The sequence below is a fragment of the Ischnura elegans genome, chromosome 12 (genome assembly GCF_921293095.1).
Source record: "Ischnura elegans chromosome 12, ioIscEleg1.1, whole genome shotgun sequence".
Taxonomy (NCBI): Eukaryota; Metazoa; Arthropoda; class Insecta; order Odonata; family Coenagrionidae; genus Ischnura; species Ischnura elegans.
Genome location: NC_060257.1, coordinates 45,256,050 through 45,400,228, shown reverse-complemented (window position 1 = coordinate 45,400,228; position 144,179 = coordinate 45,256,050). Strand labels below are relative to the sequence as shown.

The window sequence follows — 144,179 nt, the reverse complement described above, 5'->3', positions numbered from 1 at the left end:
ATGTGAACGTTCATCCAAATTTATTTTAATCTAGTCATCATGAACTCCATCCAAAGATCATAATCGTGATATTACAAAATAAATTCGATTTTAAGTAACGTTACCAAGCTTGTATTCTTACTTCAAATAAACTCTGATGAGCATTAAAAAAATCCGGAATGCCATCTCTATGTGTTTTAAGACCTCGTCAACAAGAAAGAAAAGCCTCAATAATTATACATATAACGTTAGTATTAATAATCTATCACCCGAGCCATCAAGTTGAAAAAACTGCTCGGCTAGCCCAAGAGAAAACCAACACTAACAATAATATTGTTCTAAAATGCATGCAAATTTGGAAATTAAACCTACTGGGGCAGTCACTTGGGCTACTGCAGGAGTATATTATCCTTTGATGTGGGAAGGGAAGAGTTTACGTCATAGCGCGCCCTCATATTTAAAGATATTTATTTATTTTATCTATTAAACTATTTTCATACCACCGAATTCGGCAAATATTGGCCATTGTGCATCGAGGTGTTCAACAAAGTTAACCAATACACGACCACGAACAACCACGAGCTGGACAGGGGCAACCCACCCTGGTGGGTGTCGAAACCTCGACCTCTTGTTGGGCTGGCGAGGACTTTATCCCGGCGCCAATGAGGCCGGCACCATAATAAGTTCCAATTTCGTTAACCGCATTATTAAATCGGAGTGTTTGCTTAAAATATTACCGGCACAGCAAGTACAGTAAAGTTTAGTAAGTACAGTGAGTGTTAAGAGTGCAGCAAGATGTTCGTCCAGCTTTTTTCTTTAATCAAGCTATCTTGAACTCCATCCCGAGGTCGCACGCAAATGATGCGTACAAATGTTTATCGTAACTTAAAATATTATCCATCCATAAGTTTTCACTAGCATGTTATCGCTAGATTTTCGCATATTCTACGTCAACCCGGAATATGAACCTGTGTCACTTCGATCAGCAGCTTCACACTGCAGGCGCACAGCTAAGAATTAAGGCCATGGGGGTTATAGGCGCAACTAATACTGGGGGGTATGGAATACCCGCCAGGGTAAGCGGGAGGTGTGGGTGCCCTTCCCCAGAAATTTTTTTAAGATGAATGGTTCAAAATGTCGAGTTTCACGCTTTTCTGAAGGATGTTTTATTAATCCTTACACTGTTCAATTATTAACCCTTTTTAACCCAGAGCTGATTCTGGGAGAAATCAAATTTCAAGATTTTTCTTTTTGAAGACTTGAAAATTTTACACTCAACGATAATTATCCTGGCAGATAAATATTTCGTCATTAAAATGCACACCAAAAAATAATAGGCAGACTGGATACCTCCTAAATAGAGCTCAAAGTTTAAACATTTATGATGTTGCTTAGAAGCAACATTGGTTTATAAAGGGTTAATGTTTATCCAATTAAGTAAAATGGATTAAATTTATAAATTTCTATGAGCTCTGGGGGGGAGGATTTAACCCCCAAAATCCCCCTCGCTGCGCCACTGTCACGCTCTACTCACCAAATACTATACTCACCTAAGGATGGTGAACAGATTAGGAAGCATTAATCTCAAGACAAGATATGAGGGGGTGAGAAGCCAAGTGGTACAAGTGATTTTGTTTTCTAAACAGAGTTAGGTACAGAAATTAGGTAAAGAAAACAAACTAAATCAACTAAATATTTAGTAGGGCATTTGATTTTCTACACGACGACGGCACAGAATGGAAGCTCACTCGTAACCCTTAGCAACTAAGTTTTTCAATATTTCTTCGATAAATTTTAGTTTAAAAAATTGCATGTACCTTGCATTCTCACGCCCTCATGTATATAACCAGAAGCTCTGATTTTTTTAAGCTCATTATTAATTCGGAGTGGTTGGTTGAAAATATCACCTGTACGTCATGAATACAGTAAGATGTTCTTCCATCTTTTTTTAACCGAGCCTTCTTGAACTTGATTCAAAGGTCATAACCGCAATATTATTACATACATTCGATTTTACGTAAGATTATCCATGCTTGTATGCTAACATCAAAACCACCCTGATAACCTTATAAAAAAATTAAAATGTGGGAATTACATCTTTACGAATTTTATGATCTAGGTATCTTGAAAGATAAATCTCAATAATTATGTAATGTTAATACTAACAGTTACGCCATGTTAGTACTGTCTGAAAAAAGTCTGTTACGCGTGTCATTTTGAAAAAAACGCTTGGCCATAATAAAGAGCATAGAATGTCAAAAATTGCCAAAGGCGTTCAACCCTGGTTCAAAAAATATCTGTAACGTTCACTTTCCAATTATAGTCGGTACCACTAATACACAAATTATATCTATTCGTGTAATCAGTAGAATTTGCACATGTAATTTGTAGAGGAAATACCTTATGTATTTTAGAATAGGCTATTGGCTTCTAATTTGAAATTCTTTTCGTGATATACTTAAAATACTGTAGTTTCCACATTGTTCATAAATTTCACTTGAAATGCTGTTTACGAAGTGGAAATTTGATAGTTTATAACAAATCAATGAGAAGGTCAATTATAACATGACTTTCGGTTTATCCCCTATGTGTACCTAGTCCGTGGAGTTAGAACAAAAACTCCACATTTGTGCTTTAATTTTTACAGAATTAGTGTTTTTATGTCATTGGACCCATATGTCCAATTGACGAAGCGTCAGTGGCGCAGTTGGGTAAAGCACTAGTTCGTGGAGTAAAGGTTAAGTGTTCGATTCTCGAACACTGCAATTGTTTTAACAGACAGATTCAGAATGTCTTTTTTCCACGATCAATAAGAGATAATAACGGCAGCAATAAAACTCATAAATAGATTAGATGACTCGTAGTGTAGCCTACTAACCTATGTAAAACTTAATACATGTTTCTTAATTTGATTATTATTTCTAACAGCATATGGTAGCATAATTTGTTAGTATGCGTGACGTTTTTTGTACTGGGTGGTGTGCATGTGGGGGTCCAATTGCATGCTGGTGATTGATCACCCCCTGCCAAACACCCTAGATGTGGCTCGCAGGGTATTATGTAGATGTAGATATGTCCTTGTGCAGTGGCGGATCCAGGATAGGGACAAGGGGGGGTTAAAATTTCATCTCTATTGGGGGTCGGAAAAAATCACTATTCTATCAAGTGGAAATTGGATGTTGGTTGTGCCTGCCCTGGGTAGAGGTGTTGATCATGAAATTATTTGGTTTATGGTTTTGGATTATGCCCCTCCCCCTCCCTAACCCCCCCCCCCCACCCCAATAGACTCGCCACTGTCCCTATGAACCAAAAGGTAGCGAGGATTGGTATTATTTCACATCCCAGAATGTACCTCAGAAACTATTAGAGATATCGCTTTCATTTAAATGTTTTTCTTTTATCTACGCGTTAATATTAGCCTAAAAACGTAAATTTTTATGCGATATAATGGCTGCAATCACTATGGAACTTAGAGGGCTAAAATCAGGCGTAAAATACCTACCGAGGTGGGTAGGAATTAGTTAATCTCAAGACAACATATAATAGAGGATGCTCCGATTTCGTTAACTTCATTATTAAATCAGAGTTAGGTAAAGAAACTAGGCAAATAAAACAAACGAGATAAACTAAACATTTAGTAATGCATTTGATTTTCTACACGACGACAGCACAGAGTGGATACTCACTCGTAACCCTTAGTAACTAAGTTTTTCTATATTTCTTCTACCAATTTCTGAGCCTAACTCTGTTTAGTTAAAAAATCGCTAGTACCCCCCGGACTCCCAACCCCCATAGATAACCAGAAGCTCATATTTCGTATGCTCATTATAAAAATCGGAGTGTTAGCTTAAAAATATGACCAGCACGTCATGAATATAGCAAGATGTGCCTCCACCTTTCTTTTTTTTTTAAACCAAGTCATCTTGAACTCGATCCCGAGGTCTTAACCGTCCCATCGCGGGGAACATCGACCCCTTTCAAGACCTTAGTAATGAGCATCTTGAAAGCGCATGCAGCGGTCCGGGAAGCTCTCCCATCCCCACCCGTGACCGTCCAAACTCATCCCTGGCACCGCGTTCGCTAATTTCCCTCCCCCCTCTCCGCTTACCTCACACTTCTCCCTCAGCGTGGGGGAGCGACGGACTGACAAATGAGTTCGTAATTACCGCTTGGAGACGTGCTGCTTCGAGTCGGCCGCCTCCCTCAGACTCCCCGGCGTCGAGTTCCCGCGAAAGACGCGGGGTGCGCGCGACTCGCATGCTCCAATCACGGTCTTTCCCGCCGCATCGACGCGTCGTCTAAAAGCCGTTTTACATGGGGCATGGAATTGCGCAGGTTAGAGCTGCATTAATTTCTAAAATGGCGCGGAATTGGGCGAATGCATGAACGAAATTAGAACAGGGGCTATTCTGACGTCTCGCATCCACGCATTCTCGCATGTGTTCTAGCAATTTACCGCTTTACACGACGCAATTTTGATTGCGCCTTCGCACGTGCGTCAGATTGCGCAATTCCGTGTACCGTGTAAAACGGCCTTAAGAAAATTGATGAAACCAAAAGCGCCCTATTAACCCATTATAATCCAATGTTGCTTCCAAGCAACATCAAAAATTTATAAACTTTCTGCTCTATTTAGGATACATCTAAACCGCGCATTATTTTGTGGTGCACATGGTAATGACGGAATATCTAGCTGCCACAATAATCATGATTGAGTGCAAAATTTTCAAGTTTTCAGAGTGAAACTTTTTGAAATTTGATGTCTCCAGAAGGAGCTCTGGGCTATAATTGGTTAAGGAGATTTCAGCGATGAAGGAAGTATACGTGATTCTCAGACAGATTACGAAGTATGTTGCATTAATTCTAATAGAATTGTATTTTTCCAAAATTATTTGATAAATCGTTTAGTTGTTACCTCTGAGTGATCGAGAAAACAAATTTTTGAATGACCCTTTTTCTGTGCCCCTACATTTTCAAATATTTTTATTTGATTATTCTACTTCATTCTTTCTCACGACACCTTAAGCGCAAACATACAAATAAACTCAGATGTAGAGAAAAAAAAAGGGATAGGAACATATAATTGAAAAAGGACGAGGACAACGTTACTATCGTGTTTGATTTAATCGTTATGTGAAAAATTTATCTTTCCCCTAAAGAAATATGTCCGAGGAGATTATGTTATTTGTTTCACCTTCTTTCCTAATTGCGCTACATCCAACTCCCAATAAAATATTGGCTTGAGTTAATTTTGACCCGAAAATGTCTCGAATGCATACCATTCAAAGCCATAAGGTGGACACCCTGTACCTAACCGTCACCTCCTTTAGTGATGGAATACTTTCATATCCTGATAAATAATCGAGGGAAGAAAGAGAAAAGATTACAGGAGAAGAGCAAACAAAACCAACCGACAGTGGGAAAAAATCGCCATTACCTCAAGCGTCCACTGTCTCTGCTTTTCTTTCCCATTCCGCCATCCCCTTCTCACAACTTACACGCAAACGCTCTCTTTGCATCAATTTTTAATCGCCACTTTTCTTATCCCTCATCTCTTGGGAGCTTTTTATGTGTCCAGTGAGTTTCATAGGTGTTGTCTCAGCTGGTGCAAGGATACCCACACGAATCTCGAGCCTAATTAAAGGGTGACAAGAATCATGATTTTACACCTCAACCATAAATTGGAAATCACAAATGACAAGACAATTTCGTTTTCTTTATTTTTATCGGATTTATTTTTTTGGTACGATATGTTTCAACCTCAAGAAGTCAGTTTCAAGTACATATCGTTTTTTTATCGTCGTTTTGTCATTTGTGAACTTCAACTTACACAAGGTGGAGCCGGAGACCACAGAATGTAATTTATTCGAAATTTTAAAGATATGTTGCCAATGTAGATGAAAAACATCAAGTTATTAATTATTCAAGAACCTATTTGTTGAACATATTGAGTGAATACCTGAAATTAGTAATTAAGCGGTTGGAAATAATAGGTCGTTGCACTTTTTCATAACTATTGCAATGCTTACGAAGCGTTTCGGTCCACAGAGCCGTCATCTGGTACAAAACATCACAGTATGTGAGAACATCACAGTTATACGTTATGAGGAAGAGATGGAGATAGTTTGAAGAGTTTTAGGAGTACTACTATCTTCCCAATGTACTTCTGTGTCCTATCCCTTCCTCAAACTTTTCAAATCCTCCCCATCTCTTCATCAAATGGTATGTGCAAATGTGATCAATATCATCATCACTGGTCCACAATCCTAAGATTGGTTTGACGCAGCTCTCCACCCAATTCTCCTATCAGCTAATCTTTTCACACCTACGTATTTCTTCTCTTTCACATCATTCGTTTTTTGTTCCAAATATTTCATTCGCGGTCATCCTTTTCGGTTCTTGCCATCCAGTTATCCCTGGGCGATTGTTTTCATCAGGCCATCATGTCTCAATATGTGGCCTATAAGGTTGTTCCGTCTTCTTACTAAGGTTTTCATGAGGTTTCTCTTCTCTCCAACTCTTCTTAGGACTTCCTCATCACTAACTCGGTCGATCCATTTGATCCTCATCATTCTTCTGTGGCACCACATTTCGAAGTTCCCTATGCTTGCTTTCTCCGCTGATGTCATTGTCCATTCCTCACTTCCATATAGGAGCATACTCCAAATCAGAGAGGAAATCTTCATAATGTAGATTCTTATGAATTGTCTCCTTACTTCCATATTTATGTTTCCCGCTGCAAGCAGGTCTCTTTTGGTGAATAACTCTCTTCGCTTGGGCTATTCTGCTGATAACTGTATATTCATGCATTTTTCTTACATGCTGATTCATATATAACTTTTATTTCAATGCGCTCATTTATTTATTTCAGGTATTTTTTCAACTAAATAGATTCAATGGCTATTGACTCCGAGTAATGAGAACCTGGATGCTTTACATCTCTATTATTTCAATTGCCTTACATTTATACCTTTTCGATTATAACTACTTTTTATTTCAAAATATCGAATTTGTCGGTTGAGTATAACAAGCTAATGTTAACAGCATACGCAATCCTTTATACCCGTGAGTTGATTAAAGCCCATGCTTTTCACCAGCGAATGCTAAGGTATTAATTAAAGAGCATATTTTAAAAGTACCTTCAAAGGTTAAATTGTGGGAAAATGTTACTGCGGAATAATAATATCACTGTTTGTATGGATTTCGCCGCCTTGCGATCCATGTCCTACATCAGGCATGAATTTATCCGCAGATAGTCATTTTTTTGCACTGCAAGCAAGAAAAATTTCGCAATAGAGCAAGACATGGTATTTATCTTTAGGTGCTGATTTATGAACATTTAAAAAATTATAGGAAATATATTTATTACACTTATTCATAAATTGCAAAATACATATATACAATAAGTAAAGCAGTAAAGTATAATATAAATAGTTATCCCTTAGGAATACCTGAATATGGGTTACCGTTATCTCTTAAAGCAGCGGCTGGTGCTGATTTATAAACATAAAAAAAACATATTAGGACAAAACAGTTTTGATAATCAAATATATATGAATCGTTTTGGAAGCCAAGGGGTATATGTGATTTCTTTGTTCTACACAATATTTGGTGAAGAAATTAGGTATAGAAAACAAACGAGGTCAATTAAGTGTTTAGGAGTGCATTTGATTTCCCACTCGACGTTAACAGAGAACAGACTCACTCGTATCCATTGGCAACCAATTTTTTGTGTATTCCTTATAATAATTAACTTTACCTAACTCTGTTGAGAAAAAAAATCACTTTCAACCCCTCATATGTGCTGTGCAAGAGCGGAATAGAGAAAAGAAAATTCAAGATTAATAAAAATAACAATGCAAATACAAAATAAATCTTGAAGTTAAAGAAGAATAGAGAATTTTTTTAGAAACACTTGTAGGAATGATAAATTTTAGCAATGAAAATTCAAAATAAATCGATACCTCCACTGCACAAACGCTCAACAATCTCTCACCAAATCAAATCTGCCCTAGTAGTACTAAATGAGCGGATTTGATTCGGGGGACGATTGTTGAGTGTTTTTGCAGAGGAGTTATCGAAATAAGAAATTAAAATAATTAAGATTATACAATAGCTTTTTTTTTAAATATCAATATTTTCACTTACAATGAGAGCCACTCTTTATATAATCTCTCTTATTATGTACTCGCTCTATGATAAAAAGTAACTCTTCATTCACGACGAAAACGTCACCGGATGATTATGATATCTAGTGACACATGTACTTGTTATATTTCAAGGGGCACAATCACTGATCCACTTAAGCTGCCTTTTGTGATTGTCCTCCCATTCTTCACCTGAAGTGTTCCGCGGTTGCAAGGCCTGGCTATCAAACGTTAACGAGCAACTACTGACCTACGGTAGGAAGTGCACTTTAAGTGGGAACACGGACTCCGAGAGGGATGAAGCAATATGGACGCGGTCATCCCACTACAAGAACAGATGGAGTGAGGAAACCGGGATTATTTCTGTGCGCACCACGGCCCTCGAGAACAGGAGAGATGATTTTCGGAGCGGAATCTTCTATGTATCGTTTGAATGCACCACACGTTTGACGAGATCATTTCATTAACTCGACCGTCCAGTGCAAACAGCCTACAGCAGTAAGAGTAGAGTTAGAAGGACAACAGCACTTGTGGAAGGGACGAATAAAATATAGGTTTTTATAAAATTATTACTCCACGTGTAAGCAGCAAGTAATTATCAGCTAAGCAGCTTATCCAGATATTCGAAGCTAAATCTCTTGACTTTCTAGGAGCCAATTTAAATCAAGGAGAATGCCACAACTTCTATATTTTCAGCTTACTAAGATAAAAGAAGACCAAGCCAGGAAACAACACTCGTGGAATAAATAAAGAGTATAAATTGCCTCAATATCTTTTCAAAATATTCTCCATTACTTCAGGTCTATGGAACAAGCGCTTCAACGAGCATAAGTCTACCCAGCTGAACATAGCTAACATCTAGAATATCTAGAATAAACAAGGCGCTTGCCACAGCTTCAATTCAATTACCTCAGCATCTTCGAAAAACATACAATAATGCCATGTTTAAGAATCTAGCAATTGTATATCCTCTAAGGTATCTTGAAACCGGCATTAAGAAACGAACAACCCAATGCCACACCATATTCTTACAAGCTAGAGGGAAATACACTTTTTCATCAAGTTCAAGCATTAATGAGTCAAATATAAGCAGTAAAAATACTTCTTTATATTCCTTTTCTTTAATACCTAGGCAAATATATTTTACTTCTGTTTTGAGTATGGAGTACATTCATCTAGCAACGTAAAGCTTCCAGCTTATCTAGAAGTCTAGTCTACCATTGGGCGTACCCAGCGAGGGGCAGGAGGGGGTAGCTTCCCCCCCCCTCCCCAGAAGCAAACATTGCAAATAACTTTAAGGAAAATAATATTTTTTCAAGTAAATAATTTTTAAAACTAATAAAGAGCAGTTACAGTTTCGTTAAAATGTTAGTTTCATTCACCTTTTCCATGCTTAAATCTTACCTACAACTTGAAGATTTTTTCAAACTATCGAATCCGTAATTACTTCCATTCAGACAACTACCAAACATTACTTTCGCTTCCAAATAAAGCGAAACTTAACATATCTTTCATTGGGCATTGATTAAGTATCCCACCTGATTATATCTTGTAAGCCATATCAAAAAATCGTTCCAAGCCAAAATCGTTCTCTCCAACAGTTACATCGTTCTCAGAATCTATTTTGCAAGTACTGGATCATCTAGGCCCGATCGTTGCATTTATCAAAGATTAATTTTCTCAGTTTTTGATAAGTGAAATAAATAAAGAGAAAATTACAATTTTCCCTCCCCCAGAAAATTTTTAAGGTAAATGTTTCAAAATGGTGAGTTTTATGGCTTTATGAGGGATATTTTATTAGTACATGCACTATTCTATAAGAATTATTAATCCAATTTGGTAAAATGGATTGAACTTTGAAAAACTATCTGAGCTCTGGGGGGGTTTTATTCCCCAAAACTCCCCCTCGCTACGCCACCAACTCAAACAACCGAATCTTAGCTATATTAGAATATTAGCTTGTGAATTAAATTCTGTACAGTATCGTAGCGCGTTTTTTTCGAAATTACTTGATAAACCGAATCTTTACCATATTTTTCATTGGCTTTCTCTTAATAATTCCGCCTGATTATATCATGTAAGCTAAGACTCGAGGACAAAAATATCAAAATCGTCCCCTCCAACAATCACATCGCTCTCGGAATTCATTCCGGATGGCCACGGGATCATCTTGACGGCCATTATGCCATCATCAAGGACACTGGCCGATTCCATCCATCCCTTTCGTCCGAAAGCTCTCGTTTTCCGTATCCCTCTCTCTTCAAGCGCCCCTCTCCCACATTTCCCCTCCTGCCTGGAGGCCTAATTGCCAATTCATGTCACTCGAGAGCCTCTCTCTCCGCTCTTCTCGCCATCCCCGATTCCCCCTCAACGCCATCCCAATGGCCCCATCCCGCCCACCCCTGGCTGTCTCTCCTCAATTCCCAGTGACCGACACCCAACCAGAGTTCCAAACTCAAAATCTACCTGTCCACCTTTTTAAGTCTTGCAAAGATATACTATCTACTATCAGTGGCGCAGCGAGGGGGGTTTTTGGGGGTTAAACCCCCCCCCCCCCCAGAGCTCAGAGAAATGCTTAAGTTTAATCCATTTTACATAATTGGATTGATATTACTAATAGAACAGTGTAAGGATTAATAAGTTATCCCTCAGAAAGCCGTAAAACTCGCCATTTTGAACCATTTATCTTAAAATTCCGCAATTTATTAATCTCGCACCTACCGCTTATTCTAGTGGGTATTCCACACCCCCAAACACCCCGGTATTAGTTGCACCTAAACCCCCCCAGCCTAAATTCCTGGCTGCACCCCTGTCTACTATTACCCTTTTCAAATATCTTTGCGACTGCCCCACTCGTACAATCTCGGATTATTTCGACTGTTTTTGTCTCCCAAGCTTCCGACTGGGTTGGACACTCCAATTCTGCTCACGCACAGTGAGGCAAAACCCCACTTTAGGCTGACAAAAGTCCAAAACTTTTACAGTCAACCCTAAAATATTCATATAAATGTTTTAGAGACCGCTTTTTGAAATCAAATATCAAGTTTTCAATATTTCCGGTTTTTCTTGATTTTTTTTCAAATTTTATTATTTTTAGAATTGTACAGAAACTTTATTAGGCATAAAAATAGATTAGATATATAATTTTGAACTGATAAGAATTAAATTTCACTTCAATATTTCTAGTCTTCGGAAAAAATCTTATATGAAATTTGCAAAATCATTTTAGGAAATACCTTTACGAAAAACTTTCATGCTTAATAGAAAATATATAGATTTGCTCTGAAGTTTACATGTTCCATTATTCAATGCGCATAGAAAAAAAATACATCATTTAATAAATATTTTTAACTGTAAAAATTAGATACAATCAAGCATGGTGTATTGCGTGTAGAGAGTAAAACAGCACTAAATTAACATTCCGCAATCGAATAAGTACGCCTCAATTGAGCGGAAATAGCCTATTCGAGCACCTCATACACGACAGGAGTGGAGTCTTGGTAATGGCCTCTCTACATTTCAAAAATCTCAGCCCCTGTGTATAAAACTTAACCACTTGTACCTAACAGTAGAAACAATTCATATTACATGAAAAATTTTATGCATTGCAAAATAATGATGTCTTAATTAATTAACACTGTTTATATTAGTTTACCCGTTGCCATTCAGCCATTGCGGCCAGATTAATTCCCTTTCGGCTTGTCGTGCATAGCTATTCTTTTATCGTAAACCTCCGTTTGCAACTCGATGGCAGTTGATTTCTTTCACATTTTTAGCTCATTCTTTAATGAATAATCCATCTAAAAATCACGATACGATTCCGTCCGATAATATAACTTTTCTCTAATTAAATAAAACTTTTCACAGTGAAAAATCAACGTTTTTCCATTCGTGATAATTAATTGTTCCACGGCTATTTTCTCCAAAATATAAAGTATACATTAAAAGCAAATATATATTTTTGCAACTTATTTCAATCTATTGAAATTTTTTTAAAATGAAATCAAAAGGACAAGTGTACTGACATCATAGTTTAAAATCGACCGTCTATTTAGACGTCTGAGTCTACAGGACTAGTGCTCCACTCTTCTCTCACTTTGGCACTTATTTCTACGCGAATTTCTACCTGTGAAACACACTGTTATGCAGTTCAAACATGTGATTACCAAACCTAATATTTCAAAAATCCCCATTCAAAATTTCATTTTTTTACTTATGTCCACTTAAAGTGGGGTTTGGCCCTATTGTGCGACTATTCTATTAAATACTTTTTTTTCCCAAACTCAAATTTCCAAGCAAGAATTCGAAACTCAAAATGTACTTGTCCACTCATTAACTCTTGAGGTAATATAGTATCTACTATAATCCTTTTAAAATATCTTTGCGGCTGGTCCACTAGTGTTAGCTCGGAATTTTTCGGCTATGAATATCTCTCGGGCTTCCCACCGGGTTAGGCAATGTATTTCTGCCAAAGTTTACATGAAATTCTTTTTCATCGTCCTCAGGGCTGTTTGACGAACCAAATGGAAACAATTCGCTTCATTTTATCAGCTTTCCCAATCAAAATATTTATTGCATTATGAATTTGTCAATAATTTTAGCGATATTCCAAAATCTATCAAAAGCATATTTATTTCAAGTTACGCAACTAATAAACGAGACGAAAGCTAAATTCAATAATAAATTGATAAACATAACTGTGGATTTTCGTTGATCTGGGGAGAAAAAATTATTTTAAAGCAAATTTTCATTTCGAAATGGTTTTGATGAACCCAAATTTTTATTACTTACCATAAGATTCAAATAAAATTTTCTTTGCATAAACTTTCCTTTCATAAATTCTTCTTCTACCAACTTTCATTTTGAAACATATAATCTTAAATTACTTACATGGAACTCAGTTTCCGTTAAAGTTACGGAACTGGTAAAAATTTATTTTTCCAAGCTCTTGCTTAATATTTCAGTAATAATCAATAAAATCGTGAATGAAATACAGCACATAACCATAATTGATGACGAAGCAAGAAAAATTATGAACATCATCGCAAAGATTTAATGCCAGATAATCATGAATCGACTAAATATATTGAGCGGATTGTCGGTAAATATTGACGCATCCTCGTGGTGGTTAATTATTAACGCGGAATCAAATGGGCCAGAGTTTTGCGAAAGAGCCCTGAAGGGCGATTCCCATGACTCGTCCCGATAAAATTTTTTTCCATAAGCCACCGCTGTGTAAACTCGATACAGTGTTTGCTTCTGTACGCCAACGTACCCTCAGCTCAGGGGGGCCAATGAGGCAAAAAAAACCAGAAATTTTTTCATCACAACTCACTGTTCAATTTTCGTTTGATGGTTGCTCAGAAAAGAGAGAAATTTAAATTGACGCATACAAGTATATTCCTATGGGATTGTCGCAGAAAAAAGATACCTATTGTTTCACCCATGGCTTTTTCGTTAAACATTCGGGAATGTTTGCTTTAAAATGAAAATCGAGATCCAAAGAATTTAAACATCAACTCTATTATCCTACCGTGTGAATCAAAGGCAATGTTTTTACATTCTTGTTACCGATACACAATAAAAATATTACACACATTTATAATTATTTTTCTAGCTTACGACGCGGAACTAAGCCGATAAAACAATTACCACTTTAATCACCGCGGAAACCTCCGTAATAATATTACATACACTCGAAAAATTGTATTTTCCGAACAACTAATTGCATATTTCCTTGTAATTATCACCTTAGGAGGCAATAATATTGTCCTCACAACTCGCTGTGAAAGATTACAGTTTTTGATACAAAATTTAGGACTGGCAGTCTACTGCCAGATAACAATATTCCTACAACGCAAGTTATATTTAGAAGGTATGTGGGATTTGCGATCCTTATACAATAAGATTAACAGCTAGCTATTTAGTGACGCCAAAGATCTAGGATAAATTCCTGTTTGATCAAATCTCCTGATAAGCCGTTTCAATATTATTTCCATTAGTTTAATTTTAGTATACCGGGATTAGCCACGGTGTTAACTTTACGCAGTCAACCGCAATGCACAAATTGTGCGATAAATTCATAGAGAAAAAAATCATTCGCAACAAACGATTTTTCCAATGATTTTTTCTCTGCGGAAGTTTTGTACAATTTGTGCTTTGCGAGTGACTCCGTAGAGTTATCATCGTGGCTAGTCACGGTGAACTTTAATTAGTCAAGAGCGAACACCTCGATGTGTTCATATTTCGGGCTTTGCTCCCTGGCTGTGGCGCTGAGCGCACGATTTGGACTGCCTGCTGCATGCAGTGGCGGATACAGATGGGAGGCGCGGAGGGCGCGCGCCCCTCCCTCGCGGGTCCGCCCGTATTGTCAAACATTGCAGAACCACAATTTTGACTTTTTATATCATAAAATGGTATTGTCTTACATATGTGTATAATTACTTTCATCAAAATTTTCTTACGATAAAAGTAAAGGCACTCAAAAATTATTATCAATCACCACGGATATGTTCTATAGGCAGCTCAGCTGAAAATAAAATTTTACTAGAGTAAATTAGTTATTTGCTTGCACTTATAAAGGTATTGAATTTTATTATAGTCAACGGAAATTAACAAATGTAGTAATAAAGTATATTTTCTAGGATATCCCCACCAGTAAAGTGGTAAACAGACAAAGAGTTTGTACAATAATAGAAGTATCGCGAATGATGAGCAAAATCCTATAACAATCACCGGCGAAGTAGTAATGATCATGGTAGATTTTTTCACTTAATTTAGTTCATCTTTAGAACAAATCTTAGCCACCTCCAAGTAGCCGTCGGAGACCGTGTCCAAAAAGTGTAAAACTAAGATGGCGGAAGAAAAGTTTCTCGGATTTTCCACCGGTTGATGTCGTCCGTGTCTCCCGACGTTTCGATCTGCGACTTGCTGATCATCCTCAGGGGATCTTCCGAATGCCGTTCTTCGAAATTTTTCCAAAATATATACACTCCATCCAAGAACAGGTGTAACCTCATTGGTTCACGCTTGTTGAGGTTTTCCCGCCATTTTTTCAAGAACGGCATTCGGAAGATCCCCTGAGGATGATCAGCAAGTCGCGGATCGAAAAGTCGGGAGACATGGACGACGTCAACTGGTGGAAAACCCGAGAAACATTTCTGCAACTGATACGCCGGGAAAACCTAAGATCATACATAAGATGGCGGAACTTTGACCACGCCAAAAACTCGGAAACAGCGCCTCCAGATATTCACAATCTCCTTGGTGTTAATCAAGTGCTCCGCAAAGGGATTCTGGACGCTCGACGCGCCAGTGGCCAAGGTGGATATGCTGGGTATCAAGCACGCAGAGCCCTAAATCGTCCGGCGTCAACGCGTCTCAACCCCGCCAGTGATCAATGACCCCCATCAACGGGAGACGCATTCGAATCGCCGGCGCCTGCCGCCTCTCGATTCATTGGAAAAGCAACTCCCTGATGAGCCTTTTTTCTCCACGGGGGAAAATGCTTCGATTGGCGGAAGACGAGAGGTATAGGGGAGTCAGCCTCGCCTTCCCCTTCCTGCCGGCCGAGCTAACTTCTGCTACCAAAACCTCACCTCGTTCCTTTTTAGTAAGTATAACATAATAGCATATATGAGTGGGTTGGAAGCCTAGGGGTACAAGTGATTTTTTTCTCAAAGAGTTAGGTAAAGTTTTTAGTTAATATAAATGCACAAAAACCTGGTTGCAAAGGGAAACGAGTGAGTCTCTGTTCTGTGCTGACATCGAGTGGAAAATCAAATGCACTACTAAGTATCTAATAGATCTCGTTTGTTTTCTACACCTTATTTCTGTACCTAACTAAGTATAGAAAAGAGAAATCACTTGTACCCCTTGGAAATGTCTGGAAAGGAACTACCCCCTCTCTCATCCCCACCCTAAATGTGTGAAGTTCACACGCCAATTGCCTGACTTGAGTGAGCTCAACCCTCACCTAACCAAACCAACCTTTGATTTGATAACTGAGTGAGTAAGTGAGAGAATTCTGGATGAAATGTCTGTAAAGTGATTGGGTCTACCTACCATGACTGTGCGGAGTTCATATGCCTTGGCCTGGTCTGAGGTGAGCACTACCCTCACCTACATAAACCAACCTCTTCGTTGAATCACTGTGTGAGTGATTCTGCTAGTTTCTTTGACGCGTAGTTGTAGACTAAATCGAAAGATTATTACTCCTGAAGTACGTATTTTACGCTTTTAGATTTGTAAATGACGATATATATTTTTCGCGATTAAATGAAAAGTGAAAACTTTCAAGCGCGCGAAAACGCGACGGCTAAGTATGAGTGCTGGGAAAAGCCCGTGTGACGTCATTCTGGCTCCGGCTGCCGCCGTGTGAGGCCACCTTGGTGCGAGGCTATGAGGACCGATATGATGCAGGCTGCTTACAGGTAGCAGATTAGCAGGTAGATAGCAGGTAGCACTTGGCTTAAATAAGGATTATTAATAACACCCTATCAAACGAAGGAAACTTTCCGACCATAGGCAATTTTAATAGGTGATTATTAAAAGACGTTTCCCTGAGTTATGTGCCTCATGCATGCATTGGTAATCTCGGACGATGTAAAACTCCTATCCACTCGTATAGAAACTAGGTCCCTTTGACGTCACGTAGAGTGGCATAGTATGGGCCACAATCTGGTCTTTTTCAAATGAGGTTAAAATTGACCATTGACATTCGTCTGAACTGGAATTTCTAAAACCAAATAATTTGTATATTATGAATACACTAACGGTGATTAACGAGTGGCATTCAATGCCTTTCGTTTCCTTCGATGAAGGAAACCACCCTATTATGAAAAAGTGCAACTACGTTTTATTTCTAACCGCTTAATTACTAATGTCAGGTATTCACTCAACGAAATACGTTCTTGCACTGTTATCTCTTGATTAGTTAATTCCTGGATGTTTTACATATAGGTACATATTGTCGTGATACATAAAACATTTCGAATTTATGGTTGAGGTTTAAGATTATGATTCTTGTCACACTTCAATTAGGCTCAAGATTCGTGTGGGTATCCTTGCGTCAGCTAAGACAACACCTATGAAACTCTCCGGACAATAATAATTGTTCCCTGTGACGTCACGTGGAGTGGCATCGCATGGGCGCCAGTCTGGCCTTTTTCAAATGAGGTTAAAATTGTGCATTGACATTCGTCTAAACTGGGGTTTCTAAAACCAAATAATTTGTGTATGATGAATATGCTAATGGTGGGTAACGAATCACAATCAATGCCTTTCGTTTTCTTTGATGAATGAAACTACCTTATTATGAAAAAGTGGAACTACATTTTATTTCCAACCGCTCAATTACTAATGTTCGGTATTCACTCAAAGAAATAGGTTCTTGGACTATTTACTCTTGAGTAATTAATTCCTGGATGTTTTATATCTATATTGTCATCATACATTTAGGATGGGGTTTAAACGTAGAGCACACAATCAAAAAATCTTTTAAAGTATTGCACTGGGTGATGAGAAACCTCAGAGGAAGCACTAGGGCCACCAAATAAATGGTCTATACAACCCTTGTACGACCTACATTAGAGTACGCATCTCTTGTCTGGGACCCTCATTTTAAAGGAGAGGTCAAGAAATTGGAGAAAGTGCAGAGAAAAGCTGCTGTTGGGAAAGCATAAAAAAACGGAAAGTGTTTCAGAAATGCTCAGAGTTCTAAGGTGGGAGAGCTTATAAGAGAGGAGGAAAAGAAGCAGGCTATGTGGCATATTTAGAATAATGAGTGGGGAAAAAGGATGGAAAGAATTTGAGAAGGACATATCAAAACCCAGCTTTGTTGGAAAAAATGATCACCAGTTCAAGATAAAGAGCCGATCACAAAGGACAAATTCGAAGCAGTTCTCCTTCTTGAATAGGACCTTAAGGGACTGGAACGACCTACCAGCAAAACTATTTGAGTCCTTCCCGAAAAATTTACACAGTTTTAAGAAGCGGTTGAAGAAGTAGGGACCAAGGGCTTTTTATAATGTTTTCTTTTGTTTTTTCAATGTTTTCTATTGTTTTCTTTTATCAAATGTACATGCTACCACCAGGCCAATGGCCTACTTGTAACAATTTTAATAATAATAATAATATCTTAAATATTTCGAATTTATTGTTGAGGTTTTAGATGATGATTCTTGTCACACTTCAATTAGGCTCAAGATTCGTATGGGTATCCTTGCGTCAGCTAAGACAACACCTATGAAACTCTCCGGACAAAAATAATGGGTCCCTGTGAGGTCACGTGGAGTGGCATCGCATGGCCGCCAATCGGGCCTTTTCCAAATTAGGTTAAAATTGACCATTGGCATTCGTCTAAACTGGGATTTCTAAAGCCAAATAATTATATATAGCCAAATATAAATAAAGCCAAATTTGTATATGATTAATACACTAATGGTGGGTAAAGAATAGCAATCAATTCCTTTTGTTTTCTTTGATGAAGGAAACTATCTTTTTTCCCTTTCCTCCCTTGGATTCGCCACCGTAGAGAAGAGACTAGTGGGGAAAGGAACGGTGAGAAGGCCGGGGTTGATCCCAAAAAGGCGCATACGGACGTGAACGAGGGGATTCTCCGGGAAGAATGGACGTGGAGTTGCGGAGCCTTCCCATCCATCAGTTTGCCCTTAAGCCTCCCGTGGACCACTCGCCAAAGCCCCTCCCCTCCCACGCACTCTCCTGATTCCATTAGCTTTCTACCCTCGCCCACCATCTTCAACCCATTTCTTTTTCCATCCAACTCCTTACTCCTCCTAAGGCCTCCGAGAAAAAGCGTCTCACAATCAGTCGAGTTTGAGATGCCGCACCTCTCGAGACTGAACGCAAGTTTCGGCGAAGAAAAAGAAGGATATTCAGGAGAACGTATGCATGGAAACGTAAAATTCTTAAAACTGACCCCGACTAATACCCTTCCATTCATTTTACCTGAAAAAGTATTCACTCTTGGGGATAAACTATAGTCTATCAACTTTATACGCTAGGTATACCGATGGTATACATGGTACACCTCTACGCATAATGCTCTAAACTTCCATTCATTTTACCAGAAAAAGTATTCGAATATTGGTGATAAATACAGCCGTGTAAATTAATGCGCTAGGTATTCCGATGATATACATAGTGTACATAGTATGTGGGAGCGAACACAAGTTTCAGCAAAGAACATTAAGAACATTCAGGGGTACGTTTGCATGAAAATGTATTATTCTACACCATTATAAATAATTCTCATCTTTAGAAATAATTCTCAAAACATCTCAAAATTCTCCATCTTTAGGAATAATTCTCAAAACTCACCTCGAATAATATATCCTTTGCTCTATTTCGGCGATAAATGTCGTGATTTAAATGATTTTTTCAGCCAATTCTGCACCAGTCATGTCTAAAATTGTCGAAGTAAGCAAATAAGACCGGATGCTCACGTTCGTTTTTATACAATAATCGGTACTAAAATGCAAATAAACGTAAAAAAAACTATGAAATTTTCTTAATTAATGGTATATAATTTAATTTGGTGTACTCATATAGTCATGATCGCACTAATATGACCCTACCGTTTATATAGAACAAAACTTTTCCCCTCTCCCATCCTAAAGTAAGGATCTCCTCATCTCCCTATGGCCCGCCATGAACTAATGCCAACGCACTGCTCAGAGATGTGAAAAGCCTTGATGCCTTCCTCTGGCAAATATGCCTTTATTGCCTGCACTATCGTTTGGAGGGCTACTCGTCGCACTTCGGCACTTTCATCATTCACCATTGCAATGAGGATGTTCTCTGGATGAGCGTAGAACGCAGTGCATATGAATAGTGTTTATCCATGTATTTTGGCCCAGATCAATTAAAATAAGCAAATGCTTACGTGGATACACACACTTTGGATCACCTGCTTAATTTCTATAAGAAAAACGAGACCATAAACATCCTCACTATAATTTTAATATAAATAAACCGGAAAAAATGCTTAAAAGATAAGTGATTCCTCAGAAATATATGCATATCTTCCGGACTACACGTGGTTCATTCAAATTCTAAGGCCTCCAATTTTTTTCTTAACTGGCTACTCATCCGAAAACTATGAACCTGGGTTCTAAAACTATTACTTTTCGACGTAATCTCCTTGCAGACTTACGCATTTATCACAATGTTGACGCCATGATTCGTTTGCCGCGGCGAAGCCTTCTAACGTAAGGATTTTCAAAAAGAGGTGTAGAGGATTAATATTGGAAAATTAATATCACTGAATTTTAATACTTTCCAGTTTCATTTTGGTAATGTATTTCTCATTTGCTATATTTTTGTTTTTCTTTTTATTTTGTATAACCTGTTACCACCTGGCAAATAGCCAACTTGTAACTTGTACTATATAATAATAATAATAATAATAATAATAATAATAATATACGGGTCTTTTTTGGCCACTGGAAAATCGCCTAGATTGTTTTGGTTAATTGTCACTCGATGTTCTGCCTTCATTAAATTGCCGCACCCACGGACGCACTTTTGGCACATTCGTAACTCCATTACCACACGTCTCCTTTCATTTCAAATAGTTTCACACTACGCAAATGCAGATGACGAATACTTTTACGCTGTTCGTGTAAGGAAAACACCGTAATTTCAAGTACTTATCTAAAACTGTTCCGATTGCTGCCGAAAGATTTAAATCTCTCCTATAGTTCAGCCATATCCGTCACGTATTGACGAAGAGTTCGCGCTCATTTTAAAAGAACACACATGTTTCTATTTGTTTACAACCTGAATAAAAATAATCGGAAGCCTTAGAACTTTAATTCACCTCGTATGAATCACGGAAATGTTTCCTCCTGTAGGGAATTATTATTCGGGAGAAACAATGAAATGATATTGAATATATTGCTTTGAAGTAGCATTTTAACGGAAACGTTTTAACGGAAGCTAAGCGGGAGAAGGCGAAAGGAAGTAGTGACTCAGGCATTTCCCCAATTCCCTCATCTTGCTCCAACTCATCCACTTCCCACAGAAATTTGCTTCCGAAAATAAGTTGCCCGGACGCATTGATTAAAATAATCCCTGTTTTGACTGTGATTTTTAAAAAAATACGTGGAGATACTACTGAGAGGTAATGATGATTGATGATCTTCAAGGACATTTCATGAATGTCAACGTGTCTGCGCTTGATCTAGAAAAATAAATGGCACAATGGCAAAATAAATGATTCGATTGGGGTAGACGAAGCCTTGTAAAATGTTATTCAGTATATTTTCAGCCAGTATGGAACAAGGTCATGGTCTCCTTCATTTACTTCCTTTCAGGGACGAATAACACAAAAAATTGGTCCAATTACTTAATTTGGCGATAAAAGAAGAATGGCGACGATCATGACAAGTGGATTGGAGCAAAAAAAAAAACACGCTCAATGGAAATAAGGGAAATATGTCATTAGGGCGATTACGCAGTATATTTCAGATGATACTTTCAAGGATACAGCAGCCAGGGTCATTCCAGAAGATTGGAATAAATGTTTTTCCACCTGAATTGCTAAAGCCACAATAGTTGTCATTGGCACGACCGTTCAAAATATTTAAACGATATAGGTCTGTCAGTAAAATAACGAGAATTTTAATTTTCTGAAAAAAAATATTTATTAATTCGTCTACATTATTGTTGTCACCTATAAAGTAGTTCCTCTAAAACTTATTCGTTTCTACATGGGTCGTTTTGTTTTCAACCTCCGATGGGTCATGAATAGTAGACGAAGTGATTGATTAACAATTATTTCATTGCTAAATGTTGAGAACACTAGTGGTGTCCTTCCGACACAATTGCCTCGGCGATTGGTCGTGCCTGTGGCAAACATAACCTTCTACATAGGATAAAATCAACAGATTTAGGCGTTACTTGGTGGAACGATGAGATATTCATGGTTAATTAAAAACACAGTACTATTCCACAACCTTATATTTTTGCAGTCTACTAGTTTCAACGTTTACAACGTCATTATCAAGTCTCAGTCTTGATAATGACGTTGTAAACGTTGAAACTAGTAGACTGCAAAAATATAAGGTTGTGGAATAGTACTGTGTTTTTATTTAACCATGAATTCTACATAGGATGTTGCCGCCAATGATTTCCAATAATTTTTTGCTTTTGTCCTGACGCTCATAGCCTATTTGAAAACGCTTTCCTCCCCGCCAAATCTTCATTTCAGCGTAAATATGGAAGTCAAACGGCATTATGACGGTATTGCGCGGCGGAAGATCGAAAAAGTCCCATTAAAAATGCTCAAGCAGCGGTTGGGGTGCATCAGCGCTGAGATGACGACCGTTGTCATGGATCAGAACACTTTCAGAAGTCTACATGTCTCCTCTTTTGTTTTGAATGGGAATGGGCGTAATGTTTCACACTGTTTACCGCTCTAGTCACGGTGATTTAAAAACAGTTCTCTTTTATCCGTATTAGGGTCATAACATGTCAATGCTGAAGCCATTCGACCAGTTCTCTGGCTGTCTTCCTGCGGTGCAGACTCGGCGGGAGAATCAATTGAGGCAGTGTGGTTAATTAGATTGCAACTAACCTCAAACTAACAACTTTCGGTCTGAAATGTAGTGCGGAGGACGCGCAGTTGCCCTACCTGCGCAGTACCCGCCTGTCGCTTGTACGTTGTTTTTGCTGAGCGATCGGGGTTAAAAAAAAAACGTCCTCGTGCAAGCGTTTCTTTGGATCCTCGAAACACTTTTCAAACTCGTTCTTTGGGATATCCTTTGACTCTATCGGCGATTTCTTTTAACGTAATCTATGCTTGTAAAATGACTACGGAATTGAAAACTTTGCTTCTAGCCAAAAGTTCACGATCCCTGATGATGATAGGCAAAGCTTTCAACAACTTTAGGCGCAGATGAATGCTTACAATATGCTGACGGGATGATTGACGGCGTATATTTTTAATACCGTGATGAAACTTCTTCCTGAGCTGCGAAAATACATTTATCATTAATATACGCCGAAATATTTACAACGATACTTTAAGACACATTAATATTATATTCACTAAGTTCCCATCATTAAACCACGAATTTTACCAATCAATACGTGCTATGCAATCCTAACCCCGTGGATATCTACGTCGCTTGCAAGGATCATTTCAAGAATGTTGATGGATTTCCGCCAAAACAGTTTGTAGATGGTCCATGACAATTATGCACGAGGTCAACCTTTTGTTCCTCATGTTAGAATATACGAGATAGTATATTCATCGTCTTACTAGAATGAAAGTCATCTAATACATCATCTTCGACTCTCAACTCTGAAAAATTATTTCAAATATCTGCTTCATCAAAAAGTACTCATTTTTAATAGCACACAAGAATTGTTGTCAATGCATTGCTTCATAAAATAACCATAATTGCCAGAGTTGTTTCCCAGGAATGAATCAAAGAACTAGGGAAAAGAAGCAATTATCAATTATGACAAAAGGGTGTTTTTCCTTGGAAGTGAAAAATAAATACTGTGAAGTAGATAAAACATTGCAAATAAGAGGTAAACCCTTATTACTGAGGAAGAACCAATTTTGAACACCCTAACACCGAACAAATTTGTCACAACGTATAGCCGGCAGGGAAACGGTCCCTTAAACGCATTCCGCGCCATCTCTGATCGACACAGTCAACTGCTTCGTCGTCATTTTCCCAACAGGATTCGCTGCAAAGATTTTGGCTCGCGACCAATATTTTACGAATTAAACTGGCGAAAAGAACTAACGAAGGAATTTGTTGATTATTCATCAGCATTAGGCTATTCTTATTGGCTTAGTTCTTTCGCGGAAAAAAAGGATAAAAACTATCAAAAAATTACTATAAGCAACAAAATATATTTTCAAAATATTCAGTTTTTTTTTAATAAGCTGCACGACTAGATACTTGAAACTTTTTTTCATAAAAGCAAGCATTAAGCCGCGAAAGCATTAGGTTATTCTTATTGGCTGATTTCTTTCGCGGCAAAAAAAGGTAAAACCTATCAAAAAATAACTATGGGCAATAAAAAATATTTGCAAAATATTCAGGTTTTTTTTAAATAAGCTGCACGACTAGATACTCGACAATTTTTTTCGTGAAGGTATTAAGCCGTGAAAGACCTTACGATTGAATACCTTCGGAGAACATTATCGTAAGAACAAGATAAGAGTCATCGTATAAATATCGTAAGAACAAAAAGAGAATAATAAAACCGCATACTGTGTGTACGACATAATGATCCCGTTATTCCGACTACCAAGCTTGGTTGCAGTGGCGTAGACAGGGGCAGGTCCAAGGGTCTGAACCCCCACCCCCTACGAAATATAAAAACACGATTACTTTTCTACATAAAAGAAAACAAAATATTGAAAAATCATCATTTAAATTTACAAAAGACTTCTTTGGTAAATGAAGTTTTTTTATAATTAAAAGTGTTAAAATTAGCTCAAACCCTCTACTTAGTACCCTGTTTTTTTTTCCTTTTCCCCCTAAATTTGGACCCCCGCCCACGAACGAAATTCCTGGCTATCCCACTGCTTGGTTTTTTTTTCAGAAAATATAAAATATTTCGGAAAAAAGTGCTGTCTGTCGGAGTGTTGTAGAAATGTTCCTAATAAATATTATATCCCCCACCACAGTAGCCAAGAGAGAAAATTGTCTCTGAAGTTCTGTCCAATTTATCCAAAATGTTTAAAAACTCATCATTCCAATCGTCAATTGAAAGCTAACGTAAAACATCGGGTGTTAAAAGCATTTTTTTATATCTGCACTGATATCGAGATACCATAAACTAGGATTAGTTAAATGCGATGGTGGGTGGCGTAACATGGTGAAACTCCTTCAAGATGCACAAAGGTTAAGAAAAGACTTCGCTGTTTCACAAAATAAAATATATTTGCGACAGGTTTCGATACAGCGTATCATCATCTGGCAATTACAAGTATCAGTACATAGAATTTATACCCTTGAATTTATATTTATATTATTAATATTAATATTATTATTTATATCATTAAATTTATACCCGCCCCTCTAACGCCTTCAAGGGTATAAATTCTATGTACTGATACTTGTAATTGCCAGATGATGATACGCTGTATCGAAACCGGTCGCAAATATATTTTATTTTGTGAAACAGCGAAGTCTTTTCTTAGGATTAGTTAAAAAATAGGAGGTAATAAAATTAGCATGGTACACACGCATTCCAACACGTACTCCATACATTGAAATACGTCTCATTAAAAATTGCTACATTTAAATAGCACTCGAGAATTAATGTTAAAACATAAAGTATGCACGTCTACCTGAAAATTTTCCCAGAAATACATCAAAGGCTAGGGGGAAAAAAACAATTATGAACTCTATCAAGTGAGCTTTCTTCTTAGAAACGATAAAATTAAATACTTTTTGAATTAAATTAATTCAAAAAATAATTTCTCAGAAGGTACCAATTTAAAAACACCCTCACATCGTACAAGATTGTTACAACGTGTAGCCGACATCGTAACGGTATCCTAAAAAGCATTCCGCGTCATCCCTGATCGAAACAGTTAGTCTCCTGAAGTTATTTCCATGGAAGAAATTCAATTATAAATAGTTAACTAGCTGCTCACTAGTTCTAATTCGTTTATCGCTGGTTTTCAATCAGAAATAGCCTTCCAAGTACTAAAATATAATTTTTGATTCGTTCATTGTCTTCATTTCCCTGATGAATAAGGTCTTCCTTCATCAGAAACGTGCCTTAAGTATCATGCTAGGCCTGCCTTGCAGAGAATCATGGAGAAACCCCATAACCCAAAAAATCCTGACATTTATATCTTAAACTAGGTACTCTTCTTAAAAAAAACCTCTACGTTGTTGAATGCAATGCCAATCTCCATAATCATTTGACCATATTTACCAGAACCATCATCCCCATCCCATTATAATTAACACATCACATTAACCCATTATAATTTTGCTCCTAAGCAACATCAAAGAAGCATGAATTTTAATCTCTTTTCAGGAAAAATCTAAACTACGTGTTCTTTTTTGATGTAAAGTTTAATGGTAAAATATGTTGCTGCTACGATAATTATGAATGAGTGGAATTTTTTTCAGATTTTAATACGAGAAATCTTGAAATCTGATGTCTCTAAGAAGCACCTCAGGGTAAAGAAGGGTTAAACAGTCCTTTAGCCATTTGCATTAGACTGTATGATAATTTACCTGTTTCCCTCCTGCTATAAAAAGAAAATAATTAATTTAAACGCTATATCAAGGACTATTTGTAACTAAATACATTCTATAGTGTGGATGAATTCAGTGAGGAATGAATATAGTTATCTATTCTTTTGTCTGTAAGCGGTTTATACTAGTATTTGTATTCATCCCCATTTTTATTGTATTATTACATGATAATGTCATCATCATCTCTGGTCCACAATCCTAAGATTAGTTTGACTCAGCTCTCCAATTAATTCTCCTATCAGCTAATCTCTTCACACCTGCGTCTTCCTAACTTTTCACATCATTCTAAAATCTTTGGCCGATATTAAATGAATAGTGAAAAAATGGTTAATAAGTGAAACTGTAGACTTGTAATTTTCTTAATGAATCTGAAATGTACAAATTATATTAAATTCTCATATTTTTTCAAAGCTCTTTAAACTTTTTTGCCATGTTATAGTTTTTTTTTGTTTATGAAATTGTGACTCGCAATGTAATATAAATGCTATGCTTTCAATGTTACCACTATGTAGGATAAATGGTACCTTCTGACAAGCCGTATGGCTTAGAAGGACCAAGTTTGGAAATGCCAATAAAGGCATCTATAATAAATGTTCCATATATTTTGTTTGATTTATATTGTATTATTAGTGCATTTTATCACGCCATTATATGTATTATAATATTTGCTTGTAGCTGACTACATAATATCTATCATTATGATGTATCCAATATTTGCCTCTGCAAGTGAGACTAATGATAAATATTATATATTTTATTAGTATTTTGCAAAAACAACTCGATGGAATAAGCATTATATAAATTAAGTCCACATTTATTCCGCAAAAAATACGAGTCGGGTAGCCAAGCAAGGACACTAAGCTTTAAACTAGAGAGTACTTGCTTTAAACCCCGGATGGAGAAAGACAATAATCAGAAACAATAGAATAACTGATAAATGTGGATAGAATAAAAATGTTAGCACATGGAAAGAGTGAATTCCACCACACCAAGTACGAAATAATTTTGAGTCCCATTTTTAGGAAACGTTTATCGCACAAAACTTTATCAATATCAAATCATATAACTTTTGTGCATGCAGAACAAAGGCCAATATCAGCATCAAAAATAAAAATCTGTTTCTTCGCAAGAGAGGATGATAACAGCCCATCATTCATCAAGGAAAATTAAATATCATGCGTCAATTCTCGCGAATATATTTTCTCAAGCATTGAATATTTTTTGCACGACTCGCAAAAAATGGGTCAGGGTTTATCACGAGAAAATTTTCACTGTTTCTGTTGAAAAAAAAATAAATAAAACTCTTTCATTTTTCCAAGGGGGTCACTGAACAAATCTGTAGCTGCCGCGAATAATCCAGTGAGAGATATAAAACAGGATATGATTCAGTGAGCACTAATCAATCAAACGCTGGTGCATTTCGAAAGTTTTGTCTCGCTTCGACGGATTCGCTGATAGAGAGCGTTGAATCCCAAAAATAAATAAAAACTTGAGAAAGATTTTTTTCACGATGCTGGCGAAACAAAAGCGCATACACGAAGCAGATTCTCTAAGTTCCTAGCAACAATTTTAGTGACGCATTCCAGTCTTGAAACCCATGAAGGCCAAAGGCATAGCATAAAAATAAAGCATCGTGATCAGGTTCTGTTCCCTTTAGCCCATTATAACCCAATGCTTTTTCTAAGTAACTTAAAAAATTAAAGTTCAACAGATTCAGGCTTCAATTGGTGGAAGTTAGACATATTTAAATAAATAAAAGATCGTAGCACTTATCCATAAATATTTTAACTGCTCACAGAGCCATCATCTGGTACAAGACAGATTCTGTCAGTCTTGTACCAGATGATGGCTCAGTGAGCCGAAACGCGTTGTACGCAGTAAAAATATTTTGTGGAAAAGTGCTACGATCTTTTATTTATTTAAAAAAATCAAAAATGTATTCAATGAAGAATGCAAACAGTTATCCATTCTTTTGCCAGTCAGTTGTTTATCATTGAATACATGCCCATTGTTATTGCATTCTTATTTATATTGTCATCATCGTCAGTGGTCAACACTTGCTCTATCAGCTCTATTCAGGAAAGATTTAAAACACGTGTTATTTTGTGCTGTTAAGTTTAATGGCGAAATATGCAGCTGCCGCAATAATTATGAATGAGCAGAAAATTTTCGCATTTCTGAAATGAGAAGTCTTGAAATATAATTTCTCTCCGAGACAGCTCTGGGTTAGAAAGAGTAAATATATGGAAAATCACCATCAATATATCGAAGATTATTTCAAGAGTGTCGTTTAATGGCGAAATATGTAACTGCCGCAATAATTATGAATGAGCAGAAAATTTTCGCATTTTTAAAATGAGAAGTCTTGAAACATAATTTCTCTCTGAGACAGTTCTGGGTTAGAAAGAATAAACATGTGGAAAATTGCTACCAATATATGGAAGATTATTTCAAGCGTGTCATTTTTTTAAATCGTCGAACCTTATGAATAGAATAATGAAAAAAATAACTTTACCGACATCTTCAATTTTCAAGTCCGTTAGAAAAGTTCGCATAAACTAATTCCCTAGTTATATACAACAAGGATGAAATTCGCCATGAAATCATCATTTGCCTTAGCCGGGACTCGAATCCGGATCTCACAATTGCCGGTCAGATAGGTTATCCGTCAGGAGTCTTATCAAAACGGTTCAAATAAGAAATTGAAGACCTGGGATTTGAAAAATTCATCTGATCGGACAGAAAGCTGTTTTACCACAGACTTACCAAATTCTGAGAAGATTTCTGGGCAGAGTATGAACGCACAGTCAAGGATAGGGTGAATTCTCTTCATTTACACCTGAGCCCAATCCTAATTACCCCTTAGGTTAAGTGAATAATTGCAACTGGTAAAAACCAAGTCCAAAAGAAGGTCCCAAAATCGAAAATAATAATAGAAAAATATCGATAGTAATAATTTCCACTTTCCATATCATGAGAAAATTTTTCAACTCAACAGAACATTAAATAGTTACGTTGGTGAGAACATGTACTATTTACACCAAAAAACTCAGAAAAACTGAAGAGAAGATAATAATAGTAAGTGTCTAATAACTAGTATCCACGATGGTTACATATACAAAACAGTTTCAAAATACTCTATCTTCATCCAAATACATACATCAAATTGGAAAAGGCTGTAATAATTTCAACCTGTCATGTCACGAAACGCAATTCAACAGCAAAGAGTTACCTTATTTACACTATGACAACTCAGTGAAAACTGAAGAAAATTAAAGGATAATAATAATAATAATAATATGAGTGTAATAATGCCATTCGAAGAAATGTTTTATGCAAAAAATTATGATTATAATTATTATATGATTACAATGGCATAACTCAGATTTTTCTATTTTTTTCACGCCAAGCCTAAAAAATTACGATACGCCGAAAATACAATTGCATATCCAACTATTTCGCTAACTATCCCACCAAAAGTCACACAAAGCGTAGAACTTTGCCCATTTTAGAATAGTGGTCGGGTGTGGTCCCTTGGGTCACAGCTGCAAGTTTCAGAAAAAGGATTGCGATCAAATGTCGAGCCATCTGTTGCTCGGCGAAGGCAAAGCAGCGATCCTAGAAAGCAAATGACCACATTTCCCACTCGAAGGATATTGGGTGAAAGGGCTTGTCCGAAGAGGCGAAGCATATTTCACATTCATGCACCCACTCAGGGGAACATATGGGAAGATACTCGCAAATTTCATCGTTGGACGCTCAGAGGGCTTGAAGATGAAATACGAAGGTTGAGAACAAGTTGCCTTGAGTTGCGAGCACCGTAAAATAGGGTGGTTTGCTATTATTTTTATTGCCTAAATTGAAAGATTATTACTCCTGGAGTACTAGCCCGGTCAAATTAGCCCAAAAAATAGGGGTACCCTTGCATAAATTGCCAACAAGTTGAAAATTTGCATGAACCTTAAGGATACCACTCTAATGAAATCCTGAAAAGTCCCCATCGATCCCGTGCGTGCAAAAAATTTTATTCATAGTCAAAGGTCACAAAAATGAGTTTTTTGCATTTTTTTGGCCAAACGGTTGGTATTCTGATAAAAATTGCTCAGACCAAAATTGTAGATCGAAAAATTATCTACAAAATTGTCATTTCAGTTTTTCCTCTAAGATTTACTGTTTCTGAGAAAAAGCCATTCGAAAGTTAGCTGGAGGTGTATTCTCCGTAGTATGCATGACTATATTATTGCGCTCTCCGAACATTATTGGTCGCGTAACTCGCACACTGGTTACTAGCTCTCATCGCGATCGCGATCGTGATCGCGAAAAACAATAGCCGCTGACGATCATTTGCGAGTGATCATTCGAGTGATCGCGATTGTGATCACTAGGAAGTGACGGATAATATGATCGTGTGATTTAGGCTTTAGCTAAATTTATTTTTATGTAAAAAATCCAAATTGATGGTAGCCATGATATTGCACTACCTTAGTTACAATTGATAAACAAATTAGTGCATATAAGATACGTCAAAATTCTAGTCTCTTCTTTTTCATTTATCTATAATTCGATTATTTTTTATATTTTTATTGTTTTATTGTAAAAAATTGTATCAATCTTTCATGCCTTCATAAATTGATTTATTGTGATCATCATGGTATGCAGGCCTGAATAAAACATATAAAATATATCTAAACGTTGGAAAACACTTTTGAATATCATTTCTATATATTTCCAAGATGTTATTTATTCATCATTTCATAAATATAATTTAAAATATTATAAATTCGCATGTATTACCATTAACAAAAGCCTTTCTGGTCGGATTAAATATATCACAAATGATTGGCAGACTCATTATAAACACATGGGCGTACCCAGGATCATAACTAGGGGGGGCAAGCCATTGTCTAGGGGTGGCAACCCAAGTTGTGGCATTTTAGAATGGAAAAGATGAATGAAACTATCATTTTAAGAAACTTATGACAGCGCTTTATTATTTTTAATATTATTTTAATTTATGACAGCGCTTTATTATTTAACATTATTTCCTTTTAAAATAGCTTTATTTTAGTATCATATCTTATACTAATACATGTCATTTTTCGTGGGTTTAAAGAAAAGTTGTTTGATACTTTCGTTTCCATTCAGTACTGATTTTGCTTACAGACTTTTGCAATTTTTTCTTTTAGGGGAGGGGGGAGCAGCTGCCCCCTATTTTATAATTTCTTATACCTATTTTATAATTTCGTTTGTTCATCAGCAAAAGAGAATAATCATTTCCATGCATGATTATGGTGTATAGAATATTCACTTTCCACTTCAACATTTCCCAACATTATTTCGTGAAAGAGTTTCAAGACGATGGACAAAAAGTTCGCCCAAGGTTGTGTGGGATGGATCGCAAAACAAAGGCTAAAGAAGGGCCGATAGCGGCTCCATCGGCTCCCTTCCCTTTGAATACCCCGCAGAGAATTCCTTCCCACAGCCTTGCTCATCCAATTTGGACCGAGTCCAAGCGTCCGTTCGCATATCTGGCCCAATAACCTCTCTCACATTCGCTCTTTCTTTCCCTCGTTGCCAAACGGAAGCAAAAAGGACGGTAATCTTGTTTTCACTGCCAGCCTAAAATCCTAATTCGATACTAAATATGGTAGTTTCCTTCATCAAAGAAAACAAAAGGCATTGATTGCGATTCGTTACCCACCACTAGTGTATTCATAATATATAAATTATTTGGTTTTCGAAATCCCAGTTTAGACGAATGTCAACGTTCAATTTTAATCTCATTTGAAAAAGGCCAGATTGGCGCCCATGCGATGCCACTCCACGTGGCGCCACAGGGACCTAGATTCTATACGAGTAGATAGGAGTTTTACATTGTCTGAGATTACCAATGCATGCATGTGACACAGAGGGAACAGGGAAACATCTCTTAATAATCGCCTAAAAAAAAGCCTGAATCGTAGCGGCGCTCAAAGCCTCGCACCAAGGTGGCCTCACACGGCGGCAGATGGAACCAGAATGTCGTCACGCGGGCTTTTCCCAGCATTCATACTTAGCCGTCGCGGTTTCGCGCGCTTGAAAATTTTCACTTTTTATAATTCGCGAAAAATAGATGCCGTCATTTAAAAATCTAAAAGCGTGAAATACGTACTCCATGAGTAATAATCTTTAAATAGTAATAATCTTTCGATAGGCTACTTAAAAAATAGGAAACCACCCTATTTTGCTCCATACTCTTCGATACAGGTTTCAGGGTTAGAAGGAATTTTGTTAATAATTTGAGTATTTAAACATTTTTAGGGGATATCTCATAGAAGTGTTTTTAAACCATATTCCCTTTTTAATTTTGTTAATTTGAGCAAATTTGAATATTATTTAACTATGAAATTTATGGATTTATTAGCTAAGTTAACATTTAATAAAAAATTTAATCCGTTGCATAGAAAGTGCGTAAAAATTTTAGTCTCTTCTTTTTAATCAATTTACGACTGAATTCTTTTTCTAATCCTTTTCATTATAGTAAAAAAACATAGTTATGACCTTTTATACCTTTTATGTATCAAAATCATGTACTCATATTCATTCATTGCCCTGATGAAGGTGTATAAATATACAGAAACTTTGGCAAAAATTTGCATTTAAAAGTATTGCAGTCCTATACTCCAAGACATAGAATCAACATTAAATATAGAAGTCAAAATTAAGAATGATAAAAGCAAATTATGCTAATTTGACTTAACCTCTACAAACGTAAAAGTGTATTTCCCGGAGAAAATTTGCGTTTAACATACTATTCTACAGAAATAGAACTGAAAAATATATCTAGCTTATAAAATTGTAATCGTAGTGATTGTAACCCCTTATATACCCCGTATTTAGGGGCCCTTATATACGTAAAAATAATGCAAAATCTACAAGAAAAGGGTTTTATGCAAAAATATAAAAAATATTGCATACATGCAGAGTATTGATGTTATATAAGGTCATTTTATTGAAATAATATCAATAAATAATGAAATAGTATCAATAAATGGTTCTACCCTTTCTTAATATCACTCATTGTAGAATAGCAACAAAACTGGAATCTGTCGTCATCAACCACGTCTGAGATTCAAAAGAGAGATTGGAAACGGCTTAGTATGCTGAAGCACAGAATGTATATGAATACGATAGTAGCAACTCTCAACACTTAGAGACCCTCTTAGATCAGGAAATGATAAAAAAAACCATATGTATCATACATGACACACTGAAGAGTTTAAGCTAAATTGTTTTACTTTAGTGTATTTTTATAGTATACTACTTATACTTATAAGACATTTTTTGTAATTCAAGAATGTGCACAGCGTTACGATTGTTTTTCTAAAGGTGATCGCACAAAAAGCCAGTAGCCACTGCGGTCACCTAAAGCTTCTAAATTGGTTTTGAATCTATGATATTTTCAATTTTTTAATGAGAAATAAACATAATATTACATTATATTTCTTCATACAGCCATCATGCTTAGCTTGCTAATCCTGATGCTACTAATTGGAAATTTCTGGATACATTTTTATCCATAAAATATTTGAAATTAAGAAATGGAGTAGGTTGTTACTGGAGTAGGAGGTAATCTAAGGGAAAGAAGACAAAGGCACATAATATTTATCATGTTTTTATAGCACTTAATTCTGTCTATTTGCATCTACATCAACAATATATTGTGGTTACGTAATAAATTCTTCAAAAAATGCCAAACTCTGTTATGTATGTTCTGAGCTAGTGGTTGAGACATAAGTTTTCATAGTATACCTTAATAACTTCGAAAAGAGAATGCTGCAAGATCTCTCCAATTTTGGTAAGATAATTTTTACTCGTGAAATTGGAGTAATGCAGGCTATTCTGGTTCTTTGCGTATTGATTTTTTAGTGCAATAATTTAAATGCATAGTTAAATAATGTTAACGGAGCCTGAAAGGTCATGCTTGTGAGTCTGCAAGTTAATGACTAATATTGAAACTCCCTATCGGTGTGAAAGCCGAGTAGAGCCCACTTTGGACGTAGGCATTTGTGTTTGCCAATACCATGCTGAACAGCTACGAAAAATGCATTTAAAAAATAGCGGAGGAGAATCAAATACGTTCACAACAGGAAACTGAAAACTTTAAAGCCACTCATTTCGGAAATAAAAAAAACTTACAACATTACAAGGTTGGGCACACACAGTAAAGGGCGCAATTAAAGATAAAAAAGACTTACCAAACCAAATAAATTTTAGGTGGCACCTACCACCTTCCTCAGAGTAAGGAAAATGACTCCCTGTACCCATCTCCATTGGAGCAGGGGCGCAGCTAGGAATTAAGACTGGGGGGGGAGAGGGGGTTTAGGTGCAACTAATACCGGGGTGTATGGTGGTATGGAATACCCACCAGGATATGCGGTAGGTGCGAGATTAATAAATTGCGGAATTTAAGGATAAATGGTTCATTACGGCTTTCTGAGGGATAAGTTATTAATCCTTACGCTATTCTATTAGTAATATCAATCGAAATAAGTAAAATGGATTATACTTAAAAATTTCTCTGAGCTTTGGGGGGGGGGGGGGGGTTATCCCCAAAACCCCCCCTCGCTGCCCCACTGCAGTGGGGAGTACTCCGTCCTCACTTTCACGTCAATTTACAGACAGTAGCGGATACAGAAAAAACTCGAGGGGGGAGCGCAAAAGATATCTTGAGTTACCTTTACTCTTATCCTGATAAAAAATAATCAAGTCGCATGCAGAGTTTAAGAAATGTTTAATTAAATTTATTACACACACACACACAATACAAGACCATCATGATATTAAAGTTATATTTGCGGTTCTACAATGTTTGGCAATACGGGCGGGCCTGCAAGGGGGGGCGCCCCCTGCGCACCTCATCTGTATCCGCCACTGTTTATAGAACACCATGCAAAGTCACATGATTTCGATGGTGGTTCTTGGCTCGGTGTGGAATGCCATTTCCAAAAAATTACGATGATGCCCAGGTCTCGAATCCACGACCTTAGTCTAAGACTTCGTTTGATTAGACATCATGAATTTTTTTTCGATTTTCACGAATATTGCGAAATAACTTAAACAATTTTGATTGTGGTGTCAGGTATAAGTTTACAGAAGAGCTCTCGAGTCTTCATCACACTCTAATCGCAGTAAAAAATTGATCTATACAAGAGAAAATGTGCTTAATGCAGTGGGAGATATGGGCAAAAACTTAAGGAGGGGGGGCGCAAAGGATACCTTGAGTTAACTTTACTTTTATCGTAATAAAAAATAATCAAGTCACATGCAAACTTCAAGAAAATTTTAATTAAATTGATTATTTTAAAATACTGGACAATGCCATCTTATGATACAAAAAAACTAAAACTGTGGATCTGCAATGCTTGGCAATACGGGCGGCCCCACGAGGGGGGCGCGCGCCCCCTGCGCCCCCCATCTGTATCCGCCACTGGCTTAATGTCACTCGCTGCAGCGAATACTGATCAATTTTTTTATTTACAACTCACCTAATTCATTAAAATCATTTATAATCAAAACTGTATAAACTTTCAGTCGCCACATTAGAATTCACTTCGTTCTTATAATACAAAGCTCATACCGAACTTGAGGAAAATTCTTGACTCGTAAGCTTGCAATGTCCACATTTACGCTAGAGACGACGGCTAAATTTTTGCGTCACTTTTTCCATGCCTTGATCACGTGTGCTCATTTTCTCTCTATCTTTATTTCACTCTGAAAACTCCAGGCAAAAGATCTCGTTACTCGCTTCGTATACACCATCGCTCGACACGAAGAGGTCGACCTCATTATACGACTCCTACCCGGAGAATGTATGTATGTACCTTTTCCGTTACCAACAAACACACGACCGACGCGAAAAGTCCAACAACCAAGTCGCTTCTCATCTTCCCATTCTTCTCATTTACTCGACACCGAATTTATTTTCCCCTATTCTTATTCTACGCCGGCTGGCGAATCGTTAGTCAAAAGCTCGCGAGAGGTCGTGGCATTAGAGATATCGACGAGACGACAAACAAACGCTAGTCCCCTTTCCGCTGCGCAGTTGTTACTTCATTAAGGGTGGAGTTCCAAGCCAACCTGAATTCCACTCGCGTCACTAGGCGACAGCGTCCGTGTTGCACTAGTGGCTTTCCACGTGGGAGATGAGAAGATACATCCAACCTAGAACGGAAGTTTGAGGACACAATGGGCTCACTCACCAATTATTTATCATTATGGATCGATTGTGACAGGGTTTGAAAAATAAAGAAATCCGTATTTTTCCGTATTACAATCCGTCACTCACTTCTCCAGGTATTCGCGGCCAAAGTAATAAGCTCTTAATATGCAAAAACGATTCTTGGGTTCCCCACGTGGCAATAGGGTGGTCTCCAATTTCTTTTTTATTGCCTACATCGAAAGATTATTCTCTCCTGGAGAACGTATTTCACGCTTTTAGATTTTTAAATAACGGTATCTATTTTTCGCGGTAAAATGAAAAGTGAAAATTTTCAAGCGCACAAAAACGCGGCGGCTAAGTATGAATGCTGCGGAAAGCCCGTGTGACGTCATTCTGGTTCCGGCTGCCGCCGAGCGAGGCCACCTTGGTATGAGGCTCCGAGCGCCGCTACGATGCAGGCTGCTAGCAGGTAGCAGAGTACCCTGCTGGCAGGTATTGCTTGGCTTAAATAAGGATTATTATCACCCTATTAAACGAAGGAAACTTTCCGACCTAAGGCATTTTTAATAGGTGATTTTTCAGAGATGTTCCCTGAGCTCTGTGCTTTCAAATGAGGTTAAAATTGGCCATTAAGATTCGTCTAATCTGGGATTTCTAAAACCAAGAAATTTATATATTATGAATTCACTAGTGGTGGGTAACGAATCGCAATCAATGCCTTACGTCTTCTTTGATGAAGGATACTACCCTATTGGTTTCAGGACTCCCAAAGTTTCGAAGAACGTCTTGTTCTTCGAAACTTAACCAGTCAATTAACCGATGGAGAACCCAAGAATCATTTATGCGCCTCATACGCCGGGAAAATCTAAGGCTCCTGTATCCTCTCGCAAATGAGTCGATGACGTCAATGATTCTTGCCAAATGGCTTGCCGCTTCCTTATAACCCGTCAGCCTCGTATATCAATTCACTTGGTTCTTGGTTGTGTTTAATACTCCAGTGAACGATTCTTTCCATTAAAAATCGCGTACGTCATCAACTAAGGTTAATAGGGCGGTAACTTTCACTTTTTTAATCTAACAAGGGGAGTGTCCAAAAATCGAGTCTCAGAATCCAATCTAACTTTGTAGCGTTATGACCAACCAGGCGTTGTCCTCGAATAGCCCCTTAAATGGGGATATTTACCCGATAGTTTAAACAAAAAACGAGTACACAGGAAAAATACGTAGTTATTTTTTCAGGCTTGGATAGGTAGTTTTGAGGAACTCCGTCATGTTTCGCGTCGTCTGCAAAATCAGAAAGCGGTATGGAAAAATAGAAATCAAAAAGAAAACTGATGAGGCGAAAAAGATGTTAAATTTTAGATTTTTTTAATGAAAGCTATTTCTTGCACTGGTGGGTCCCATAGTCGACGTATCAAAGCATAATCCGAAGGTGATCCGAAGGAATAGACTCTTGTCATCAAAAAAGAACGCATTGAAATTTTTCCATCAACCCTGCAAGTTATATCGAATTTGGATCCCATCAATGTCACCTATTTCTGTCAATAGACATTACAAAAGGTATGAGGAATTCGTTACTTGCGCTATAAAAGGCTTGTGCATTTTGCAGGCATTAATGCATTGATTTTTATTAATGGGACGGATATGATATGTGCTGCTTACGAGACGATCTTTATGCTTTCTGGATTGTCCCTGAAAACCCGAATTTAAATACTGCCGAAACTGAGGAGAAAGTCGCACAGGAAAGATGCACGAATCCTCGACTAACAAAAAGTTACTACACATGCTCTTGGTGTCATGAGATCCTATAATAACATCACTTCGTCAGCCGACGAAAATAACGAGCAGAAAAACTCTAGTCTAATGATAAAAAAAAACAAAGAGTTACACTCCTGCGTCGATCAGGCCGCCGAGAGGAATCATCCTCTGAAAAAAGAGCGAGGATTCTGTTGGCGCCTAGTATGAACAAAGTAGAACGAAGTGGAAACGCGTATGGGTGTCACATAGCAAACAATAGCTCAGTAGAAGTGCCTGTTTGATAATTAATGGGTACAGGCAATGGAATTTTCTGGTTTCAAGGTGGAAAATAGAAAAATTATAATAAAAATAAGTCAATAGTCCCCCATAAGTAATATCTGCGGAGATAGTGTTATCACAAAGGTTCAAAATATAATTTGATAATCTGGGAATTCAAAAACATTTGGTTATCCTCGGGCAAAAACCGGTTTTACCACGGACTTCCCAGATTGTGAAGAGATTCTTTGGCCGGGTATAATCGGACAGTGTAGCATAAAGTGTATTCTCTTCCTTAGCAAACGAGCCTTATCCTAATTTATCTTTGGGATATGTGGATATTTCCAGTCGGTGGAAACCAGCTGAGAAAGTGCATAAAGTTTATTTTTATTATAACAATAATACGTCTCTATTGGGCAAGATTGTGTCTAGAAAGTTCTATCTCCAATCTAACCCCTGGTCATACATTCAATATATGCAGACGAATACATTGTGAAGTTACTCTTGAAATTAAATGGAGTCAAATGAGCATAAACGAGACATAGAAGTAGGTATACTTTTAAAAATATAAAAAAGCAAAAGTCACCAAAATTGGTTGGTTTCCTATTATTTTTTTGCCCAAATCGAAAAACTATTTCTTCTAGACGTATTTATGTATTTCGTATTTCGACGTACGCATTTCACGCTTTTAGATTTTTAAATGACGATATCTATTTTTCGCGATTAAATCAAAAGTGAATATTTTCAAGCGCGCGAAAACACAACGGCTAAATATGAATGCTGGGAAAAGCCCGTGTGACGTCATTCTGGTTCTCTCTGCCGCCGTGTGATGGTCGAGGATATGTGCGCCGCTACGATGCAGGCTGCTAGCAGGCAGCAGAGTACCCTGCTAGCAGGTAGCGCTTGGACTAAAAAAGGATTATTAGTACCCTATCAAACGAAGGAAACTTTCTGACCATAGGCAATTTTAATAAGGGATTATTAAGAGATCTGTGCGTCATGCATGCATTGGTAATATCAGACAATTTAAAACTCCTGACTACTCATATAGCATCTGGGTCCCTGTGACGTCACGTGGAGTGGCATCGCGTGGGCGCCAATCTGAGCTTTTTCAAATGAGGTTAAAATTGACCATTAACATTCATCTAAACTGGGATTTCGAAAACCAAATGATTTGTATATTATGGATACACTAATGGTGGGTAAGGAATCGCAATCAATGCCTTTCGTTTTCTTTGATGAAGGGAACTGCCCTATTTGGATTTTACAAGTGTAAAAAAAAGATATGAGGAAACATGGAGAAACCTAGGGATTTTGACTTTGTCCTCGTTTGGAAAAAAAACCACTGCTGAAAAACGCCCATGCAAGACGAGGCCATCAGTTTAAATGAAACTTTCTTAAACTTTGCATATAACTTGATTATTCTTCAACACGATAAAAGTGTAGATAGCTCATAATATCTTTTTTGCCCCCCCCCCCCTCCTTGAGTGTTTTCGTTTGCCCGCTACTGTTTCTCCCTTTGGTCTGCTAGAGTCATCTCCTCCATTTGGCAAATAGATGCTATCCATCATCGCAATTAAAATTGTGAGTCAGGGATATTTCAAAGGATTCTCACATTATTCTGGGGTAAGATCTACTCTATTTCACAATTATCTTAGCTTCATTACATTCCACCTCATTACAGGCTTGCAATATACCTATCCCAATTGCCTACAATTCCAGGTGCTCTAAAAAACCCATTATTACCATGTACCCATTACCATGCCAGGTGCACAGCTAGGAATAAATCCTAGGGGGGATTTTAGGAGCAAGTAATACTGGGGGGTATGGAATACAGGAGGTGTGGGTGCCCTTCCCCAGAAAATTTTTAATATAAATGGTTCAAAATGGTGAGTTTTATGGCCTTCTGGAGGATATTTTATTAATCCTTACACTATAATATATACATAAGTAATATTTATTCAATGAAGTAAAATGGATTTAATTTTAAAATTTCTCTGACTTCTGGGGGTTTATATCTCAAAATCCCCCCCTTGCTGTGCCACTGTAACCAACCACGGTTTCAGTACACTCATAATGATGGTAACAAGTCGTAAGAAAAAGGTGTGGGCATTGGCAGATCTAGGGGGGGGGGGCAAGGGGGCACGTGCCCCCCCCCAGACCCTTGAAATATATGCAACATTTTTAATATGGTCCCAATGTCATTGCGCTCGTTTTGTATTACGAGGTATCCCTGTGCCCCCTCAGAACAAAATCCTGGATACGGCCTTGCTTGTGCCCCTCCTAGAAAGAAATCCTGGATCCGCCCCTGGGTGTGGGTTTCCCAAAAGACATGAATGACCACTGCATTATACTACTATTCTTTCTTCACAACAGTGGCGTATATATATTTGCATTTCATGGGCTACTTGGCCTCCTTCCTTGTATTCATCCCATAATTGTTTTTATTTTAAACAATAAAAAGTTATGGTACTTTTTCGCACAATTTATTTAAGACGACCGGTTTCGTTGCAGAGGCGACATCTTCAGGTACAGAAATCGTTATTTTTATAGTTACTTTGTTGTTTATTTGGTTGCTATAATGCGTTGGTAGGGGAGGGTTGCGTTGGGGTTGGAGCGTTACTCAACTTCAGGGGAATTTCCAAGAGGGGGAATAGTTGACAAAAATATTCTCATTTGCTAAAATTCCATTCTTGATGTGCTTCCTAATCTCCAACTACTCCAAGCAGTCCATCCTTCATCCCTTTTTCTCAAGGTGGAGAATTTCTGGAACAAAATCGCTCCTGTAGTCACTCTCCCATAGGTGTTTTGTGAAATGCGATGTCGATCTCCCCGAAAGATAAAATTAAAATAAAAAAATAAAATAAATAAAATAATAAAAACGAAAGATAAAATTAAAATAAAGAAATAAAATAAATAAAATAATAAAAACGAAAGATAAAATTGACATAAATGATAGAAGTGGCATTAAAGACTCAAGTGCAGTGACTGTGAGACCTGTTACATGGGCCAGACTGGACGTTCGTTTCGATTAAGAACAGAGGAACACAGAAGACATTCAAGAAATGGGGAGATAGACAAATCGCATTTCACGAAACACCTATGGAAGAGTGACCGCGGTCATACAATTGTTTATCCAGTCATTTGGCAAAATAAATATTTGTTCCTTTCTTAACCCATTAATCCCCAGTGTTGCGTTAACGCAACATTATTGAGTCCTAATTCTCAGAACAAGTTTCTACTTCAGAATAATTTTTTCTTCGATTTACTGACTTTTATTAAGTAGGTACCTCTAGTTTTAATTTTGCCGTTTTCACCAACATTTTCATTTACATAATTGTATTTTTGTGACTGATGGCGTTTGGCATAAAAATCGATGCGCCCATACGAGACACCCTAGGAAAAATGATATACCCCAGCATGTCCATTAAGGCAGAATGGGGCATTTTACTTCAAAGGAATACTGATAACTCCCGGTGATGATGTAGTGTGTACAAATAAAGAGAAAAAATAAAAGATGTAACCTAATTTTTTTAAATTACTTTTTTGTATTTATTTACGGGAATTTTCCCAGCGTTGCGCATACGCAGCATTGATATCTCGATTTCAGCATAAATATCAACATGGAAATTGTTGCTGCATTAAATGCATTAATATTGACGGTAGAGATTCGTTCAAAATATCATAATTGTCAGAATAAAACGAGGAATTCAATTCGAAGTCTGCAATTTACATTCAAGCAACTATCCAGCTTATTCATATGTACAAAGCATGAATGACCGCAAAACAATGGTGCTGGTAGGGTTATAAACCCTGAAAGGAGGGAGCCCAACAACTTGGAGTTCGAGAAAATGCAGAGTCCCCACTAGGAAGGGTCGAAAAAGGTTGGTGCTGAGAGTGTGTGATTATGTGCGAGACCTTTCTTGTCTTTCTTGGGTTAACGTAGTCTATATAAAAATGACACATCTCAAGTTCACTACTAATTCCCAAGTCCACTTCTAAGAAACGTTTCAAGACAAGAAATTAAGCATTTTCATTTACTACTTTTTTCATCATTAGTAACTTTAACACAACCTGACTCCATAAGCAAAAATGAGTAAGCTAAGTTTCCTGTGTAAAAACATAAGATTCAGCACCATAGTTCGTCAGAAAAATAGGCATTGAGCGATAAAAAATACTTTCTCTGAATGTCCTGCAAAAATGCTCTGTATGGAGGGGACAAGAACTTCACCGTCTCAAAAGGGTTAAGCTGGTGAAAGTCTGAAGAAGTAGAAATACAAAATGTGTTTAGTATATTTAGAGATGATAAAAATACAAAACATGTACATGAATAAAAAAATGTTGTCTTAGATTTTTACCATGAAATGCATGGTACTCAGTTATTTTTCAGTCTGTCCTTTTGAATTGGACTCATCTTTGCCTGCCTCTGAAGTGCTTGATCCCTCTTCCACAGAATCTTCTCTTTCCTTTGCTGCATTAGGGTTGTTCCAAGGTTGGATCTCTCCACTTCCAAATATAATGAATAATAGGTTGAATACGAAATACACAGCTGCAGAAATAAAGAAGACCACTCTCCATTGATCAGCATTTGTCTGAAAGCAAGAATTACATTAATTAATCTTTTGTAGCAGAAGATCACAGAGCACATAGGTGGATTTAGGGGGGGGGGATGGGCGAGAGTACCAACTTATGAAAAATATTGGGGGGCATTGCCCCGAAAAATTTACTAAATTTTAGATGAAAAATAGGGAATTTTAAGGTTATTTTTGAGCATTTTTGAAGAGTCATATGATCAACATTTGAATCCTGATAACTCGACAAGCCTTACCTATTTTTTGGCTTTAAATACAGAAAAAAAGCATAAACAAGCATGGTATTTTTGTAAAAAGCTAATTTCATGAACAGCAATAATCATGCTCATGGACTATTACAGAGCTATGAATTTGTAACACTGAAAAGACTTAATTAATATATAAATACCATACTATCATTAAAATAATAAATTACTATAGTACATTCAAATTACTTTATTGCCTTTAATTATTGAGGCTCGGGCCCCCAGACAAATTTTTGCGGGGGCTCAGGCCCCCTTAGACAGTGGCGCAGCGAGGGGGGTTTTGGGGGATAAAAACCCCCCCAGAGCTCAGAGAAATTTTCAAGTTTAATCCATTTTACTTAATTGGATCAGTATTACTTATAGCATTGTGTTAGGATTAATCAAATATTCCTCAGAAAGCTGTAAAACTCGCCATTTTGAACCATTATTCTTAAAATTTTTCTGGAGGACGACGAGCCCCCACAACTCCTGCTTACCCTGGCCGATATGCAATACCCCCAAACACCCAAGAAATAGTTGCACCTAAAACAACCCCTAGCCTTAATTCTTAGCTGTGCCTCTGCCCTTAATCCCCATGGATTTCATCTGGGCACTGACCCCAGATGCTTAAAAAATAGACAAGATTTTTAATATGGCCCCATTATCAAAATGTTCATTTTATTATGAGCATTCAGTGAAAGAGTGAATGGTAGAGGTTTTATTTCAAAAATAAACTCCGGTATCAAAAGTTATATTACTAGTAAAACAAAAAAGGGGGTAGCAAACTGAGATATTATGATGGGAAAGTCAGAAAATCATTAACATTACACTATCAGTGCTCTTTATCTTGGCAACGGCACATAAGGGTCTGATGGTGTGGTACGGGTTGCATAAATTTAGGTGTTTTTTTCCTGGTACTTTCCATTGCCAATGTCTCAAAAAAAAAATTAGCGTAGGCAGCTGAAACAAAGACTACATGGGTACCTACTTCCTATCATGAGAATGAGATTCCCTGGTGATATATAAGGGACTTTCCTTGTAAGTCTTTGATGTCTTTCGAATGATAGCGCATTCAGCAATTCAAATTACTCTGACTATAGTTATAACTCGAGACACTTGCTCCTTAAAGGGTAAAATACTGCAGAAATCATCACCAGAAACATTAAGTTATGTTTGTTGCTGTGAAATAATATGCATGCAGTTGAATGATTCGGCCAAGAGTGAAAAAATGAATCAAAAAGGAGCGAAAATACCATTTATCCAATACTTACAGTATCTGGTGCCACAGCCCCTGCCACAAGTGGAGCAATGATGCTCATGAAGTTAGCAATACAGTTCGTGATTCCCATAAGTGTTCCAGCAAAATTTGGCGATAAATCGATGTGGTTCACCTGAAAAATTAAATCATGAGCACAAAAAATTACAGTGAATTCTCCTAAATTGGGATCCATTAAGACAGGTACACTACGCCTGAATTAAGTGGCTGCTCCATACATCCAAAGCATTCTTTAAATATGAATGCATAAACATTGTCATCTAACGAAGAAGATTGTTTGAGAATTAAAATGTGTTTTTGCTCTTTTATCTCTTTAGTAATACAGTAGATTCCAGTTAATTGGGGCATATCGGGACTTGTGATTTTTGCCCCAATTAAGCGGCTGCCCCAATTAGGCGAACTATCCTGTATATGGGTATAAACAAACGTTGAAATGATAGAAAGAAGACTAAAGAATGCTTATAATGCAACATAGGTTTATTAAACTATTAATTTGATAAATATATCAGCGAGTTTAGTTAATTTATTATCATTTTTAAGAATTATAACTTTTTTGGTAAAAAATTTATTTCACAGCCTTGGGCAACGCTGAATGAGTGTCTTTTACTAAGTCCTATTAAAGAAAAGTCCTATCCTCTTGCGGATAGTATAACAACAAGAGCTTTCAAAATAGGGCAAGAATAGAAACATTTGTGAAAAATAAGAGTAAATTAAAGGTGGAAAATATAAAAAAATAGTATTCTGAAAACAAAAAAATTTAATTTCGTCGCGAGTATAGAGTCTATGTCGCCGACTCATGGCCCAATAAAGCGGCATGCTATCCCAATTAACACGTTCCGTGCTCATGACGTAGCGTCTACGTCATGGCAGTCACTACCCAGTGACTGATGACGTAGACGCTACGTCATGATTCCCTTTTGCGTTATATTCCGCCCTGAGCGCCAGCCACCGCTGTTAGGGTATGGGAGAGGGTCAGTCACCACTCTTCGCCTGTTTGCCGTTCGGAAAGCTCCGAAAAAAAATTTTTTCGATTTTTTCTGTGTTTTTCTATTTTACCCGGTTTTGCTCTGCAAGGACGTCTTTGGGGGTGGCTTTTTACAGTGTATTTTTTGATTACTTTAATTTTATAATGCAAAAAACAGTTGTATATTCTCATAATTGTTCTTATACCTTAAAAAAAAACTTTTGCAAATATTCAAAGCGAAATAATAAAAAGAAGCTTTTACATTTGACGAGGATAGGTAATTACTTTATTACAAGGTATTTTATCTTTCTTTGTGACTTTTAACGCAATGATTAGATTGTGTTTATTTAATTGGTTTTTACAAGAAGGAATACAGATATTTTTCCCTTGTTGCTATTTTCATTTTTAACGTCAATTAACGCTATCGTGGTAGATTGCTTAGCTGGTTGCCTAATTTCGGACATACTCCAGGTATGTGTATTTTTATCCTTACGATAACAATAAATGCTTCCGTTCTTATACTTTTTAAGTTTCAGAGTGAATTTTATTTGCTATGATTTCATCATGGCAAAATTTGTTGTTATCCCTGTTTATTTGCTGCTATGCATGAAATAATATATTTCCATAAATTTTACAATAACTTCAGTAAAGTCCTGGTTCCACATTGCAATTTATTTTTACTATTTACATTTCCTGCACAATAGCCAGACTTCCCCATCCTTATGTTCACTAGCATTTGAATTAGAGACTCATTACTTGATTTTTTCCATAATATCCGAAATACTTACAAGCATTCTATTTGGCATCCTCCCCAGCAAAAAAAATGCCTAAGAGAACAATTTCCACTAACCCAGTCACATACCGCCAAACTCGGAGAAACTGATCCGGCCCGAGGATATATACATCCGAGGATATAAAATGGGCAATACGTGTCCTGAAGGAAACCATAGAAGAATTTCCCCACTTTTTTGCCTTATTTTTCGTGCTAGAATTATCCAAATCTCCCGTATCTCCTATAATTGAAAAGCTTGATCTTTATATGACTTGCATTGGTTCAGGAGAGAGAAGTCGCTTGATCAATTCATGTCTATTCTCCAAGCCGTTCAAATCAACAAGAACCTATCTACGTTCTCTGACTCTAACACTCCTCTGGCCCACTGATTATTCAAAATTAGCCCCATATAGACGCATTCAAGGAAACAGTGGAAAAAGTAGTGAACCGCTCACGTGACCTAAGTTTGGAAGAGTCTATGATTCCATGGAGAGCTAGGCTGGGATATAGTGAATATATGAGGGGAAAGCGCTACAGGTACGCAATGAAGTTGTATATGTTGACGGAAGCAAAGGGTTTGGCGCTGCAGGTTCTCCAACTCAGAAGTGTCTGGAAAAGGGGAGTCAGAGAAGATGGTAAACAAATGATGGAGGATCATTTTGACTGAGGCTAATCCTTTCATATTGATAACTTTTATAACAGTGTAGCCAGTTCTAGATTCCATCCAAATGGGAAACCTAACTTGACGGGGACACTGAGGAGAGGCAAGAAAGTTATTCCTCTTTTGGTGCTCTGCTACGAATTAAAGAAAAGTGAGGTGGTGGAGGCCTTTCATGAGCATAAAATCGGTATCCTAAGGTGGACGGATTACAGGGAAGTGCGGATGATCATCGCTGAATTCAGTGCAAAAAATGAACGAATCTACGAAAAGGCGAGGGTGCACGCCAAGAAAGCCACAGGCGGTGGTTGAAAATAGCAATTAAAATTGTGGCATCGATCATTGGGATCAAATGATGTCTGACTTTCCCATTGAAAGAAAATTCATCTAATGGTACTAAAAATTGGGAATCCACCTACTGAAATCACTGTTGCTGAAACGTAATTTTTATTCAAAGAAAAGTTTTTAAAAATTCCTCTCATCGACTTTCTAATTCCAGTTATAGAATCTCTTATGACAATATCTGTACCTTCGATCCCTTTGAGGAGATAGTCATAATAGTCTGCCTCAACCAAAACCAAGGGCTTATTAGGACTTATATAGGATTTCCCCGATTATATGAAAAACACGATAGACAGAAAAGACGAAAACAGAAGAGATGTAGGCAGTGCTTCAAGAATAATGTCCACCAGGATGCATCATATTATAGCCCCACCTGCCTATCTGATCCTCGATTGTGTCTTGACTGTTTCCATAAGTATCACAAGAATTTGTGATGCAGAAAATTATTTACCCAGCGGCAAAAATTATTTTTTAATGTTTACCTTTTATATTTTCTATTTCAATATTTATTTAAAAAGATATTATTTTATGCTAAGTATTTAGTGACTGAAAAATTATTCTAAAAATGCTGGTCAATTTTTGATTTGTAAAACAATATGTTTCATTGCAACAATTCTTCGTTTATACAAATTTCCCCTTTCATTTATAAACCAATGTATATCATTATAAAATCTTATCCAGAGGATATCATATCGTTCATAATAATTTTTCCACCATAGGGAGTAACACTTTTGCTGGAAATATTGGTAATACTCGCAATATTTTCTTTTGAGCAATAAAACATTTAAAATCGTATTTAAATGTATCATTTCCAGATTATAAAAATAATGTTTGCTGCATTACTATTTCCATTATTTTTTTCCAGAAAGTGATAAAGTCTGAACGGGTTTTCGCTACAGTACTGACAAAGAGCAAAGAAATGTGGGAAACATGTAGGTGTGTTGCGGGACGGTATCAAAAGTTTGACAGGATACTTAGAAAATTTAAATTTCAAATTTTTATCAAATGAAGGGTTATTTTTTAAAAAAAAGTGCGAAAACATGTAGCAGGCATCACAAATCATAAGATCACGTCGTTAAAATAATAATAAAAAAATACAAATTTTTGCCAAAAAGTCAGCCACAGGGCATTTTCTTCAAAAAACGGTCAGCACGGAATGTGTTAAGCGGAGAATACTCTGGGATATTCCTCTATTGGATTCTGCTCTTCAAGATCTGCCCCAATTAAGCGGCTGCCCCAATAGTAACCGGTGGACCCATTAAATGGAATCTACTGTATAAAAAACTCTAAACATTCATTCACTCACGCATTGACACAAAAGATGATAGACTTGGCAATGCCTGGCAGGTTTTAGGTTTTCAGAATGTCATAATTAATATTAAGCCTATTAGTCGAGAAAAAATGTAATATTTTAAAAAAAGTGACCTCTTTGTACATATAATATAATACGGCACAATGGCGGATCTAAGGAGGGCTAAGGGGCTGTAACCCCATTGGATCGAAAAAGACACTAAATAAAATGGAAATTTTTGGAGGTTGCCACATTGTGCAAAAGTATTTAGTCATATTTCCCCATATACATATTTTCCTTCTTTAACGAATTGAAATACAAATTAGCTCTAAACTTAGGGCCTATATTACATGCTATTCAGTGGTGTCATGGTGCTGGAACGCCATTCCAGCGCTGGTTAACAAAAGATGTATTTGTCAAATAGCACTTTATCAATTTTGTTGCCTCATAATTTCTAATATGCAGATTCGTAACCAAAAATAATTCCTAAAAACAATTGTAATAAAATGTAAATAATTACTTGTAATAGAGAAAAACACACCGAGTAATGTTTCACTTCTTAAAAAAGGTAAGGAAAGAGCATTCCGACTCTTTTAATTTTACCATGATGTCACTGACGCTGTAAGTATTAAAAGCTACATGTCGGTATGTTAAAATCCAGCAGCAGATCCAGAGAGAGACCAGGGGAGACAATGGACCCCCTTTGGGTATCCAATTTACACTGGATAGAATAGTAATTTTTTTATTTTACTCTTGTTGAATTAATTAATCTGCTTCATTAAACCTGATTAAAGAGTTTAATTACTGCATAATAATTAACATGAACTATTGATTATCTCAAAGCCGATATTTTGGTTCGTTGCACTTTTTGGTTGAGAAGCAAAAGCCAATACATATATTGGACGGCAGCACTAAGAAGGTTAAAATAATTAGATTTTTTTGCAGCTAATTGAACTATCAATTGGAAAAATTTCTGCGTGTAAATAATTTTTAAAGGACTAATTGAACTATCAATTTAGGATTTTGTTTATAAAAGATGAGTGTATGTATTTCTTTAATTATTGAACAGTTCTTGGTTTTGAGCACACCTCTCAGCAGTGCCGGCATATTGTGAATCTAATAAGAATATTTTACTTACATGTTTGTTAGTACAAAAAACAAATTTCTTTTTTTTTACCTGGAATCCAACAAATGATGCCCCATTCAGTCCAACAGCTAATACGAGTAATCCTAAGGCTGCATCTGGTTGATTATTAGGAATGTATCCGAGAATTATCAATGCAATAGCTGGTCCCCAATGAGCTGAAACAGAGAAATATGGTTAATTATATTAAGAGGTAGCATTCTCTTTCCAATGCTTCAAACAATCATAGGAATTATTTATCCTACAAGTCATCGACAATACTTTTGCGCATCTGACTTCACCTAGCAATGAAGTTTCACTAAAATAGCCCAATCATAAATAAATCTCCAAGCCCTGACATCTTCTTAAGCACCTTTATTTCTTTTATCCAATTGAGTAAGGGTGGATGGTGCCAACTTCAAGAATTGCTGATCACTAACTCAGCAACACTTCAAAAGAAAACACACCTTTCTTAGCCTCGTTAATCCAAAATAATTCATTCTCAATTACCTCAACGACATAAAAAAGTGATAGAATGTCTTTTGCATGTTTATATTGATAGCATCAAGTGTGTGATACATTTCAAATCTGCCGTGTGAATGGCTAATTCACATTCATTACTAAGGGAAATATTTCTGTTACCTGAGAAACAAACCACAGACGTATGGCTTTCTGGATATCCGAGTAAACCATTATGATATCCATGTTTCTTAATTCCCACAGTAATTTTGCACAGGTTTTATGGTTCAATGGGTAACGCCGGTTGCAATACATATATGTATTATAGTAATAAGTAAAAGAAAATTTTTTTCCAAAAATACATATTTCACCTTGAGCCTCCAGATCCACATTCTGACTTTCTCCTAACTATTAAAAGTTTTGGATTGAGATTAGCTTCTCAGATCTGTAATTTTCTCAAAATTGGATAATAATAACTACTACCAGTGCCCTTGAGTTGGCATAGATACTTTGAGAAAAATCAGACAGATTTTGGAAACTAATGCCTACAGAGAGTAAGCCGTAATTTGTGTCTGACAAAGATTGTATAAATTAGGTACCAGTTATACCTTTTCTGAAATGTAAGTTGAATGTAACCATGTTAAAAGGATGAATTGCTCCTCCTAGGTAGTCTTTTTTCACATTACGCATAATTAACTTAGGTTATCATTTTGAAATTTTCTCTGTACATACAGTATGTTTTCTCTGTACAAACAGAGTTTGTGCCACCACCATTGCTTTGCAGAAGAATGGATTCCCTTTCTAACTGTATAAAATCCTTGGGGCGAGACAAGGGAAATTCAAATACGGTCTTATTTCAGCCACCAAGGTCGTGATGGTGAACTTGCCTCCCTCGTCATGAGGCTTGAATGTATGTATTTCGTACTACTCACCAAGTAGCGGATACAGGAAAAACTCTAGGGGGGTGCAAAATATATCTTGAGTTGTCTTTACTTTTATCATAATGAAATATGATCAAGTCACAGGCAGAGTATAAGAAAATTTTAATTAAAGTGATTATACACATGTAAAATACAATGCCATCTTGTGATATAAAAAAGCTACAGTTGTGGTTTTGCAATGTTTGGCAATACGAGTGGACCCGCAAAGGGGGGCACATGCCTCCCATCTGTATCCGCCACTGTGCTCACCAGAATGTTGGTGCATTCGATTTCCTTTGCAGCTGTGCCTTCTTTTTTCCCTCTATCTCCCTCTAACCCTCCTTTCCTTTCCTTCTTCGCACCTACTCTGGCACTAGTTCTAAAATTCACTTAAAGCTCAATTTCTACTATCTCATTTTCTTGTCTCTGAAAATTTACGGCATAAATAATTGCCAGATGTAATCAACCAGATAGCAATAGCAAGGAGTGGTTTTGAGCATAAGGAATTACTCTAAATACCTAAATAATCATCACTTTAAAAGGTTTTAGTGCATCAATGGTGACTGAAAATATTTCCTCAATGTATATGCACATGATTGCTACAAAGTTAAATGATGGTATACAATTTTTTGAGGTAAATTCCATAAATTGTAAACAACTAAAATTTTATTTTTTCCTAGTCAGTGGGCAAAACCATAAAAAAACTTTTAATTTCTGCAGTTTGATAAATCAGTTTCTATTCCATTTCTTTGAAAACCAATTTTGTAAATTAAAACAATTCATGACATTTATTGCTGTCAAATTACTTTTTACAATATTTAAGGGTCAAATAAAATATCTAAAATAGTAATGTGGACAAAAAAATCAAGGCACAAAAAACATCTCTCCCTCATCTGCGATTATTTAATGCCTCATCACCTTCCCTGTTACATTTCTCCCAGTAGTACACAGTACTTCTATTTTTATTCATCCTTCACTATGTTTCTGGTACTGTTAAGCCAGCCTCCAACAAGCTGACTACTTTCCCCCTCTCACCTGCTGACAAAGGCATCTCAAATCAAGATAGGAGCATATCCTTCTCCATCCAAAGAAAAAATCGTTCTGTCAATGTGCTCGTCAGTCCTTCCAGAAAAGCTAGAACTTCTTCAAAGTCAACTGCATTCAAATGCATGGCCCATCGAATGGTCGTTGACTGTCTAGTATACCTCAAGAGAAAGCTTGCTGTGGCCCATGGAAATTTTTGTCGTTTCGTTGAGATATGCAAAGGAAAATTCAGAGGAGTGTTCCCAATGTATGCACATGATGCCGTTAAATGCATATCTATTACATGGAGTTCATTGCGAGTCAAACTCTGGGTTGCAGGGGACTCAGTGGTCAGTCGCCTATTTGGACGACAAAGAAAGGAAATGGTTTGCCTTGTTTGAATTTCCCTCACTGACCAATGAATAACAATATACTGGAAAGGAAACCCAATATTGCGTGGAGTGATAGTGACAGCACAACCTTTGTTAGGATACTTTTTCCCCCATTGTACATATGTACATGGTAGTCAACATTTGCCGGAACATCAAATTTAAAAACTATTACCTCAATATTGTCTCACATTTTAAATTTTTATTTAACCCATTTACGGCCAAAGGTGCGAAAACGCACCATTTTTTAATTAGTTCGTGAAAAAATATTTACTCCGTTATTTAATAGTTTTTCCATGGTAAATTACCCTTTATATGGTAAACTTATTTTTTAAACCATTTTCTTTAGTAATTTTGACTTGATTATTTAGTTATAATTTTTCAAGTTTACTAAATTTCATGCTCATCGAGGGCTATCAACTTAATATTTTTTTACGAGTGCACTAAGAATATTTATGAATCCTATTACTAGTATTATAAGTGTACTAATAATGCTTAATTACTCAGATTTTTTAAAACCAAATACAGTAGAACCTCGGTTATACGACCCTCAGTTATACGATGACCTCACTTATACGCCGATTTTTTTTGGTCCGGTGAATAACCCCATATGAACCCATGTATTTCCAACCTCAGTTATGAAACTCTTCACCTATACGACGACCTCGGTTATGAAACGTATTTTTCCAGTCCAATGTGATAAAATACCTCACTTGTACGACTTGTCAGAGAACTGATCTACGAGAAGATTGCGGTAGGCGCGCCGATTTTAGTCACAGGAGCGGGGGTAGTATGCGCTCATTACATAGATATGTCAATGAAGAATAATAAGTTTTAATTATGAGCGATGCTGTTTATTAGATATTAATTTTAACTGCAGTAGATGATCGTTAATCCGGAATATCTATCTCTAACGGAAGATTGTGTAGAATTTTCCAAGGTTATGCTTCCCGTCGCCCAGCGAAATAACACCTAAATGAGCCGTTAAAAATCCTCGCGTATCAAAATTTTGGCTTCCAAGGTCATCCAAAAAAGATTATCGAATTTGTAGTATGGACGTAAGCCGTTGGTGATTCAACACGATGGCGAAAACAGCATGCGTGGACTCATTCCGCGGGCTAATCCCTCATCCGCGGGACGAATTGAGCCGGAGGAAAGTTGCTTACGCGGCGCGCAGATCAAAACTGACCCAACTTGTATCTGCGGGTTTAAATGAAATATAGTTTGACCTTGACTGCCTGGTGGCAAGCGTTTATTTTGTAACTGAACGAGAGTTAGTACGAAAGCCCTCGGAGAATAACTCGCGTCGTCAGTAGTAACGTAATCATTAAAGTCAAATTCAAAACGCGAGAGATAAGGCAGTTCCTTTCGACTCAGGAATGACTTATAAGCATTATATCGAAGTACAAAATCAGTCTGGTGTTGTTTTCAGATATGGGGAAGCAAAATATTACGTGAAGATGAGTCACACGGCTTGTGAGTCGAAGTTCCCGGCGCTGAATTCGCGGAAGAATGCCGGCAGAGAAGCTATACCCGGTAGATTCAATCTATTATTACTAAAATGTCATGGGAAAATTCTTTTTTAGTGCGTAAACATTATTGAGAGGGGAGATTTTTCCGGGCTCTTAATCTATTTTTGTCCATTCATCACTGACAGCAGTTGCGCGATTATTTCAAATGCTCACTTAAAAGTTTTCTAAGCACCGGAAAAGTGAACTTAGTCACGGAATATCCGGGGTACCAGTGGCGTAACTAGGAATATGCTTTGGGGGTGACGGTAGTACCGGGGGGGGGGCGGCTTCACCCCCCACCCCTCGGAGGCAATGGGGATTCCCGTAAAATTTAAAAAAATGGCATGCCTGTAAATATGTTCTACATCATTTTGGCACATAAAATAACTTTAAGTAGATGCAGTTGCTGTTTATCAAAGCTAGACTTGTGTTTAAATTTTTTTAAAATTTCTCTGAGGCTTTGGAGTGGGATCCATCCCCTCATCCCCCAACCATTATTACGCCACTGCCAGGTGCTCCATATTATCTATAGCATGGTATTTAGAGGGAGAAAACTGACAGCTGGGGTCATTTGCGCCATGAGGTAAGAGAGGGAGTATAGAAACCCTGTGTTGGAATTAGCCAGGTTGTAACGATAGGCTTAACCAGGGCTTAATGTCCCATCTGCCGGATAGTGTGTTGCACTGGAAGTTCCGTCCACATTACTCTCAAGCAGGGATAGAGCCATCTCTGAAAACTTTCTGCCTCTGCCGTTAACCCGGGTCCATAGGGTGTGAAGCCTTCGTGATGCATTAGTGAAATTTTGCTCCCTATACCATTTTTCCGAACTGACGGCGGCTGGGTGGAAAATAGAAACTAGCCAATGAGAAGCGCTGCCCCTTCCACCCCTCCATCCCCTTCCCTTTTCCCCTCCATCCGGCCGACCGGCGTTGCCATCCTTGGGAATAACGGTACTTTTGGGGCCGGCAGAACGAGTGCTGTGCGATCTCCAAAGATTCGGCTTGGCAACACTGCTAGCTGGAGAGCGATGTGCACTGCTCGGAGTTCGGAGAGAGACTGCGGGCTCTTCCACACTTTCTCCTGTCGCTCTTCTGTGATTGGCTAGAAGAGTGGGTGGGTTTCGAGCACGCTAAAGGTCAGCCGCCGTCAGTTCAGAAAAATGGTATAATTACGGGGTTAATTTGGATGACTTTCCTCAGGTATTTCATTTCTTCAATCTCCAATCTGGGGTTTGCCTATAGGTGGTAAAATGAAATTCCTGAAAACCGCTTTTTATGAGTCAACTTTTTAAAAAAATTGGCTTCTCTGTGAACATTTAGTGTCATCATTCCGAAATCTCTCCAGTGTGATAGCCTTGCAGCTTAGTACCAGAAATGCTAGTTGTTCAACCGTCGGTAAAGTTGTTCAGGAATGTAAAATTATATTTCTCTTAAAGTAACACATCATCTCGGGTGTTACTTTTGAGAAAATAAGATCATTAGGCTTCAATTTCTTGCCTCCAAATGAGTAATTGCATCCTGGAGACAAACCAGCCCCTATAGGAAAGGATTTCATGCTAAATACCAAAAAACCTCACTTATGAGACTTTTTTTGGTTTTCCGCTGAAAGTTTCATAAGTGAGGTTCTACTGTAATATATTTAGAGATGTACAATTTTGACACTTGTATATAATATGGTGCGTTTTCGCACCTTTGGCGTTTGGGGGTATGGCGGATTAGGGCTGAGGCACCGTACCGAGAGACAATGTAGCAAACCTTGGTCACTAATATTGTACGCCGCCCTGTAATTATTCGGTGAATCAATTTAATCCCTGTTTGGTTTTAAATACCATAAAATGTACTTTCTTATCTTATTGGTCTCATAGCTGTCGTCTTCTAAAATGTGGCTTCTTTTAGCCATTATGTACTAATGAGCAATTTCATTACCCGCCACGAGACCTATCGGTTTTCAACTGTGTGTAATGTACTGTTTCTCAAACAGCACTGGTCAATCAGAAACGGATCACTGCTACGTATAGTTCAATGGATCTTACCTTCTAACGCTAGAAGAAAGCTTCAAGAAGTTAGTCTCATTGGTCTATTCGCATTCGTCAGGTATAACGGGTGTAACTGGGTGATCCTACATCTTCAATATCAACGTTTCAGGCAACGTAGGAGTGAAAAAAATTATCTTTTTCATTTCATCAAATTTGCCAAGACTACTGTAGGTGGATAATAAAAGAAGGTGTATGTCCACCCAAGATATCTTGACCACTTTAGAGGAAACCCTGGATTCTGTGGATGACGCCACGGATGTTGTCTAAATACGCCAGACGTTAAGAACTTGACTGATGAAGAAGACGTCGATGATAACATTTGAACTGCGAAGCCGATTAACAATGACATCGCGGTAACATTGCAAACGCATCGAGGCGATGGCATAGTGGAGCACCGGCTGAGTGCGCAAGAAGAAGAAGGAAAGCCATCAGAGTACCAAAAAAGATATCCAGTCGTCTGATAAAAGGCACTAATTTTCCAAAATGGAAAAAGGATATTGATGCTAAGTTTGTGTCGTCCAATATCAAAAGAGAAGGAATATGACGAAAAAATAAGACGTAAATTTGGAGGTATGTCTCCATCTGACATTTTCCTCCGGTTTCTTGATGACGAGTTTCGGAGGGAATGGTATATTTTTCAAAAAAAGTAATATATGTTACTTATAGCAGTAGGCATCAGTTACAATTGGTATTGTAGACTTGAGAAGTGTCTTGAGATTTTGATTCTCTCTAGGTATCATGTGCTCCCGCAGCAGGACTTGTGCTTGTCTAAAGATATTATAAAGATAAATGGGTTGAATTAGTTCGTCAAACTATGAGTAGAAAGAGATAAAGGAAAATGTCCACCTTTTCTCTCGACAAAACGGACAAATGTGCAAAGCTGAGACCAATATTTACTATGCTGAATGCTAATTTTTTGCAGTTTGGAGTTAGTCATCATAACCTTTCTATGGATGAGCAAATGGTTCCGTGATTTGGACGCCACTCAGTAAAAATGATGATAAAAAATAAACCGGTTTGATTAGTGTTCAAATTATGGTGCCTTTGCTCTTCAGATGGTTACCTCATCCAATTTGTCTTCGTATGCAGGGGCTAAATCAATCAAACTAATGGAGTGAATGTAGGATTAGGAGCTATCTTTGTTTCCCATCTCTTGAAAATAATTCCCGAAATTACTCAGCATCGGTTATTTTTTGACAACTTCTCGTATGCATGTTTCTTGTTCCAAACACAGAAGGAAAGGCGATCCTTTGTAACTTGAACCACTCGGGAAAATAGAACTGGAAAGTGCCCGCTTGAAGACCCTAAAGCTTTTGGAAAAAACCTCTGAAAATTGATTATGCTTTTGACGAGGAATCTGAATTGTTCGCGGTCAAATGGAATGAAACCTCTGTTACAATTGTGGCCAGCAACAAATAGCCAATTTACCAATTTGAGAGAAAAGGCATAACTATTCCCCAGCTTCTGTCATTCCAATAATCCCATAGGTGGATTATACATCACGAAAATGCAAACGCAAATTATAGAATCAAAATCAGAGGGAAAAAAAGGTGGTGGACATTGTTTACCAATTTACTGGAAAGTGTGTTAACTAATTCATTGAAAATCTATAGGAGGGCAAAAATGTCATCAATTGATATTTCAAAGATCATATGACGCGCAAACGTTAATAAAAGGTGACCGATTCAGTTATGGCAATCACTAAGAAATACATGCTTGACCATCAAATTCGAAAAAAGACAAACCTTCTCGTAATTCTTTACTAGCAGACACTAAAGAACATAATGCAAGTCATATTATCGAAAAAAAAGGTAACAAGGAAAGGTGTAGGTAATGTTAAAATGTTAGTCAGTGTTAGGGCACAGTGTATATTTTTGGGTAAAATTTAATGTGCCCTTATATTCAAATAATTTTCATCAATAAAAGGGATTTTTTATAGTATGAACACTTAATTAATGATTTTAAATACTAAATTATGCGTTTCTATGTGTTTATAAATTAAAAAGGTGGAAAAGAATAAGATTTTAGTTTTTCACGGTATGTTAATCGAAGTACCCACATTCCGCCAAAGGTGTGAAAACGCACCATTATTTTTTTGTTATAAATAAATTTTTTAGAGCCTCAAATTTTTCAAAATTTCTTTTCTAGTACCTATTAAGACTAAATATGATGATAAATTCAAATATTTCTACCGAATATTAGCCTTGGCCGTTAATGGGTTAACAATCACACACAGGTGTTAATACAGTTCTCCTCTGTATACCCCGATGTCTGTTTTTCATGATATCAAAATGGGTAATTTGTTGCAAAAAAAAGACAAAATACAATTCAAAGAGAGGGGGTAATGCATCTTCTTAAAAGGGGTTACCCTATACTAACTTCCATTCCTAATGAGTGGCCTCTGAACCAAAATAATTGCTCACCCCAGCACTGGAGGCTATTAAGACCAAAAATTAATTTAAATGATATTGGGAATAAAAGTCCACCATAAAAGTAGCAATTAAAACTTTTCCTTACCCACAGAGTTCCCTACTTTTCTGGCCACTCTCACAGTCAGCCAGCCTTTTTCAAGTGCTTCGTCCGACATCCAGCTAATAGCAATGCTAAAAATCCACATTGCCAAGTAGGGTAGAGCTGAAAGCACACCATTCTGAATAAGAAACAAAGCAATCACAAAATTAAATGGGACTGTTGGACACAATCATATTTTATAAAATAATACACCAACCTCTCCCAAGTAGCAAAAGAATATGGAAAAATGATTATTGCAAATAATTTTAAAATCAAAATATCATATGAGGGCTAAATTCATGACTTTTTCAAGATTTTAAAATCATTTTAAAATAATGTACATATTAGGTGTTGCACTATTTAAGTCTTGTACCATTTGATCTCATTTTGTTGATAGTATATATATGTAGGAATTAATGGCTTATTTTTTGCATAAAATGTTCCTTTTTTAATTTCACAGAAAAATAATTATGTGAACATTATTTAAAACAATTTCAAAATTATTTTACCCACATTTAAAAATAATTTTGAAATAATTTGATAATTATTTTCTAATCATTTCAACATAATGTTAAAATCATTTTTACATAATTTTGATATCATTTTCAACATAATTTTGAAATCATTTTAACATAATTTTGAAATAATTAGGTAATTATTTTGAAATTATTTTAAAACACTCATATAAATTCTCATTGGCACAGACATATACCAATGTGATAAAATAAACCAGTATAAAAATTCTTATTCCTTTGAGGTGAATGTGAATAACTGACAAGTAACAGTTAGTAACAGTAAGTTACATAAAAAAAGTAATACAGATGAGTTTGGAGACTTTTTCTACCAAAAATGAATCCCTTTTTACAAAAGTGAGTTTGAATTTTGCTGTTTTCAGGACTTCTTGAAATCCACAAAGCAGTATTTTTCTGCAGTTTTCCATTAGATTACTAAAATTTAAAATAATGAATTTACGGGAAAAATGTCCCAAAATGTAGGCATATGATCGAAAAATGGACATTGAATGATCCGAGAATGCAGTCAAGCAACGCCTGAAAACACTCTCAATATGTGTTTCATTGCATACTGAAAAGGGATAAGACCTGAGTTTGTCACTTCTATGATTATGTATGTTTTATAATCCAAACAAGGACATCTGATTGGAATGTCTTTAAAATGTTTCGGATGATGTTGGGAATTCAGTGAAAGCATGCAAATAAGAAGATTCTTTATCTCACGATGCTTGTACTACTTCATGCGAAATATTCACGCATGCAAAACTATAATGTTGGTAGCTTAGTATGTAGTTAGGTGGGAAAACATTTTTTTACTGTTTCTGGCACAGTTCGTAATTTCAAACACTTTTACTTGTATCATATTAGCATAACAATTAATCATTTTAAAAGGAGGCTGAGTTAGTTACAATGTATTCTAAAACAATTTAAAAAGTATAATTCATAGCTCCTTCAAGAGTAGGACATATTTTAAACTTATGTTAAAATCATTTTGAAATAATGAAAAAAAGATTTGTAACATTGAAACAGAGAAAGCTTATATGTTATCAAAATTATGTTAAAGTCATTTCAAAATGTTCTCGCAATATATTTTAAAATAATTTTTGCATAAGATTTTGCTACTTGGGCTGCTTCAAGCATTACTAAAACGTCACCTTTAATCAAACCTTAACAGAAATTCTCAGAGATAGACATTGAATTTATGTTCATTCCCTTGTGAAAATTAAATTGAACCCAAAACACATTAAATGGTACAATTCGAAGGAAGCGATTGCACTCAAAAATTGAATAAATAACAGGAGTTAATTTCTTACTTGTTCAATTGTGGACTAACAAATGGATTTCCTCTTAGAAGAATAGGTGCTATAAACACTTTCTAACATTTAAGTCATATCTTATCAGCAAAGATTCACCTCGATTAAATATGTTGAGTGAAAGTTTTTTCAGCCCAACTATCAATTACTGATTACATATACGTAGTTAAATATTTTATTTCAAACCAACCTTTTCAATGTCATAGTTGAGTACTTTGCCCATGTACGTTGGCATCTCAGTGATTAATGTCCAGTATCCCCAGTTCTGTCCACAGTGAGCTAATAACGTAGCCATAAAAGGAACTGATGTAAGAATACTTCTCCAGGGTGTTCTCAGGTTCTGAAAAATTCATGTTCAATTAAAAACTCAAGTGACTTGAAAATTGTCTCGGAAAATGCAAGGACTGGACTATATCAAGGATTGACATGATATTGGTATACATATTTCAATTCATAGAAATGCATTGCATAAATTCCTTAATTATAGATAGTTAAGATATTTCAAACTTAGCCAAGTACTCATTGACCAAACATAATACATACACAATGGAAAAAATCACCGACATACCTAAATAGGATGAAAAAATTTGCAACACAAAAACACCATTTACCTATATTACAATACACTATTGTGTAAAATTATATTTCATAGTTATTCTATTATAAAATTGAATAAAAATTGTCCAGAAAAAATCCCTCTAAAAAATAAAACTTGATTTGCATAAAAATTTTAAATTGAATTTCTGGCCATGTTCTTTTAATCCGTCAAGCATGACATTAAATGCCCGTGGTCCTTCCCTAAGCATGCAAGATGCAGCATTTGCGTCCTCCGATTACCATGCCTCAAGCATGCGCGACACACCGTAGGCGTCCGAATATTTCGTTAGGTATTTCTATCTCTTAAGCTTTCATATATGTACTTTCAGTGAGTATATATGTGAGACACATCTGCCTGCTATCGTTCTGTGCCCCTGAGTGGTCTGTGTTTGCTTTCTCGTATTGTTTAGAATATTTTTTACTAGCTGATGTCAGGAAAGAAATGCTTCCTCTAGGGTCAGCCTCTGGTGGATGCTAATGAAAGATATCCTTCCACTCAAGCTCTGGTTTATGTGCTTTCTTATTGATTGAGTGTGATGTGTGGGGATGCTGAATGCTTTCTTCTCTGGTTCATTATCATCTGCTTTTCTGCCTCATCGTTTCCTTTCTCTTTCATCGAGACAATGATAGCGAAGGCATGGACCGTCCAGGCATTGTCACTCAACTCCTCTCGGAACCTCGAAGACCGGCCAGCATCCCCACATCTTGGTATCCTATTTACGACATTTGAAGCTTAGGGTTGGGGTGTTTGCTTTGGTGATTTTTTTTTCTGCCTGGTGTGTTCTCCATATCTGTACCCCTCTTTAGTTGACCATGGCTTCTAGCTCACGTGAGTTGTGCGATGAGCAAACCCTTTGGAAGAAGAGAGCGCAGAATGCTCAGATACTACTTCGGAAATTTCAATAAGTAAATCTCTGGATTCCAGTTCCAAAGGGAATGCAGAGCCTTCTCATTTTTCTGTAAATTTTCAAGAAAATAATTGACAAGAGATTGACAGTGCTGACCCTCCTCAACCTTTAGTGTGTGAATTAGTTGGGAGACAAATTGCCTGTTCTGTGTATGGATGATCCCATGGCATATTTTGAGTTATTTATTTATGATGAAATAATTTCAATTATAGTGACTGAGACAAACTGCAAATGAAGCACAGTTTCTTGCTCATGAGAGAGAAAATTACGAAGCAAAAAAAATCCTGCCTCCAAAAGTGGTTTCTCACAATACTAGGGGAAATAAGGGTGTATCTAGGTATGCTGATTTTGATGGGAATAATTCAGAAATGGCAGGCTAGAATGTGTAAATAAAGGTATGAGTGGAATAGAATATAATAAATGTATGGGCAGTGTAGATTTAGAAGATCAACTTTTAGCATCGTTCTTGCTGGAAAGAAAAAGGACAAAAGTGTGGTACAAGAAATTATTCAACCACTTAGTTAATGCGGCTGCGTTAAATGTGTACATTCCATGCCATAAGGATGGTAATAACAAAGATCACCTAGCATTCAGACTGAGCTTAGTGAACAAAATAATGGCTAAGTATCATGGGCAGGATGTTGAACAGCACAAAGGACGGCCCTTAGATATGGATACAGAATATATGTGATTGTCTGGGCAGCATTTTTTTCCACAAAACCCACAAACCCAGACATTTAAGGTTGGAAGAAGAAAGTACACAAACACACACACAATATATGTGTGTGTTTGTGTACTTCAAGACATAGATATAGATGCAAAAACTGCCCAGGAACTCTGCTTAAAACCCTGTTTTGAGCAGTATCACAGACAGGTCAACAACTACCCACTGGATAAGGGAAGTAGGAAAAAGTAAACGGCTCTGAAAATTGTAAGTACGGATTCATAATTGTAAAATTTAAGCAATTGCCTATAAAATATGTTTTTTGGATAGAGATAATGATGCAAAAAATATTTTACTGTAAATTATCTGGGTATATACTGAAAATACAGATGGGCAATACTGTAAATTATATTATGCAGTGTTGCATACGTGATTAATATGTTATTTTTTATGAAAAGGAAGAAAATCTGCAACTAACCCCAAGACGTATGAATGACTCAGAAAATGAAATAAAATCGGAATGAATAGAGGATTGGTAATTGACATAGAGAAACTAATGAGAAAATATGCCGTAAAAGTATGAAAAAGACCCAAAAAAATCACCCAGGATAAACGTAGTTTGCAATAATAAAAAAAGTTCCTAGAAAAAGAAATTCAAATAGTATAGCATAATTAACTGAAGCACCACACTAAGATCATTTTTTTATAATGTAGTGAGTACGAAACGGGGATAAATATTTTTAATAAAAAAGTTAGTCTAATCATAATTTTTGTGATAGCACATAAAATATGAATAAATTAAAAAGAAAGGTTAAAAAAACTAATTTAAAAAAAATAATCCATTTGTAAGACATGATGGGATATTTATGATAAGAATAATGAAAAAGAGGTGAAGGAAATGAAAAGAAAAATCTCAACCTGCCAAATTGTTCCAAAAATAGCACTAATGTAAACAAAAAAAACACAAAAAATGAAGGAACATGTAGAACAAGAAACGGACACTTCCGCAATGGTGTAAGGTCACTTCCAAACTGCGGGAGGGTGAAAAAGTAACGCTAGGCGCGCTCGGAGCACCCCAGTGACCAGTGGAAAAACGAACTCCCGAAGACATACATTTATGTCTTCCGCCAGAGTGGAAAAGCCTTCATGGCATACATATATGTGTCATCCACACTGAAAGTGTTAAGGCCATATCATTCAGAGAGAAATTCACAAATAGTAATATTAAACTCACTTTTGGAGACACATGATCTTTCTGTGAGCTTAATGCTGAATTTATGTAATGACGTTCGGAGTCTGATATCCATCGGTGGTCATCAGGTTCAGAAGCACCAAATAACAGCCACGCGACAGTCCAAACCAAACCGAGTGAACCAAATATATAAAACATAGATGGCCACCCAACACCTTTGGTTGCAGCCAACAAACCACCAGTAGGCAGTGCTACCACAGTACCAAACTGTGCTCCTGTGAAAGCAATAGAAAAAATGACAAACTACAGGCAACGATTACTCAACGAAATATACTCTTAATTTAATATAAAAGTTATTATTATGCAAATATTCATAGCTTTTATATTAAAATGTTTGCATTAAAAATATCGTCTATTTTTTAACTCATTAAGGACTGGATTTTTTTTTTCGAACTCACCCCAGTGGCCAGGTATTTTTCAAGGCAGGCTGTATTTTTTTGCATGCAACTTTAATTTGGTTCACATCTGAATAACTTTTTACAATATCTCTATCAAATTTTTAGTGTTTTAAGATGAGAATTGTTTTGATGAGGTGAGAAGATTTTATTCCAACACCATGGTTGCATAAAATAAATTTAATTGAAAAAACTACCCTTTCAAACTCCCTGAAACCAGCCTAGGCAGTCTTCTTGCATCTCACCAGATTTAATATGAATCAGATGTAATAATATACTTAAAGTCCCTACAATGTACCTGCATATGCAAATGTTGATATCCTTCCTCTTTCACTTGGAGGGGACCATCTTGCCAACAAGGCATGTGTAGATGGAAACAGGACTCCCTGGAAAGAAGTAGATGGTACATACAGTTTCTTGAAAGTTGCAGTCTATAAGAGTATTTGTAAAATATACCAAATCTCCCCTAATATTTGAAGTGATTCCATTGCATTCAAACCATATATCACCCTATTTTGTTTTTACTTGAAGTGCCTGAAATGTAATTATTCTTCATTAGATCCAGATCCAGATTCTTCAATAGATTCTTCTGGTGGACCTTTTTACCCTAGATTTTCAAAATTTTGTGCATCAAGGCTGGATCTCATTAGTGCAAAATAACTGCTACAGAAATTCACCAATTCGTGGTCTTTAACTGTGGGATTGTAAAATTTTAACCAGCTTACTCTCATTAATCATCTACTGTGATAAGGGCCTACTCACCTTGTTTCTTTACAGAAATATCACTCATAATTGAAATCATTCTACCAAGTCATGGAAATGCATAGATGTATAAGAAGCCCTTGCAATCACCTCTTTCCCTCATGTATACATTACCCCCACCATACTCTGGCATTGTATGCCTTAAAGTTTAATAAATATATGCATTTGAAATGCGTATATTCTGTTTGAAACACCGTGCATAGAAAATTTTATGCTGCGTGCGTTTTTAGTAGAGGATTTAACTTATTCAGGATATATGAACAAATCCACAAGAATTAGAAGCTCAATTTTTTGTGCCCTTTTTTTCAATTATTCCCACCAACTTTTTCAATGAGCTAGATTGATATGAAAAAAATCGATTTTTCCAATCTGCCCCAGTATGTGCCAACTTAATTTGTGCAGTAAATCATTCTTCTTGGATGATTCTCACCAACAGTTTGAAATTTATATGGACTTTCATGCTACGAAGATATGCACCAATTTGTGGTCTTTATCTGTGGGATTGTAAAATTTTAGCCAGCTTACTCTCATTAATCAATCTACTGTGATCAGGGTTTACTTGCATGTTTCTTTGAAGAAATATCACTCATCATTGAAATCATTCTACCTAGTCATTGAAGTAGATGTATAAGAAGCCCTTGCAATCACCTCTCTCCCTCAAATATACGTTACTCCTACCAGGGGCGCAGCTAGGAATTAAGGCTGGGGGGGGGGGGGGTTTGGATGCAACTAATACCGGGGTGTGTGGGGGTGTGGAATACCCACCAGGATAACCGGTAGGTGCGAGATTAATAAATTGCAGAATTTTAAGATAAATGGTTCAAAATGGTGAGTTTTACTGCTTCCTGAGGGATATTTTATTAATCCTTACACTAGTCTATTAGTAATATCAATCCAATTAAGTAAAATTGATTAAATTTTCTCTGAGCTCTGGGGGGGGGTTTATCCCCCAAAACCCCCCCTAGCTGCACCACTGACTCATACCATATACGTATTGGCATTGTCATATATATTTTGAGTGTAATTAGCAACATGAAAACAGTCTTTGACAATGTGATTCCTGAAAATTCATAACTTGTTTTGGAATCAAATCTTATCAAATCAATCTCTTGGAGTTATGCATATTTTTTTGCTGTTCTAGGCCAATCTCCATTTGTACCCACCTGTCCTAAACCTTGGACAACTCTGCTTGCACACAGCCATTCCCACCCTGCAGAGGCTGCCACTGGCGACAATAGGGTAAACAAGGAACACAAGCCCATGCCCACCGCAAGGACTATTTTGGGCCCAAAACGTTCAGACAGCTGGCCAGAGGGTATCTGTTCAGAGGAGAAAAGAAATTATCGTAATAGTTATTTCAGAGCTGCATCAACTAATATGGTCACACAAATATATGCATGTACTAATTCCAAAGGGGCAAGATACCTACACTTCGCAAACACTCAATAGTCACTCAATCAAATCCGCTCCTCTAGTAGCCCTATTAGTACTAAATGAGTTTGGTGGGCGATTGTTGAGCATTTTTGCAGCGGAGGCATCGATACATAGGGAGACTGACTCCCTCCTCAAAATGAGAAAAAAATATTGGCAACACAGCTTTCTACTACTCGTAGCTTTAGCTACCATAGTAGGTATGTACTTACTATCCATTGCCAGGTTCAATGTTGTATTTTTTCATTTTTTAACATAAAATACCAAAAATAAAGGAAATATTTGAAAATAATTTTCTCATAACATTCCTCAGATATAATGTTTGTAACACACAACTCTACCGTTCATTTTACTTTCGAGATCAAATTTAAAAAATCACGAGCATGATACTCTAATGAACTTTCCAATAATTACTTCACATTCAAATCCCATAACAATGTGATTTTTCATGCAAACTTTCAAATGTTATTCCATGAGTGAATATTTATGAATACCACTAGAATTACTAAATTACCAGTCTGAAAAAATAGCCCCACCCATCACAAAATCATGTAACACAGTCGCATATCAAAAATGTCTCTATTTAAGAGCCATTATTCTCTTAATTACTAAATATCCAAATAATTTGAAATAAAAGTCACCTTTTACCTGTGTGATGACGTACCCCCAGAAGAAAGATGAAAGTATTGCAGATTGTGTACTTCCATCCCAATCAAAATACTGTAAAGGAAAAAAATATTTTACTTAACATGACAAAAATATAAAATTTGTACATATCTTGGAGCAGATTATTAGAGATATAGCAATGGCCAAGATGTTTAGTGATAGACATCCAATCATATTACCAATGCCAGTCATGATATTAAATTGTTGCTCTCGGTACACTCTATTACTAAATTGACCATTCCAGCCTTGAGGAGAGACAGCAATTTTCCCACTTATTCGAAGAATACAAATCTTCTTTTTCAAAAGCTGATGAAGTACAGTAGATTCCGTTTAATGGGTCCACCGGTTACTTGGGGCAGCCGCTTAATTGGGGCAGATCTAGAAGAACAGAACCCGATAGAGGAATATCCCTAAGTATTCTCCGCTTAATAGGGTGGTTTCCTATTATTTTTTTATTGCCTTAATCGAAAGATTATTACTCCTGGAGTACGTATTTCACGCTTTTAGATTTTTAAATGACAATATCTATTTTTCGCGATTAAATGAAAAGTGAAAATTTTCAAGCGCGCGAAAACGCGACGCTCAAGTATGAATGCCGGGAAATATCTCCGTACGTCGTATTTCTGGTTCCCCCTCCCGCCCGGTGAGGTGACCTTGAGGCGAGGCTTAGCGCTGATACGCCGCAGGCTGCCAGCGGGTAGCTGAGTACCTTGCTGAATGGTAGCGCTTGGCTTAAAAAAGGTTTATTAATACCTTATCAAACGAAGAAAACTTTCCGACCTAAGCCAGTTTTAGTAGGTGATTATTAAGACATGTTTCCCTGAGCTCTGTGCCTCATGCATGCATTGGTAACCTCAGACGATGTATAACTCCTATCCTCTCGTGTAGAAACTAGGTCCCTGTGACGTCACGTGGAGTGGAATCGCATGGGCGCCAATCTGGCCTTTTTCAAATGAGGATAAAATTTGACAATTGCCATTCGTCTAAACCGGTATTTCAAAAACCAAATAATTTGTGTATTATGAATACACTAATGGTGGGCAACGAATCGCAATCAATGCCTTTCGTTTTCTTTGATGAAGGAAACTACCCTATTGGGACAACATGCCGCTTCATTAGGCCATAAGTCGGCGACATAGACTCTGTACTTGCGACAAAATTAAACTTTTTTGTTTTCAGAATACTATTTTTTATTTTCCTCCTTTGATTTACTCTTATTTTTCACAAATGTTCCTATTCTTGCCCTAGTCTGAAAGCTCTTGTTGTTACACTATCTGCAAGAGGATAGGACTTTTCTCTAATAGGACTAAGTAAAAGACATTCGGCGTCGCCAGAGGCTGTGAAAAATATTTTTAACTATATTGTTATAATTCTTAAAATTATAATAATTTAACTAAACTCGATTTATTAATCACAGTAATGGTTTAATTAACTTAGGCTGCATTATAAACGTTCTTTAGTCTTCTTTCTGCCATTTCAAAGTTTTTTATGCCAATATACAAGAGAGTTCGCCTAATTGGGGCAAAGTGCACAAGTCCCGATATGTCCCAATTAACCGGAATCTACTGTACAAATTGAAGAGCCTACTCATAAATGTGAGATGTACTTTGTTTTTCAGCCCAACCCTCTTAAGAATTTCGGCCACAACCCAATATAGCACAAAAGAATACCTGCAAAACCGATTTTAGACATTCGCCTTACTGAATTTACACTGAATGCAGAAGCATTATTTCCTGATTTGAAATGACGGTTTATCCACTGGTGATATGAAACAATTTCTTTCAAATGGGTACAGTAGGAAATATCCTATCCATGCTGTAAATAAAGCATCGGAACTTTCAAAATTAAGCTTTATTCAACGAAATTCATAGGTAAACGAAATTAAAAAAAGAGACTAAAAAAATACGCTTTTTCAAAAAATTAGTATAAATTGCAATAAATAGTAAGAAATAAGCTTTTCATCGCCCGAATAATATAGCGTGGGTTCTGATCAGTAACAGATACAGAGAAGACTCATGGGGGGGTGCAAAAGATATTTTGAGCTACCTTTGCTTTTATCCTCATGGCATACAAAGTTTAAGAAAGTTTAATTAAACTGTTAAACTGAAAATACACATATACAAGACAATGCCGTGTTATGATAAAAAAAAGTTACAATTGTGTTCTGCAATGCTAGGCAGTGCAGACGGCCTCGCAAGGGGAGGGGGGCTGCGCACCCCCCATATGCCCATGTGTACCCACCACTGCTTCTGATAAGGTTTACCAGAAACTAGCAGGCCACATGGCATTGCTTGGGAAAGATAGTACCCATAGAGGTGGGGAACTTGGCATTCATACTCACATGGCCAGATTTTAACCCTTTAATTGCCACTGGGCCGATATATCAGCCCTCGCTGGTTGAGCGAAAACTGCCAGGGGCCGACTTATCGGCCCGAATTATTTCACCTTTTTTTCGTGTTTGTGGCCTTTTCAACGGCTGTAATTTATTCAAACCCCCATTATCTACCTATGGTTATAAGATATATTTACATCTTAAGAATTGGGAAAACAAATCTAGACGCATTAAATAAAATTAAGTAGCTGAAAAATTTTTAAATCTGAAATGTTGCTAATTCCGGAAAATAGTCTTGGCAGTCTTTGTACATCCCACCTGAAATGGGCTGGCAGTAAAAGGGTTAAGATAAAGGAAAAAAGCAGGTATGACGATGGTATCAGTGGCAGATACGAATGGGGGGAGGGTGCACCCCCCCCCCTTGTAGGACCGCCTGCATTGCCTAACATTGCAAAATGGAAACTGTAACATTTTCATACCATAAGACGGCATTGTCAGAATATATGCATATTATCAGTTTAAATACAACTTTTTTAAACTTTGTGTGTGGCAAAATTATTTGTCATAACTACAAAAGTAAAGGTAGCTCAAGATATCTTTTGTACCCTAGCTCGAGTTTTTTATGTATCCCCTATAGGCGATAGTATACTGGATTGTATACACATGTAACAAAACAATGGAAAAAGCTATTTCCGTATACCACGCACAGGATCACCTTACACCCCCCTCCACAGCATTTGTCGCTATGTGTTTGTACTTGCATAGACCAAAAACATTGAGTGAACGCATACCCCAGCAAAAACTTTGCACCAATAGTTAAGAGCAGAATCCATTGAGTTATGTTTTCACTTAGAGCGTGTCAAGAGGTGAGCCTACCCGGCAGGATGTCCAACAGACTTAAGACGTGACGTAACAAACTGTTATGATAAAATGACACGTCATACACAATCTAAAGTAGCACTAAGAGCTTTGGGAGCATGATATGCACCTACATACTGACTTTGTTTGCAATCTGTGCAGCCGTATTGAAATGCATAGCGGACATACAAACAGACATCCTCTTTCATGCACATGGATGAGTGTAGTAAAGCCTCATAGGTGAGTAATGACCAGCACTTAACGTTTAATATCTAAATCTAATCCACACCCACACTTAATTCCCCGAGTGATGAAAAGCATATTTTTTTACTTTTATTGTATAATTATATACTGCATACTTTTTTTAAGAACAAGCGTATTTTTAAATCTTTTGTACTTTATTTTTCTGCTTTTTAGCGGTGAATCGCGTCAACGGTTAAGCCATAGCTTTTCAAAAAAAGTTTCTGCCAAAAAATTAAAAAAAAAAAAAAACGCCATCTTTTGAGAAAATTTAACATTATTTTTCCGTATAGAAATGAATGTAGTTTATTAATTAGAGCGTAATGGAAAAAAATCAAATGTCTAATTACTGAATATCGTATTATCTGAAGAACCAAGCAATTGTGTAAAATTTCAAGCCGATTCGACAATGGGAAGTGGGATAAAAATCGATGAAAAGATTCCATTGACGAAACGGACCAACAAACGAAGCGATTTACGAAAAAGAGTGTAAAAAAGATTGTGCAACTTACCGGAGACTCTGATTCGAGTGTTGAATTTCTGTCCGTCATGGCGACGATCGCGATGGATAGATTCACTCTCTGTGCATATCCAAGTGAGATGGATAGGAAGGAGAAAATGGTGATCACGTGACGATGACCAAACCAGCCACAGCATCCTTAAACGGAATATATCACATAAACATTACTTTCAAATTTCATGATTGAAACTTAAAGACGATGGAGTTCATGATGACAATTAGACGTATACAAGGGCAAATCCAGGATTTTTCAGGGGGGTCACCTGGGCCTTACAGTCAAACGGTCTTCTCATATTTGGGATAAAAAACTACATGCAATAATTACTCTACGAAATATACTCTTAATTTCAAGATAAAAGTCATTAATACGTAAATATTAATATTAAATTAAAGTATAAAACATTTTATTACTTGTATTAAAAATTGTATATGTTCATATGTTCTTGTATTAAATTCGTATATTTTTTAAGCGTCTGGGGGGGTACGTATCCCCTCCCCCCAAATTCGCCTATCGACCAATTCGACTATCCGTAACGGTGGATACGCGTGATCTCCAGGATATTTGGGCCAAAGTTTCGCGAACCACTGTTGGTCATTTATTATTGGGAAAATGACCTCCAAGAGCAGTATGCAGCATACACCCGTATGTCTAATAATTACTATCAATCATTATACTGTCTATTAACTTCTATATGTTGATAGGTGTGCTAAATCGGGCCATCAATAATGCACCATTACACATCAGCATGCAAATGTTGACAGATGTGCAAATCGCCGCATCAAAAATACAAAATTACGCATCGGAAATGTTTCGTTACTGCAGTTACTCTTAATGAATAGTGATGGAAACAGAGGGACTGCATGTTGGAGGACCAATTCCATCCCATAGAAGGCTGATTTTTGTTGCCACTTCGGTCGTATTTGAATCAGCTTTCAAAAATGTCCGCGGCGCGGTGATGAGTGCAATGCGTTCCACTTTTTTCAAATATTAAGCAATATGGAGGTTGCAATTGCGAGGAATAGCATTGAAAAGTTATGAATTTGATAAATCACATCATCATGAATGTACATTTCTGTTGACACCCGTAATTATACCTTATTTCCCCGAGAAACTCGGATCAATTTTTTCGTCAGCGACGCGACGTGAGTGGCGACTTTTGTAAACCCATTAAAATGCGCGGTGCTTGACAACACATTTAGAGGCAGACTTTAGGATCCTCTTTTGTAATATTCGTGGACGGAACAGTCAATTTCGGTTAAAACAGAAAATCGAGTTTAAAAAGTCAAAGATCTAGGAAGTCGAGATCGAGTCTTTCGAGGGAGTCGAGATCTTCGAATTTCGCTCCAATCATTTCATTTGATCTCAGCAGCGTCGCTACCGGCCTATGCTGACATCATTCCTCTCATGTAAAAGACTTTTCTCTAAGGCCAGTAAAATTGGAAAGTCACGCTCTCAATCCTCGAGAAAGCATCTTATTCAGTTGAACTATTGTTACAAAAAATTAGGGAAGCCGCACGGATTCAAGCGGTGATACCATAACTTTAATATACGTGCATTTGTAAAATTTTACTACTAATAATTTATGCATCTGTGTAGATTTTTTTATTCTACTTAAATATATATTTTGATTGCTTTTCGAATGAATAATATAATTTTCGAACAAACTTTTTTTTAAATAAAGAACCTACGATATTTTTTCGATTGGTCGATCTTTTGGTTCAAATTTCGTTATTTGCTGAAAAGCTGATCTCATCGTTTCGATCAATAATAGATTGCTCGAAAAATCGATTTCAATCGACATTTTTCTTCCGCTATTTATGATGCGATCTTTATGAAATATTGTCTATGTTATGCTGTGCATTTATTGAGACGGAAGAAAATATAGAAAGTTCTTAGCGTACACAGCCTATCTGCTGCTATCAAGCTGTTTACGGCTATCGTAATTACTCTTATCCAATTGATAGAACTATCTCACTTCCTTATTTTATTATATCCCACGGTTATTTTAAATGTAAAATATAACGGGGTCTCCTTATCAAAAATTATCTAATCTTTCCCTAAATGCATTTGCCCCTTTTACCAAAGTTATGATTTTGATCTATACACGCTGACGAGCTGATTTATGTCACGCCTTTAAACGTATGTTTTTAGAAATGATGAGAGAATTTTGGTCGTTTCCCAAACTTCCAACTTTGCTATCTTCACCTCGTGAACTTACAAAAATTCACTTCAATATCACACAATAATATGTGTTACTAGGCATCAGAGACATTTCAGTAGTGTATTCACAATTCAATTTGTGCATTTGAAGTCGCGCTCTGCCTGTTTTTACGCTTAGAAATTACTATGATGAACTCTTGAGTACATATTTTCTGGGTCTCTCTCGGTTTTGAACAAAATCTCGCATTTTTTCGCGGAGAATGAAAGCAGTTGTTTGCACAAATTGAAATAAGATAATTAATTTCCAGGTTTGTTTGGGATTTTTTAAATACATAATCTGAAATAAATGATGCAATTTATTTGCTTCACATGCATCTTTTTTTGCGTGTAACATGGAAAGTCCCTCAAATTTCACCACCTCATTTCGTTTAAATTTTGCTAGGCGATAAGAAATGGATACTCATGAGGTGTAGTTTTTATGTCAGCCGCCAAAGCTCAATATTTTTCGAGATATTAGCGACGGAAAGTACCTAGCAATATTTCAATGAGATCTGGAGGTGACACTTTAGGTACTCCCCGTGTAAGCCTCAGTCTTACATTAAGAAAGGCTTCTCTCCTGACTTTCAAACACCTTGACTCTGTCAAACTGAGATGGCGAAACCTTTGACCGCGCTAATAAAGGCTAGGACACAATCAACGCTAACGTGAGACGGTATACGGGATCCGGGAGAACGTGAGACGGGGAACACCACCGTGCGGTCACAATTGACGTTCCCGTGGCCGGAAAGAAAATTGACTAACGCCCGCGCAGTGGTTTTGTTTGTGGTCTTCAGTCTTTTCGTTTGTGTGTAGGAAGAGTTTTGAAGAATGTTCGAAATCGACGAGGATAGTATGCACGTAAATTAAATTGAGTAATGGCTTACCTTAACTGAATTCTCTTCAGCTCACGTTGCACACGACAACAACAACTGCTGTATTCAGCAATGGGCGCCAACAATGCTGTATCGCTGTGATTGGCTTTCCATGTACGGGACACGGGTAGAGATGAAAGTAGCCCATCTCTCGCGTTTACGTACTCTCCGTAAACGGTGGTTGTGTCCCTTCCATAAGCTTCCCCTTCCGCCATATCTTTACCGATTCCCGTCAACGGCTCGCGTCTCACGTTAGCGTTCATTGTGTCCCGGCCTTAACTCGGAAACAGCACCTCCAGACATTCTAACCTCCTTGTGATTACTCCCTCATACTTTCTCGTAGTTGTGGCCATGATAAATAGAAACAACAGCCGTTCGTGCTTAGTGAAACTACGAAAAAATAATCCCTCAAAGTGTCTCATATTCCACTTCTTTATCAGTTGTGACCATCAGGGGAGCAGCTAGGAATTAAGGCCAGGGGGGGGTTTTAGGCGCAACTAATACTAACGGGTGTGACGGTATTGCATAACTACCAGGGTAAGCAGGAGTTGCGGGGGCCCTCCCCCAGAAATTTTTGAAGAATAATAGTTCAAAATGGCGAGTTTTACGGCTTTCTGAGGGATATGTGATAAATCCTATCTTTATTCTATGAGTAATACTGACCCAGATAAGTAAAATGGATTAAACTTTAAAATTTCTCTGAGCTCTGGGGGGGGGGGGTAAATCCCCCAAAACCCCCCCTTCGCTGCGCCACTGGTAACCATTATAAAGATAAACGAAATCTGTGGCGTGAGTATTGTGTAAAATTACGAGGAAATAATCCTAAAACTGTCTCATTAGGAAACGCTTCATGGAAAGGAAAGATGTCACGCTACGATACGCGTCTCCCCACCTTGACTTTCTGACTGACTTTCAATTCACCTTGAATACAATAATGAATGATGTTCTTTAAGAATGCTGTAGGCATTTAATGTGAGGTCATCAACTGTTGGAAGGAAAATTGAGAATGTGCCAACTTCGCGTGAACGGTGTGAAAATTATAGCATTACTGCCTCACGTCAGGGAAATAGCTGGTCGTAACCTAAAAGATGCTGGAATAAGCAACGAATAGGTGACTTGGGAACGATTTACAGTATGGAAAACGCAATAAAATGTTTCCTCCTTTTCGAGATTTTCACGTTCTCATACATTTAAAATCTCATCGCCATTTGATGTCAGAGTGGTTTTGCTTGAAATACCAAATATTGCCAATGCACTAAGCAGTAAGCTTTTTTTACAGCAATAACAGTTGAGTTTTTCACGCACATAATTGATATCAACGTTTTTCAATTTTTTTCTGAGCTCCTATTATCATGGCTATGATTCCATTTCTTAACTACTCTAACCGTATATATAGAGAATACAAACCACTTTTTTAATAATAAATATCTGATTGTGTTGAGCCGTGGTTGAGACCTTATCAGCATAAGTATAAATACTGACCCCTTCAAGTAATTTTTTCGAAGAACAAAAATGTTTCTATGAGAAGATCACCAAAACGTAAGCTAAGACAAAAGACTAAGTCCAACGCATCCTTATTTAATTTTTTCCCAATTAATCCCATATTCTTCATTGTCAATAAAAAGTTCTGCAGTTTTAGAGGTTTCGCTCAAAATATAAGAAAAACTTGCCAGCCAGCGTTTCACTTTATTTTTCAAGTTTCATCTCAGCTTCGACTCACTATCAACTTTTTTTCCAATGGAATATTTGAGTCTGATTGCACACAGATAGCTCAGTAGCAGCATGGAGATTACATTTGAAGTTTTGAAGTGAAGTTTTTATGGAGATTATAGGTTTTAGACCAGCACCTCAAAAACTTTCGAAATGGATGACGAATAAAGAATTGCTCAATAAAAGTTAACATGGATTTCCATGAGAAAAGATTCCCTTGAATCGAACCAGGGACTCTTGGCTTCCCGGACCAATGCAAAGACTACTACGCTATCCAGTTTTTAACTCTTGTTCGTCTCGTTATTTAATTGCTTAAGGCTTTCAACCGGTTGCGACATAATTGAAGTACTTTCTTCCTCACGTTGCCATCATTGGTAGACCGCGAAGTCTAAAAATTTGGATAGCGTAGTAGTTTGCGCTATTTAAAAATTTGGATAGCGTGGTAGTCTGCGCAGTGGCCCAGAGAGCCAAAGGTCCGTCGTTCGATTAACCCTTTCGCTGCTGTTCAATCTCCGAAAACCTTCTCCTCACATGCGGCGAAAAGGTTGAAATGCGTTTCGTGGGCCCATGGAGCAGGTACTTCAATAATTGGCGTGGTACACCCTACAAAGGGTCCCTAATCCAGGACCCTATCCTCGACGAGGTCACCCACGCAGGACCGTCTCATCGACCCTACCAGCCTCCCTCCCGAGAAGTGACCGCTCTGACTGCAATTTGAAAATCAATCAATCAATCCGATTATCAAAAAATGATTGTTTACATCGCACTTCTGCCAATCAAGCAATCAAGTACGTCTTTCAACCGTGCTTCTGCGATGAAAAATAACGATTTCGTAAACTTTGTTAAAAAGGCCATTTTCCGGTGGTCCGCAGCCACGTTTTTAGCAAAGTTAACAAAATCGTTATTATTCATCGCAGAAACACGGTTTAAAGACGTACTTGATTGCTTGATTGGCAGGAGTGCGATGAAAACAATCATTTTTTGATGATCGGATTGATTGATTGATTGATTGATTTTCAAATTGCAGTCAGAGCGGTCACTTTTCGGGAGGGAGGCCCCCTAGAGGCTGGTAGGGTCGATGAGACGGTCCTGCGTGTGTGAGCTCGTCGAGGAAAGGGTCCTGGATTAGGGACCCTTTCCTCGACGAACTTGACCACCCTTCGAAGTGCTTTTGCGAAAGTGCACGGCAAGGAAGATGAAAAAGTACGTTCACAACAGTCTGCCGTGCGAACGTACAAGATACGTTCACAGCAGTGAAAGGGTTAATCGCCGACATCGTTCGCCTTCAATTCATGTGTATTTCACCACCGTTCACGAGACAGGCTTCGAAATATTACAAATACAAGGAAATAAGATAATAATTTTTCATCACTTACCTCTTTTATCTGAATCGAGTGAAGTCTTTGAAGGAAGCTCTGCGTCCACCTCTTGATTATCGGTACGTACTCGGACGACCATGATGGTTTCGGACGCTCTTGGCGTTTCCTGCGCCGTGTCCTTAGACATTTCGATCAATCCCGGCAGGACTTTTCCATCAAAATCCACGCTATGGGGTTAGCGCGGGAAAAGTCGCACCACCGGAAGCACGTGTAGATCACGTGCGCGGATTGGGTAGTCAAACGGATCCAGGTCCTCTCAATTGTTACGTCGAACGCCTATGAAGAAATGGAATTAATGAGTTAATATAGAATTCGTAGAATGGTCGATGTTATCGAATGCTTCACTTAAGTTATAAAAGATACCAATGACCTTCTGGTGCTTGATTTTTTACTGAGAAATGCTTTGAGTCAACTGGAATTCATCTGAAGTAGCTGATTGGCCTACACGGAAGCAGTGTTAATTTGATTTCATGTGATGATAATGTTGTAAGTAATTTACAATACGATTAAACATCATCTTATCGAATATTTTTTGAGAAAGTTGACGGAACAGAAATCGGTCTATAGTTTATAGAAGCATGCTTTGGACCATGGGCGTACCCAGCGAGGTGCAGGAGGGGGCAGCTGCCCCCCCTAGAAGAAAAAACGCAAATGTCTTTAAGGAAATATTATTTTTTCAAGCAACTTATTTTAAAAACTAATAAAGAGCTGTTACAGTTTCCTTAAAATGTTGGTTTCATTCACCTTTTCTATGCTTAAATCTTACCTAAAACTTGAACAACCATGGCTTGCCCCCCCTATTTTGATCCTGGGTACGCCCTCTTCTTTTATGATCTCTTTTATGTATTTTTTAGACCTCTTTTATGTATGGGTGCAACTATTGCTGTTTCCTTAAAATTGTCTCTCCTATCAACTCCTGAAGTCTTGCAGAATCCTCCTGTTGCACCCTGTATACATAATTGTGGCTAAGGTGAACGTTTAAACTGAGAATCATAAGGTAAGTCATTTAAATCCAGAAAAAAATCACAGATAACTCGATCAATTCAATTAAATGCGCAAATACTTTGAATTTCCAAGATTTAACTTTATACGCATACATGAGGATTTGCCTGGACCTATCATAATTTTATTTGAAATAAACCAATATGGGATTTTTGGCAACATTTCATTTTCATATTGAAAAAGCAAAATATTGATTCACCCAAACGAAAAAAAAAACTGAAAATAAAAGCAAATATTTAAAAAATATTATTTTGCCGTGGAGGGTGAAACATCTGTCCCACAAACTTACAATAAAGTCACTAATTAAAAAGGCATGCTTATTCTTACGGGATTATGGAGGATATTTGCCTGCAGCTATCCTTCAAATCCACTGGATAAACGTTGAATGCACGTTAGCGGAAACAGCTCGATGGAGGTAATGCTTATTAACTTCGTTTTCTGAAGAAAATAAAAAAACTGACCGTCAGAAGAAACATTTTTGGTCACCTGAGCGATAATTGTCCTGTAATGCTTCAATAGATAAAAATATAGCTTCAATAGTTAGAAGGAGTTTCTGTGGGAAAACTTATAATGCAAGAGCGACCTGATAATTTTTCTAGTTGACCTTCAGTCTGAGTCTGAGACACAAAGAACTCTCACCTATCGCATTATAATTACGTTATTGTGAGATTAATTTATTTGTTTTACAAGTTATCTCTGATTATTTAGATAAAGTCTTGGTAGTCAATATGATCATTTTCTTATTATATTTTGTATTTCCTTATATTTGCATAATGATTATTCAAATTATTTTATCAAGTCGCGAATTCACTGTCATACCAACATATTTACTCAACTTAATTAAATCGAGCAAGTGTAGCCCTGCTCATGAGGCGTAAAACGCCCTTATATTCAAGGCATGCCCTTCATGGCTCATCATGAATATTTTTAATGTTTGGACGACTATTTTGTCAATGAACCCAATCTACTTACTACTTAGTCTGCAACCGTAGCATTTTCTTTTTCAAGAAAGTTAATTTGACATAATGTATGCTGTACTATAAGTAGGTAGGTATGGTAGGATATCAAATACAGACAATATTACCAGGACATATGCCATTAAAATCATTTTTCTTCATCCGCATGTTCTCATTTTTAAAGCTTTTCTGAACTATCAGTATAACTTTTATTTTTATGTGCCCCAAAAAGTGGCTGAACATTCAAATGCCGAAGCAAAATAAGCAAACAAAATAAGCATAATACCTAATGGATTAAATACTTTTTCTCGCTAATATGAATAAAACGAAGTGTTTGAAACGCTAAAAAGCATAGGTTTACCACAATTCGGCATAAAAAGACTGAAAAACAACGTGACCGAAAAGATAAATGTTGAGTAAAGTAAACTAGAAATGTAAGGAGATTCAATGATGATACGTATTAATGAAAATGCTCGAGGAAGCCTTATCGCGCTTGGAGTCAAAGTAATAGGCACTTGCCCGCATGAGGTTTTTCCGCATGGCCTTGAGAAGGCGCTAGATCATTAAAACTCTTCCACTGGAAGAAGGAATTCCTCAGAGGAATCTTTTCCTCGTCATCGTGCAGATGATGGCTTCTTGGAATGATAACAAATATGTATTTTAAAGCCATCTTACGATTCTTCTGTTCAATATTTCCTACACAAAATACCTTTAAAAACCAACACCACAAATAATGCGATTTGGACGATAATAAGGTTTTGGTTTAGCTATGACCTCAAAATGTGAACAAAGTTGTAATCACCAAGTTGCACATTTCCGAAACCAATGGTGTTTAACTGTTTTCTAATTGGGCCCTTACTACAAATGTAAATTCATTACAAGCGTAAGTGTATTTTTTATCGATTATCGATTTTACAATTCTATTGTAGGAGGTAATTGCAATTAAGTATTTTGATAAAAAGGATGCATTCTGGGCTTTCAAAAATCGAAAATTCACCCGAGCAAAAAGTTTTTATAGAGATATCCTTAATTACACTCCTTATTTCAGAAAAAATCATGAACAAGCCGACAATGAACTTTCACGGAGTCACAAGAGACTCACAAGGGAACTACAAAACTTATTGCATGAAAACAATGGAACGGATCGTCTGAATTTTTTCGATTCCTAGCATTCCATCTCCTAATACTGCGCATCAAAAATGATCTGTATCAGATGTGTTCTGCTGTGCTATCTATCATTCAGATTTAACAAAAACAATCGTATTCCACCTCTTGACCGAAGTGCGATTAATGAAAGAACGGCTATCGGTCGATGACACATCATGCAGTGGCGCAGTACTGTGAGTAATCATAGTGCGTAGTACTCTGCGATTTTCATAGCTATATTTCCCGAAGACTCGGCGGCGTCAACTTCGCGGCATGGACTAGTTCTCCATGTTGGTGGCAAATTTTTAAATCCAATACGGGGACAAGAAACCATTCTGAGGAATTAATTGCCACAAAAGACGTAAAATGCAACAAATTCTCCCTAAAAACACCACCTAACCTATCTAGACTACGTACATTTCTTTGATATCTGACTGTTGAAACTTGATTTCCGATTTTAATCGAAATCCACTTTTCCACCACTACCTCCCATGGGTCACTGACTATAACACGGAAGTAGATTGAATGAATTTAATCAGATTCTCTGGATAAGGACAAAGACGCCATCAATTTAAATTTCATTCCTTATTAACTTCGGTTCCCCCCCAGTCACACCACGCATGGTAAACAACGGCGTGTGTGCCTCTGATGGACCACTTTACGTAGGCATCCCTCGTTTCGTATTGACACACTTTCATTAGTATCCGCAAGAGGATTGCAATGATGAGGGCTAATTCCATCCCATAGAAGGCTGATTTCTGTTACCACTTCGGTCGCATTTTAATCGGCTTTCAAAAATGTCCGCGGCGCGGTGATTTGCGCAATGCGATTCACTTTTTTTCCAATACAGTGAAACCTCGGTTAGCGAACGCCTCTATTAACGAACAATTCGGATAACGGCCAAAAATTTCGCTAAAAATTTTCCTCGGATAGCGAACAAAATTGCGATTAGCGAACAGATGTGTAAAGGCCATGTTTGTGTTCGGTGCTGTGTGATCCCAAATGGATACAAAGTAATATTGTCTACAATAGTAAGTCTACATGTAATAAAATGTAATAAAATACCTAAATAGCCAATAACTTTCATATTATAGTGAGTCAATAGGAGCTAGGAACCAATTATTCGTATTTCCTTTATTTTTATGGGGAAAATTGTGTCGTATAGCAAACATTTCGGATAACGACCAGCTTTCTGGAACGGATTGTGGTCGCTATCCGATATTCTAGTGTATTTTGCTGCATAATGTTTGTAATTGCGATTAATAGCATGGGAAAGTTATTAACTTGATGAACCACACCATCATGTGTATAAAGTTTGGTTAACACCCCTAATTATATTTTATTTCCCCGTGAAACTAAGATCACTTTGACCGTCAGCGACACGAGTAGCGACTTTTGTAAACCCGTTTTAACGCGCGGTAGGTGACAACACATTTAAAGGCCGACTCGAGGATCTTCTTTTTTAGTATTCGTGAGTATACGATAAACATTTACGTAACATAAAAAAAGCGTTGCCATGTCAAATTTTACACTTGAGTCAATATTTGCAGGGAAACCACAATTTTCATTGTCAGCACTGATAAGACGCAGCAGCGAGTGAGATTTAATCGGTCACATGTACCCATTTGATAAGCGAGAGTATAATAGGGCAAGGTTTCCTGCATTTCTAGCATCATCATCGAAGTTACTCACTCCGTTTGTTTTGAATCATCACCACCACGTGAGTTTCAAGAGCCTGAATATCAAACGTCAACCTTCTTTCGCTTTGAAATCTATTTCCAAATTATAGCCAAATATAACCGGTTTTCCTGCAGTGGTAGAAAATTTCATTTCTTACTCTTTCTTTGCATTCACAGAAAATTTTGATAGGGAAGAAGAAAATGATTTTATTATTTTTAATTGTACAACCCTTGTTATTAAGGAAAAATAGATTCCAATAGTCAGGCAAAACCTGCTCGTAGACGCTGTCGTAGGCCCAATGGTATTTAGATATATTGAGTAAGGGAAAATTTATAATTTATTGGCCTGCATTATTTATGAATAAATCTCACTTACCTATAAGATGAACGAATTTCGGATGTCCTGCTAACCTTATCCCTAAGGCTGCCCACGAAAGGCATATTTAATGCTATTGGCATAGAAATCACCATGGTATATTTATTTTATCTTGGAGGCTGCGCGCTAGGCTTAGATTGCTTGAACAATTGAGAATGGATACCTTTAAGACAGACACAGAGAACATCATATTAGAATTCCACTACATTTCCAGGTCTGAAGCAGTGGCGTAATTAGGAATATGCTTTGGGGGGATGCGAGGGTTTGGGGGTGAGGCCCCCCCTCCGAGCAACATGGAAAAGTTAAAAAAAAATCCAGGAAAATTTAAAGAAAAAATGACATGCCTGGAAATACATTTTACATCATTTTGGCACTGAAAATTTCACTTTGAGTAAATGCAGTAATTATATGTCAAAACTAGACAATAGTTTAAAATATTATTTTTATTTCTCCGAGGCTTTGGGGGGGATCTATCCCCCTCATCCCCCCAGGGAATTACATCGGTGGAAGATGGTAGTTTTTCAACAACCGCAGCCTCCGGACTTGACTTAAAATCCTGGCATACAATCTAACCGGACTCATTTATAAATATAATGGACTAGCATGAGTGCCAATACAATGCTTTTAAATTACCTTCTCCTGTAAAATCCCAGGCCCGGGGGAAGAGTGGACCGGATCGTGGTTTAATCTGGTGCCAGGTAAAACAAAAACCCTAGTCAAGTCAAGTCAAGCCATAGTTACGCCATTAGTCTGAAGGAACGATAACTTAACAGATATTTTTCCGAATGTATTTTGCCGAGCGAAAAAAAGGTATGGGAATTCGTGTTTCCTCGGCACGTTAAAAGATTCAATAAATTCTAGGCGTAATTTCGTTAGAGCACTTCCTATTTATGTACAAACAGCTCGTTTCCTAACACCCCCTGTCACACGCCTATTAAGGCAGCTTGCGGGGTAGTATGTAAATCTATGCTGTGGCTGTGATAATAATAACTCAAAAATGGTTGCGTGGTCCTAAAGCGGTAACTATGAGTAAGGACTTAGAGTAAATATAAACAAGAAAGTTAAAAGCGGCAGCATAGTACCAAAGGGAGGGACTAAAATCGAACGCCCTCTTCAGTATCATATGGGAAATGGAAAAAAATAGCAAATAAAATGCTTGTTAGTTAATTTTTTTATGATTACAGTTTCGATGGGGGGTGGCTCGCAAAATTTTCCATGAAAAACCTATCACAACCTTTACAAATATATGTTGTAGAACTCAAAGTATTTTTAGAAATGAAAATAGTACACGAATAACTTAGCATGAGTTTGTTTTTCTTAAAGCATATAGCGATGTAATTTTATGCGTGTTAATGATAGCATTGACAAAACGCCAGCATTGGGCCGATATTAAGGCTAATAAGTCTTTATTCTGCCAAACCCCTATTTATTGAGGGAGTACTACATACGTATATACAAAAAATTTCAAGTCAATAAGCATTATTCATTAAAGTTTTAAATGAAGACAAATATTAATAAAAAGATAAAATTGATTAATTAACTACAATAATATTTTGATAAGGAGAATAAATTTGGTAGAAATTATGACAATGTACTGAAATAGCAAAAGATAGTTACATGATTTGGGAGGAGATATACAAATTTTCTGGAAAAAAACGAAGGAATTTGATAAGCATATCGATGGCTAAGTTCTAACAACACGTATCTCAAAAATAGCAACTTTTCAGGAGATCAACAAAACGATTTATTTTTTTATTGTATATAATTTTAATTGAAATTAAAATCCAAAATACATAAAACTAAAAAAGAAGCATACATTTTCAAACTAAGAGTTGTTTTTTTTTGCTTGAATTTTATTCTTTTATTAACAGTATTAAATCAGGCCGGCAAAATTTTGAGATACGTGTTGTTAGAGCTTGGCCATCAATATCCTTTTCGAAAAAAACCCTCCGTCGGAAAACACCCACGAAGGAAGGGGGTGTGAAAAACCTACTGAGAAACGTCCAAATGTGATAAGAGTCACACTTTCGCTTCAATAGGTCACGAGTATTCCAGCGCCCATTGTTTCGTCCGTTGACGATAAGTACGTATCAACGTCTCCCCGTGCATTCGTGGGTGATAAGGTTGACGGGATTGCTGCGTGAAAACGGATGACTGACGGTGATTCCAAGCATTGCAATGCAGGGATGGCAAGTGAAACGAAACGAAAATTTTTCGTTCCGACCCGGAGCGAAACGAAAATACGAGGCCTAGGTTTAGTTTCGTTCCCGCACGAAATTAAAATCCCCAAAGAGTTTAGTTTCGACCCGGGACAAAACTTTATTCACAGTAACGGAACTAAATTAATCGAAACTCCGCTGCTCATAGTTAAGTTTCGATCCCATAGGAAAGAGGGAATATTTTCGACCGGTGGAGTAACTAGGAATATACTTTGGAGGGGAGGGGATGGGATGGCCTGGGGTGGCGACCTCTGCATGCAATGGGGGAATTTTTTTTTTTAATTTTCGGGAAAAAATTTTTTAAAATTACCTGCCTGGAAATACATTTTTCGTCATTTTGGCAATTTAACTTCGTGCAGGTGCAGATATGTCAAAACTAGACAGAGAGAGTTTGAGGGTTCTAGGTGAACCCTACGAAGGATACAACGCACCGGGGCCGGGAACCAAGCCAGTGGCTTATACGCCCAGACACCCGGGGAGGGGAAGGAAGGGAAGGAAAAAGGATAGAGGCGCCGCCGCGATGGGAGCCCGCCGACGCCTCTGGGAAGGGATAGGTGCGGAAGGGAGGGGACGAGGGAAAAAACACCCCAACGCTATAGAAGCGAAGGGGGCCCTACTATTATCGAAACCAAGCGTAAGCAATTAATGTTCTAGCGATCCTAGTGGATTTCCCTATGAGGAAGAAAAATCCATCGATCGAATCGCTAGAATCAAAACTAGACAATGGTTTTAAATATTTTTTTTAATTTCTCTGAGGCTTGGGGAGGGGGGATGTATCCTCACAATCCCCCCCGTAGTTATGCCACTGGTTTCGACCCATTACGTATGACATGCATGTAGAGAGGTTAAAACATTGAGCTAAAAATCGAATGGCCGGTTTGCGTTACCGTTCTCCTATTAGTGGTATACATATGAGTGCCCATGCATCTAATGGCGGTATGCCGAACCTCTCCTTCATTCAACCATACTTCGCAGCAACTCGGTGTGTGTGTCGAAACTAAACCGTCCGAAGGTGAAACGCGTGGTCCCTCCGGTGCGAAACATTATCTGCGTTTCGTTTCGCCACAGTGTTTTAGTTAAGTTTCGACCCAAAGTAGTTTGACTCCGATATCGTTTCGACACTGAGTTTAGCTCCTCGGGTTTAAATCCATTTCGTTTCGTTTCTACATTTCGTTCCTAGGAACGTAAATATTGAAATTTTACTGGTTTTGACTTTCGTTTAGTTTCGATCGCCATCCCTGTTGAAAAGTATATGAAATGGACGTCGCACAGTGAGCTAAAATCAACAAAAGCAAGTGAATTTATATATCTTTCATATTCTTATAGATAGTTCCAGGGGAGGATCCAGTATTTCTTTCTGGGGGGGCACAAGCAAGGCCACATCCGGGATTTTGTTCTGGTGGGGGCACAAGTATACCCCGTAATACAAAACGAACGCAATTATAACGGGACCGTATTAAAAATCTTGGATACTTTTTTAAGGTTCTGGGGGGGAGGGCACGTGCCCCCGTGCCCCTCCTAGATCCGCCTATGAATAGTTCAATGAAATCTTTCAACTATTTTGGCTCACGCTATGTAAAATATGAATTTTTATGTCATTTTTCGGAAAAAATTGATCCGGGGAATTTTTTGAACCAATACATGGAGACTGAAAAATGTCCAAAAATCGACTACTCGGACCGTTTCAGTAGAGAGAGATCATTTTATTCAAATCAATAGCTTGAAATTCAAAAGTAAGAACAAAAGTAAAATATAAAATGGAATTACTTAAATTAAAATATTTATAGGAAATGCATAAAATTGTTTTTTTAAAGATTATTGATGATGAAATTAATTGCCGTTTGGACTCTGTGTCAACATTTGTTCTGGGATAGTATACATCAACAAATCACCTCGATATCATTTGATATTTTCAAAAATGTAATTGCAATTATAAATATGAAATTATTTACTAACCATATTAAATTTAGATTAATGTAAATGACGAAAAAATTCACATTCTGCGAATCTCTCATAAATGTAAACCGTTTAAAGTAACAAAACTGGAAATTTGACACCCACTTCCACTGAGAGGGTGACGTCATTGTACTGGCTCATGTACATTCCCTGGGATAACAACTCACCACAACGATAGAAAGCTGAACTTTAAGCATTTGTATGAAATTCTGCTGAAGCTTGGTATAGTCGTGTAATATATCGTTTTACTCATAGCTTATTTGACTACAACAATGAATCATTAAACGGTGTTATAAAACGTAATCGTTTAACTTCTACGGTCGAAAGAGTAAAGAATAGTTAGAGAAAAACTGTGAAAACGGCGAAACGGTTGTCTTCTTCTTAACAGAGTGTTAAGGCTGTATCACACTAGCGACTGCGACAGCCGCTGCGACCGCGACTGCGGCTGCGGCTGCGACTGCACCCCATCACACATTGCGGCCGACGCCACGATCGCGCATGCGCACGTATGAACGTTTCTGCTTGTGGCTTGTTTGTTTACGAAAGCCCAAAGAATAGATAGAGAGCAGCAATTGTTGAAAATGTTCCTAAAATATGTTAAAACGTACTTCATTTTCATTCACCTGTGTACTCGGGTGCAATATCCAATATACTGGGCTTCCATCTTCACTTTAAAAATCCGAAATTATCTCAGCGTTATCTTATAACCTTCTTGAACTTCCCTCGCTACGGTAACCAAAACAAACAAACACGTCTGCCGCAAGCGCGCGAGATTGAAATGGAGCTCTCTGATTGGCTGCGACTGCGACTGCCTCGCTCTGATTGGTCGACGGGCCAGTCGCAGTCGCGGTCGCAGCCGCAGCGCCGGCCGCAGTCGCTAGTGTGATACGGCCTTTAACAGCAACGAAGCATGCGAGGAGGATATTAGTAGGCCGGGAAGTAGTGACTCGCTCGGTATAATCTCTTGACGTCATCAACTTAACAGCGAAGGGTTTTGGATTATCGATATCTTGCCGCAAATAGCTCGATAGGTATGCAATCGCACAAAAAACGGAAAAATACGGCTCTCTTTCATATAAAAACTCTATTACAATCGACGAAAATAACACATTTATGAACGAGAACGTTCTACTTTAAAGTCTCTAAAGAGCATTATCTTTTTATGTTTTCATAGTTTTACTGGCGGATGAATCGTTTCCTGCAATTCACGGGGAATGTATCAGTTTATTTCCTCTGGTTATGTAATGCACTTAATAAAAGCAATCAAATCAATTTGTAAGCCGATAGACCACTGATAAGAAAAAATCAGATTGGCCCAAGGACAATATATTTTGAGATACGTCTAATTCCATCTCATCAAGGTCTTCTCTGTAATCTATCATCATCTTTTTAAGTAGATGACATTTGACAGGGGAATAATAAAATATTAACTCTGATTGATGACTGAATGAGAATGTGGTTCAGGCATGTCTGAAACTGGTTCCAGGCGGTTAATATCTGTTGCTCCATTTCATATTATTTTCAGTTAAACTGATCGACAAATTAATAAACGATTTTAAAAATTAAAATTACAATTCATCCGGTCACCTTATAATAACAACATTTAAAAAATGAAGCCGTAATTCTAAGTCAAGATTTTCAAATTATCCAAAAAACAGAGAAAACAATTTTGGAACAGTATCAGTCGCGAAAATATTGTGCACGATATTGAAGATTATAATGATGTTAGTATTATATATTATATGTTATTAAAATAAGGTTAATATTATTAAGAATTAGTAGGGAAAGAATGTCTGAATTTCAACGGCGGTTTACGTGACAAATAACTGACAATATTAAAATCGAAAAAATTCTCATTAATAACACTGATCGGGAAGATAAAGTAGTTTTTAGGTGTGCAAATGCATGAGAATCATCCTTAAATATTACATTTCGGTTCCACAAGGAAATTAGTATTTTTAATAAAATTTAATTATGCTTACTCATTTTACTATGTCAACATGTTTAGTGTCTTTCTTTTCATTTAAGTTTTGGAATTAAATGAAATAGTAATGGTACGAAATGACCAAGCCGTCGATGCACCCTAAATTTAAATACTACTTCTACTATCTTCGTCGAAAAAATAAACAGAATAAATAATTATACTTAACTGCTGAATAATCAAGTCACGAAAATATTTTTCGGATTGATAGTTTTTATCAGGAGGATAACATTGTTAAACCCTTATAATGAAATATCAACTATTATCACCGGTTTATATAACCAAAAACTAAAATATGCGATTTCCAACCAGCCTTGATTTCACCTACACATCGAATAGGGTAAGTCGGGCATCGAAGTTGGGCTAAGTCTAAGTCGACAAATAACTTTTACCTTATAAGACCTTATGCAAATTTTATCAACACGACACGACTCTTAATGCTGAATATACTTCACCAATGTTGTGAACGATTTGACACGTTGAAATGGTAGCGGAGCGGTTAATCCCATCTTGTAACGGGAATTTTGATCGCTTTCACTCGAAGCCAGTTTTCTCCTTCGTCATTACACTCGTACGAGGTGTTGGAGCGGACAGTAAATGCTTCATTCCATCGCCTCCGGTATTTTGAAAGGAAACACGCCCTGCAAGGACGGCGAGGCAAGACTGCGTGAAAAAGGCAACTTGATTACATGCAAGTGGTCAGACGGCTGAGACTTTTTGTGATGAATAAAGCCTTATATTTTTAGTACTCGCTTTCGCAAATGGCACTTTCCGGTCACTTTGCCCCCCCCTGTGAAAAAATTGTATAAACCTGTTTCAAATTTTTATACATTCTTATAAATTGCCATGGCAGTCATTACAATTTCAATTTTTATCGAACTCAATTATAAAACATCGTATATCCCTCCGTTGTTGAGATAATAATTTACGATACAGTGACATTTCACGATTTGGCCGCAACTAAATCTGTCTGAAAATTTGTTTCTCGACGTATCACGTGGTCTAGATTTGACGAACGACATTTCAATGAAAAATCAATTTTTTAATCGACAAATACCCCCAAAAAATAGAAAAAGGTAACATTGTAATAGATATAAAGTATAAAATTAAGTGTTTCGATAATTTCTGCGAGGGCTTACGACGATTTTAGAGGACGTCGATTCAATGACTTTTTGTCGTATATTGTCTTGTTAACCCCAAACATTTGTATGAGTGAGTATTTGGAAGTGGGTTTTATATTATATAGATTACTTAGGTATACTTTCAACATTGATAATTAAACGTGAATGAAATATATTATAGAATATTCATTAATTTAGTTTTTAACGAGAGCTCAAATGTCAAAGCGCAACTTCATGTACAAAAGCAAGGTGTCCTGACTGACCAACTGATTGACTCACTAATCAACGCACAGCTCAATAAATGTAGATAAGTACAGCCACGAATTTTTTGGGACACATACGTCATGTAGTCACAACAGGGAATTATTACTGCAATAATCAATTTTGGGGTAGTTTTTACCCTTATTATGTTGACTTCTCACATATTGACATTAAGAATCCCTTAAGTATTGACTTCCGAGTTACCATTTTTTCTTTTTAAGCGTTATTAATTCTCAAGATGTTGGTTGAAATTTTTCATCATTGCACTGAAGAAGGGATGCTGTTATTAATTCTTCGGTTCAATTTTTCAATATGATTATTGTATATATAGATAAAATTTAACAATTTTTCCTTCATTTCAACTATAGAAACTAACTGGAGTAATCAGGCATAAAATTTCATGCAAGTTATATAAAATGATGCGAAACCGCTTCTACCTAAACTACTACTAAATGTGAACAGTAAACTCTTCTTCAACAATTGAAAAGCCATATTTTAGTCTCCACTACCTGAGGACATTCAACAAGTAGGACCTTTTGCTTATAAATATATGCGTTTATTCTTCGTTTCCTGGCCTCTATATTTAATATCAAATTTAAATATAGGAGTGTAGGTCTTTGAATTGAAATGCAAGTTTTGTCGACGTTTCCGTTTGTTTATCAACCATCATCAGAGCTTGAAATGAAAATGAGAATATAATTTTTATAAATAAACATAATAAATGTTTACAAAAATACTATAATCATTGCAAAAAGGTGCGTCGAAGTTCTATTCTCATCTTTTGTGTTAATTTACAACTAAATGTTTGTTTTTTATTATTATCTCGTAATATCATGAAAAGCATTATTATAACCATTTATTATATTTTCAAATCCTGATCATGGTTTATAAAGAAAACAATAACGTCAGTAAATCTTGCATGCCAATTTTAAGACCTATAATCTAAGATTCAAATTTATATAGTAAATACATGATAATAAAAAGTCATTCGGAAGATCCCCTGAGGATGATCAGCAAGTCGCGGATCGGAACGTCGGGAGACATGGACGACATCAACCGGTGGAAAACCCGAGAAACTTTTATGCAACTGATACGCTGGGAAAACCTAAGATCATACAACATGATAATAAGGTTATAAATCCTTGGCTTCTACCATCATTCATCCGGTGTTGCCACTTTTCTCATTCCAAGCAAGATGAGCAGCTGTGGGGGAACACGAGTTTGGTTAAGCCTTAGACCATTTAAGTAAGTAGACCTGCCGTTCGGGCGGAACGCTGTGGCCAACATCGCACGGCGGGGAAGTGAGTGGGATGAGGGAACGTGACGTCACGGTTGGGACTGCAGACGATATTCCGTATGCGCGCTTGAGATATTTTAACGCTCATACGCTGCAAAGTCGCTGAAAAGTGACGATATTGGGCACGCAAAATGATTATACACTTAATAAACATATTTTTACGACGAACTAAGGCATTTTATAGCCTTGACTCTGCGCAAAAAGCTAAATAAATCAAGACGAAGCGATCGCATTAAATACATTTATTAAGAATGTAATTTTAATAACTTTGCATGGAGCAATATTCATGAAAATTGGCACACTTATGGGGAAAGGGCCTAAGATTTTTTGAGTGTAAGCAATATTTTACAATTTTGACCTTTTGACCTCACAATGTGGGTCCAAACTTGAATTTGCTCTCTGGGGTTTAAATGTTTAAAAAGTCGAGATAGAAAAAGTCTGAATTTCATTGACCAAGATGTCAATTCTTAGGTTTTTGGACCAGAGAAACCCGAAAATAACACTTTTATTTACGAAAATTTAACCGTTGACCCAGTAAGGTCACCGTCAAGGTCATAAGGGTGGCAAAAAGAGTAGCATACCGACAAAGGTGTCGATCCATGGATTTTATAGGGCACCCAAGTCATTGGTATTGTCCAAATACCCGTATTATTCAATAATCGACCTCCAAGGTTAATACGGAGGTCAAAGACCATAGAGGTAAACGTCCGGCCATCGTGACACCCAGGTTTCGAACCATATGTTTTGAAGGGTGCCAAAGTCGATTTTTCAGTTAATAGATCCGTATTTTTGATTTTTTTGACCACCGAGGTCTCAAAGGTCATAGAGTTAAATGTCTGGCCATCATGACAACCAACGTGTCAAACCATAGGTTTTGAAGGGTGTCAAAGTCGGTTACGCAGTTCATCCATCCGTACAACAATTTATTTTGACCTCCGAAAGTCGTAATGGGGGTCAAAGGTCATAGAGATTTTAGCCGACCGCTTTGACTTTCTGACTTGATTCAGATATTTTAAACTTCATTCACTACTTAGATTACCAAAATTTTATCACCCTCAATAACTTCAATAGCATTTTAAAAAAAGGTGATTGATTGTTTTTAAACTCTAGCTAAATTTGAGGATTATTTTTCAAAACTATCTTCTACAACTGTAGGGCATTAAGCCTGATATAGAAAGTAGGAATTCATGGTGTGGTATAATTTAAAAATTCTATCTACAGCTGACGAAAGAGGTAACTAGCGCGTTTTACAGTAACCAAGTATTTTCTTATACATGCGACTTCCGCAGTTTCACAAAATTCTTTCAGCATTTGAAGACGCACAGTGTAATGTAAAAATAGAAATATATTTTAATGACAATATTTTTCATATCTGCGGGCAAAAAAACAGCAGCTGTTTGAACGGCGTTATGTATCATGTGCGCTGCAAAACCGATCTGATAACGTGTGATGTACATGCCTTTGATCTGAAGGAATGATTATGAAAAATAGCATGGAAAGATATCCTAATGCTAATGCTAATTTCTTTTCTTCGTCTCCATAAATTGTTTTTACTAAAAATTTCTGTATTTTGGAGGAAGATGCAGCAGTATTTAAATATCTTTTATGCTCTTGCGTCTCCAAGTGCTTCGAAATATTATACTGCCGTGAAAAATAGAAAATTATCCGTTACATTTCACACATTTGACAGAGTAATCGCTTCTGGATTTTTTAATAAAATGAGATTTATTTCTTAGATGATCGTTGAATCCGCATCCTCTTTTCTTAAGTATTGTGACAAGAATATAAAAAATTAAATTATGTCGTAAATTGTTTAAAAAAATTAATTTGAAAACTCTGTAAGTACATACGTACAACAATACATGAAAATATTTAATAAGTTATTCAATATATTAAATATAATTGATTGTTATAAAGCAAATTTATTTTTAAAATTATTTTAATCCAATCCTCTCTTTCTTTCTAATTATAAATATGTTAATAGGTATTATTTATTCCCAGAATTTCCCGTAGCGTACGTAAATCGTAGGTGTCACTTGCAAAGCCGGCGACCTTTTTCCACCATCGCAATATATAAATAACACGAGAGCTATCTGCTAAGTAAAAAATTTTGCATTTATGAAATAACTAAATTACTTACCTAAATAACATGCTGATTTGTTGACATCCCTTTTTAGTAGCGCTAGCGCGCAGTTCAATTTGCATCGCATAATTGACCGTTTAAAAATTACTAGGTATATGCGAAGGAGTTGCCGCGTTACTTCGTGGACGACCGGCAAATTCTTTACACCATGACCCTTTTCCTCTCTAAAATTCCCCCGTTTACAACTTTTATGCAAGATTTCATGTTTTTATAACGATGTTCCGAATGATGCTAGATCGCTAACGAGATAAGAAAAAAATCTGCGGAAGTTTACAAAGGGCTTTGTCTTCATTTTACTGCCACAATATTTTTTCGTCGCTGCCAATGCCGAAAAAGGCCACTGTTTATTAATTGTAAGTTCACCAATCCAACCATGGCTGAGAGAAAACTTCTCGTACATAACGCAATATATATTAGTACTTTTAATTGAAAAATAGCGAAGAAAATGGCCAAAATACCGCAGTGATACAGTGAATCCCCATTCGTTGCCATGCGCTACGACGATGAGCGTCCCAACCGTTACGTCACGCCCCTTTAAAAGTGGGAGGGGAAGGAAGGGAGCGGAGGGGAGATGTTGGCCACACGGCGAGTCATGGGTAGGGGTCGGGAATGGCGGGTCTAGTTCTTATATGGTCTAAGGGTTAAGCGTAAAAAAAGACACGCGCGAGGAGCGTACCAAAATACCTACTCAACCCTTCTTGCCTTGTGTAGGGTCGCGTATTACTGCCGCCATAAGGAGGAACACTACCTCGTCGGAATACGTAACACAAGTAACATCAGGGGCTGCTCCTCTGACTTATGCGAAAGCCAAGGGCATACCCAGGATCATAACTAGGTGGGCGCAAGCCATGGTCTAGAGGGGGGCAAGCCATGGTCTAGGGGGGGCAAGCAAAGTTGTGACATTTTAGCATGTAAATGGGAATGAAACCAACATTTTAAGAAAATTATAACAGCGCTTCATTAGTTTATGAGATTACTTCCTTGAAAAAATAGTTTTATTTTAGTTACATATCTTATACCAATTCATATATTTTTTCGTGGGTTTAAAGAAAATTTGTTGAATACTTTCGTTTCAATTCAGTACTGATTTTGCTTAAAGACTTGCGATTTTTGCCTCTAGGGGGGCAGCTGCCACCCCCTGCCCCTCGCTGGCTACGCCCATGAAGAAAACTGTATGCAACACCGCATGTGCACCATAAATGTCAAATTTAAAGTATGATAGTGAATATTTTGAGTTTTTTTCGATAACACCGCCTAAATATCAGTGAATAATCTCGAAATACAAGGCAACAAGGGTTGAGTGGTATTTTATATTGTATCTACTGCGTAGCAACTACAAATTGCACGACTTGGACTGCTAGGCCTATAATATGCTCAGCATCAAGACCATCTTGTGTGATAAAGTCCATAAACTCAACTGTCAAAAGCACTAGGCCGGAAATCGAGGAATTCGGGTTCGAATCCCGTTAAAGGCGAATGATTTTCCCTCCGTGAGATTCCGCCAAATTAAAAATTCCTTGAGATTTCCAGGTTTTCCAGGCAAATTTTTCAGTTTTCCAGGGTATAACGCAAACCTAAACAATATCATTTTCGAGTACATATTGCTCATGGGTAAAAGTTGCATATCACATGAATATATTTCTAGTCATCGAAAAACTGTGTGTAACATCTAGAGAAAAAGAAAGTTAAAAGTTTCTTTTTCCCAAGATTTAAATGATATAAAGGCATTAGTATTCCAGCGATCATTGCTAGCCCGTTATGTAGACATTTGGGGAAGAACAGGAAATAATGTTCGAACTTCACGTGAATTGGAAGGTGTAATCGTACATCCTGAGGAAATCGGTGAAATAATGTACTAAACGAACAATTACATTAGTTCCCTAATTTAATTCAAAGAATGTGCTGTCAATGTTCACCTTACACCTGTTCAAAGTTAATGCAGCGGGGAACGACCTCTGCATGTTCTAATAACGTTCTATGCACATTCATTCTGAATTAAGTCAACTCTGCACATACTTTGAAGTAATTCAAACATAATTCTGCACAAAATTTCCCCACTGGGCATTTATACATGCAACAGTTACCCTAATTATCTGAAGTTCAATAAATCGATAAAATATTCCATTAAACTTCAGATCAAAAACGAAAACAGGAGGAAAAAGACATAAGAAGCAGGGAAAAAGGAAGCATCACACTATACTGATCTTAAAAAATATTAACATGGAGGGGACAGTCTTTACAACTTCCTACAAAAGATGTCTACCTCAAATGTTCTCAAGATACAAGCTGGGAGTACGTGACTAAGTGAAGACTATCAAGCAAGCAACTATTCCAATAGAAAATCTTGCAAAAGAGAGTTATTGTGAGAGAAGTCTCCATCAAAGGGATCCAGATCTCTGGGTAGAGGAGATTAAAAAAATATTCAGCCAAGTACCTATGCTATGTATACAGTGTACACAGCATGATTGACTGAACACCGCTTCGATAAAAATTATCTTCTGTATCGGGGAAATGAACGAAAACTAAGCATTTTAATATTGAGACCTTGATTGAAACTTTCATACCGTGTCAGGACGAATATTCGGAGCACGAATAATACTAAGGAGGATCCTTAAGTCGGCCTCTAAATGTATTGTCACCCACCGCGCATTCAAAACTGTTTACAAAAGTCGCCACTCGCGACGCTGACGGACAAATTGATCCGAGTTTCACGAGTAAACAAGAAATAATAAGGGGTTTAAGCCGAAATTTATATACAGAATGATATAGTGGCGCAGCGAGGGGGGTTTTGGGGGAAAAGCCCCCCCCCCCCCCCAGAGTTGAGAGAAACTTTTAAGTTTAATCCATTTTACTTAATTTAATTCAAATACTTATAGAAGAGTGTAAGGATCAATATATATATATATATATATACATAATAGAAATTGAAAGAAAGAGATAGAAACATAAATGCAAGACGATGACACACTGTGGCGTGGAGATGGAATGAAGGCCGAAAACACATGGAAAAAAGTTCACCTGAACCGGGAATCGAACCACGGACCTTCTGTCATCGTCTTGCATTTATGTTTCTATCTCTTTCTTTCAATTTCTATTATGTGTTATTATGATTGTATATTCGCCTGTGGCGACCTGTGTGAATGTGAATTTGAAATGTATATGACCTATATGGTTCGTTTCCTCTTCTTGGGATCAGCGTTCCCCGAAACGCATGTTCTATATCTATCCTGCTGTGTGTGTGATTGTGACCATCTTTAATTCCATTTCTTCTTCTGTCCGCGTTGAATTCTTCGTTCGTGGCGGGACCTACGCCCAGAGCCATCTCTTGGCCAAATGATAGGGCTAGACCTCGGGGGATTTGGTGTATAAACCCCCGCCGAAAACACTGGAGATTAGATTAGCCTGGATAGCTCGGTGGTCTGAGCATCTGCCCGGAAAGCAGAAGGTCCGTGGTTCGATTCCCGGTTCAGGTGAACTTTTTTCCATGTGTTTTCGGCCTTCATTCCATCTCCACGCCACAGTGTGTCATCGTCTTGCATTTATGTTTCTATCTCTTTCTTTCAATTTCTATTATGTGTTATTATGATTGTATATTCGCCTGTGGCGACCTGTGTGAATGTGAATTTGAAATATATATATATATATATATATATATATATATATATATATATATATATATATATATATATATATATATATATATATATATATATATATATATATATATATATATATATATATATATATATATATATCCCTCAATATCAATATCCCTCAGAAAGACATAAAACTCACCATTTTGAACCATTTATCTTAAAAATTTTCTGGGGGAGAGCCTCCGCACCAACCGCTTATCCTGGCGGGTATACCACACACCCCAGGTCTAGTTGCTCCAAAAACCCCCCTAGCCTTAATTCCTAGCTGCGCCCCAGGAATGACATGATCCATCAATTTCATAACTTTTCAATGCTATTCCTCGCAATGATAGACATAGTACTGTAAAATATTGGAAAAGTGGATCGCATTGCACTCATCACCGCGCCGCGGACATTTATGAAAACCGATCAAAATCCGACCGAAGTGGCCACAGAAATCAACTTTCTGAGGGATGGAATTGGGCCTCCTCTATGCAATCCCCACGATTCGGTGTTGGAGTCAGTTTTTAGCACAGAAAGGAGTCTCATAAGAAGGACGGCCTTGAGGAATACGACCCGTCATTGTTCACCATATTATATATAAGTCCTTGCGTTCAAAGAAACTGTAGCGCCGGTTCGCTGGAGAAGGATATTCAAAATAACGTTCGCTCACTTCGAGGTTCAAACCACAACTCCTTTATTCTCTCTCTTTTACAACGGGCCCCAAAAGCCCTTCTCCCGTCGAGGGCTTCACGCCCCCACCTCCTGGGTTTTCCCCAAGAGTCCATGTCCTGAGTAGCGGACAGCGCTCCGCTACACTGCCCCCTCCTTTCAAAGGCGTCGCGCCCTCGCGACGGTCAGCATAGCTGGAACCTTCGCTGTCCTCGGATCTCGGAAAGTTGGCGCCTTTATCTCCTTACCTCTGAAACGAAAAGAAAAGAGACCACCCCCCCGGAATTACTCCTTCCTCAGAGCCCGGCTTGAAACCTTTCTGGCTCCCTTGTCACCCGTCTGGGATATCGCATGGTCGGCTCAATAACCGCTTCAGCTGGTGGCTCCTCTCTCGCTGCCGGAGTCGCTTGGCCCTCATGTGTTGGTGGAATGGAGAAAAACTTCCATCCACCCCCTCCGCGGACGACCGGTTTTTCCCTCGCTGTCTCGGCCTCTCTTGGCCCATCTTTTGTCTCTTCAACTCCGTCCGTATTCTCACATTCCTTTTCCGTGTCTCCTCCCGGTCTTTCCTCCCACCTTTTGAGTCGGTTGAAGTGTACCACTAGGCGGCGGCGAGGATTATCCACCTTCTTCACTCGGTACGTGACCTCGGACAATTTCCGTATGATTTGGAAAGGACCCGTCCAGGGGCGATGGAATTTGCGACACTTCCCTCTTGCCGTAGCGGGATCGTGGAGCCATACCCTTTCCCCTTCCTCAAAGGGTGCACCGTGACAACGGCGGTCGTATTGTTCTTTTTGCCGGAGGTGGGCCGACCCAAGCCTCTGCCGTGCGAGATCATGGGCTTTCTCGAGGCTCTCTCGCAAGCGTCTCACAAAGTCGCCTTCTTTCGCCACCCCCCTCTGCACGTCAGGGATCCCCCACTCTAACTCAATGGGAAGGCGCACTTCTCTGCCAAACATAAGAAAATAAGGTGTAAATCCTGTGCTGCTGTGTTTGGCCGACCGATAGGCTAGCATGACGGAATCCAAATGCTCATCCCATTCGGATTCCATATCCGTCCACTGGCTCAACATAGCTAATAATGTTCTATTGAACCGCTCGACTTGGCCGTCCGACTGTGGGTGGTAGGGTGATGTTCTTGTTTTTACCGCCCCAATCACTTTACACATCTCTTGGAAGAGGCGGGATTCGAATTGGCGTCCTTGATCAGTATGGATTTCCCGTGGCACTCCCCACCTGCACACGAAGCCCTTAACATGATGCGCCACTGTTTCCGCCTCTTGGTTATGCATGGCATACGCTTCGGTCCACTTGGTGAACTCATCAGCGACCACCAATATATATTTATTTCCCAACTTTGTTTGAGGAAGTGGTCCTAAAATGTCCATGGAAATCCTTTCCATCGGTCCTCCCGTCGGGCAATGACCCAGTGGTGCTCGTTGCTGGTGAGGCGGGGATTTCCGACGCGAACAATCTTCACACGTGCGGCACCAAATTTCCACGTCTTTTGTGTATCCGGGCCAATAGTAGCGCTCTCTCACTTTACCTAGAGTTTTCTCATACCCTAAATGGCCTCCGACGGGCGAATCGTGCAAAGCCCGAAGAATTTCGTCCCTAGCCTCAGCAGGCACAATTATCTGGAGACGGAAGGCGTCCCTTCCTTCTTCTTCCCACCTTCGAAAGAGAGCCCCATCCTTAAACACTAGTCTATCCCATTGTGTCCACAAAGCCTTCGCCCTCGGGCAGTCACCCCTCCTCTCTCCCTCGGACGGCCGAATTCCTGCTTCGAGTGCTTCCATTACCCTTCTCAGCACGGGGTCTTTGCTTTGTCTGTCTCTCACGCCTTCACTGGGGGCCTCTAAGACGGCGTCGATTTCCGCTGAAATCAGCTCCCCCTCTCCCCGAGCGCACTGTTTACAAACAGACCGGGATAAACCGTCGGCATTTCCATGTTTGTTTCCCGGCCGATGCACCACTAAAAAGTCATACTCCGACAATTGCTCAAGCCAGCGAGCAACTTGTCCTTCCGGTTCTCGAAACGATCTCAACCACTGTAGGGAATTATGATCGGTGCGCACCACAAACCGTTTGCCTAATAAATATTGGCGAAAATGGCGGGTAGAATTTACTACCGCCAAAAGTTCACGCCTCGTCACACAATATTGTTTTTCGGCACGTGAGAGCGTCCGACTGTAATAGGCCACAACCCTTTCCTCGCCTTCCTGTCTCTGGCTGAGTACGGCCCCGATACCCATCCCGCTAGCGTCACAGTCGAGCGTAAATTCGCAGTCCAACCGCGGGAAGGCCAAAATCGGTGAACACGTTAGCTTTCGCTTAAGAGTCTGAAAGGCGTCTTCACATTCTGCACTCCATTTAAATAAGGCATGCTTCTCGGTCAACCTGTGTAGGGGGCAGGCTATCTGTGAAAAGTCTCTAATAAACCGCCTGTAGTAAGATACAGTTCCTAGGAACGCCCTAAGCTCCTCAAGGGATGCTGGAGATCGCCATTCTGTGATCGCGGCAATTTTATTAGGATCCGTCGCGACACCATTTTTGGAGACTATATGGCCTAAAAATTTCACAGATGGTTTCATGATTTGGCACTTCTCAGGCTTAATTTTCAGTCCCGCCTTCCTTAGGCGTATCAACACATCTGTTAGCCTTTCTACGTGCTCCCTAAAATCCCTTCCAAAAATTATGACGTCATCCAAGTACACCAAACAAGACCTCCACTGTGCACCCGCGAGCACTAGGTCCATTAGTCTTTGGAATGTACTGGGTCCGTTGCACAATCCGAAAGGCAGCACTTTAAACTGATATAGACCGTCACCAGTGGTAAAGGCTGTCTTTTCTCGATCAGCTTCCGCGACCTCGCACTGCCAGTATCCTGACGCCATATCTATTGTGGAGAAAGCTGTTGCGCCGGCGAGCGAATCGAGAATGTCGTCCATGCGGGGGAGGGGATAAGCATCTTTGTGAGTCACGGAATTCAGACGCCTATAATCAACACAAAATCGCGTCGATCCGTCTTTCTTTGTCACAAGAACGATCGGTGAACTCCAAGGAGATGATGATTCTTCGATTATATCGTCCCTCATCATTTCCTCTACGATTCGTCGCACTTCTCCGCGTCTGTGGATTGGCAATCTCCTGGGAGGTTGCCGAATCGGGGACACATCCCTAGTCTCTATTGTGTGCTTAAGAATGTTTGTACGCCCTAAGTCGTAGGGTCCTCGAGAGCACACATCTGAAAACTCATTCAACACTGTTTTGAGTTCCTCTATTTCCGCTTCACTAATATCGGCACAGTTTAAGTCAAAGAGGGAAGATGCTGGGGGGAGATGCGCGTTCTCCAGACTAAAAACGGGCTTTTGACATGTTTCCACTTGTTCTCCACAACACTCGTGCAATACGCCCACTTTCGTGTCTTTGTATAGAGTCACTGTCTCTCCCAAGGGATTCAGGAAAAGCATATTCACCGTATCCTTCACGTTATGCAAAATCCGCGCACCGAAAACGCCATAACGCTCTAAAAGTTTTGGGTTTGGCTCGATTATCCCCACTTTTTCTTTGAACCCCGGGTCCGAGCTCACCAAACACTCCACTACCACTTCGTGGTGAGGAGGAAGAACAACGTTCTCCTTCAACGTCACTGCGCAGCCCCACTCGCACTTTCCCTCACTTGAGAGAAAAGGCACCGCTTTTCCGCGGAGAAGAATGCAATTCCGGGAAAAAGCCACGTCACACTGATGTGCTCGCAGAAAATCGGCACCCAGGAGGCATCCCTTCGATAGGCGCGGGGCGATGAGCACATCATGAGAGAACTCTTCCCCTCCGATCTGAAGTATCACTTCACCCTTCCCAAGCACCCGTAATGGCTCCCCATTCGCCGTTATTAGTGTCACATTGTCTGTTATGATTTTCCCCGAATTTTCGGTGCGGCTCCATATTTCTTCCGATATCAGTGACACTGCCGCTCCCGTGTCTATTAGTATCTCGACGGGGATCCCCGAAACGGATCCGCGCACCAGGGGCACTGACTCGGACAAAATTGTCCAAATTTCCTTTACTCCGCGTCCTCCGACGCCCTCGAGCGGTGAAGTAGTGTCTCGGTTTCCTTTTCCGTCTGCGGCCGAGAAGGTTACCGTCTCCTCGGCCTCCCATCGTTTCCCGAGAAGGAAAGCCGTGGGCATTCGGCCCTCAGATGGCCCTCCTCGCCGCACATCCAACAGCGCGGCCGATCTCTGCGCCTCACACTGGAATTAGGGCGCCGCCTCTCCGGAGCGGGAGCGGGGTCGTGGTCCTCACCACTCGACATAACCATCCCTCGTAGAAATTGCAACACCTCTCTCATTGTCTCTGAGTTCTGTGTCAACGCGGCCTCCACTCTGTCCTCGCGACCACACCCTCGACTCCCCACACCGATATCCTGTGACCTGACGAGCGTCGCCGGCGCCAACGCATTCACTCCCCTGGTGGATGACTCGGCGAAATGGATTGCCTCCATCTCGATTGCAACGCCGATTGCTTCCTCGAGGCTAGCAGGTCTCGCCTGCTTCACCCACACCCGAATGTTCCCGTCGAGCCCATCGAGGAAGCGGTCGCGCACTACGGCCTTTCTCGCATCCTCGGGCCAGGAAGGGTATGCGCGCCGAGCAAGGCGCCCGAGGTCCGTGGCAAAGGCGGCGATGTCTTCTCCGGGGTTGCGCGCCCTTTGGACGAATCGCGCCTTCTCCTTCTCGCTCGCTTCCCTTGGGTTGAAGCGCCGCCCCAACGCCTCCCGCGCCTTTTCATAGCTCCCTCTGTTTTCCTCCGGCAGATCACGAAACGCCGAGAGAGCGTTTCCTGTGAGGCAGAGTCTCAGGTAGAGCGTCTTCTGCTCCTCAGGCCATTTATTTATTTCCGCCACTGTCTCAAATTGGAAGACCCAGTCTTCCCACTCCTCCGCACCACTAAACTTCTCCGGCATCACCATACCCGCCATGGCTGCCGCCGCCGAACCGCACGCAAAATCTCAGGATCGAGAACACAATCCTACCGACTGCGCCAATGTAGCGCCGGTTCGCTGGAGAAGGATATTCAAAATAACGTTCGCTCACTTCGAGGTTCAAACCACAACTCCTTTATTCTCTCTCTTTTACAACGGGCCCCAAAAGCCCTTCTCCCGTCGAGGGCTTCACGCCCCCACCTCCTGGGTTTTCCCCAAGAGTCCATGTCCTGAGTAGCGGACAGCGCTCCGCTACAAAACGTTAAGAAACAGACCTTGAAGGTGGACGAGTATTGCATACTTCAGTGGGAAAACTCTCTTGGGTGGGTTGCCTCTAACTTCCGCCACACCATTCCCACACATTAATCAACTGAGTATTATAATTTACCATTTCGGTTCGAATAGCCTTGTTACCAGGGTTGGCAAGTGAAACTAAACGAAAATGCATCTTTTCGACCCGGAGGGAAAGCAAAATAAGAGGACTATGTTTATTTTCGCTCCCGAACGAAATTAAGATCACCAAGAAGTTTAATTTCGACCCGGAACGAAACTTTACTCCCGGGAACGAAACTAAATCAATCGATACTCCGCTGCTCATAGTAAAGTTTCGATCTCAGTAGTTGAGTGGGGGGGATAAGAGGGAATAGTTTCGACCCATTACGTTTGACATACGCGTAGAGGGGTTAAAACATTGAGCTTATTTCTTTTCGATAGCGCATTCAGGAGCCAATCTCCTCAAAAATTTGTCGTGATTGACAAGCATTGTTAAGGGGAGCTAGGTATATGGTATGGTGTTTGGAGGAGGCGACCGACAGCTGAGGTCATTTGCGCCATGAAGGGAAGAGAAAACCCGGCGTCGACATTAGCCAGCTATAAACGAAAGGCGCCATGGGGACCACAGTTTTAACGTGCCATCCGACGGACGGAGTGTTGCGCTTGAAATGTCCTCCACATAACATCCTCAAGCAGGGACCGGGAAGTCTCTGAAAATCCTCTGTCACCGCCGGAATTTGTACCCGAGCCCGCCGAATGGGAAGCCAACACTCTCGCCACCACACCAACCCGATCCCCTCGAGTTATGCTGAAGGATCAAGACAACTTAAAGTGAAGAAGTGCCAGGCGGACTGTGTCAGTTTGAAGGAAATACCTTGCGTTAATAATATGGTTTTTCTATCCCTTACCGGATGCGTTGACCCTTTATAACCCAATGTTGCTTATAAGCAACATCAAAAATGTTTAAACATTCAGCTCTATTTAGGAGATATCTAAACTAAATATTATTTTGTAGGGTAAATTTTAATGACGAAATATTTAGCTGCTAGGATAATTATCATTGAGTGTAAAATTTTCAATTTTTCAAAATGAAAAACCATAAATTTGATTTCTCTCAGAAACAGCTCTGGGTTAGAAAGGGTTAACTTATGTTAATAATTGAGGGGAAGCTTTCGTCTCCGCGAGTGGCGACCAAGAATAGCCACGGGGGCAACCGGGGGCATTGGAGGCGGAAGTGGTCCTGTCCGCCCCCAGCGCGTCGCCTGAAGACGTCGCTTAAAAATTCCTCGAAATTGACGAGCCTTGTCAAGGGGGAGTTCAGTAGGCAGCTCCCCCAAGGAATGCTGAAGGATGAAGACGGCGTTAATGGGAATGCCTGTCTCACTGCGCTCAAGTGGTGGAAACAAGTTGTGCTAACTAGACTTTTTCAGAATATTGGTGTCAAATGAATAATGTTTCATCCTCACGAAAATGTTAAAATATAATTTTCTAATTGTGCTTCGTCGTTAAACCACCACTGACCATAGGCTTTCCGTACCATTTTTCCTGAAAATTACATTTGAAAATAAGCCCATTTTTACATTAGTTACCTTGTGAGGATAAGTATACAAAAAACAATGATTTACGCTATAATACAAATACATGTTCATTGGACAAAAATTAACATAATATTCGCTTAAATTTATCATTATGAAAAAAATAATTTTTAGGCATGTCAATTTAAATTTGTTAGCGGACGAGTTCTGTAACTGAAGTCAAATCATGTTAATTAAATGAAAATGACGGTACTGCTGGCCCAAATTGGTGGAAAAAGTGTAAGTGGATTGAAAAGTGTAAAAAAGTGGATTATGAATGCAAGAATTGATATCCATTCTCAGTCTCCATGCCAACTCCTTGCATCTAAAGATAGATGGATGCCGTCTATGGACTCAAAACATTACTATAGACATAATTACGCGATATTTAGTCGAAATGATGGGGATAGATATTCCTCTCTCCCCCGAAAAATGAATAGTATTTCATTGTCATGAAGACTTCAAAATATAATATTCTAATTGTACTTCATCGTCAAACCGCCATTCACCATAGCGTTTCTTGTCATTTTTCCTTAAAGTTACTGTTGAAAACAGTGGTGCATTGAAGGGGGGATTTTGGAGGTTCAAGCCCCCATTCCCATGACCCAGAGAAATTTAAGGTTAATTAATCAATTTTATTTAATTGGATTAATATTACTTATGGATTAGTTTAAGGATTATTAAATATCCGTAAAACAAACAATTTTGAACCATTCACCCTAAAAAAAATTCTGGGGAGAGCCCCCGCACCTACCGCTAGAATATAGCCAACTTGTAAAGCTACATTACTATTTATTAAATTACTATTTTACTAAATAGTAAATGTAAACTGAATGCTTTAAATTCTGAAAGAGATATGTTGAAAACTAAGATATCATCATCTCCGGTGAGTGCTTTACTAATTATTTATTTAAATAGTAGTATTATTTATTACATTACTATTTTTGCCAACCAAAAGAGTTCTCTTGTTAAAAATTGTAATTTACTGGGAGTAAAAGCAGGAAGTTCATTTCGCGGAGGAGAAATAGGCGGAAATGATTCTTTACATGCTACATGAGAAACTACCAAAACCGGTGAAATACATATGCACTAATAATCAGTAATATATGAAATATTTGACTCACGACCCAAAAAATAAACTCAAGTCGTAAGTTGGCCATATCTGTTGTTCCTTAAGCTAGCCCCCAAAGTTCCATCCGCTCTGATTTTCTGCGATAACCTTATTCTACTTTAATATTTAGTTTTGCCATTGATTCTTCGATCCAGGTTAGGCGTCATGGTGACACTAATCGCTTGATAAAGTCACCATTACTAGCGCATCACTCTGCCCTCCTTTTATTCTGTGACTGCAGTGGAACTTTACTGAACTACGCCTCGTGATAAGCGATACGTAATAGAACTAGAAGAAGCTAGATAAAAGCGCTATCCGGAGCTTTAAATCACGCCGCATGTGGTAGTGGAAAATTACATTTTCCTCTCACATTTATTCTCGTTTTTTCTCATGGAACGCAACGCGCAATTACGAATAGATACATTTGTCTGGAGATGTAATAACTGTAAAAAATTGTTTTAAGGAAAAATTATAATCTGCTATACATAAGTAATGAGTAGCGTCATGGAGTTCCAAGAATGGTAAATGTCACCTTATTCACTCATCCACTAATTCATTCCAAAGGTTGGGTCTTCTAGGCTCACATATTAGCCCGCTAGCCACCTCAAAAAGCGTATGGCTCGAAGTGTTGACCCTTTTTAACTCAGAGCTGCTTCTGGGAGAAATTAAAGTTTATTTCAGAAAGAAATTAAGATTATATTATTAAAGAAATTAAACTTCTCATTTCAAAAAAGTGAAAATTTTCTATTCAACCATAATTATTGTGGCAGCTACATATTTCACCATTAAACTTTAAAGCACAAAAGAGCACGTAATACCTGAGCATGTAAATCTTTCCTGAAAACGTATACATGTTTTTATGTTACCAACAATCAGAAGCAACATTGTGTTATAAAGGGTTAAGACACAAATGGTTACGCAAAAAATGATACGCGTACGCGATATTTGACTACTAGTCCCACCTAGCACACATTGATATATTTTATTGATCGGGAGCCAAAGGAATTTTCAAACCTATCCGTTTAGAAAAAGATCTCTTTTCATTTATCGTTCCTTACGGACATAGAAATATGGTTAGATTATAAGATGACGTTCTTCGTGTCGCCCTGAAAAATATCTTTTCGTAATTGCTCAAAGAATCCTAGCACGTAGCCTCCGAGTCTCTAGAGGTTCCCAGTCTAATACGTTCAACATATGTGTAACGCTTTCTGTTCGCACTTAGGAGTTTTTGTCAAGTATCTCACCTTTACTTTGTATTCCAGTCAGTTCACGGTTAAAGTCTTTCTGCGCCGTCTCCCATATGGTCACTGCGTGTTCAAGGAGTAGCCTGAAGAGTAAGAAATAGCTCGTCTATTTCACTTAATCATGCTAAAACCATCTTAAGCAATGCTTGACTAATCCTAGCGACTTAAGGGTTTGTTCTCAAATATCTTGGACATCTACTTGTCCCTCGACGATTGCGTTCATCAGGACATTATGTCTCAAGATATGGCCTATAAGGTTGTTCTTTCTTCTCATCAATGTTTTCATGAGACTCCTCTCCTCTCCCACTCTTCTTAGAACTTCTTAATTACTAATTCGGTCTATTCATTTGATCCTCATTATCCTTATGTTGCACCATATTTCGAAAGCCTCTAACCTTGATTTCTCTGGCGCTGTCGTCATTGCCTCGATTACCGGCTTCAATGGCGCCGGGGTAACATTCCCGACTGCCACTAGTGGTCACGGGTTCGAATCCCGCCTGGGCGGGTTAAACATCATCCAGGACATGGATGTATGTGATTGTTAAACAATTACATTGTAAGAAAGGACTAAATAGTCCTAAATTCCTTAGGAATAAAGACGACATTATAATTATTAATATGACTTCCATACAATTATTGTCTCTAAGCCCTTGCATCTACCTCTACTAAATTCCAAGCTAAGCACGTGGTGTAAATCAGACATGGGGTGAGCCCAGTACAAGCACGTAATTTTTCTTCAAGTTCAATGCCAAACCCCGAGCCCTTCCTCGGCGGAGAAGTGAGGGCCCACGAGTACGCGGTGGAATTGCGCCAGGACATGCGATAAAAATAGGACGACGCCCCGCAATGGTACAATAGAAAAAGAAATCGTAGGTTAGGTGCATTGACACTGCCTGAAATATGGTGAGCAACTATAACGCATACCTCTTAACAGACTTGATTAGAAAGCGTATGAAAATACTCAACAGCATTATCTTAGAATCATTTTGTATTTCTTTCTAAAGGAGCGCCCTGAGAAAAATATTTCGATCAATTTTCCAAAATTGAAATTAAATTCGTCGACATTATTTTAACAATCTGTGTGGTCATTTTAATACCTGTATTTGACTTTGACTGTTTTCTATTTCGTTTTCCTCCGATTAGTGAATCTAAAATGTGCCAAAATAATCATCAAAAGTACCGCAAAAATCTGTATTTTAGAATTAAATATTTTGAATTCAAGGTGTGAAAATTCCATTCAAAGTCATACTGGAGGTACGGGGTCGGGTATATCGCTAAAAAAATATACGTCATAGACATTTAGGAATAATTTACCAATTGTCCACTTTTAATTTCTACTTAAACGTTTCATAAAATTTCGGCCATTAAAAAAAACAAAATTAGCCTTTCCGGATAGGACGGGGAAAACATTTAAGTTAAAATGCCCATAATTTGTACAATTATGAGGCAAGAATGTTGTAGATTATTACCATAAATTAGGGAGTACAGTGTTCTAAGCAGCACAGTAATTATAATTTTAATTTCCCAACTGTTTAAAAATCACAATACTGTGTCAACTTTGACAATTTTGCACCCGTTAAAAGTACCATAACTACAAAAAATAGCTATATGTAGGTATGATTTCGCTGCTATTTCTCAGAGAACAATTTCTTACCTTAAATTCTTACAACTTATTGTTATATCTTGTATCTAATCTTCAATTCTTGCTACATTGCTATCTCCTATCTGACTGCAAGGGTAGTATTATATGAGCTGTATCGAAATACCGAAAAAATTTAGACATCGTCATCTGCTCTGTCAAGCGGTTTATTATAGGTAGAAGCTGCACCTCTCTAGGAGAATAGATATCAGTAACACGACTGATGAGCTATTAACGTCTCTATAGGGTGAGAGAGTCTCAGGGGACGATGACTTCGTTATCATTAAGGGTGGAAGAGGGCGCGTCTGAGCTAAACCGTTATAGCCACGAGTGAAATAAGAAAAAATATTAGATACGCGTGCCGACAGAGAACATTCGATTGCAGTTTGCGGCGCGCGCCTTCGACCACGGCTAAGGTCACTAAGACGCAAATTGGTCACTAACGATTAAAGATTGATTGCCAGGAATTTATGGGAATATTTTAGGAATGATTTTATTTATTTATTGAGGTCACGTGATGTAAAAGCTTTTTCACCAAATTTGGTGGTGAAAGTAAATTATATAAGTTCATGCTACGTTATTATGCGAAAAAATATGGGACTCAAACGATAGGTTGATTATATTCTTGAAAGAAATAATATTCTTTAATTTTAGCATGTAAGTATTTTTATGGTACTTGTGGACTTTGCTAAACATTAGCAAGGGCGTTCTGATACATTTACAGCTTTACGCCTGTTTTCTAACGAAAATTTAAAAAAAATCGTGTTGATACATATCTTACATATATATTTTCAACATGCATTTCAACTGGGATACAACTAGCCATATTATTCGAGTATTTTTAACTCCTCCTCTAACTATGTCTGTATTCTGGTAATATTAAACACGTAAATTTTAAACATTATGCTACGGAAATGGAATAACCCAAATGGAATCTAATAGGAAAGGAAAGTTACAGGCATCACATGGGTTCTAATGCATTATCTAGGGCAAACAAAATGACGTAAGGCTGCATCGACAAAAAAATGCATGTTAATAGGCACGAGCCGCGATTAAGCTAAATATTTATCTTCTTTCTCCCCTCCTTCCACATCAAGATTAGTTAAACACCATACGTAAGCATTCAGCATATTCGCTACGTAATCTTTTCACTGTTTTATCTATTCCACTGACGTAAAGTTTTCCTTCGGGCAACTGAGATGGTCACAGCACATTCTATAAGCAACAGCGGTAATTTTTCCTTATTAAAATGAGAAGTTTTTTTATAACTCCTAATATTTTATTTATTAATCACAGGAAAACTTATGCGGTTTTGTAAAGCATCACGAGCGAGGAATGTGAGACTCAAGATAAAGGTAGGTGGTGAAAAACTTGAGCAGGTTGAGCAATTCAACTATTTAGGCAGTATGTTACAAGAAAACGGATACAGTAGTAAGGACATAAGGAAGAGAATTGCACTAGCAAAGGAGGCGTTCATGAACAGGAAGGAGCTTCTGAGAGGATCGTTATGTAAGAGTTTAAAAAAAAGGTTATTGAAGAGTTTGATCTAGAGTGTAGTTCTCTACGGTGCGGGAACGTGGAAACTGAGGAAAGAAGACGAGAGAGGATTGGAGGCATTCGATATGTGGGTATGGAGAAGAATGGAGAGGGTGAAATGGACGGAGAGGAAAAGGATCGACGAAGTGCTGGATATGGTTGGCGAGGAGAGGCAGCTTCTAGATGAGATACGGAGGAGACAGAAGGTATGGATGAGAGGAGTACTTAGCGGTGAGGGGATGTTGAAAATGGTGTTAGAGGGTAGAATGTTAGGGAAACAAGGGAGGGGAAGGAAAAGAATAGGATTTTTAGATAGATTGAAAGAGAGTAGGCCTTACAGTGAATTAAAGAAGTCAGTGCTGGAAGGAAATGGGAGGCTCCCAGATCACTACTTTAGTACTCCATGGAAACCTACCTTAATCGGTAGAATACTATAATAATAAATATCTTATTTAAGGGCCTTGTCGCTAAGCCCACCTGATGTCGCGAACTTCCTGAATGTGGATGGATCATGTGTTTTTTTTCACTGTAAATTCCTGTTGGACGATGATAGCAAACAGGGGCGTTCAGGGGTTGTTGGGGGGCCTCGGTTGGGGTTCATCAGGGGGTCCTCCTTACGGGGGCCCAACCCCAGAAAATTATAGGAAATTGCATACCTGGAGATAGATTTCGACGCTATTCTGGCTCTCAAAAACTAATTAAAAGTTAATAAGAGTTAGCAATTTCGTAAGAAAAAATACAATATAAAGAGAAAATTTCGCAGCTTATAAAATTTAATAATGTATTACGGCTTTGTTATCTATTGAGTGAGATCGTTCCTTGAAACTGCAGTGAAAAAAAAACTCCAATAGATTTTTCGAATAAACCCTTTCGATCTTCTGACTCCTTTATTTTATTTATTTTTTATATAATCTTTTTACACTGAGCGAAGTGCAGCTAGGAATTAAGGCAGGGAGGGGGGGTTTAGGTGCAACTAATACCGGGGTGTGGGGGTATGGAATTACCACCAGGATAAGCGTTATGTGCGAGATTAATAAATTGCGGAATTTTAAGATAAATGGTTCAAAATGGTGAGTTTTACGGCTTTCTGAGGGATATTTCATTAATCCTCACACTAATTTAAGTATACCGGGACTAGCCACGGTGATAACTTTTACGGGAGTCACCCGCAATGCACAATTGTGCGAAAAATCCACAGAGAAAAAAATCATTCGCCTTGACCGGGATTCGAACCCGGATCCCTCGATTTCCGGCCGAGTGTTTTAGCCAGTTAAGCTACCGAGGCGTTATTCAAATTTCCACAGGGATGAATGACGCCTCGGTAGCTTAACTGGCTAAAGCACTCGGCCGGAAATCGAGGGATCCGGGTTCGAATCCCGGTCAAGGCGAATGATTTTTTCTCTGTGGATTTTTCGCACAATCCTCACACTATTTAATTAGTAATATCAATCCAATTAAGTAAAATAGATTAAACTTTTTAAAAATTTCGGAACTCTGGGGGGGGGGGGGGGTTTCATCCCCCAAACCCCCCCCCTCGCTGCGCCACTGACACTGAGTATGTTTTAAATAAAGCAACCAATGAAAACGTAGAATTTCATAACTGCAAAAGAAATTGGTCAAGTAATATAAGTCTTTTCCATTACATCTTTCACAAACGCTTCACGATATACGCGAGCGTTGTTCGGCGATCACCGCAGTGGCGGATACACATTGGGGCGCCCCCCCCCCCCCCTTGCGGCCCCCGCCTTCATTGACGAAAATTGCAAAACCACAATTGTAAATTTTTTATGTCAGACGAAGGCATTGTCTTGTGTATGTGTATAGTCAGTTTAAATAAAACTTTCTTAAAATTTGCATGTAACTTGATTATTTTTCGTTACGATAAAAAGTATAGGTAGCTCAAAATATCTTTTGCGCCCCCCTTGAGAGATTTCTGTAACCGCTACTGGACACCGACCAGCCGACCTGGCCAGACCGCCCCTGATAGCAACAGTAAAATCCAGATTTGTCATGACGTGATGTTACCGAATGAAATCAAATTCAAATGGATCAGCCGTGTGATAAATGCGCAGTTCATAGAATAGCGGGAGAAAAGAGAAGTAAATACTTACTTAGTACTAGAAAGCCTACATTAGAAAGCAGGACTTGTTACGGAAGAAGACGAATCAATTCCGCTTCTCGGTCGCATTTTATCATTTTATGTGACGTTTAACTTTTTAAGTGGCCAAAGGTTTCACCTTTAAATTGAGATGGAATAAAGGGCACGGTATATTTTGATCAACATTAGTCTGCATCAATAATATGAATATTTGACAATTTTAAAATATTGAGGTGAAATTTTCCATATTCTGCGTGGTCGTATCTTGCTTTTCAACGTAAAACGACCTCATCTACGCAACCAAAAATTTTTTCGTAAATAATGCGATAAAAATTATTTTTAATTGCATTGTACAGTTGCGGAGAAACTTTATCAGAGAGGTAGGTTCGCGGCCGCGCGATTCGAAACGAATACTTTTGTATGCGATATAAAAAAAAGCATTATTACATCAGACGCCATCAATCCAGATCTCAAAGCAAAACAAGGGTAAAGTATCTTTTGTGGATAAATCAATCCTCGCAATTTAATTTAACATTTAATCCGGCTGCTTCAATCGATGGTCCCTCCTATATCATTTAACTATGATGATTTGACTTCAATGAGAGCATTAATTTGCTATGAGCCCAAAACGTTGTCAGGTGACGAGGCTAGGTTTTACTTTTATCAAATATTTAGGTGTAAATAACATTATATCAGTTTTTGATTAGACGACGGACATATTTTTGTATAATTTAACGTTTTACGCTTGCTTGCAAGGATCTCATATCACCATAAAGATCTGTACAAAAATTCAGACTTCAACATGCAATTTCCTGAACAAATAGTGCTTAGTCTTATCTTGAGCAACCTTCTGTCGATAAAGCACAATTAAAAGATCATATTTTGAATCTTCCACGAAAATGACATATTTTTCTATTTTCGGAACAACCTTTAAAACATTCTTCGTTTTCCGATTTTATGAGAGACTCCTTTGCTTCAAGGTTGATAACCTTATTCTAATTGATAATTTAATTTTTCAATATTTTATTTTAATTAATTCACAACTACACTCCAATTAAATGGGCAAGAAAATAGTAATGTACACTATTCAGTATATCAAATAAAACAAACATTCGTGTAGAAAAGATTATCTATAATACAAACACATGTGATGAAAAATTACTCCAAAAAGCAGATGCACGCATAAAAATTTGTAGAAAAGGTAAACGGTCAATGGATTGACACCATAGGCATATGGACGAAAGACAGACACTCAAACTATTAAAAATGATTTCCTCAAACGAGAGAATGGATTTTGAAAAATCAATATTTTTTCAGTATATTTGCGCATCCTTGCATTAGCAGCTACGATAAAAATAAAAAAGAATTGGTACTGCTAGTGCTCAAATAAAAACAACACTTTATGTCATTGAATGAAGGCAGATAATAGTTAAAACTAGGGATGAGTCGATTCCAAATGTCATCTCGATTTCACCGATTCTCGGGCACGGAATTGGAATCAAGAATCGATCGCCTCAAGTCGATTCTGATTCCATCGGTTTCAGGAAGATTGACACTGTGTTAAAAAGTGCTTATTACTTTATTAAGTCTGAGGATATATTATCATAATAATAATTCGCCATTTTTAATAAATTTAAGTTTCGGGGCACTACATTGTCTTTGCTATTTTATTCCATTCAATTCTGAAATTTTAATGGCAGCAATTCTGCTGAAAAATTAATGTCCCACCTTTTGGTTTGAATTAGAATCGATGGAATAGGAATCGGGAATCGATTGAAAGAATCTTAATTGGAATTGAAAAAAGTGGAATCAACTCATCCCTAGTTACAACGTAATTTAATTTAACTAGGTCATTTATGCCTGAGATTCTTCGATTCTTCAGGTTCACCATGAGTCATGGTAACCCTTATCGCTAAAAAGCATTAAGAGCTCATTGGCCTGCCCTACATTGAACTTAAGATTCATATATAACTTCAAGCTGCGTCTCAAGATATGCGGATAACGGAACAGAAAGAAATAGGACAGCTAGACAGCGCCCTCCTACGCATCAAATCGCTTCCGTCGGTGGAAAATTACTTTTTCGCTCAAATCTTTTTTTTCTTGCTTTTCTTAGACAAATTTATTCTGAGACGCACCTAGCATTTACAAAAAGATATACACAGTGAAACCTTAATAAAGGGGCCACTGTTCGGTTAGAAAAAAGTGGCCGCTTACGAAGGTGACAGTTGAATGCAGGAGAGAAATATTATGTTTTCAGGAATTGTACGTACCAGATGTATTTTTTTCTTAATTAGCTTGGACGAGTGGCATAAAATGAAGACACTCATAGTACTCCTGACGGTTTATCTATGAAGCACGTCTTTTGAGATTCTAGGAAGACAAATATAATTTTTTTGAGAATGCAATTTTATGGTAGCGTGTAATTACATTATGCAGTTTTTTCAAAATAATTTCACCAATTGTCCACCATATGCTGACAAGAAAGTGTGTTGCAAAAAATTACCATCTACTTGTCTTCATCGGACCATTAAATTTTAATATATTGCTTATTAGAGTTTCTGCCTTCTAAATGAGGTTTGCACGAGGCTTCTCTTCTCTCCTACTCCTCTTCGGACTTCATCGGACTTTATGCTACGAATATTACAGTGCATTACAATAAAGCCTTCTTTGTTTATTTCATTATTAAAATTAACTTGTAACAAGTAGAACATTGGCCTGGTGGTAATATGATCATACGAGTGAAACGATACAAAACATTATAACAAACCCTTTAAACCTACTTCTTTAACCGATTGTTTAAAATACACTACTTTTTCTGGAAAGGATCAAATATTTTTGCTGGTTGGTCATTCCAGACCGGTGTAGTCCTCTTCAAGAAGGAACTCTGCTTTACATTTATCATTTGAGATCGGCACTTTATCTTGAACTGATGATAATTTTTTCCTACAAAGTTTGGTTATAATATGTCCTTCCAAATTCCTCCCATACTTTTTCCTCACTCACAATATTGTTCGAGATATGTGAAAATGGCAATTTCATTTTAATTTTACAGCACTTTCAATTACAGTTTATAGCATTTTGTAGCGTCTATATTTATATTTAATTTAATTATGTATCACTAGTAGTTGACGACAAAGTGGGATGAAACACATTTATTTAAAAGAATATGGAATAGTTTAAAAAATTATGCAGTATTAAAATAACAAATTAAGGAATAAGATATAAAATAAATAATTAAAAATGATATTGGTAGCCTGAATATCATTTTAACTAGCTGAACATCAACATTGAACAAGTTTCAGCACTTTCTTCCTTCAACCGGATGCGCCTGTCAGTCACAACTAGATTGTACTGGCCGAAAAACCTCAGCATCCACGATGCTAACTGGTGTTCAGATTGTGTGAAGTGCAGAATTACCAAACTCAGATTTTTCTAGCCAGATGGCAAGAAATATTTGCTTAACATCGCAGAAGATATCAGGGTTCTCTCTCAACCTCTCTAGTAGCTACCGATGAAAATATATGTAACTATCTGTGAAGCAGTAAGGCCCAATGGCGGACAATGGCGTAGCGAGGGGGCGGGCTCGGCTCTAAAATTAAGGAATTTTGCCATTGAAAAGGCAAATTTTCGGTTTAAATATCATAAAAGTGCAGTCATCGCGCCTATGTCGCATTTATTCACGTGTATCGCATCAATATCGCATATGCGATTTTCACGCATCACTAAATATTTAATATCCCACATTTCGTGCTCTTTTTCCTCATCTCCTGTTAAAATCTCCCATCCCAGTGCTCTAATCATTTCTGTACTACTCTGTTTTTCTAACATATACCTAGCAGATTTTCTCTGCCTAACCGTACACTATAAAAATCTCTTTCGACCACTAACTGATTTCTAAAAATTTTTAAGGTGAACGAGACGAGATACGACAAAAAGCCATAGAATCGACCCCCTCTAAAATCTTCTGAAACCCCACGAATAATTGTGATTTAATAACTTCCCTTACATATGAACAAAATAAAAATAGCCCTCCTTATCCGAGATGCTCCTCACATAACTCTAATTACTCTTCCTATCACACAACCTAGGCCTGATTTTCCAATTGGCTAACTATCGTAGGCTTAAGCCTAGGGCCTCAAGATCAACAGGGGCCTACATACAAATTGTGAGCAAAATTAAAATTTCACTACTTCAAAAATTATTGAACACTAATATTTATTTTTACAAAGGTTAGTACCAATCACAATATGATTCATTTAACTTATTGGTATATATCACAGTAATGGTGTATTTAATTACCTCTCATGTAATTTGCAAACTTAAAAATGGGAGGTTAAAGAGTCTCATAAGTGGAATAGCCTAGGGCCTCTTTTCAACTATATCCGGCCCTGCGTACAATACATTTCAACAGCGGCTTGCGAATCTATCTGGAACGCATCCTTCATTTCAACACTACACATCTCTCTGCACCGACCCAATTTAAAAAAGTTAAGGTTAGATATCGCCTAAAAAGCTATCCTTAACTCTCCCGGGTACTTTCGGGCCAAAAACTACGCTACAGACGTCTGGGCGGATTCGTCTGAGGTTTCTGTTGTGCTATCCACATTAAATTTTAATACTCATTTACGAGTACACAACTTGTAAGAGTCAGAAAGCCTGGAAGCCTAGAACTGTTTGGTTTTCCAAGCAGACCAGACACGACAAAAAATCATAGAATAAACCCCCTCTAAAATCGTCAAAACCCCATTGAAAAATTATCGAAACCCAATATTTTAAATCCTATACATTGTTTCCAACTGACTCTATGCCTCTACTTTTTGGCGGGAATTGGGGGTCAAAAAAGCGACAGTAAAGAGTAGCTTGTACATCGCGGAGAAACTTGTTAATGGCACCCAAGTCATTCTAGCAGCCATTATTCCACACCACGTAACGGTGGATCTAAGGGGAGGGGCAGATCCCCCCCAGCGAGCGATAGCGAGTCTCTTCGTGTGTTTCCGCCGAATTCCGTTCTTCTTTACGTATCCCTCGAGCCATCGCGGAAAATGATCTCGCGAAACAGTAATTTTTCCGCCATCATTGGTGCGATCGCTTGAGCTATGCCTCGGAAGGGATGAAAATATAATCGTGTGATTCAGGCTTAACACGCTTAAAGGCCGTTTTACACGGGGCACGGAATTGCGCAGGTTAGAGCTGCATTAATTTCTAAAATGGCGTGGAATTGCGAGGATGCATGAACGAAATTAGAAAAGGGGCTATTTTGCCGTCTCGCATCCACGCATTCTCGCAAGTGTTCTAGCAATTCACCGCTTCACACGACGCAATTTTGATTGCGCCTTCGCACGTACGTCAGATTGCCGTGTAAAACGGCCTTAACACATACCTAGCAGTTTTTCTCTGCACCGCCCTGTTTCATTTACTCCTTCTGACGTGTTTCGTTCTTCTCTATGTTCCGCCCTTTTCTTACGATGCGCTCCAGGCGTTTCTCAACAGTCTCGAAACTCGCCGCAGCGTGGAGCGTCGAAGACACGGGTTAAATTTGAGTGCATTCCGTATTTAGACGTTCTTTTCCCCGCTCCCTCGCGGCATTCTCTGTTGGATTTCAAGGCCAACGAACCTCAGCGACCCCACCCACCTCAACCGACGCTCTTCGTGAATGGAAGCGGTCTCCGCAGAGAAGTAATCCCGAATAACCGGACCGAAATCAGGTGGCCAGCATCGCGCGACGCGTTCTTCTTCTGATTTATATTTCATCTCGCCTAGTGTGAATAAGTGAATTGAGGGCACGAGCAGTCGGTGGCGTAGCCAAGAATTTCGTTCGGGGGAGGGGGTCCAAAACGACGGGTATTCCGGGGAAACGTTTTGAAAAGCAGGTAACAAAGTAAAGAGTTATAAACTAATCTTAACACTTTTCCTTATCGAAAAAACTCGATTTTTCTAATGAATCTACTACATAGTTTCAGAGTTTGTTACTACAAGAGTCAAAAACTGACTGAAAGGAGCTGAATTTCAAATTTTTAACGATTTAAAATTTACAATTGATTAGTAAAATGTTCTTACTACGTCCAGACTGAATATATTATAATTTACAATTACCCAAAATGGGACGGGAATCGCGTATTTATGAAAAAAACTTGGTCTATCTCACTTTCCCCCATAATAAGACCCTATAGAGACGGAAGAACAAAGATGGCAGATTTCTCAAGTCCCATAGTGGAATTGTATGGAACGATTCAACCCCATGAGGGAGTAGTGTAGACAACTGCCATCCAGATGACTCTGTTCGCGTATATCGCTAAGCGTAAATGGGAGTTGTAATAAAAAAAGGCTCGAATTACTTGAGCCCATGCCATTCTAAAATTCTTTGTTTTCATTAGTTATTTTATTTGCAACATACTCAGTGTAAAAAGATTTTTAAAAATAAATTGAGTAAATGCGTCAGGAGAATGAAGAAAACCTGATTCTTTTTAAAATGGCTATTCGAAAAACTTATTTTTGAGGTCTTTTTAGATTTGTGCTATAATATTTAATAAGCGGTAAAATTCTCACTTTCCACAGTATTATTTCTGACGACTTTGCTCTTTTTTATTAACTGCAATATAATTTATAAGAGCCAGAAAGGCGTCAAAATCCATTTCCGGGATTGCAATTTCCGAAAATTTTCCGGGGGAGGACCCCCGAATCCCACGGTAAGGGGGACCCCTTACATGAGCCCCAGCCGAGGGCCCAAAACCACCCCAGACCTCTCAAAACATCTTGAACGCGTTCCTTCCGCCACGTGAAAACGGTACCATAGAAATGTTAAAATTCTCCCATGAATATTACGATAGAGGATTCTATAATTGGCCTCTGGGTGTGTTGTCACGTCCGTGGTTGTCGCACAGCGAGCATTTAACTGGAATTACAAAAGTCGCCTCCCGGAGGTCAAATGGGGGTCAAATGTCGTCAACGCAAAAGTGTATCGTGTAGAGTGAGGTATCAAATCATAGGTTATCTAGCAACAGGGTAGTTTCCTTCATCAAAGAAAACGAAAGGCATTGATTGCGATTCCTTGCCCACCATTAGGGTATTCATAATATACATTTTTTTTGTTTTTAGAAATCCCAGTTAAGACGAATGTCAACGGTCAATTTTAATCTCATTTGAAAAAGGCCAGATTGGCGCCCATGCGATGCCACTCCACGTGACGTTGAATTGAAAATAATAGAGAACTCTTGACCCATTATCCCATACAAATAGCGCCTATTATATGCATCTGTTTTTCCATTACCTGAGGATACCATCAATCATACATGTTGGAGATACAGATCGCTTAGTATGTATCTCCTAAATCCTCCGCTCAAACATGGCACAATCAAGCGGTAGCCTCAGCAGATTTGAGATATAAGGAGAAAAGGATTACCTCGATCGACTTTCACCCCACAGCTATCAAGATTATGAAAATTGGCTCTTCATTATTGATTGAGCTAAAAACTAGAACAAATGTTTGAATTATCATATTGAACTCTGGGATCGGAAAATCCGAAGTAATGAGTAATCAAGCAATGCACACTTGAGAAATGAGTAAAGCCTGAATCACACGATCATTTTTTTTCGTCGCGAAAGTGATCACTATAGCGGTCACTGCGCAAAATGATCGTCGCCGGCAATTGTTTTTCGCGATCGCGATGAGGATTCCCATCGCTATTTTTCATCACTCGTCCGGTCGCTTTTTCCGTCGCTAAAACCGTCACTAAAACCCCATATCAGCCAATCAGAACGCATTCCCCTATGGAGTGATTGCAGCGCAACGTTTGACAATTGTGGGAACGACATAAATAAACAAACACGCTATATAATTTCGTGATGTGGGTCCTATGACAACGAGCTGTGATATTGGAAATGATGCGAAAAGCGACGGCGGGAGTGACCGTGTCATTCAGAAAAATGATCACAAGAGCGATTGCTTTTCGCGACGGGAAAAGTGATCTCGATATTGATCACTTTCGCGACGAAAAAAAATGATCGTGTGATTCAGGCTTAATGACAAAATTGGAAAGGTGACAAAAGCATTTTCTCACGGTACCTGACCTTTTCCAAATATGAGGATTCTAATGAGTAACTTCCAATTCTTCGAAACCCTGGTAGTACTTAATCTTAGTGATCGGAATACATTTACGACAGAATCCGCGAGTATTACGTGAAAAAATTAAAATGTCTCAATTTTTGACATAATTTTTTTGACAGGCCAGAATTCAATGCATCTACAAACATCAAGGAAGTTAAAAGCTCCGGAAACCATAGAAAGAATTTTTAATGATTTTTTTCAGACGCAACAGCAGCACGATGACGAATCAAATAAAAGGCATGCCGACCTAATTGCTAGGGCTGGGCATTATTTCAAATACAAGTACTTTAAAATACGTATTTGAAATACATTTGTAATTTGTATTTGGTATTTCAAATACTCAACCTGAATGTATCTTGTATTTCTAATACAAATTTGTGGCATTTTCCCACTCAAAAGTAAAAAATTACACTTGTAAAATACTTCTCAAGTAGCTCTGATTACATGTAACCTCTGATTACCGGTTACATAGATTACTTTGTTTTCGTTAACATTGTTTTCACCATGTTTGCAACTATCTATAACGTGCCAAGGCAGGTTATATTTTTTTTAGATCTCTAAGTTTCCATAAAAATGTATTTTGTATTTTAAAAGGTACTTAAATTACTGTTTCGTAGTTTGTTTTTAAAATACCCCAGGCAAAGATATTTTGTATTTTGCATTTCACATACCTACATTTGGAACGGTATTTTATACTTCAAATACTATATGGCCTGTACTTTGCGCCGCCCTGCTAAACGTGCGTTTACACTGAGTATCATGTTATGTACACAAGTTACATACAACATATTTTACGAAAAAGTAACAAATCCGTGCAACATGTTACATGTTTCATTGTGTTGTAAAACAAAAATTCGTGTTTTAAAACAAGTTTTTTTGGTTTCCCGCTTCGTGTTGTTAACCAGAAACTTGTTTTATAACACGAATTTTTGTTTAGTAACACAATTTTATGTTACACGGATTCGTAACTTTTTCGTAAAACACGTTGTATGTAACTTGTTTAGATAAAATGTACACCATACCGTTCAATGCGATTAAAACCTCGTGGACCATCTGGACCATGCGAAGAAGTCGATATTGAGACAGTGGGCATATATTTTGAAGATGGTGAATGCTCTGGATTGATTTGTTGAGAAAGCGTTCACAAAAGGGGATACACTGTCCACGCACATTATCATCTCGAATCTTCGTCTCGTGGTCTACAATACATTACTTCCGAGCGCGAGTTCCCGATGGAAAGACTAGAATTTTAACTAGGTGCTCCATTTAACGCTTGGTTCGTGAGAAACGGGCATACATCCAAAAAAACAGTGCGAATTTTTCGCTGTTTTTGTCCTCCCCGGAGGTCACACAGGTCTTTTGGAGTTGCAAACCTGTATTTTTAATAACAACTTATTAACAGCAACTTTATTCTTTAATAACAACAATTATTTGCCTTAACAATATATAAAAAATTGGAACAACATGACTTTATGCATCAGGTCCCCTTCGTTAGTATAGGATTCGACTGGCCTACTCAGCTCATAAGAGGTGAGCTCTACCCTCACCTATCCATACCGACCTACTGGTTGAAACGCAGGATGGAAGAGTGAACCTACATTGATCTTACCCATACAGAGATATGAGTCGTAAACGCTTGTAACATGATCGAAAACATAAGGGATCGGTTTTGTTGTGTTCAGGTGTTTCCCCATGCGGCTTGTTGAGAGGTGGCTTCACACCACGTCGGCCTAGGTTCAAACTCTAGTATAGGCAGATGCTATTAGGAGGTTACCCGATCCCCACTTGAGTGCTGCGTGATGGAAACTTCAAGCAGTGGCGCAGCGAAAGGGGGATTTTGGGGGATAAAACCACCCCCAGAGCTCAGAGAAATTTTTAAGTTTAATCCATTTTACTTGTTTGGATCAGTATTACTTGTAGAATAGTGTTAGGAATCATCAAATATCCCTCAGAAAGCCGTGAAACTCGCCATTTTGAACCATTATTCTTAAAAAATTTCTGGAGAAGGGCCCCTGCTTGCCCTGGAGAGTATGCAATACCCCCACATCCGTAAGTATTAGTTGCATCTAAAACCCCCCCTAGCCTTAATTCCTAGCTGCGCCCGTGACTTCAAGTACAACACCTCCGATAGGACGTTGACTCTCATCGTTGGGAGCAGAGGCGGATCTACTACTACTAGTAAGTCTGGACCTAGATCTAATGGTGATTTATCTCATCGGAATGCCATTTTACTCTATCATACGATCTCTCATTTACGCCAATCACAGGTTTAAAGTCATGAAGTCACTTCAATGTGGAAAGCTGGCCAAGTTTCGCGAAAGTATCTCGGTTAGGTGGGCACTTGTTTCTCCCCATTTATCCAGGAATAATAAAGGGAGATTGTCACGACTTCTTTATCGTCGCTTCATATACAAAGTTTTCAGCCTAACACTTCTGTCCATGCTATACCATGCCGATATTCTCCGTTAACACTTCGCAGTTTTGCTTCCGTTGCTAGATAATTTCGATCTAATATGGACCAATGTCATTTTCAGGCGGGTAAATTATCTTCACACCATCGTCCTTTTGGTCTTAAATGTCTCGCAGAAATGAGATCTAAAATAAAACATACCTAAATTATTTATCCCGAGGGAGTAAGAATTCAAATACCCGATTCCGTAGGTTATTTTATAACCGTTCACGAAAGCTACTGCGCCAGTTTTCAAGAATTTATGTTCTTTTAAGCTGAACGCGTAAGAGTGAGTACATGCGCGAAGCACGGCTTACAGAAGTTTAGAAATAGTGTCCATCAAGTACCTCACAGCCATATCAACCCATGTATTACGCCCGGAACGACCGGGCTAGTGCACTGATAGCGTTTGACGGCCGGCATGGGAACTAATCGGACAGTCAGGAAACTTACGTGAAGCCGCGGATGCCGGGGGCTGGTCTGGACCAGGGGGGAATAACAACGTGAATTTTTACACAGCCGGGGTACTAGGGAATTCCCCACAACCGAAGTGGGGTTCGAGGATTTTGGAAATTTGGAATTCTCAAGACTCAAGTTATATGCTAAGTCTTTTATAAAAGTCACTACTATGCACACGTTGAGGATCATTTAATTTGTATCATAGCGTGTAAAGTAGGTCCTTGCGTAAAAACTGATTCGTATTTTAACTCGTTATAGTAGGTAAATTTAATGGAAAATGCAACTAAATACTTTTGTACAAAGTGGTAACCTCAAAAAATTTCAATTTTATCTAGCGTACGTTTCGAACTAATGAGGAGAGCTATAGTCCCTAGTAGATCCACTGGTTGGGAGCAGGCTTATGCCGACGCCAGGTTTCTCTCCACCCTTCCACACTGATGCACGCGTTACAATGGAAACCGGGAAGAGCGAGGATACCTCTGGAAACACTGTTTTATACAACAACATAATATAAATGCATATTTTCTAAGGAAAGTTTATTTCGAAGCCAGCCAATATGGTCATATAATTCGATTCAAAACACACTTAATCACTATGGTAGCATTTTATTAATGATTGAAGAGGTTACTTAAGCCGCTTCAAGATTTAGATGATGTCTATATTGCCTACTCCATCGAACATAAGTCAATATAGAAATAATATCATATTATTCTGTATCAACCTCGAAAAAATATGAAGGTACCACTTTTTGTAATATTTAATCGATATTAATAACAATAAATATTACCTAGTAACGATACCTGCATTATTATGGTTTCATATAATTTCGTATCTACTACAATAAATATGAATATGCCACTTTTTTAATGAATATTCGACATTAATTACAATAAATATAATCTAATAGAGACGACTGCATTATTATTACCGATAACAGCTATGTAGTATCAGGGAAATTTCCAATATATTTTATTTAGTGAGAATATTGCACTAACACTACTATTATGATTGTAGTTCGAAGTTCCCTCCCAGCATTAAGTCGAAATTGAATTTTTCCAACAAACATAGATAATCCAGCCATTTCCTGCAATTATAAATGTAAAATAAAAACTGATAACCATTTTTCTTTGGACAAGACTGATACCATCAAAGCGCTGCGGTTACCTAACCCTTACAGCACTATGGCCGCCTCCTCCGAATACTATGTAAAACGTTACTCACCTTTTCCCGCCATAAGCTTCGTGGCTATCCGTCGGAAGGGTGTTTATCTGACAGGTAAGGTCACAATCCGATTATTCGAGTCGGAGTATTCCAAAAGAACAGTCCAATCCTGAGGAATTCGACGGGGCACTCGCAAATTGCTGGATTAACATGAGCTGCGTCGCGACGAAGGCCTCTCTCACTCCAAGGTCTGGCGGGCCGCGACTGACGCTCAGAGCGCTAGCGGGTGACTGACGGGTAGCGAGCGGTGTCCAAGAACACCGGCTTGGAGGCGAAGTAGGGGAGGAGATGTAAATAGGGGGAGGGAGAGTGGAGGGGAAGTTATAGCCATGGTGGAAGGGGCGGAACGCAACCGACGCGTGTATTATATACCTGTGGGCAGTATTTATAATATGTTTTGGAAGTGTGACGCGACTTAGCGAGGAGCGATAAAGTGCTGGGCAAGGGCGTACCCAGGATCAAAACTATGGGGGGGGGGGCAAGCCATGATTGTTCAAGTTGTAGGTAAGATTTAAGCATGGAAAAAGGGAATCAAATCAACATTTTAAGGCAACTGTAACAGCTCTTTATTATTTCTTCGTTAAAACTTTCTGCTCGTCATTATGAATAAAAACTGTTGGGCTATGTCGCCGCGTCAATTCTTGGGTGGCCCCAACGTTTCCCGACCGTTGCTGGTCGCTTTTTCAAGGGATTCTGAAGAGAGGAATTTAAATTCTTTTGTATAGGTATCTGTGTCTTTTGTGTATCTTAAAATTTGCCGTACTTGGCAACCCGTAGTGAGAAAAAACAATCAGCAAACCCACTCCTCCAACCTCCCGCTCCCCTCCCCCCACCACCTGACACAGATACCTGTATAAAAGAATTTAAATGGAGGGAATACTGATGGGAAGGACATTATAAACTGTTTTACAGGCAAGGGCGTACCCAAGATCGAAACTAGAAGGGGGCAAGACATGTTCGTTCAATTTGTAACACAGAAATGGTTAATGAAACCAAAATTTCAATAAAATTATAACAGCGCTGTATTAGTTTTTAAAATTATTTGCTCGAAAAATTATATTTTTAGTTTAGTTGCGTGTTTTATAATGATATCACTTTTCATGAATTCAAAGAAAATTTGTTCAAAACTTCCGTATTGAACTAAATTCTCTTTTTCTTCTAGGGGGGTCGTTGCCCCCTGCAGGGATCGCCCATGGTTACAGGGTGAGTATCATGCAAGCAAGATAGGGGGAGGAAGAGAATAGGATTTTCAGATTGAATCAAAAGAATTAGACCATATTGGAAATTGAAAACGGAAATCCAAGTTAGGATGGGAGAGAGGTTATGGTAATCTGCGAAATGCTCCATATAAACCTAACATAACAGGTAGAATACTTTAATGCTAATAAAAAAATAAAATTCGAGGAATCAAGCGAGATGGAGTGGAATTGATTCATAATGAAACAATGACTTGCAATTTTCCACAAAAATAAAATTTAATTCGACTCGAGTTTCGATGTTACTACATCATTTTCAAGGAGTTGCACCTTGAAAATGATGTAGTAACATCGAAACTCGAGTCGAATTAAATTTTATTTTTGTGGAAAATTGCAAGTATTGTTTCATTACTAATAAAAAAAGATTAGGGTGCCGAGATGAGGAAATTTTTACTACTTTAAGCAGTCAAACGTCTGTCGTTTGAGGCTTTCGTAGAGCAGTACACCCTTGCACAAAAGTCTACCCGAAACAATGTTAAACCATCACAGAAATCGTCGATCACTGCTTAATCCACATTTGTAGAGTCAGTTTTGAGGCTTTGGCGATTTGTGACTGTGCCTTCAAAAAAGAAATGTGACTAATATCTGAAGTCAACAATCACTCTTATATAATGAGAGGATGTGAGAATTAATTTTTTTACGAGAGCATAGTTAAAAATAAATAATTATGAAATCTGTGTATCGATGATAATCACTTTAAACCCGCAAAATATTTACATTTAGTGAAATTATTTATGCATTTTAGACTTTCCACCAAAAAAACGCTTTTTCCGAGGCGCAACTTGCACCAAATATCCCCGTTTTGGGTTTGGAGGCAAATCTTCCGTTATTCTAAAGAATCTTTAAGCCATAAATAAATTTTGACTGCACCTTATTTTTTATGTTCAATCAAATATTAGACAACTGATCTTTTATGCCTTATTATCTAATATTATTAATACCTTATCAAACGAAGGACACTTTCCGACCATAGGCAGTTTTAATAGGTGATTATTAAGACATGTTTCCCTGAGCTCTGTGCCTCATGCATACATTGGTAACCTCAGACTATGTAAAACTCCTATCTACTCGTAAAGAAACTAGGTCCCTGTGACGTCACGTGTAGTGGCATCGCACGGGCGCCAATCTGGCCTTTTTCAAATTAGGTTAAAATTGACCATTGCCATTCGTCTCAACTGGGATTTCTAAAACCAAATAATTTGCTCATTATGAATACACTAATGGTGGGTAACGAATCACAATCAAAGCCTTTCGTTTTCTTTGATGAAGGAAACTACCCTATTCGACCGTCTAATTTTAAATGAAATTAAACTCGTGGTCCTCGTGTTGATGTAGTTTATCATTCCTTATGTGGCAAGGATGTGAAGAATGTTATCATGCCAGATGGCAGAGCAGGGAGGAGATAGACCACCGTAACACCAATCTAATATCCAGATTAGATAATCTTGCTGCACGTGTGAGTATCTGCTCAAAGATTGGTACTGCTGAGATGCTAACGTGTTTGCGCTTAAAATCTATAAATAAATTATCCCAATGAATAAATTGCACAGAGCGCTGTGTCACGATCATACTTGTGGATTATCCCCCGAAAAATTTCCCTTTCAATAGTAAAACATGTTCTTAATCGAGTGATTCAATCAATTTTATCAATTGAGTTTCGATAGAAACGTAAGATGAAATAAAAGCTAAAATATATGTTCAATGAAAACAGCGGGAGAGAAGTATCATAATAGTGGAAAAGCAACTGATATAGCTTCTAATTATAAATCGGTGAAATATTGTATCAACCAAAAAATATGATAAAGCAAGTATCTTTGTGCTAAACAGCCAAAAATTATATCCCTCTTTTAAGTCATCGTTTGATACATAAACGATTCCTCGAAAACTAACCATGAAATTTTTAAATTAAGCCTGAAGCCAACTATTTCGCTGACATAGTGAGAGGTCGAGAGAACTAATTTTTTTACAATAGCAAACTTAAAAACGGTAAAATCTGGAATCTATGCAATTCTTCATGAATTTTCGAAATCCACCAAAGCTTGGCCACTAAAACGTTCCCTGTGTATATTATATTAGTGATCCAGGCACACGGAAATATGTTCTTCCTCCATGCTTTTCGTCGGCCGCTAACCTGAGACTTCATATCAATTTTATGAAACCCATTCTGATGAGGATCCTTAATACGAGGGGGATTGACAATCGTATGAGATCGGCAAGCATATAGGATCCAGCGCTGTAAGATTTAATCCGTTACTAACTGGATCGACTAGGTTAGTAATGAGGATGTCCTAGGAGAAGTAGGAGGGAAGAGAAACCTCATAAAAACCTTGATAAGAAGACGGAACAACTGTATAGGCCATACCTTGACAAATGATGTTCTGATGAAGAAAATCGTCGAGGGACAAGTGGACAGCAAGAACAGAAAAGGAAGACCTAGAATGAAATACACGGAACAGGTAAAGAAATATGTGAAAGAGAAGAAATGGGTAGTTATAAAAAGATTAACTGATAGCAGAAATGAATGAAGAACTGCGTAAAACCAATCTTTGGGCTATTGACCAGCGATGATAATATGATGACGACGTGACAAAACTGCATATAAAAGCTGCACAACTCGCCAAAAACCACTACGAGTGAAAAGATAGGGTTAACACAGGATTTACGTAAATTAAACGTGGACCTGAAAGAGGCACGGTAGCTGTGGGCTTCGATTGCTTGAGCTATTTGTAACGGATATCTTTAAGAGCAACATAAGGTACATCCAGCGGCGGATACATATGAGGGGGCGCCCCTTGCGGGGCCGCCTTCATTGCCGAAAATAAAACTTTCTTAAACTTTGCATGTAACTTAATTATTTTTCATTACGACAGAAGTATAGGTAGCTCAAAATATCTTTTGCGCTCCCCCCCTATGAGTGTTTTCTGTATCCGCTACTAGGTACATCATCCCCAACCCGTAACATTTTAACAGGTCACAAAAGACCGAAAAAATAAGAGATATATTTTTCCGGACGGATATGTGTAAGAATTGGTTTAAACGTCGAATAATTCATCATTCATTCATAGTACTCCCAAGGGCGTACCCAGGATCAAAATTAGGGGGGGCAAGCCATGGTCGTTCAAGTTGTAGGTAAGATTAAGCATGGAAAAGGTGAATGATACCAACATTTTAAGGAAAATGTAACAGCTCTTTATTAGTTTTTAAAATTATTTGCTAGAAAAAATATCATTTTCCTGAAAGACATTTGTGATTTTTGCTTCTAGGGGGGGGGGAGGGGGGAAGCTGCCCTCTCCTGCCCCTCGCTGGGTACGCCCATGAATACTCCAATCCTAAGATTGATATAACGCAGCCATCCATTTCTTCCTATCCTATGCCAGAGTTTTACCTACCAAAGGCTTTTCATTCACGTATCCTTCTGCTTACTTGTACCTTGATCATTCTCAGGGGTTTCTCCTATCACAAGCAACCCTCTGTGATATTTTGAAAAATTAGCACGAAACGAATGGAAAAACCCATTTTCCTAAAACCCATTTCCCAGTAGTGGACCATTCTTGTCATTGACAGTCTCTAGAAAGTGAAAACTTTCTTTATTGCTGCTTGGGTGTGAGGTTAAATAAATGCTGGGATGGTGAACGATGTATTTTAGATAGGTACTGATATTCTGTAATATGCACTTTATAAGAGTAGATGTTGCTGCAAACCTTTTCCATCAATTTTACCTGCTGTCTCTCATTACGAGGCCAACCTTTTGTGTTTTTCTGTGGCGTAGAGTTATCGATAGGGTCCTCTCCAGTGGCTTAACTAGGAATATGCTTTGGGGGGGATGGGATTGCCTGGGGTGGCGACCCCCAGGCAACGGGGGATCCGGGAAAACTTTTGACAAATGACATGCCAGGAAATACCTTTTACATCATTTTGGCACTAAAATTAAACTTAAAGCAGATGCAGTTATTAAATTTCAAAACTAGACAATAGTTTTAAATATTTTTGAATTTCTCTGAGGCTTTGGAGGGATCTATCCCCCTTCCCCCTCCATAGTTACGTCACTGGTTCTTTCATCTACTATTCTTCAATAAACCTATTCGGTACTCACTCTACCTGTCCATTATATCTGAAGCATCCTCCTTCAGGATCAGGTCCCGAAGGACTAGAATAATAAAGACCATTAATTCATCCTCAACAAAGACCATTCGAGCTCAAGTAGTCTTCTCTCTCACTATGTGCACTCTACGTTTTTAGTATTCACATGCAGGTTAAATCGTCGTCCTAGCACTTACCACCTGCAGCCTATCGAGGCGGCTTGCGAGATAATATTTAGATGTGGATCTTGTTGCTTACTTCCACATTTCGGAATCACAAACTTGAAAACACTCGAGCACTTACTTCAATGTGTCAGCGAAAATTAAAGATATCGATTTTTCCCCGTGAGGAAGTTGCAACGCGTATAAAAACGGAAAAATACGCATCTCTTGAGAGATATTATCAGCTCCATTCTGATAATCTCCGTGTTTTATCGAATGGTATTGATTTTATTACTATGATTAACGTTGAAAAGGATCTTCACAAGTTGATATCGTAAGCTTTAAAAACATCATACGACGGGAAATATACTGATTAATTATTCCTGGTTGAGATTGAGAAATTTTTTCTTATATTAAGATTCTCGAGACTTATTTTTCGCTATGAACATAAGAATGACTCACACAGTTAAAAGCAGCATCTAAAAACGATTTTACAAAATGAATCATCAAGGAAATCATGGAAAATTAAATTAGTGGATTCACAGAGAATACAATCTGGACCTTGGTGAGAGCCGTGACAGCTTCCACTTATTCCCGCTCGACCGATAGTATTTTGTCTTTTTCGTGAAGTTTTTCTTGTGCTCCAATTTTCTTATGCTATCACATCTATATTTTCAGGATATACAGAGTATATCATTTACCTCTTTGTCGAATATAAAAACACTGCATTCAAAATTCTTCGAAACACCTTAAGGAGAAGACGACTTAATTGGCCATATTATGAGACATGATGACCTGCTGAAAACAATCATAGATGGGCCGGTGGAAGAGAAGAAGGGCAAGGGACGGCATCGAATGAGTTACAAACAAGTTATAAAGGATGTAAAATAGGAGAAATATGTCACTATGAAAAGGCTAGCGGAAAGGAGAGAGAAATGGAGAGCTGCGTCAAACCAAGCTTAGGATTGTTGACTAATGATGATTACATTCATTACCGTATTTTAGGACCGTAGACAGAAAAAAATCGTTTATTTGATTGCATTCATTTAATGCATATTTATTGTCTCGTGCATATATTAAGAGCAACAACTAGCAAAAAATTATAATTCTACGATCAATTGTATCGGAGACATTAAGAATTATATTGTGCAAGGATTCTAAATTTTGCGCAATACATTATTTCCAGAAAAAAGCAAACCTTGAGGCATAACATCCCAAAAATTGCTTACAGTTATCATAGAAAAATGATTTTACCTCATTTCAAAGCTAAATATTATACATAACAAACGAAAATGCATAAAAATTAAGTGTAATTTTTTTCCTATTATTTTTTAATAATTAATATCTACCAAAAATTGCTGACTAAAATCTATGAAAATCTACCAAAAATTGATGAATGAATTTTATGAAATAAGCCATCCAACAATCGTCCGAAACTCTTTCTATCGTCCAAAGAGATTTCAAATTTAGTGGAAACTGTTAAATGTGTTTTTTTTTAAGAAATGAGTTAACGATCATAATTTTCTGCCGCACGGTGCTTCGGCTCATCCATCAGAAATACATGTACAATAGGCTTTTGTTAATTGTTAATGAATGTCTAAAAATGCTGCAATGGTTTCAGGCCGTCAAATTGTCTTATGGTCGTAGAACTTCAAGTTTAGAGGCAAGAAAAAGAAAAGTGAGAAATGTTTCGTCTCCAAACGGGCAAAGCAGATTAAATAACGCTTACAAGATTTAAGGACGTGGTTGATGAATTACAGCTGGAGACAATTAATTTATTGCTGATGAACTCTTCTCGGGAAATCAGCCGGGTTAGGATGGACATTGCTGCGAACGTTTCGATAGCCTTCTCTGCCATCGTCATCAGGGCGAATTATGGACCTTTAGTCACGTCATGATCGCGTCAAAGGCGCGATTAATTGCTGTACCGGTGAGTCTTGGCTCACCCCAACCACCCAGTTCACAATGATCATTTACAATGGCGCAGGTATTCTGTTGTAGATGTTTAATGTTGTTTGTGAGGCACGGAATCTTATAACTAGAATTTCTTAACACAAAAATAAATATTTATTTCTTAATAGCATAAGATACATACATATTTTTCCAGAAGTTGGAATAACTTTTTTTTAGTAATTTGTTCACTGTTAATACATTTTTTCTTTATATTTTATAATTTTTTTGCTATTTCTATTTTTTTTATTTTTGTTTGCTATTATACAAGAATTAGTAATAGATTTTAAAAAATTATTTCAATCAAAATTTGATGAATAAACCTATGATTGTAAGGAGGTTGGTTAGTGCCGGGTTTATGTACAGTCGGATTCTAAAGTATTGCAACAAATGGAGCGGCGCCACTTTCGCCGCAGTTTTGAAATCGAGTTTCGGTATTTTCTATTGCACCAGTGGGAGGAAAAATTTGAAAAACATTCCCACCTCCCGCAATATGTTTATAACAACATCATTAAAGTGATATCATCGGGATATGTGCAGCGTTTAATACCACATAAATTGTGCAGCTCATGCTACATAATAAATCTACGTCCAGAGCGACATTTTACTTTTTTAATTTGGCCGATCCGTCGAAGTATGTTGTCTTACGATTAACGCTGAAGCTTTTCGATCAGCGATAGCGAGCAAAACATACACAAGAAATATCCGCCGCAATATCACAGCAAATAATGCCACTGAGTGTTAAAATTCAGTTTGATTTAGTGACACCAGAGGACTGGTTCATTCCCATTCCTGACAAAGCTCGTAATGAATCCCCATCGGAGTCAACGAGTGAGATGGACTAGTGGTTAAGAAGAAGACTTACTACGATAGTAATCCCAATTTTTTTGTTACATGTTATGGCAGTAACAATTTTTTTTAAATCCACTTTAACGCATATTAACTTAATTAAACTCTTCGGTCGTTATAAAATTTTTAACGAAGAAAATTATCTTTTTGCTTTCCACAGATATCATTTCCTATCTTTGGATTCATATTTGGACTCATCGTTTACCTCTTACCAACACGTAGCTCCGTAGGCATTTAAAATCGTAGCCGAGTGGGTCCATACGGTGCGCTGTAACTTCATGAGAATCCTGCGAGGGATCAAGTCCGAAAAAATCAATCTTTTTATTTTCATTTTTTAAACATAATATATGAAATGAATGTTATTTATTTTATCAACATAATAATGGTGGCGACTAAGAAAAATTCAATACAGAATTTTTTTAAGGAGTAAAATTTTCTAAATTTAGACTCCGAGGTGATCCACACATGCGTAAATCCTCACATCACATGAATTAAATTTAGGAGCAGTAATGCAGGGAAATAACAAATATCCAAAACGCTTACTCCAGGGAAAGCTTCTATATCTGAATTGATTAGCACTTTCATAGTGATACACTCATCTTATAAACAGCGAAGATAAGAACCGACCGAAAGGTAATCTAAAAAATATGACATTAACTTTGTCGCAATTAATTTTCATAGCGTTATAAACTAGAGTGCTAAAATCGAGTGTAAATTTCAGGACGTAGGAATGGTCATAGAAACAGAGAGTTGACTTATGAAGGATATAAGCGACAGCTGTAACGTAAGACGATTAATTTTCATAACCTTTTTTATTTACTTCAATTCTCTCCACAATACTCCACAAAACCTCTCCTTTTCACATCTCTCTCAACAATCCCCTCTCCCAAACAAACCCTTCACAACCAGAATAACAACTTCAAAAAATCAGACGTTACACAGCGAAGTATTCCCTCCAGGATTCTACAAGTCCAATCCAGTGTCGATGAGATGCTGCAGTTCAGAGGTGGCGTCAGTGATGAAAAGGCGGCTGACTGCAGGGCGCTTTCCGCGTATACCAACTGCCCTACATGTTTTCCGCGAAGTTACATGGGGACTCAAGGCGATGAGCCTTCTCCGCAAACCTCGCGTGATAGCAGCATAGCCCGTCGCTGGATGGGGGACGGGAGTTCGGACGGGAGCGGCTGCGTGCATTGTCTCGCCCCTCTCGCCGGCAATGTATTACACTTAGTGACCATGTGAGATTGCTCTTGCTGCACTAAAATCTATTTTACATTTAACACTGTATCTTACTGCATCCGGTTTTTTGGGGTAGCTACCTTACCCTACCAAGAAGTGACAATATATAAATGTAACTTATAACTTACCATCAATGGTGGATCTAGAGGGGGGCACGGGGGCTCGTGCACCCCCAGACCCTTAAAAAAATGCAATATTTTTAATACGGTCCCATTATCAATGCGTTCGCTTTGTATTACGTAGTATCCTTGTCCCCCCTAGAACAAAATCCTGGAACGGTCGCGCTTGTGCCCCCCCCCCCAGAAAGAAATTCCTAGATCCGCCCCTGCTTACCATTTCCTGAAGTATTTATACATATGTATAAATACTTCAGGAAATTCTTCTATGAGGTTTATAACACAAAAATGTCCCAGGTTGAGCGCACACAGTAAAATACACACTTAAAGATGAAAATAAATAAATTTTCAGGGGCACCTACCACCTTCTTCAGATTTAGGAAAGATTTTTATTAAATTGTGTTGTATTGTGTGAGCCCAACCTGGAATATTTTCATCTTATATGTATAAATATTCGAGGCCGATATCCCAAAGCCTCCATCTTACTGTCTAACAGTAATATATATATTTAAAAAAACACAATGCAAATTAGCTATGCAAATTAGGCTCTAATTTTCATGGTTGAACTGATCTGGCAGATCGCTGCTGAGTTCTCAGCCAGCCACATTGCCAGAAAGGTATGAAGAGTTTGGGTGTTATGTGGCTTGCCTGCACTGATACTCTTTTGTCGTCGCTTTGGAGGTATCAGACAACGATACACTCGTTACAAACTTTTCAGCTACTTAGCGATGAAATAATCTTTCAGCATTATAACAATTAATTGATTACTGGAATACATAATGAAATGTAATAACATAATTTGAAAATTGGAGTGCCGAAGGGCTTGTGGTCTTCTCAGTAGATGCGTTGCAGGTACTCACCTCCAAGGGAGAAATATTGGGGATGCTTATGCCCCCAAAACACCCCTATTGTTATAAAAAATTAAAACATACATTCTTAAAATCAATGCATACTGATCAAGCATTACCAGTACTATTACACTATTCATCCATTGTTAAAGCCCTACCTAACTAAATACCTCAACATGCACGCCTGAATTATTCTCACGCCATAATATGGACTCATTGTCACGACGAACAAAGGCCTGCCTAGTCTGAGTTATTTATAATCTACAACATTATATTCTACAGCATTATATAATTCATATATAACCCTTATTATCCTGTTCCAAATCTAAACTGTTGCCGAAAAAATACATGTCCTATTATCATTACAAAAAATGGATTAACAATGCTAACAAATCGCCTATTTGCATACAATTGAATGAATTAAAATATACCCAATATATGCCCAATGTAATTGCACCTTGATGGATGCTTTCTGAAAATGTTCACTTTATTTAGATTAATTGTCAACTGACGGATGTAAAATTTCGTCAATACCTTAACGACATTTCATTTACTGGATTTGTACCAGCACTTTAATTTTCACAAAAATTACCTGTAAAATGTTTTATTTTATGTCACCAATCACAAAGATACTAAAATATTTTATTTTTACAACATCTCCTTTGTAACAAAGTCAAAGGTATATAGAAAATAGTTTTATTGTCTTTACCAGTACATAGTAGTAGGGAGAAATTACATGCACACCATTTAATAGCATTTAAAATTATTAAATTAATAATTTCAACTGCTATTAAAATAATATCATTAAAAATCGAGAAAAATTTCAACAAAAATAATAAAAATTGACCTTAGCAATGGGTACAATTTATTCTGGTCAAGGTGTTACTTAAATATATTTTAATAGTCGCAAATACGAAGACCTGCCTATTCTAAGTCATTTCTTAACAACTGTCAGATGCAATATTAAATCCCTACTCTCCTGCCCCAAGTCTAAACTATAGCTGGCAAAAATTTAAGCAATAGTTACAAAAATAAAAGAAGGCTCTGTACAATATTATCGAAATACCACAAAAACAGTAATGCAAATAGTACTTAGCACTAGAATAAAGAACACATCAACATATAATATATTATATTCAATGATTTCACATATTTAAATACAAATCACAAATGCACCAACTGTTTTAGCCAGGGATAAGTCATATTTGCATGTTATCAAATAACATTTACAATTTGCAACTCATGCGGAAAAACCATAAACTTTGAAAGCAAAAAATATTCCATCACATTCCCAATAAGGGTGCAATATTGTAAGCATTTGTCGTAAATTAATGACTTATCCCTGTTACACCCCCTCCCCACGATGAGGGAACAGTTTGGATTTGAGGGGGGCATGCACTACACTACGACCAAAATTAATAAGAATAAAAAAAAACTACACAAAAAAGAATTAGCAATTCATAAAAATCAAGCACTACTACTACTAATATCATTCATTCATTCATAAACCACATTCCATTCACACATTCATCAAATCACATTCCACCCTCTCATTCATAAAATCACATTCCATTCACTCATTCATAAAATCACATTCCATTCACTCATTCATAAAATCACATTCCATTCACTCATTCATAAAATCACATTCATCCATTCATACAGCCCTGCCTACCTAAATACTTCTTTATACGCCTGAATTAATTAAACGCCTAAATACGGAATCGTGGCCACGATATACGAAGACCTGCCTAATCTTAGTTATTTCTACTCGACAGTAGGACGCAATATAAAATCCCTACTCTCCTGCCGCAAATCCTAACTATAGCTGGAAAAAATACATGCATAAATAAAAAATATACAAACACCCTGTACAATAATTGCGACAAAAAATGCAAAAAAAACAACTATCTTCAGGCGTGGTGTCTTCTTTCTTCCTATCTTCATTCTTCCTTTCCTCACGATAAATCCTCAAGTCTCTAGTTGTCGGCGCAGTAACCTTCAGATGTCCATTTCATGGACCTCCACAGTTGTCTCCAAAAGCAATCGCTGTCGTTGTCCACAAGCATGACCTGCGGTAATGAAACAAAGAAATTCTCAAAATCCAACGAAGGGGAGACATAAAAAGTAAACTTTCAGCTCAGAAATATCATTTCGAGGAAGACGTTGAGAAAATATTAACTTTGTAATGGTCAAGAAATTTTTAAAATTAAAAAATACAAGAGCGGGACATTCCAAATTATTTGACGCTTATCTCATCGGCGATATTTCAATGTATTTTCATTATTCTTTAAACATTTTAAAGATATGATCGGGCAATATTAAAAATTTTCCCGGAAATCATTACGGTGAGCTGAGTCTGTTATATATATACCTTTTTTACGACTTACTTGGACTTCATGGGTATAACTAAACATTGATAGCAAATATATACCATTCTGCATTTAATATATGTACTATTATGTGAATTGGAAAACAATAATGGAATTATAAAAATCAATACGTTGAAATTATTTAAAAAGACGAAACCAGAAGTTATAAATATGGCATCCATATTAAGGACACCTCACCTATCCAGGAGGATGTATTTTAATAATTTCTTGTAGGATGTAATTTTATAACTAAGTCTTCTGATACGAAAGAAATAATATAAGTTAATTCTCAAGATGATGCAAAGAGCCAGAGGTCAAAGTATCACCTCAGAAAAAAACAGCCGATAAAATTGAAAAATATATACTGATTTTTCCGACACCATTGGATTAATAAATATTTAATAGCAAGGAAAAACGCGTCACCAGAAATTAAGTACCCAAAATTAAACACAAAAGAGTATCAGCCATTGTGACATTATTGTTGCGACTTTTTTTTTTGAAACAGGTCACTTATACTCATTAAATTCACGGAAAAAATTCAGAAAGGTAGAAAATATTACCGGAATCTCATGTTTCCCTCAGGTAGGGTCTCCGAGGAAATAAGTACTTGAGCGCGCATGACGGTTGCTGGGTTATCAAAAGCAAGGCTAATATGGAAACCTCGACCTCCACATTACAATGAGAAAATTAAAGAGAACAGTAAATACTTATGATAGATTCACGAAAATCCCTGTAACTACCATTCATTCGAATTATTAAATTTAATGAAAATGAAGTAACAAACCGAAATATATGAAAGCAAACGCTATCGTCGTCGTCAATCAAACAATGACTTGATATTCAGCGCGGGATTTAAGTATTGTGAGTGTTTCAAAAAAGCACGATATCTTAATTTTTGGTGCGGTTTAATTAAATATTTTCGCGTTGCAAAAGTGAAAATATTTATTTATTTTATCACACATTCATTACTTTTATCATCGAGGTTCCTGAATATAAAAATTATAGTGTACCTATGTGATCACTAAATAATTGTTCTGAACTGAACTCAAAACTTGGAAGAGGAATGAATGAAATCTTACCGTCTGCCTGCGTCAACGAGCTGCATTCTTTCGATCCCTTTGCACGTGCTTTCATCGAGGCCTCGAGTAGTCAACTCACACAAGACGTTCCAACGAACTCTGCAGTGGAAAAAAACGAACACTCATGAAGAGACAAATCAGTGTCCTAGAAAACCGGCTTCACGGCCGAAACAATCAATAAATTTTCTTATGGCGCATAGACGTTAGAGAGTGGATAGGCTCATCTTTTAATTAGATTAAAAAAACTTCGAGTGAAAAATAACATTTCCCGTATTGCAGCGGAAATTAAAATAATATTCAATTAACTAATAATACTTATTAAAATAAAAAATTAATTCCAATTAAAGGGAACTATATATTTGTTTAAATAGGAAAAATTAAGGATTGATTATGAAGTGGGTAACCTTTCACAGGATAAAAATAGTTAAATAATTCTGATTTAGAATGAAAAATCAAAATAAAATTTGTGATGAATAAACAAATAATTAGAAACTAATTAAAAATAGAACTTATTCGCACTATAATTCGCACGAAAATATTTTGCGGAAACTGTTAAGGGAGGTGATATTTTGACTCGAAAACACTTTACGTTTACGTACGAAAAAATACGTTAATAGGTGATTATGAGTCATTCAGAAAAATTTTGGCACAAAAAAATATTTTGCCCGTTGCAATATATTTCATAAGTTTTCAATTCAATTCGAAGTTAATAGGTCAATGAAATATCACTTCCAGTTACTAAGTACCAAGTACAATTTTCAAACTAAATAGTCAATGACTAAATTGAGGAGGATATTAAGTTTATTTGTTTATTTTGATTGCATTACGGACAAATTAGAGGTTCAGTGAGCACAATTGAGTTCCGTTAAGGAATGAAAAATTTTTCTCAAGCAACTCCTTAATTTAAAAATTTGTTTTGGAAATATGAACCAAATTTGAATGAATATTATGAGATCATACCGCTCCTTATCTGCTGCAACTCATGTAGAGCCGCAAGAATCCGGCTCGGTAATGTGCACCATCCAATCTTCTTCCAAGTGTCTTCTTTCTCCTTATCATCATGTCCAGCGATGAATCGCGCCTAAGGAGAGAGCGGGTTAGTGCATACACAAATAGATAACCTTTCCGAGGATTTGCACCACTCCAAAGCAACACACAAGAACGTGACAATGGCATCGATAGGAAACCACACATTTCCTACCTAGCCACAGCCACATTCCTGCATGATGCGATGGAATCCGTAATTCAAAACCACGGCACAAAAAACTACAACTAACGCGCGCAAAAAAACGCCTAGCCTTACGCAAATTCATGTTCACTGGCCAGAAGGGCCCAAAGCTAAGATGTCGCCTTCTTCTGCTCCCTCGATGCCATCCTTTTCTGTCTTCTCTTCTTCCGATGAATCTTCATTCTTCCTTTCACATCCAGCGATGGCTTGCGGACCTAGGGAGAGAGCGGGTTAGTGCATACACAAATAAATAACCCTTCCGAGGATTTGCACCACTCCAAAGCAGCACACAAGAACGTGGCAATGGCATCGATAGGAAATCATAAATTTCCTACCTAGCCACAGCCACATTCCTGCATGATGCGATGGAATCCGTAATGCAAAACCACGGCACAAAAAACTAACAACTAACGCGCGCAAAAAAACGCCTAGCCTTACGCAAATCCATGTTCACTGGCCAGAAGGGCCCAAAGCTAAGATGTCGCCTTCTTCTGCTCCCTCGATGCCATCCTTTTCTGTCTTCTCTTCTTCCGATGAATCTTCATTCTTCCTTTCACATCCAGCGATGGCTTGCGGACCTAGGGAGAGAGCGGGTTAGTGCATACACAAATAAATAACCCTTCCGAGGATTTGCACCACTCCAAAGCAGCACACAAGAACGTGGCATGGCATCGATAGGAAATCATAAATTTCCTACCTAGCCACAGCCACATTCCTGCATGATGCGATGGAATCCGTAATGCAAAACCACGGCACAAAAAACTACAACTAACGCGCGCAAAAAAACGCCTAGCCTTACGCAAATCCATGTTCACTGGCCAGAAGGGCCCAAAGCTAAGATGTCGCCTTCTTCTGCTCCCTCGATGCCATCCTTTTCTGTCTTCTCTTCTTCCGATGAATCTTCATTCTTCCTTTCACATCCAGCGATGGCTTGCGGACCTAGGGAGAGAGCGGGTTAGTGCATACACAAATAAATAACCCTTCCGAGGATTTGCACCACTCCAAAGCAGCACACAAGAACGTGGCAATGGCATCGATAGGAAATCATAAATTTCCTACCTAGCCACAGCCACATTCCTGCATGACGCAATGGAATCCGTAATGCAAAACCACGGCACAAAAAACTAAAACTAACGCACGGAAAAAACGCCTAGCCTTACGCAAATTCATGTTCACTGGCCAGAAGGGCCCAAAACTAAGCCGCAAATATCGCACACGTCTTCCTACGATGCTCCTCTTCTTTCTTCTGTGAATACTTGCGTCTTCAATCTTCTCTTCTTCGTCTTCACTCTTCCTTCCTTGAAGTCCAGCGTTGGCTTGAATCTGTGAAGAGGTAAGATTAGTGCATACACAAACAAATAAATAAATAACACTAACATGCAAGCCCTAACGCAACGCAACGGAAAAATACTCGCAGCACACGAAAATATAAATAATCACACGCAGAAAAATATCACACGAAACCACACGATGGATTAAAAAACACACGCAATCGGATTCTTGCCGTTCTTCGAGCTCAATTTGATGTCTTCAGTCTTCATGGCTGGAAGGGAAAGGGTTACAGACATGTTACAATTAAGTACAAAAACACTCAGTTCAGGCGAGGGATTTTCAATGTCCACTCATTCCCCAAACACACATACATTATCTTCACTCTTCATTCTTCGAGGCCCCCAGCGATGTCTTCAATCTTCGGGGCCTCAGCTATGTCTTGTTTCTTCATTCTTCACTCCTACAATAAATGGTGTTAGTACAAAACCCACCCAAATACCTTAAAAAACTACACACACAAAAATACCCACATTTATTTCCTGCCTAAGAATGCATTCTTTGTCTACCAGGACCGGTCTCATTCGTAGTTAATAACTTTAAAGTGCACTTTCTGGTACCTTATTTTCAGCGGTGTTTCGAAACCTTTTGAACTTGCTCCTTCGAGCCGTTACCTTTCGTGTACTGTTGTTACCTATAGGTCGTGCTTTGATAATAGAGTGTGAATTCACTTTCCACCAGGAGTCTCTCATAACTCCAGGTGTGTGGTTCAGGTCGGCCCTAATTTACCATTTCATGTTCAAGATAACCTGATGAAAAGCTGATACGGCTATGACCAGCGTCCGAGGAAAACTGCACTCTTCCCAGCCTCCAACGTTAGTCGATGAATGGCGTTCTAATCCTTCAATATTCATTCTGAAATTGAAAAATCAAAAATTTGGATTAAAATTCGAGTCAAATCTCTCCGAATAACATAAAAGGAATTAGCATCGGATCCCGAGAGGCCATCGTCTTCTTTTTTTCTTCATTCTTCCTGCTCCACCCTTCATTCTTCCCATCACGTCCAGGGATGGCTTGCACCTAAGGAGAGACCAAAAAAATTAATTAAATTCGGGGGTTAGATTATTAAATACGGGTCACTCCACCTAAATTCAACAAGCGTTTGTCCCTAAGAGTCTCAGATTTTGATATCTGTATAGGTCTACATCAACCTCAAACTAAATACCATGAGATCTTTTTTTAATGTGATTTTAATACGTTATCGATTTTTTTCCCAAAAAAATTGCGTTAAATCATATAAACCCCACAATTTAACTATCAAATTGTCGTATAGCCATTATTTATTGCTTTTTTTTACAGCTAAGTCCTTTCGGAAGTCACTCTGAGTAAAATATTTATAAAGTGCACTTCCCTATTATTGTTATATTTAAATGTTTAAAACATTGTTAATCAACTTTTCTCAAAAAACTCATCTCAGAATTGGCCCAAGCATTTATTATTTTGAATGTAGGCTCATTCATTACCTTAGAATTACAAAAATTAAGTTTAAATCACCTCCTGAATGATATTTTTGAAAATATTTAAACGTTTACTTTTTCTCCCGTGCGGCTTTTCGATTACTTTTAATAGCATTCTATGGACGTGTACTCTTAGACTGGTAATCTATATCATAGTAGTATGACCTACAGCGTAAACTATAAAATATCAACCATGAATTCATCAAAATCTGAGACCCAACGGGACAAGCTTTTTTTGGAATTGAGGTGGAATGACTCAAACTATTACACCCGTCTGTCTTTAAAAATCGTGGAAATGGATGCTAAAACAAAGGCTGTTTATTTAAAAAGAAGGACACCAAAAACATTCTCTAGAAATTCACATATTTGTTCAATAACTTTTAAACAACAGGCTATTTTTCAGGGAGCTTGCTACAGTGATATTGAATAGGGTACGTGCATTAAAATCTCTCGTAAACAGATTAAATTATTGTACTTTAATGTGGAATTCTTTTATCCACTTGATTTTAGCAGTGAAATATTTGTATAAATATGTAAAATGACTTAGAAATATATAACTTTAATTATTCTAATAGCAGCACTAGAGAATTCGTAGAATAAGCAGTACCAAAGAAATACATAGCAGACAGCAAAAGTTAAATATATAGCTCAAAAAATTGAAGTTATTGACCGCACGATGTTAGTATATTACAAGTTGAGCAAGATTCTTTATCTATATTGGATTTGTTCAAATCGGAATTCAAAGTTGCTTTGTTCCACCGAGATCACGATTTAACTAACTAGTTTATTTTGGATACGTTTATTTTGGATAAATGAGTACGGAAGCTCATTTTTAATCAATGATCAGAGTCAATATTTATATAAAAATTTCCTTCTCTCTTCACATAAATCGTTGGAATTGATACTGGAGACAAAGGAGGCAGTCAATTGAACCTTATGTCTATATTTCAGGGATTTATCTAAGTGGTTAAATGAAAAATCAATACCTTAAAACCATGGCCCATAACCATGCGTTATTATCGCGACAGAATTGAATGCGTATTTTCAGTGTAAACACTGTAATCTGACCTTCATTCGTTAGATTTATTAAAAAACAATGTTTTATCATTTTTTATGAAAAAAATTACGTGACACTTGCAAAGACCACCTGGTCCCCCACGTGAGATTCGGTGAGAATCGGCTTGACCCCCTCGCCCCTCCTAAACACCCTAACCATCTAACTAAACCTTTCGCTACTAACAATGTTAATATTCGCTCGGACGGTTTATGACACGGAAGACGAAAGCAGCAAATTTTCGTCTAATATTTTCCTACGCAGGCGAACGAATATCCGTTTCGTTGCCCTTTTATGCCTGTCGCAGCTACGCGAAGTCCTATCGGGACCCAACAAAGCGGGGACATAGGCCGTACCCTCGAAATCCGGGAGTAGGTACCCGGACACCTCGTCTTCTACTACCCCTTTTTGTGGTAAGGTATAGTGATCATTCAGTCAGTCTTTGAAATAAGCATTTGTTCCTTTCTCAAAAAAATATAAAATAATAAGTGAATTATTTGCCTTTTAAGGAGCGTTTAAAAATTTTAACTGAAATTTTACCATAAATATTAACTTATATCTCGATTTCGATATAAAAATCAACATAGAAATTGTTCATGCATTAAAGTCGTTAATTAGGACGGTATAGCTCCGTTCAAAAGTTGACAATGCAAAGAAAAAAAACCGAGGAATTGAATTCAAAATCCGCAACATACGGGCAAACAACAAGTAT

The 144,179-nt window shown here is 37.9% G+C and overlaps 1 protein-coding gene across 1 annotated transcript; it reads right to left on the bottom strand.

Annotated features, from left to right (window-relative positions):
- Nucleotides 1–42,875: 42,875 nt before the first annotated feature.
- LOC124169310 (putative inorganic phosphate cotransporter) lies at nucleotides 42,876–124,693 on the bottom strand. Its single transcript, XM_046547891.1, has 12 exons — nucleotides 124,450–124,693; nucleotides 77,305–77,583; nucleotides 71,139–71,284; nucleotides 67,179–67,250; nucleotides 66,263–66,418; nucleotides 64,636–64,723; nucleotides 63,925–64,157; nucleotides 60,712–60,861; nucleotides 58,703–58,835; nucleotides 49,903–50,027; nucleotides 44,694–44,813; nucleotides 42,876–43,198 (listed from the first exon to the last, which is right to left on the bottom strand). Exons 2-12 carry the CDS (start codon nucleotides 77,432–77,434, stop codon nucleotides 42,986–42,988), a joined length of 1,566 nt encoding a protein of 521 aa, XP_046403847.1. The 5' UTR covers nucleotides 77,435–77,583; nucleotides 124,450–124,693; the 3' UTR covers nucleotides 42,876–42,985.
- Nucleotides 124,694–144,179: the final 19,486 nt, after the last annotated feature.

Bases quoted from the DNA above. Each gene is read 5' to 3' on its own strand.
- LOC124169310 (XM_046547891.1), bottom strand. From the start codon at position 77,434: ATGTCTAAGGACACGGCGCAGGAAACGCCAAGAGCGTCCGAAACCATC. The intron at 58,836-60,711 runs GTTGGTTTGAAA...TTTCTTATTCAG, and splicing joins TCAACTATGACATTGAAAAG to AATGGTGTGCTTTCAGCTCT. The intron at 44,814-49,902 runs GTAAAAAAAAAG...TTAATTTTTCAG, and splicing joins CATCATTTGTTGGATTCCAG to GTGAACCACATCGATTTATC.